At 42.3% G+C, this 144,179-nt stretch overlaps 1 protein-coding gene across 4 annotated transcripts; it reads right to left on the minus strand.

Annotated features, from left to right (window-relative positions):
• Nucleotides 1-6,700: 6,700 nt before the first annotated feature.
• On the minus strand, nucleotides 6,701-97,299 carry AIFM3 (AIF family member 3). 4 transcript variants are annotated; one of them, XM_075272300.1, is made up of 22 exons: nucleotides 97,065-97,299; nucleotides 46,550-46,767; nucleotides 44,167-44,380; nucleotides 43,733-43,842; nucleotides 39,930-40,039; nucleotides 39,494-39,538; nucleotides 38,500-38,596; nucleotides 38,305-38,417; nucleotides 37,259-37,345; nucleotides 36,709-36,800; nucleotides 35,680-35,810; nucleotides 35,089-35,204; nucleotides 30,128-30,199; nucleotides 29,965-29,994; nucleotides 28,470-28,533; nucleotides 27,391-27,467; nucleotides 24,286-24,403; nucleotides 22,130-22,228; nucleotides 18,885-18,960; nucleotides 11,780-11,884; nucleotides 8,304-8,324; nucleotides 6,701-7,059 (listed from the first exon to the last, which is right to left on the minus strand). In XM_075272300.1, the coding sequence occupies exons 2-22, from the start codon at nucleotides 46,578-46,580 to the stop codon at nucleotides 7,020-7,022; spliced, it is 1,848 nt and encodes a 615-aa protein (XP_075128401.1). In that variant the 5' UTR covers nucleotides 46,581-46,767; nucleotides 97,065-97,299; the 3' UTR covers nucleotides 6,701-7,019. The 4 variants fall into 4 exon arrangements, with proteins under 4 accessions (XP_075128401.1, XP_075128403.1, XP_075128402.1 ...); XM_075272302.1 differs by lacking the exon at nucleotides 29,965-29,994; XM_075272301.1 differs by lacking the exon at nucleotides 8,304-8,324.
• Between the last annotated feature and the right edge of the window lie 46,880 nt (nucleotides 97,300-144,179).

A 144,179-nucleotide genomic window follows, 5' to 3' on the forward strand; every position in this document is an offset into this window, starting at 1 on the left:
AGCAGGTGGACTGGACCAGTTGGAGACAGACAGGAGGTCTGTCCCAAGAAGGCTGGATTCCAGAAGGAGCCCAACTCCAGAGAAGGAGTGTTGCTGTTGACCTGCAGGAGCAGGTGGAAGGTGGACCAGTTAGAGACAGGCAGGCGGTCTGTCCCAAGAGGACTGGATTCCAGAAAGGACTTTGACCCAGACTGGTGAGAAGAAACCTCAGAGTATCTTGCCCTTGGTAGAATAGGCAGTTGCTGTTCTCTGACTAGGGTACTGGTCCAGACACTAGGGCATCAAGGCACATGCTCGACCACATTGCATCCTCTTCTCGGACTATAATTACATGGTCCATTATATTGAAATTGAGAGAGATTATTTACCTTTATACCGAAAGATAAAGTTGTGCATGCAGGACTTTATCTTCCATTACAAAAGTAAACACAATGGAACATAGTGTCATGTTGTTTTTATTAGTGTCCATGGGAATAGACACAGAATCAGTCTGTGTCCGTTCTCTGTAACAGTTTTATGTCTGTTGCAGCCATCCTATGACAGAAGACAGCAACGGACATTAACAACGGTAGTGTGAACTCCCCCTTGGAGCCTATTTTTCACAAGATGATCACAAGATGATTACAAGATCATGGCTCTTATCTACTAGAAAATGTGTCAACTATATGACTGACAGTCCTCTTTAAGACCTCAGGTAGCAAAACTTACCGTAGCTAAAAAAAAGTTCAGAAAAAATAACAATACAGTGGGGAAAAAAGAGCAAAAATGGTTGTATTTTTCACTGCTTCTCCTCTGCCATTTAGAGTAGTGTTATATTTTATGTGGCAGATAGATACTTGGGGTTCCCTCAGCATCCAGGGCCCAGTAGCATGTAAGGAAATTGTATTGGGAAATCTATTGGGAAAATGTAGTGTTTTTGCAGGTAAAATTAACATTCTACATTTTTTCACAGCACTTTTTTTTCACAATGGCCAAAAATGCTGCATTTCTAGAACATGTAGCCTAAGCCTAAGGCCACATATCTTGGGTCTGCTGTACAATGTCCACCAAAGACTTTTAGCTGTGATCCGTGGGTGCCCGGCCCCTGCTTTTAACCCTTGCGAGTTTAAAAATTTGGAAATGACATATATGGCAGATATTCACAAATGTGGTTATTGGATGTAACAAATTCCAGCATTGCGCTTTTACATAAATATTATTTTACCTAATAATTTTACATATTTAATATATTGAAAATAATAGTAGAATGTTAGTGAGCTGTAATGTGCAATTTTTTTTTTTTTTTCATTTTCAGTCGAAAAACCAGGATTTTGGGGTATTATACGCTACAGTATATACTTGGCTCTCTCATACATTATACTAAAGAAGATTAGACAAAATGTAATGCACACGGGTTGGCAATGCAGTATTTTATTGAATATCGAAAACAGATTGAGACATCCCATAATTTACATTCCAAACATAAGAGCCAAACTCTTGGATTCTGAATAAAATTAAAGACACTCATTGTATTTTAAAAGACTGAAAATATAACCAGAATGTTTCTTGATAGAACTTATCAATTGAACAGAAATGTTTTATTTCTTTTTTAATGTTTCTACCCCTGGAACGACTGAATCCTTTTGATGTCTATGTTACAATGTCATGATTGAATTGATACAGTTAAAACAAGAAACTCTGAACATAAATATATTCCAGTCCATGTAATGATTTGTTACATTAGAAATCAGAAGGTAATAAACAAGTCCCACATCATAGATTAATTCATAAAATATGCAGCACATCACCATGTATTCCTAGGAGAGGTGTACACGAACCTTCTGAACAGGGGATGTGGAGGAAATTCAAGACATGCAACGCAGCAATCTTGCTTCATATAAAATAGTCTATTAAACGCATAGTTCCCCTTTTTGCCTCTTGACAAACTGGTTTATGAATCAATCCTGAAAGATGACCTGCCACCAAGTACAATATGCTAAACGACATACATCATTGGAGTGCCTCTGTGTTCTGGATCAACTTGGCAGATTTTTTTTCTTTAAATTCATCCAGTAGTTCTAAAAAATATGACCCCTGGAAGCCGTGGCGTAACTAGGAATGGCGGGGCCCCGTGGCAAACTTTTGACATGCCCCCCCCCCCCCTTTCTGACGGACACCAATAACCGGAGACCCAGGTGAGATACAAACATAAAAAAAGTTACTACCTGTCTCCGGCTCCACTGCAGTCTTTGGTGGTGTTGGCCATCTTTAATAACTCACGGATGTGACATGACATTTCATTCCCTTACTCCATCTGCCCCCAGTTTCATGTCCTCCCTCAATCTGCCCCCAGTTTCATGTCCTCCCTCCATCTGCCCCCAGTTTCATGTACCCCTCATCCCTACTCCCATTTTAATGTCCTCCCCTCCATCTCTGCCCCCAGTTTAATGTTCCCCTTCAGTACCTAGCACCACATCTCTCCTTCTCTTTATTTCTTCCAGGACGGGCTATAAAGACACGCCCACCTAGTCATGTGACGGCTGACGTCACACACAGGTTCTTCAGCACAAGCTTTCCCCCGCTCTTATTGCAGTTACAACATTTTGTCTGTTATAAGAGCGGAGGAAAGTTTTTTAATAAGTAAAACACTACAAGGAGCTGCGCGGGACAGCAGTATAAATGTGGGACATGCAGGGAGCTATGCTGCTACTGGCTGGAGTAACTAGCCGGTAATGGCCTGTTAAGAAAAAAAAAAAACCTGCAGGGGTAGCGGCTGTCGCCGGGCCCCCTAATGTCTAATAAGAGCACTTATTCTCCAGGACGGCGGTAACCTTTTATTTTTCTCTGAGAAAGTTGCCACCCAATTAGAAAATAAAAGCTAATTTACTTATAACATAGTGGAAGCCATATATTTTGAATAGACTTAAACAAAAAAAAATGAACAGGGACACAATGGCAGTCAGCTAGTGTATTGTACTTAGAGACAGGTCCTCCTTAAAGTGAATATCCGTATCTTCCTTGAACTGAAATAAGTTTCATCTGACTCTACATATGGCTCATCAAAAATACAGACAGGTGAGAAATACTAAAACTTAACTTTTAGTGATCAGTATAGAAAAAAAATAAATAGGTGACTCAATGTACATCTGTGTTGTACCAAGGCAATAAAGTAGCACTTGTATAGGGTGATAGACATACTGATATATTGTTATACCACTAAGCAGTCCCTAAATGTGTATACGAAAAGGATCAGATGTAGCATCAGATCCAAAGCTACATTGTGTAATCCCTTACCTTAGACTCTATCACCCTGTACAGTGCTACTTTATTGCCTTCAGACCACAGGTGTATATTGAGTCTCTGTAGCTCTGCAGCTATTTGGTGGTGTCTTTCAGTTACACCTACTTATTTTTTTTCTATACTGATTATTAAAAGTTAGGTTTAGTATTTCTCACCTGACAGTATTTTCCGTGAACCATGAATATCCATATCCTATAACATCATTTTGTTTTTTTTCTTATTCTAAATCGCTATCTCAGTTTATTTTATTTCCAATATAGAGTTCCAAATCTCAGTTTTCCCAGATAGAGTTAAATGATAGAACTTGAGCTTCCCCTATTGGTGCCCATAGACTGCCGCCATTTTAATTGTCATTTCATAAATCATTAATACAAGTAAAGATGTTTTTTCTTCACTTATCGGGTTATTTTCTTAACTACTCAAATAATCTTCAGTGAAGACAGGCTGCAGTCCATAAAAGTCCACAGAAGGAGTCAGAAGGAGTGAGCAAGTGAGAGGGACCGTCTTCACAAAACGTGAGGCCTCAGCCTTAAGAGGTTTTCTGTGTTTCCAAGACGTCGGACCCCCAATGATCTTCTTAAAGATAGGTCATCAATTCAGAAAAAAAGGAAAACCCTTTTAGTCTAAGGCCCCACGTGGCGTCCCACAGCAAAAAGCGCTGCAGGAAAAACTGTGTTTGCGACGCTTTGTGGTTCTTCCAGGTTTCCTCTGCAGACTTTCTGCTTCAAATATGGAAAACCATCGGCGTAGGTATAATTGACATGTTGCAAATTCCAAAACCGCCACAGTTTTGGAAATCGCAGCATGTCTGCATGCGTGTACTTTATTGTAAAGTGGGGATGGGGTTCACTAGAATCCCATCCACTTTGCTGTGACTGTGGTTTTTATGTGGCGTTTCCACCACAGGTAAACCGTGGTGTTTTTGACACCCCAGCCTTAAAGATAAATTAAGAAATGAATAAGCTTAGAATTTTGTACAAGAAAACAATATAATGTTACAAGGTGGATATTCACTTGATAATCTAGAAGACAATACTAGATATTGGGATATTGCCTGGTTTAATAAAGAGATTCATAGCAAAGTATATTTTATATAGTTCTCTGTTAGCGATCAGGAAAAAAATTATATAGTAAAACCCATTATTAAACAAGTACGCCTATCATGTGTATTAAACTTTAACAAAGCAGGATTGTGAGTCTTTTCTTGTGTTTTCCTGCAATGAATCTATCATGTTATCTGTCCTCTACAGTACAATTACTTGCCATATGCTCAATTATTTGTACAAAAAAATCACTGTAAAAAATTAATTCTCCTTTACAATAGACTAATATAAATTCTATTCCAACTCTGCCGTACATACATACATATACAATATATTTCCTTTTAAACCAGGATAATAAATTACAATCTTTATAACTAATACCAATAATGTAGGTTTTGGCCACTAGAAAGTAAAGTGTATACAATATATATGTATATTTAAAGAAATAATTTTGTTCATAATTTATCTAGATATTGTGTGTAAAAATAGAACTGCCTTTTATAACTGAACTAAGGTTGTACTATGTAGTAATGCTGTAGAAATATCTATTGTATACCTTAACTGCTTTATTAAATTGTTCTCTCCTTTATCCTATTATATGCATACATAGTCATTGAAATGCCCTTAACATGTTATTAAAATATATATTATTGTCTATAATAGTTGTCAGGTAATTCATATGATTAACTGAAAATGTGAATGGAAATAGGAATATGACAAATATATTTGGAGGGCCAATATAGAACATGTATGATTCCCGCAACGTTCTTCAGAAACATGCATTAATACATAAGAATTCAGATTTTTTTTGGAAACTGGTCCTTTTTTTTTTTGTAGACAAGTCTAATCTGTAATACATTGGAATACAAAAAAAATTGGTGATAAACAGAGCATTATCAAGTGCTTATGAATAGGGTTGAGCGATCAGGATCGGAAAAGATCGGATTCCGATCTTTTCCCGTGGGATCGAGGTCAGAGGTTATTTCCCACAATGCTTGGCTACTGGACAGTTATTGTGGGAAAAGCTAACAATGATTGGCCAGTAGCCAAGTATTGTGGGAAATAACCACCGACATCGATCCCACGGGAAAAGATAGAATCGGAATTCGATCTTTTCTGATCCTGATCGCTCAACCCTACTTATGAAGCAAAATACAGTGACCTATAATAGGACAGCATGTTACAGCCACAAATCTGTACTCCTATTGCATACACAGCACAGTGTAAATCACCATCACAAGGGGCTGGAACGCAAAGTGAATGCTCTGCTCATTGATACAGTGAGACTTATGTGCCGCCCAATGGGGTCCTTTTGGGTATTTGCAGTATGGAACTGTAGCTATAACACATTGCCTTTATTTAGGCCAGCATATTTAGCTGACTGATCTGCTTTTCCATCCTTTGCTTGGTGTCTGCAAAGGAAAACATAGCTACAACTGGAGTGTCCCAAGATTAAAAAAATGTCTCATCAACTGAAGTCAACAAGACGTTTTCCCATTTTGGATCACCAAGATCAAAGCTTTCAATGTAACCTATACAGAGCAGAACAATATAGTAAAGTCATAGATATTTTTTTTAGGGTACAGCCACATGTAGCGGAAAATCCACACTGTACTTTAATAAATCTTAGGGGGCGTTCACACTTGCACCCTGTGTCATTCCATCAGGTTTCCATCCTAAGCCCCGAAGAAACTGCATAAAGAACGGCTTCCCAGCGGTCAGTTTTAAAACCCATTCATTTGAATGGGTTTTAAAAGCAAACCACTGGTGTCCACGTGTAGCCTCTCTGCGGAAAAGACGTTTTTTTTGGCCAAAGTCCTGCATTTCCGACCTTGTGTCCGGCCAAAAAAAAAACGATTTCCCCACGGAGAGGCTGCATACGGACACCGGCGGTTTGCTTTTAAAATCCATTGAAATGAATGGGTTTTAAAACTGACGGGAAGCCGTTCCCTATGCAATTTCTCTGAGGCTTACAACGGAAACCCGGTGGAATAACACAAGGCACACAGTGGCACAAGTGTGAACACCCCCTTATTCACAATGCAAAAAGTTTCCCTGCATAAATTGACATGTGGAATCCATTTTTAAAAATTCACAGCATGTCAATTTATTCTTCAGATTTTCACCATGGGTTTCACTCCTTCACATAGGACAAAGTTTGCTACAAATCCATAACAGTATATGTAACACATGCTGATCTTGGCATGGATTCACAGCAGGATTTAGGTGAAATCTGCAACGTGTGAACGTACCCCGATCAGGAGCAGCACCTTAAAATGTTTGACTATGTAAAATGAGTAGATGCTATGGATAAAATCAGCTTAAACCTCTACATCGATCAACATTTTAGATACTTTACATTTAATGAAAACCAGCCAAGATATGTGGCTAAATATAACAGATTCAACACAAAGTAACCAAAGTCTTCGATAAGGATTTTAAGGTAAATGAACGTCCTCAGCCAATATAAAGTTGCAATGCCCCGGCAAGGTTCAGTAACATAAAAAATAATCTCATTTGCAGCATAATTTTCGCTCCTTCATAGACTGAAGAATAGAACGGCTTCAGCATACACTTGTTATTGAGTCAAAGTAGGATGAATATGCATCATGAAGTATCCAGCAGCAATCATAGTGTTAATGTGTTAAGCATCACCAGTCCACATGCATATTCTCTCAAATACAGTTCCATCCTTCACTACGAGCCTTTTCCTGTTAGCCAGGAGATGTCGCCAGTTCTAGGAGATAAGCAGATTAAAAGAAATGAAAAAGAAAAGTCATTCGACCTGCTGAACAGCTGAGGGAGCCAAAAGTTGGAACACTAAGGGGACTAAGCTACATTCACATGACCGATGTATAAAATGGCCGTGCAAAACCTCTACCACCTCCTGTCTAGACTACCCATGCAGTGGAAGGTGATCATCCCAATGCTATGACATCACCCATCACACATGAGAAGCAAGAGCAGTGCTCCAGTGACTTAATGCCCGCCCTCAGTGCACAACTACAAAAGTAAGATACATCAGCCAGCTTTTTTGCAGTGGTCTGCTGGGAGGAGTAGTATACCAACCAGGGACAGAAATAGACTTGACAGGCTGATTAGAAGGGCCAGCTCTGTCCTGGGGAGCCCCATGGAAAATACAGGTGGTGGGTAACAGAAGGATACTGTCTGTGGTGAGCTCCATGCTGGAAAACAACTCCCACCCAATGTATGAGACCTTGATAGCACTGGGCAGTACTGTCAGTGACCGACAGCTTCACCTCAAGTGTGAGAGGGAGCGATATCGGTGTCCTTACTCCCAACCGCGGTCAGGCTGTAAAATCTACATCAGGCTAAGCGGAGGTCACTCCGAACAAAGAACTAAATGATCCTGAGTCTTTCTTTTTCTTTTTAGTTGCTATAACTCCTAGTATCTTTTCTATCTGCTATTCTGAGCTTGTATGTGTTCTTTCTTGTAATATATTACTTTTATATTATCTTTTATATTTATATTTTATATTATCATGTTGCTGTAACACACTGAATTTCTTCATGGTGGGACTATTAAAGGATTATCTCATCTTATATAACAAAGCTATGCTGTTTATCACTGTAATGTGCTCCATAATGTGGTGAGGACACTGGAAGGGATAGAAATCACAAATACATGTACAAGTTTTTTCCATGATCTGTCTATGTGAATGCTGGCTGAAGACCACAAAAATTGACAAATATGGGCATAAGGAGTTATAATGCTTTAAGATGGACATAGACTGGCCATTGTAAATTATGTTATGTAGGGGAAAGTATGGGAAGTATAGAGACTTTCTAGCAAATGGAAATATTCAGATATACAGTATGTGCCATCACCTCCTCATGGATAGAATCTCACTGACCCTCAGTAACATCATATATATCAGCACCTGTACTAGCACACAAAACCAAAGTCACAATAACAAGACAATAGCCCACATTCAGACATCTCAGTATCTCTGAACTTACTTGCAGTGACGAACAAACATCCTATACAGATGGCAGCATTAAAAGAGTAAATCAGAATCGCAGATCATAATATTTTGCAATTAAGAATTATTAAAACCTATAATATGTACAGTATTTACATGTTCCATTTTGTTGTGATTCTTTTCATTTTTCAAATTTTTTTTTTCATACAAATCTTGTAAAGTTCTTTAGCATTTTTATGTAAGTTTAGTAAAAGAAATATATATATATATATATATATATATATATATATATATATATATATATATACACACACACTCACCGGCCACTTTATTAGGTACACCTGTCCAACTGCTCGTTAACACTTATTTTCTAATCAGCCAATCACATGGCGGCAACTCAGTGCATTTAGGCATGTAGACATGGTCAAGACAATCTCCTGCAGTTCAAACCGAGCATCAGTATGGGGAAGAAAGGTGATTTGAGTGCCTTTGAATGTGGCATGGTTGTTGGTGCCAGAAGGGCTGGTCTGAGTATTTCAGAAACTGCTGATCTACTGGGATTTTCACGCACAACCATCTCTAGGGTTTACAGAGAATGGTCCGAAAAAGAAAAAACATCCAGTGAGCGGCAGTTCTGTGGGCGGAAATGCGTTGTTGATGCCAGAGGTCAGAGGAGAATGGCCAGACTGGTTCGAGCTGATAGAAAGGCAACAGTGACTCAAATAGCCACCCGTTACAACCAAGGTAGCCAGAAGAGCATCTCTGAATGCACAGTACGTCGAACTTTGAGGCAGATGGGCTACAGCAGCAGAAGACCACACCGGGTGCCACTCCTTTCAGCTAAGAACAGGAAACTGAGGCTACAATTTGCACAAGCTCATCGAAATTGGACAATTGAAGATTGGAAAAACGTTGCCTGGTCTGATGAGTCTCGATTTCTGCTGCGACATTCGGATGGTAGGGTCAGAATTTGGCGTCAACAACATGAAAGCATGGATCCATCCTGCCTTGTATCAACGGTTCAGGCTGGTGGTGGTGGTGTCATGGTGTGGGGAATATTTTCTTGGCACTCTTTGGCCCCTTGGTACCAATTGAGCATCGTTGCAACGCCAAAGCCTACCTGAGTATTGTTGCTGACCATGTCCATCCCTTTATGACCACAATGTACCCAACATCTGATGGCTACTTTCAGCAGGATAATGCGCCATGTCATAAAGCTGGAATCATCTCAGACTGGTTTCTTGAACATGACAATGAGTTCACTGTACTCCAATGGCCTCCACAGTCACCAGATCTCAATCCAATAGAACATCTTTGGGATGTGGTGGAACGGGAGATTGGCATCATGGATGTGCAGCCGACAAATCTGCGGCAACTGTGTGATGCCATCATGTCAATATGGACCAAAATCTCTGAGGAATGCTTCCAGCACCTTGTTGAATCTATGCCACGAAGAATTGAGGCATTTCTGAAGGCAAAAGGGGGTCCAACCCGTTACTAGCATGGTGTACCTAATAAAGTGGCCGGTGAGTGTATATGCATCAAAAACTGTACTCGTGTGGTAAGTATGGTTGCAGTCAACATCAGCATCTAGTACAAATATAACAATGAGGATTTACGCTCATACTGAGGAGTTCGTGGCATATTGAGGAGTTCATGACATAAATCTGCCTTCCATTGTTTTCAATGGGAGGCATAGATCATAGCAGGACACTGAAAAAATCTATGCCCTGCTCAATCTTTCCTCAGATTCCGCAACTCGGATTAGGCCCGTTCATCTTGACCTAACCAGAAGAGGAAAGCCGCAATGGAATACCAATGCAACCCCTTTAATATATCTCATATAAGACTATTTCTTTTGTCTGAGCTACACTCTTCTTTGTAGGTTTACAGTGATATTGTAATTTGTTATGGAAATCAACTTGACAATAATATAAGCAAATAAAAAATAATAATACTAATGCTAACCCTCTTTGATTTTGTAGCCTAAGGCCTGGTTCACATCTGCGTCGGTAATCCATTCAGGGAATCCTTATGGGAACTCTCCCGAACGGACTACCAAATGCATTGGAAAGCGGTGTTCAGTGAAAGCACACAAACCCCATAGACTATAATGGGGTCCGTGTACTTTCCACACGGTCACTGCATGAGTTATACGGACTGGAAAGTAGATTGTGAATGACTTTTCTGTCCCCATGTTCTGTGTGGAATGCACACGGACCCAATTATAGTCTATGGGATCCATGTTCTTTCACTGCATACTACTTGCCAATGCGTTCAGTAGTCCGTTCAGTGGGGTCCCCAATGAGGACTCCCCCAAATGGATTACCAATGCAGATTCGATCAAGGCCTTAGGCTGAAGCCCCACATTGCAAAAACGCAGCTTTTTTTGTTGCAGATTTAGTTGCGGTTTTTTGAGCTAAAGTTAGAAGTGGATTGAGCAGAAGAGGGAAGTATAAGAACTTTTTGTAGAGTTCCCATTCCTTTTGTAGCCATTCTTGACTTTGGCTCAAAAAACTACAACAAAAAAAAGCTGCGATTCCGCAACATGGGGCCTTTGCTTTAAGGAGCAAAATGGCAACTCTCACTGGTTATTTTAAAGGGAACCTGTCACCATGGAAATGTAGGGCAAATCTTCACGCAACATGTTGCATTGCAGGAGAAGCTGAGCAAATTGTTATACAGTTTGTGAGAAAAGATTCTATATAAATTGTCAATTCCTCATTTATTTTCTTGAGTCCAGTGGGCGATCCTAACAGCGACTTTGCATACACAGTCATAGAGGGAGCCCGTCATTCACTGGGCTCAAATACTATTTTAAATAAAATAGAAATAATAGAAATAAATGTATAAATGACAATTTCTACAGAACCTTTTCCCACATATATCAATCTGCTCAGCATTGCCTGCTGTATAATATGATACCTATAGATTAGACTGCATTGTCATGGTGACTGGTTCCTTTTAAATAGAGTGTATCACCAGAACCCAGCATATAATCCCAGCTCTATGGATAGCTAGGATACGGCTACCTGGATCAATTGGTGTTTTCCCTTGTGAATAGGCACTTCCATTGCCCAGATTTTGCCATATTCAGTCAAGCTTTTTGGAGCAACAAGGGCATTGCCATTACACCAAAGCCATAAGCAGCAATGCTCTTCTTTCTCCAAAAACAGTGATTTCTTGGCAATGGAGGATTAATTAACAAGGAGACAATGCTGTTTGATTCAGGGGACCCAGATCTATCTACAAGGCTAGGTTGTTATGCTGGGTTCTGGTGAAAAACATTCTCTAGGCTAAAACCCCACGGTGCGGAGGAATGGATTGAGCAGAAGGTAGAAGTATAAGAACTTCCTATATATTTCCGATTCCTTTTGAAGCCATTTTTGGCTTTAGTTCAAAAAACTGCAACAAAAAACCTGCATTTCCGCAACGTGGGGCCTTAGCCTTATGGTAAAGGTCCACTTCTTTTCATTAGATTGGAAGACAGTATTTTTATTAACAACAACTTACTCGACATCCCGCTTGCGTATAGATTTTCCTGATGCCATGACTTCTGCTACCTTGGACACTATAGGATCATAGTTCATACTAGCAACTGCAATGACTTCATCATTCCTGGAATATACAGAAAGAGCACAATCCATCCTCTTTAGTATGATAACATCAAGGCGCTAAGCACTTAAATATTCCTTTGTGTCCTTTATGCAATTCTTCACAATTCACAGATCTGATACTGATGATCTGTCATAAGGATAAGAAAGCCATTCATCTGGTTACCATGTACTACAACATTGCCTGTGCAGCAGGGAAATGTCTATTTGGATGCTATGGGGTCTATCTGGATGCTATAGTCTATGGGTCCGCAGGTTTCCGCGGGTAACAGATTTTAGGGCGTATTGGGTTTCTGTTTTTTGGGTCCCCAAGTGGAGCAGGTGTGAACCTAGCATAAGATATGACAAACTAACATAATAAAATACATAGCCAGTATAGACTGAATCTATTATACTGTATCAAAATGGTGAAGTTGAAAATATTTAAAAATGATCCAAAGAACAAGTATTGACATTTTTTTTTATTATTATATACATTATTATGGCAATATAATATTTCACAGAACTTACCAAACAGCATTTTTTTCTACATCAATGCAGAATAATATCATAAAAACATTCCTTGAACATTTTTGTCAATCATAGAAAAGCCACAAAATTCTGATTGTTCCAAAAAATTAATGAAAAAAAATTAGTTCTAATTACTGTATTTACGGATTGCTATCATTTTAGTCCCAGCCCCGAGTAACATATTTCTGTTGAATAATCTGTGCACCATGTTATTGTATAGTCCATAAAATACAGCAATTAGCTTGTCATGCAAAACTTGGACAATATTTCCTACATAGTGTGACATCGTTACCTTTATGTCCCCAGGATTAGCAAATTTGTAATAGTTACAGACAGAAATTTAGAAAGAAATACCATATAGTTTAAAAGGTAGATCCCACCAGCTTAGACTAAGCAACAGAGTTACCAATGACACAAACATATCAAAGAATTGGCCAAATTTTCATTATTACCTAAAAAGCAAGTAGTCCTGATAAGCAACATTTATTTTACAAGATGGGAGTGCTTTAAGTTATGTGACTGTAAGAAGCAGATCCAATATTTTGTCACAATGGAGATGGAGCTTTCTGCTTTTGGCCCTGTATCATGTATAGGATGGGCACTATAAGCAGCTCTGTACAGCTAATCGGTGAGAAGGCCGGCTGTAGGACCCCACCAACCAGGTATTTATGGCTTATCCTAAGGATAGGCCATAAAAACCTTAACCATGCACAACCCCTTTAAGGCTAAATCTACATGGCGATATAAAGTTGAAGAAACTGCGTCACTAAAACAATTGTGCGGCATGTCTGCCACTTACTCCTGTGTGATCTTTCTAGAGCAGTGAACTGGCTATAAAAACACAGTCAGGTTGCAGACATGTCACATTGCAAGTCACAGTCATATGGGACTTCCACTGGGACTAGTGAAAAGTCGCATATGGCCAAAATCCAACAGGTTAGCATTTTTTGCACCTTCACATCTCAGTTGCATGATATCTTATGCCACAATGTGAGTATGCGACACCATACAGATACACTGAAATTATTTCTATGTGTGTCTGTATCACATGACAGATGTCGCCACATAACTCTAGCCTTATAGCATACCTCCCAACCGTCCCGATTTCCGCTGGACATTCACGATTCCAGTGACATGTCCCGCGGTCCCAGTTGGAGGGAGGTATGTCCCGATTTCAACTCAGATCTGCGTCTAGAGGACGCAGATCTGAGTTGAACACATACGTGGCTAAAGCAAGTAGCTGACACAGGTCAGCTCCTTGCTTCACCGCTGCACGTGCCTACTGGCTGTGTAGACGCGATGTGATGAACTCACATCGCGTCTACAACTGTGTCAGCGAGAGAAAGAGGCGCGCAGAGAGCGGCGAGGGAGCGAAGGAGAAGGTAAGTTTAATGTGTACTAGTGTACCTTAGTAGGTGGAACGTGAAACTGGGGGCAGATGAAGGAGAGGACAGCAGGACACTGGGGGCAGAGATGTGGGGACATGAATATGGGGGCAGGGATGTGGAGACATGAATATGGGGGCAGAGATGGAGGGGACATGAATATGGGGCAGAGATGGAGGGGACATGAATCTGGGGCAGAGATGGAGGGGACATGAATCTGGGGGCAGAGATGGAGGGGACATGAATCTGGGGGCAGAGATGGAGAGGACATGAATCTGGGGGCAGAGATGGAGGGGACATGAATCTGGGGGCAGAGATGGAGGGGACGTGAATCTGGGGGCAGAGATGGGGGGACATGAATCTGGGGGCAGAGATGGAGAGGACATGAATCTGGGGCAGAGATGGAGAGGACATGAATCTGGGGGCAGAGATGGGGGACATGAATCTGGGGGCAGAGATGGATAAGACATGAATCTGAGGGAAGAGATGGAAGGGACATGAATCTGGGGGCAGAGATGGGGGACATGAATCTGGGGGCAGAGATGGAGGGGGACATGAATCTGGGGGAAGAGATGGAGAGGACATGAATCTGGGGGCAGAGATGGAGGGGACATGAATCTGGGGGCAGAGATGTGGGGACATGAATCTGGGGGCAGAGATGGAGGCACATGAATCTGGGGCAGAGATGGAGGGACATGAAACTGGAGGCAGAGATGGAGGGGACATGAATCTGGGGGCAGAGATGGGGGGACATGAATCTGGAGGCAGAGATGTGGGGACATGAATCTGGAGGCAGAGATGGGGGGACATGAATCTGGGGGCAGAGATGGAGGGGACATTAATCTGGGGGAAGAGATGGGGGCACATGAATCTGGGGGCAGAGATGGAGGGGCCATGAATCTGGGGGCAGAGATGGGGGACATGAATCTGGGGACAGAGATGGAGGGACATGAAACTGGGGCAGAGATGGGGACATGAATCTGGGGGCAGAGATGGAGGGGACAAGAAACTGGGGGCAGAGATGGAGGGGGGACATGAAATTGGGGGCAGATAAAGTGTGTATATGAAACTGGGGGAGAGATAGAGGGGGGGCATATAATTTACGGGTGACTGTAGGAGGATTATACTGTGTGCGGGCACATGAAAAATTAATGAGTGGGCGGAGTCAAGACAAAAGTGGGCGGGGCAAAATTTGCCTCGGCACGCTACGTGCACCGCACATTTTGTCCCTCTTTCGGTTCTTCAAAAGTTGGGAGGTATGCTTATAGTTGAATTTTCAGACTGAAGCCATTCATTTTTAAAAATTCTGGGGTCATAGAGAAAGTAACTATATTCTGTTTCTAAAAATTTATTTTCTAGAACTGTACTAAGGGTGATTTTTTTATCTAGTGTCAGTGTAGCATAGTACACATTATGTCCTCACTTCATTCTTATGCAAGTCCATGGAGTGTATAATATAAACATCACATCCAAAAGTAACAAGTGAGTCTGCATAGCTGTAACATTCCCAATGCATTTGATTGTTGCAGCCTAGACATTATTATTCCGCTGCCATACATCATTTACCTTAGTGCCCTCCTATAAATCCATAGCTGACGGGCAGTATAACTACACTCTCATGCTAGTGACATAATGAGGTCTGACTGAGTGGCCATGAAGAGCCACACAGTTATAAATAGAACTCACGAGAAAATAGCCTTGGTGGGAATATCAAGCTATTTTGTAAAGGTCTATCAAATTCAACCAGCAATCTCTATTACATAAACAGGGAATGTTATCATTACTTGTGGAAAAGGAGCAAAACATCGCAAGTCCTTGAAAATGAGACTCAAATGAGTCATCTGGGACAAGAAAAACAGATGTGATTTTTTTTTTCCAGGTAAAGCACCATTCTTTTCCATGTCCTATATTTAAGCTGCAATGTAAGACTGAGCTGCAATATAAATCATGGTCTAAGAACAAGAATGTCACCGATTCTGTAAAAAAGCAAGCCCTTTTTTCTAAACATGGACTCCCACTTTAACTTGCTTCTTTTCAATTATACACATTTCTTTTATATTTCATTGTCAGATGAAATTAAAGGGGTTATCCATTTTCCTTTGCATAGGCCATCAATATTAGATCTGTTGGGTTCCAACACCCAGGATCCCCGCAGATCGTGTGCTCTAAGACAGCACAGGTCTGGGTATTGTCTATATGCCTGGAGCTGTGCTGGTCATTCACCTGGAGGAAGCTTAAGGTACCGCCGTGATGCCGCATAGACTACACTTTGTATGGCTAGAGAGCAACACTAGAGATGAGCAAACTTAATGATAGGCCATCGGTATAAGAAAGTGGATAACCCCTTTAAGATAATAAAGTCAAGTAGTTAACTCTGTTGTTTAGTCTTAGAGAAACCAGAGAGAGTAACCTTCAACCTGGAGACGTGAGTGTTCCTAAATATTACCTCAATTGATCTACGATGGATGTCATCTTACTATTGGGATACAAGCTCCTTACGGCTCTCCTAAATAGTAAAATAATGTATATCTTTACACAAACAGTTCACAAATGTAGGTTATAACCAGTGCTCAGGCACCACCAGTGTCTTCAACAGAAAAAAAGTAAATAAACGTTATATAGGTTATATAGGGTGTATGATCCATCTGGATCTAAAATCTGTGCATAAAAGTCCATAAAAGCATAATGAAAAGCCGTTCCAGCATAATGGGGGGAGGTCTGTTAATACTGTCTAAAATTAGGACAGCCTAAATGTGAGTCAGGCAGAGGATGCATTAAAGTAGCTTGCACGGTGTGATAGGTTTGGTGCGCAATGATAGACATTTCAGACACTTTTTTCACTTAACCTCTCCCTCTTTTGCAGGCACTTTTCAAAACGGTCTAGTAAGGAACAAAATGTGCCTAAAGCAACACAAATCTGTCACTCCCCAGGGTGTCAACATGAGTGAGAAAGGACCTGTAGTTTAATGCATAACTTGTATATGCGAGAGATAAGCAAACCTTTCAAAATGTATTTTGTTTCAGATTGGGCTGGTTTAGGCCAAAAATTTGATTCAGGTATAAACAGGTTCACTGTGTGTGAAAAGTGAAAACTGCCCTAAAATGCTATTATATATATATATATATATATATATATATATATATATATATATATATATATATATATATTTTATTTATTTATTTATTTTTTTTAATTTAATATAGATTGTGAGCCCCACATAGGGATCACAATGTACATTTTCTCCCACCCCTATCAGTATGCCTTTGTAGAATGGGAGGAAATCCATGCAAACACAGGGAGAACATACAGACTCCTTTCAGATGTTGTTCTGGACAGGATTCAAACCCAGGACTCAAGCGCTGCAATGCTAACCACTGAGCCACCGTGCTGCCCTGACTAAAATGCAATATGACATTCGTAGGATATATGGACACATGGTGGAATCTGCCACCAATTTTGAGGCAGTTTTCATCCCAAAAGCAGCAGCAGATTAAGCCCTGATTCTGCCTACTATTGTAATCAATGGGAGGCAGGGATTGGAGCAGGACTCTGAAACAAAAATAAATGTCCTGTTCGCTCTTGCTGGAGAGTCTGCAGCTCGAGATAGCCCACTAGATCTAATCAGCAGTAGGGAGCATAGTGGGTGGGGGAAATGCCATTCATTTTCTGCCGTGTGAACTCACCTTAAGGTCTCTAGGACCCTAACTTATACCTATTGCACATACCCAAACGTAGTAATATCAAAGTGACAGCAACAGATATAGCTATGGGTAAGCTATAAAACCGTGTACCAATTATATGTGTATATAACTTTACTGGGATTTATGTAAAGGAAAAAAAAACAGGCCAAGTTTTACTGAACCACTTGTAGAAAAGAAATTAACTAGAGAGGTAGCATACCGTATATAATTTCCCTGGGTTTTGACATACATACAAAAATAGCGTTGATAAGTTCATCTCTAACAGATGTTAATGTAACTAGTTTACTTCTTTAGTGTCTTTTATAATTCTGCCCCCAACATGTCTTTCATCTCCAACAGAAAAAAAAAATAATAGTACCGGTAAAATAATTTCCTAAAGAAAAGCAATGAAAAGGTTTTCTGAATAAATTTCTGAGCTGCTGGTGTGATGTGTAATTGCCTTAGGCCTGGTTCACATCTGCATTCAGTATTCCGTTGTAGGAGTAGCATTTTCTCTCTGCATGGACACCGCGCAGAAAACTCACGGACCCCATATTAGTCTATGGGGTCTGTGTGGTTTATAGGTAACCACTTTCCCCAAGCGGACTCCCCGAACGAAATATCGAACGCAGATGTGAACCAGGCCTTATTATGTTTAAAGAGAATCTGTCAGGTCCAAAACCAATAATAGTGCCTTTAATACATGCATAAATTTATCTTTTTGGCCACAAACTGAAGACGCAATACAGAGATAATCATCTTTTTATGGATATGCAAATCAGTTTGGAAGCACACTGGTGAAGGGTCAGAAATTCCTACAGACAGCCAAAAGACTCATTCTAGAATCATTATCCAATGCGGCCCCTATAGCTGATCGACATTAGCTATATGTAAGCAAATCTGTAAAATAAGGCCTCACCTCCAATGCACCTGGAGACTGACTTGCACATCGATAAAAAGATAATTATGTTTCAATTCTCCTTCATTTTTTAGACACAAAGGTGTGTTTCTGCTACTATTAACAAAAAACTATTATAGGTTTAAGGGAGCGTTCACACTACTGTCGGTGTCCGACAGGTGGTGTCCGCTCCTAGTGTCCGCTCAAAATCTGTCACAGACATTAGGAGCGGACACTAGCTGTGTCCGTGACACCTGTCATTCATTTCAATGGGCATCGGGTGCGTTGTTTTGCACTCCGTGCCCGTCCTTCCCTGTCCGCAAGTGAAGATGTCCGACTTCTCAAGCGGACAGAAGAACCCAGGGTTTTTCCTAATGTCCGTGACAGATTTTGAGCAGACACTAGGAGCGGACACTACCTGTCGGACACCGATGGTAGTGTGAACGCCCCCTAAGAGAGAACTTGGACCTAACAGACCACCCTTTAAAGTTTTTGAAAACATATTTTAAATATAAACTTTGGTTACATACCTTGTATAAAATGCTACAAATTTCAATTCTTCAATATCTCCTTGAATGATGACATCATCAAATCCTTCCCCATTTCCTGAAAAAAGGTATTTAATATGTGGTGTATGTAATACTGACACACATTACTGATGCATACCGCAATTATGTACAACATCAACCTAGATGACAACTAATACAACCCCAAAAGAGATGGGACACTGCCCTAGTCCTGTAGATAATGGGACATTCAAAGTCTTTGCAATTTTACATGGAGGAACAATTTTCTGAAATCCTTTCACAATTTTTAGATGCAGTTTTTCACATATTTGCTTCTGAGAAACTTTGCCTCTCTAATATGCTCTTTTTATGCAGTCATGCCACTTAGTTGAAATTAACCCTGAATTGAAGCTGACAAAGTGGAATAAATCCGAATTCAAGGAAATATTGGATTGGCAAGGATTCCGTATTTCCTAACATTGGTTCAGGTCGCAATCATGTCATGGCCATATCAGGGAAAGTTTGTTGCAACTAACACATTGCTCCACAACCCCCGGTCGGAGAATATCTCCAATGAGGGGTTTTGACCCCTTGGATGCCGCGGTCAAACATGACCACAGCATCCAAGGGGTTCCACCATACTACATGTACCCCTTGGCACTCCCACGTCGAGATTGGGGGTTGCAGACAGGAGCGGCATCAGCACCCATCCCCTTTTTATTAGATGCTATAAAAAAAATAACTCACCTGTCCTAGGCTCAGCATCCACTCCGCAGCTCTTCCAGCTGGTGACTGAGGCTCTTCTCCCCAAGCCTCACTGCTGGGGCCTGTGATTAGGCGCACCAGCGTAATGAAATCATCGCACCCCATGTGACCGCTGAGGGTCACTGTGAGCATGTAATACTGTGTAGGAGGCACTGTGGCCATATAATACTGTGTAGGGGCCTCTATTTTTTTTTAAATATATTTTTACTTTTTATCCCCATAGGAAAGTGAAGCATCGATATTCTGATTGCTGCTTCAATAGGTATACGCTGCAGTACATGTATATTGCAATGTATAGAGGCTGTCATCCCGTGCAGACGTATAGGCTGACAGTCTCCACTGAAGGCAGGATCAACCAGGTATGTAGAGGGACAGCGATGGAGCAGACCCGGGGTCACTGGTCAGACCCTGGGATGCCAAATAGGAGCAGCGGCACCTTCCAACAACGTTGCAGGGGGGCTATTGGGACCCCAATATATAATAAAAATAAAACCCTTTAGATGCCACAGTCATGTTAAAACCTGTGATCGGAGCTCACCTCCGAACGGGGGCATTAGAGGACAGTGTCAGCTATTACTTACGGCTGACACCCGCAAAGCAAGGTGTGCACATTTTTTTTAAAAGTCGCTCCTCTACTTATTATCATTAGAATCAGTTACTTTTCCAGACTTTTGTTAACCCTGTCCCTACTTTTTTGAGCCGTGTTGCTAACATCAATTTCTAAATAAGATTTCTCAGATTTCTATCTCTCAAATTCTAATAAGTCTTCTGTGGTGAATAAAATATAGTCATATGAGATTTCCAAATTAATTCAATCTTGCTTTTTATATTTTACACAGCATCCCAACTTTTTTGGAATTGGGGTTGCATTTGCAACTGTACACATTGGGGTGGATTTATTAAGATTGGCTTTTCAGATGTCAGTTTTAATAAAGGTCTGATAGATGGGAAAGCAGAACTTATTTATGAATAAATCAATCACAGGCCCCTAGGCCACATTGGAAACTTGCGTAGATTTCCGGTATAACTCACACCAGAAAGCTGCCATGAGTTCTAATAAATATTTTGGGCCAAGGTGTCCCCGACCTAGCTGCTCTGCTTTTCTCACTTTTGCAGAAAGTGGTGAGAGAGGCCTAAAACGGCAGCGACTTTGGCGTAAGAGGACTTGCGTGAAAGATGTGAAAACTTTTCATCCTCTACACGGAAAAAAATGGCTTAAAATGGTTGATAAATTCCTCCAATATGTCTAATTTCACAACCAATTTCTTTTTGTTTTGTTTCTATAGTTCTTATATAGATCTATATGTCTCCATGATAACAGCAACAAATAAACAAACCCTGCTAAGCTGGATTTTTCAGTCATACAGTACATACAGTACTTTTCACCCTTCCCCTACTTTACTAGGCTAGCAAGAATTTTACCAAAAGGTAGGGAACAGATGGAGAAGAGTATAATTGTAAGATCAGACTACTAAGCGTTTGTTGTCTGTTACCATGGAGACAGATATGCCTGTATAGGAGCTGTAGACTAAAAAAGGATAGAAAATTGTTTTTCAAGATCCATTGGAAAGTTGCTTCATGTGTTATTTATCTTGCATTGGGGCAATAAAAAATATAGTGTGTCAGGGTCTGGGGTTGATAGGTGAGGTGGCATAGACACACAAGTCCAGTTTCTGTAGACAAAACTAAGGTAGAGTTTTATTTTCACTCAAAAATATAGTGCAGCAACAAAAGGAAACAATACAAAAAGAAATACCTGCCGGCTAGGCTCTAACTAAACATAGAATAGGTTACATCACCTAGAATAACAGAAATCTAAAAAGTAAGTAGAATCATTCAGGACACAGCTCCAAAAATATGACCTCTCTCTTTCTTTGGCTCTCCAGCCAAGCTCTGCCCCCAGTCTGCTGCTGGAGATGACTTCTTAAGCCTCCTTGATGAGCAGACTCTCTACAGCTGAGTCGCTGCCGAAACATCCCCAAAGTGTGGACTGGAGGGGGTGGAATGACAGGTCCCACTACCAACCTACTTGCCATTCCTAAAAATCCAGCCCAGTAACCGGAACTCTGAAATAACCCTCAGCAGACAATAGTTATCTGCTGAGAAACGTTCTTTCTGGAGTTTTCTCATCTCACCCACATGAGTAGTCTAGGTGAGATGTACACCCCTCCATTACCTGACCAGCCATCGGCTTACAGGTGTCAAAGGCGGGCATAGTTCTTCAAAGAGCAATCTACCTAGAAAAATTACCATTCACATTTTGCATCTTTTTAAAATATTAATTTTGTGTTTCATTTTATTCTACAACTTAGATTACTCATTTATGACATTGAGAACTCAGATTCCAAACAATAATTCATATTTAGGCTAAGCCAACTAGGTAGTCATAATCTAGATCCCATCCCATCCCCCCTATGGTATTCTGTAAATGAACATTTTTTCATCATGCTACATTTAATTAATGCAAATATTAATTGCATAAAAGTACAAAATTGTGTTCCAACCTGCATATCGTATGCTTTTCCCAAACATTGCCGTCCACAGATAAGGAATTGTGTTGATTTCAGTTCCCTGAGCTAACATGTTCAGTGCTGCTATACGGCCTGGAAAAAACAGAAATTGCCGAAGTCAGATTTATAGAGAAATGATTTTGTAAGAATTACACACATGGAAAGGGTACAGATTAAATAACGACAGATGAATGAGAACTTAGCTGCAATGACCCAGCTCCCCCACTACATAGTTTATGTAACTGTGTTCTTCAAGCTCTGTACACTACATTTTTGTATACATTTCTGCTCCTGATATCAGCTGATCATGGGGAATGGGTGTTGGACCCCCACTGATCAGATATTATTGATTTATCCTAAGTATAGGTCATCAATATTGCAATCCTTGGAAACCTCTTTAGGGTCCATTCACACGGAAGAAAATGGTGAGGAATTTGGTGTGGAATTTCAGTGCTGAAAAAAAAGCCTCCCATTGACTTCAATGGGTTCCTTTTTCTGCTAGCAGACCAAATTCCTCACCATTTTCCTCTATGTGAATGGACCCTAAGACTCCTCATAGGAACTCACAATTATTTTCCTGCACAACTGAAGATCCTGAAGGTGCTGGACAGTGTTGTAATGGTAATGGTGGTATTTAAGGAGGATAGGTGGCATGTATGGTGGCAGGAGCTACATCTTCCAATAAAAAGATGGGAGACAAGATAACATTCTTGCCTTAGACCTTCTAAGTCATTGCATTTTTCTGGAAAGAGGGCTGAGCATTGTCTCTCCAAAGGAGCATACTAGGTTATGGTGCTTCTTTGGTGCTGCATAACATACAGTTTTCATACTCCATAATCTGATTCCTTATATACATGTTGAGTGCAAAAGGCTCTCTGTTAATACCGGTCCATATGATGCAGATGCAGGGCCAAACCTGTCGATCTAAAGGCTAGTATTGCAGCTCTGGTCATGAGAACTTGTCATTGGTCATGCCAACAACACGCTCACTATATGGCATCCCAGCAAACTGCTGAGATGCTGGAACAATCACAGGCAGTGTGTGAGGAACAAGTTCAGCAGCAGGACAGCTTGAGAGCTGCCGAAATGCCGGAGCAGACAGATCATTGACAGCAGCAATTTGCTGAATATAGGCAGATCATCAATGCAACAACCTGCAGACGAAGTCACGGGCAGAGGCTAGTAGTCTATAATGCTCAGTTCCATTTTTCCAGTGGTAACTTAGTTTCTTTAGACAACAGATTCTATTGATATCATATAATTCATTCTTATTGTTGCTAATATTCCTTCATCATTATGTACGGTAGCATTCAGTACTGTAGTACAGTAAGCTACAGCATAGCGAAATGTATGCTTTGTTCACTTGTAATCTTCATTAACATTGTAAATATGTTGTATTACTTGTTCTTGTATTGATCCTGTAACAGCCTATATTATAGTCTATAGTTACACTCACTACTCAGATGGTTGTTATTGGAATGTGTGTCAAAGGAAACTTCTCTATTGAACTATTGGGCTGCGTTCCCATAAACATACAGAGACAAGAGTTATTCTATTCCAATTATTACTGTACATGTAATATATTACAATACATTACAGAGCAGAAACCATTACACTAGACTAAATTCTCTACGGGCTTTAAGGTAGCAAAGACTGATGAGATGGGACAGATTATGGGCGTCCATGGCGCAGCAGTTCTTTTGGGACTTGTATCGGTATGGATGTTGGTTGGATTTAATAGCGCGGTGCAGAGTGGGAAGGGGTTTTGTTTAGCTTGATGGATTTTCATAAAACCACTAAGTCCTGTGCGAATATTAAACATGAGATTTATTATGGATTAATCTGAGAGGAGCCTCATTAAATCTGTCTGGAATTCTGCCAGAGGTGTGAATTGATGTGAACAGCAAGTGGAGATGAGAAAGAAGTATAGGTTTACCCATTTTATAAAACTGTATTGATATTCTTGATATTGATCCACTTTATGTAGGTTGTACATCAACCTGTCTTTACCCTGTATGCTCATTTACTCAAGTTAATGGCCATAAATGTACTTTTCATAAAACAAAAGTTTCTATACTCACTTTCTATATTGTTCCTGGATGCCTGAGTAGAAGATCTTAAGGTATTACTTACTGCATAGTTATATTTACCTTGCATATGTGCCATCTGCCAGTGAGGGACATTGACTTTTTTGTTATTTCGGAAAGCTAGTGGGAAAGTTACAACATCTCCTGCAGCAAAGACACCGGGTACATTGGTCTGCATCATCTAGAAGAATGGAATATTGGGTTGTACTGTATAATGTCAGTATGCTATATAACAACATAACAAATTGCATCAATTTATCTTACACACATATATCACAGATTTACATTGCCTACTATGTATAATATCCATCCATATAGTGTCATAACTGAAGGAATAATTACTGTTACTTGAGATCAAATCCATGTATCTAGCGTATACAATTCCCTTATCTAGGTCCAGGAAGACACTTCTTGTTGTATAGAGATAGTTTCTCAGTGAACATCTCTTTATCATCAAAGGCAAGAATCATGTAAATATATATATGTCTGTCTAAGAATTTTCAATAAGTTATCCAGAAAAAAGAATATCGGGTATTTTTTCCATGATCCTGCACAGTGACTCCTCCACTGGTTAACGCATGTTGCAATGCTGAAAAAAATATTAAATATAATATATAGAGATGAGCGAACAGCGTTCGATCGAGTACATGTTCGATCGGATATCAGGCTGTTCGAGATGTTCGATTCGAGTCGAACACCAGGTGGCAAACTTGCTAATAATTCGATTCCCCTCCCACCTTCCCTGGTGCTTTTCTTGCACCAATAACTGTGCAGGGGAGGTGGGACAGGAACTACGACAACAGAGGCATCAAAAAAAAAATCGGAAAAAGTAATTGGCTGGCTAATTCAGGTGACCTCCAATTTATACGAACGGTGGATTTATTATCCGGTTCATATGAGACTGTGAACTATGTGATTGTGAGACAGGGATAGATGTACAGGCAGGGTTAGCTAGGGTTTACCTTTATTTAGGTGGGAATGTTACTCACACAGCTCTTTGGGGCTCTATCTCGTCGGGATCCCTGTCAGCTTGCGATATGTGCGAGCTGACTTTTTCCCATAGGAATGCATTGACCAGCGTTGATTGGCCGAATGCCATACAGAGTACGGCATTCGGCTAATCAACGCTGGTTCTGCCGGAGGCTTGTCTGTGAGGAGGCGGAGTCTAAGATCGGACCAGAATGGAGACAGCTGTAGACCGATCTTAGACTCCACCTCCTCCGGCAGAACCAGCGTTGATTGGCCGAATGCTGTACTCTGTATGGCATTCAGCCAATCAACGCTGGTCAATGCATTCCTATGCCGAGATGTAGCAGTGCTACCATTAATTATTCTGTATAATATACTGGGAAGCTGGAAAAAATTCAGAATGGGATAGATTTGAAGAAAAAGTGCATTTGTGTGACTTTATTACAGGCTTCGTTCTTACGGCGTGCACTGTGCAGCCAAAATGACCTGTCACCTGTATTCTATGTTTCGGTATGATTCTGGGGATACTAAATTTATATGGTTTTATTTACATTTTAAGCCCTTAACAAAGATCCAAAACTGTGGCAATTTTTTTTTTTTCTAAAAGTTGCCATATTCTGACTCCCATAACTTTTTTATACTTCCGCATAGGGCGTCTTTTTTGCAGAGTCAGGTGTGCTTGTTAGTTATACCATTTGGGGAAATTGCTATTGCTTTGATCACTTTTTATTCCAATTTTTATCAGAGGAAAAACTGTGAAAAAATGCTGGTCTGGCAATTTTGACTTTTTCCCGCTACGGTGTTTACCGTACGGGAAAAATATTTCTAGAGATTTGAAGAGCGGGTGTTTTTGGACACAGGGATACCTAATGTGTATGTCTTTCATAGTATCTAACTACTGTTAGGGCCCCTTCACACGGCTGAAACGCGCGCGTTTTTTTACGCGTTTAAAAATGAAAACATCGCGTTTACGCGACATTTTTAATAGACGGCGCGTAAACGCAGCGTTTATGCGGTCAAAAGACGCATAGAAAATGCTGCGTTTACGCGCCGTATATTAAAATGTCACGTAAATGCGACGTTTTCATTTTTACACGCGTAAAAAAACGTGCAAAAAACACGCGCGTTTCAGCCGTGTGAAGGGGCCCTTATATGTGTTCTAGGGAAAGGGGGGTGATATGAATTTTTATTACTTTGTTATTTTTTAATTTTTATTTTTTTTACTTTTTTTTTTAAATTTATGCAATTCTTAGACCCCCCTAGGGGTCTTGAACCCCAGGGGGTCTGATCACTAATGCAGTGCATTACAATTCAAATGCATTGCAACGCTTTGCAAAGAAAAAAAAAAAACTTTTATTGCAGGTTACATAGAGTAGTCTGCAATAGAATCCATTGAATGACAGGCCTAGGAGCGGGCACTGATTCTGCACATTAGCTTCGGGTGTCTGCTGTATAAAACAGAAGACACCTGGCGGCTATGGCGGCCGCTTGGCAACCAAGCGGCCGCCATCTTTAAACACCCGGCATCCACCGTACTAGTACGGTGGATGTCAGGAAGGGGTTAAAAATGGGGTGTGGTTTGGATAGAAAAGAGTGATTTAATCTGCAACAATGCAAAAATTCTGGTGCCATCTAATGGGTGGCATAAACAAAGATTAGATAGTGTCAGATTTATCAACCAACATCAGCCACTGTGATAAATCCTGTGCATTTGTCTAGTCCAAGTTTACAGTGTCTAAATATTATACATGATTAGAAACTCTGCTATATTGTAATAAAGAGAATCTTTCACCACCACAAAATCCATGCAACTTTATCTAACCTCCACCATGCCTGAGCAATAAGTGCTGTTAGTTTTGGTACATCATGCAGGCTCTGTATTGGCAGATGAGAAGTATCAAGCAGGGACAAGCAGAAGGTGGGATTCTGAGCTCTGACACTGTCCACCTCTTATTGGACATCTGAATCACAATCCTTTCCTGCCCATATGACAGTACAGACCCTACATAGCACGTCAGGCTTCTGAACTAACATCAATGTTTGCTCAGGGATGGTGGGGGATACAGAAAATTTTTCCAACTGTGCTGGAATCAGTGGAATGGTACTTAACATTAATAGATGCTAAGAGCTGGAGTTGGTGGAGGTAAGTTAAATCTTTAATTACTCATAAAACATAAGTACTAAAACCTTAAACATTACCTTGTTAACAGGAATGTATCCTTTGGAATCAATAGTAATACCACTCTGTTTAAGAAAACCTGTCGTTGGACTTGCTCCTAAAATAGAATTAGTTTTTCCAGTTAGTCAACTCTTTTGGCTTTAGACAACACAGGAACTTTACAGTTGTAGTACACACACACATTATATAATAAATATATATTTATAATATATGTAATGTATCTGATGTGAAATCAGTCTCCTTCTCCACTTCTTAGGCTGCTCTCCTCCTTCTTATGTTTGCTCTCACTATTTCTGTAAAGAATCCATCTGCCGGCTGGTTTATTCATTAATGCCTCATTCTATGCAGTGGTAGAGCCTTATCTTAAAGATATAACTGTGTCAAAAGGGCTTTCTCACTAATAGAGTAGCAGAGCTTAGCAGCTGCAGCTATTTGTGTGTCTTTTCCAGCAGCTACCAGCTCCCTGTCCCCGTTCCATAGAATTTCATGTTATTCAGTAACTCAGTTTGATACATGGAGATGGAAATACAATTCTTTATTAAGATATATTACATAGTTTCTTATTTTCCTCCATACTATTCATTAATGATTTTTTTTTATACCTGAAGGTATGCTTTAAGGGACCATATAAAGAAGGACTAATTCTCTGTTCATTATTTTGATTTTCACTTCCATGGCAGATTACGGTGGAAGAATTGCAAATACTTGTGCATTCGGGTCAATATTCTACATCAGTAATTCCAGGCCAAAAGCAGAAAAAGAGTTGTCTCATTCAAGTAAAGGGGACAACAATACAATACTCAGAAAAACCATTCTAGTGAGGATTGCATATCATTCTGAGCAAAATAGCTCCCAACAAGTAAGCAATGTCGCGTATACAAGTACTGCAGATCCTTCAAAACATCTTATCAGCAGGGTTTCTAACAGACAGACCCCCCTGATCTAAAATTTATGGCCTATCTTAAGGCTATTACTATTGTAAAAAATAGTTTGAAAAATATAACTAATACAGTTAATGTCTCCATACATTTCCTGAATACTGAGGTTAAGATATCAGGTATGTTGCATTGCATTATTTCCTATTAAATCAATATCTTACCGATTCCGATGACACAAACATCAGCACGTAGAACCTTTCCACTCTTTAGCACCACTTCTTTCAACTGAAAAGAATAATATTCAACCGGTGAAGCCAGATGAAACATAAGGATAATATAACACTGCAAGAAAACTGAAATAATAGCATAGATATGTAGGTGGTTTGTGCTCTCCTCTTTTGTATTTAAGCCCTGATTTGTACATAACCAATATAAAATTAAAGGGGTATTCCCATGGTGCATAGGATAAGTAATACATGTTTGATAAGATGTGGCTCTGACATCTGAGACCCACATCTATCTCGAAAACAAGGACTGTTCATATGCAACTCTCTCCATACACTTGAACAGGACTCTCCCGTAAATGAGTATCAATTTTTGAGATAGAGGTAGGTTGCTGGAGGTAGGATCTACATCTAACAGGCGTTTATGACATAGCTTATTTTTATAGCCATAAATGCTAAGATGAGAATACCCCTTTAATGAATTACAGAAAACGGTTTTAGAAGGTCACTAACTTTCAATAACATTGTATAAATCAATAGTGCAAATGAATCTAGGAAACTTTGGGATACATCTTATCAGAGAAAAATGTCTCTCTCTTTACTTATCAGTGTCTTATTGCTCCCCTGCCACTGCCGAACTGACTTACACTCTGAAATATCTGCTGAATACCATCTTGCTAAAGCAAGAAAGACAAGAGGACACAGAGGGGAACTGTTACAGCTCACAACAGAAGTCTGGGGTAAGGGGAGGAAAGAGCGGGAGCCCAGCGAGAGAAGAAAGACAATGACATAGACATAGACTACGGAAAAAGGTTATGGAGCAGATTGGCCTCTACTTTTTGTGTGTTGCCTATGGGAGACATCATAGCAGCTAGTATACACTCACCAGCCCAGGAAGAACTTACATATACAAACAGAGCACCCAGGGCATGCAAACGTTAAGGTTTAAGTGAGTTCATATGGAATCCATGAGGAAACATTTATGGCATGGCCCATCACAGGCTGTATAAGGCTCTTGTCACATAGCATTTTTACTCAATGACCATTATTCATCGAAACTGTCTAAAAGTAAGACATTGTCATTGTTGTCCCTAGCCATTAATCAGAGCATTTTTTGTATAAATTTATGGGAACTCAACTACATTTTTGAGTGCACAGAGATCATGCAAAGAAAAGTATACTAAAAGTACTGTATACAGTATGTAAACGTCTCTTTGTAATGGGACCCTATGGATTACATATGCTATTGTACAGTGCCATTTATAGGGGCTTTAGGTTCAGCACATGCAGTGGGAATGCAGGAAAGTTTGAAAGCAATGGAAAATAGTCTTAGAAATGTATTCTCCCCTAAAACACACAGAGTGCCAAAGATCCCAAGATTCGGGGTTAGAATATAGGGTCTCCATACTTATTCTACTGCATGGTTTGACTAATATATAGCAACAAAGTATTAACTTTAGCTAACTGCAATAAAAGGAATAAGATTGGAAACCTCAGAAAGAACGCCAGACTCCTTTGCAGACTGCAAAAAGAAATGGAGCATTTGTTTTAAGATTCTCATAAAAGGATAGATAGATAGATAGATAGATAGATAGATAGATAGATAGATAGATAGATAGATAGATAGATAGATAGATAGATAGATAATCTGTTACCTTTCCTTCTTGTTCCCTTAGTTCAGAAACTTCTGTCTGCATGTAAAACTTCACTCTGTTGCTTTCAAACATCTACAAAAAAGATTTGGAATATTTGGAATAATATCATGAAATTTTGCAGAGAATCCAACAAAAGATAACATCACCAAGGACTATTACCCATATTTATGTGGGTTTCCTCAGGGTTTTCCCAGTAAACATGTACTAATAGGGAATTTAGATTGTGAAGACTATCATAGGAAAAAATACCAAGTGCTAGTCATATATATTCATTCTCTTTTATTACTGGCTTTTGGTAATAATCTTTAGCTGGCTTTCAACCACCGTTAATAAAGTTCTGACCCTGGTGACAAGTACTGGTAACTCTATCTGATATATAGCTGTACTTGCAGCTGCCATTTAAGTGCAGGATTCTACATACAGTTTCAAAGTAATGGTTTAGTATATTCATGTAGACACTGAATCTTACCAATCCAGCTCCTAAGCAATATAACAGCAGATAAGTATGGGCATATCTATAGACATATACAAGTTAGGTTCAGGGGCATCTTTCGGAGTAATTTAGGTTAGTGAACAGTTCTAGGTGGCAAACACAGGGGAAAGCAGGGGTTCTGGCAAACTAGGTGACACCCTAGGTGGACAAACAGTTCATTTGCATGCAGATTTCAAGCTGATTTTTTTTTCCAGCAGCAACATTGCACTTTGCCCCAACAGTGATATGTTGTCTGTGTCATTAACATCCCCTACAACAGCAGATAAGTGAGTTAGACGTGATTGTGGTGGTTGGATACTCCCTTTAAAGAGCCATGTAACTTTTTACATTACTTTGTTATTGTTATGCATCATAAATAATGAGGTATTTACAAGAATGATGGTTCTTTTATGGTCAATTTCTATAATAACATATCAAATGTGGTATCAATTCATCTTCCCAGTACTGCATCAGTTACCATTAGAGATGAGCGAGTACTGTTCGGATCAGCCGATCCGAACTGCACGCTCCATAGAAATGAATAGATGCACCTGGTACTTCCGCTTTGACGGCGGCCGGCCGCTTAACCCTCCGCGTGCCGGCTACGTCCATTCATTTCTATGTGAGCGTGCTGTTCGGATCGGCTGATCCGAACAGTACTCACTCATCTATAGTTACCATTATACATTACCATGGATATAGGCTTACAGCTATGTTTAAAGTAGTATTCTCTTCAACATGGCGGGGGGGGGGGGGCGGATTTATAATGACCAGAGCATTGTGTGCCAGTCTTAAGATTGACAGCATTGCCAGATCTGCCAGAATTAAGAGGCTCTGTCTCTTGTGATTGTGATGCTCCACTGCAATAATGGAAGCTTCACCAGTCCGGGCCTGACACAAATTTTAATTTTAACTCTCACCAGTTTTCAGGCATAACTAATAGTAAATCTGAATGTATACCAAAAATGTGTCACTTTTGCATCAGTATATTCCTCTCATTATATGAATGACCCTGCTAAATCATTGCTTCTTATAGCTTATCCTACTTACCAAGATTGGAGCCAATATACCACAACTATGACATGGGTCCTATGACAATATTTCTAAGCTACTGTGGCAAAAAAACTTTTTATGGGTCTTCTTACGGGGAAAAGGAGCAATCTCCTATAGCTATGCTTATAGTCCTGACAGAAAGCATCTTAACTGATGCGCTCCAGGTTAAAATCCATGTCCAATTGCTAGGACTCCAAAGATTCTCAGAAAAGGGGGTCATTTTCCTCCCAGTACCATATATTTTGAATGGAGAGCAGGATAGACCATTGGTCTATTGAAATCCCCCTCTTGCGGTTAGGGGTAAAGGTAGACACAGCACCAACAGTTAAGCCCTCCCCTACCTCACAGTGGATAGGTGATAACTAGTGATAACCAAAATACCCCTTTAAGGTTAATTTTATTCTAGTTGAACAAGTAGAATAGAAGAACTTTGTTTCTTATCGCTCACTGAGATGCCTGACATAAGCGCTCTCTTCTGTCCCTTCCACCGCCTGTAATTTTTTGGCTTCCTGTTTGCTTCTTCTCTCATCCTGACAACATGAGACAGCTCCTGTCACATTCAGCTCTGTCATTAACATAATGATACAAGTGGAGAGGTCACAGCTTACCACTAGATCTCTCCGACAATCTACTAATGGTATGAACATTACACTGATACAAAGTAAACAAGGATAATTTGTCATCTTCGACATCAATTGGCTGATAAATATGTTATAGTGTGCACAGATTAGCAGAATATAACCATCAGTTCATCATCTAGTGACATACACCCTTACATCCTTAAGGGGGCATCCCATAATGCAGGTGAGAATTGTTATGCTTTAGATGTCTATCATAAACTAAAAGCTATTCCTCCCAACCCTCCAAAACAAATGGATATTTGAGTTGGCATGTATTTTCAATGGGATGAGGGCAGTTATTTACCAGATACCTCTGGTGGCTTATCTCCACTAAAAGCAAAAGTATCAAGTAAAAGTCAATATATCCATCCCTTCTTCTCCTCAACATCGAAGGAGGGAGGCAGAATTCAGCTGCCATTCATTTAATGTTCATTGCCACCTTTAAATCACAAAAATGAGGCACATGCTCCGCCCGGCTGAGCACCTGGGTTGAAATGTAACACAGCTTGAGGCTGACGTACAATTCCCCCAGATTTCTGATAGAAAAGATGTGTCTTGTGTCTTCTTGCAGATTTGCAAAGTCACCATGTTCTTGTACAAAACCATATTTTGTGCAAAAAAATACTACAAGTCATACAAGGCATAATAAATCTGGGCCATTGTCCTTGGACCTCCATGGCCCCCCTCAGCGTCTGGGCCTCATAACAACTTCAATGGCTGCTATGGCTAAAGAGACACTGGTGTCCCTGTCATTCAGACCCTTGCAGTGAGCCAACCAGAGTATCCTACTAATATTATAAATGTGAAAGTTTGGTTGTTTGTGTGTTTGTTCCTCAATCACACAAAAACGGCTGAACGGATTTGAATGCAATTTGGCACACAGATAGACTGTAACCTTGATTAAAATATAGGCTACTTTTTATCCCGGTAAATGACATGGCTTCATGACTATTATGAATTTAGGTTCACATACTATATTAAACAGCTCCTAGGAGCAGCCTTATCTCATCCAGGCCTGTGATCTCTCTGTGTAAACACACGCTAACCCTCAGTGTGTAGACATCTTTGCATATTATCTGATCTACTCCAGTGCTGACAAACATGGGCAAACACCTTTGATCCAAATTGGCAGTTTGCCAATTTTTAACATGCCTGGAAAAAGAGAATCTAATTTGTCGCAAACAACGACAGCTATGAAGGTAGCCAGAAGTCACAGAGTTCTTCTCAAGCGCAGCTGAGGGGGATCATCGACGTCAACAACATGCTTATTATATGGCTTCCCAGTGAGGTGCTGAGATGCTGTAAAAATCCCAGGCACAGTGTAAGAACCAAGTTCAGCGCCAAGCCAGCTTGAGAGCTGCCGAAACGCCGAAGCATGCGGATCATCAACGCCAACAACACGCTCATTATATGGCATCCCAGTGAGCTGCTGAGGTGCCAGATCAATTGCAGGCACAGCGCCAGGAACGAGTTCAGTGATAGGCCAGCTTGACAACTGCCAAAACACCGGAGTAGGCGGATCATCATCAACACCACCAACACGCTCATTATATGATGTTCCAGCAAGGTGCTGAGATGCCGGAACAATCCCAGGCACAGTACAAGAAACAAATTCAGCAGCAGGCCAGCTTGAGAGCTGCCGGAGCATGCGGATCATCAATGCCAAGAACACGCTCATTAATATGGTGTCCCAGCGAGCTGCTGAGATGCCGGAACAATCACAGGAACGGTGTGAGGAACAAGTTCAGTAGCAGGACAGCTTAACAGCTGCCAAAATGCCGGAGCAGGCAAACCATCAACGGCAGCAATTTCCTAAATATAGGCGGATCATCGATGCCAACAACCCGCAGAATAAGTCACGGGCAGAGGCTAGTATTAAATAATACTAAAATAATGATCTCCCATATTATTCTATTGTTTCAACTATTAAAGGGCAATTTTAGTTTTACATTACAGGTCGTTTGCTCAGAAAATCCTTTTAGAAACCAAGGGGTGGTTAGGGATGGCACTAGTGATATAGTTGCCTGTGGAAGGGGGTCATAAGTTAGGAATGTAAAAGAAAATCTGGAATAGCTGATAGATAGAACCAGGGGAGTTGGAGGAGTCAATGGACCTTCCCATAGATATGCAATTGAGTAAGCAGCAGGTTCTATATTGTGGACTGTGCATTTTAGGAGTGCATAAAAAATGGAAGTAATGTAATAAATTATTATATACCCAACTGCGAGAACTGATTTTCGATTCACTAAGAAAAGGAACTTTAACACTAGAAACCAAATTTACACATGTTATATGATGTCCATACAACAGTTTATGTAACATGGACATTTCCTTGTAATATGTTCTCTTTCTATATACTATACCAATAAAGATAATAATTTTTGACAGTAACATCTTTAAATAGGTTATAAACCATAGAGTATAATGACCATATTATTAATAAAGATATAAGGCTATGCAAAAAAAAAAAAAAAAAACCCTTGGTGGATAAAAAGAACCACTCTAGTACCACCGTTTAGAACAAAGATCCCTTGGTTTCCATGGTGGTGCCACCAAAAAGGTCTTACAAGAAATCTTATAAGGGCATGTATGGTCTAATAAGTTCCTGTATACCACATGGTGGTGTCTCCTTAATAAGGCCCAGATGTAGGACTGTTATAGATCATAAAAAGAATGGTAAAAAGCCTCATTATTATCCAGTTATTGATCATTTCCAGTCACTCCAATAAAATGAACAGTGGTCATTTTTGTTTTTGGGTATCCTTATTCTTTGATCACACGCTACAGAATTATTACTATAATTATTATTTCTGTACCTTCATGATTGCAAGTCCAACCTTTTCACCTAAAAATTTCTTAAAGGGAATGTTCTCCAGTTCAACCACAGAAACAGAGTGAGCTTTTTCACATAGATAGGCTGCCACTTCCATACCTAGTAGATAAAGTTGCAAATTACATAAAAGTCTACGATTACTTACAAGATTTATTGAACTATTCACCAATAACTAACCAGATTATTAAAAAATAGTCTCACATAATGTGCAAATTACTGGAATGAGAACAATGGTATACTGAAGTACAGATAGAAAAGAGAAGAATCATTTAACCACTTGCTAAATTATATGTTGCTATGACATGTGACAGGGCTCCCAGGGCCCTTGCTGGTCATGTCAGCAGCAATAAAATGTCTTATAGTCTTGTGACAGCCACAGTCAATCATTGGTCTCAATGCTTAAAGACTGGCAGGGGATTATCAGATCATTGATGATGGAGCAGTAGGGACTTAAAGGTGAGTAATGTGTCTTTCTTATTTTATTACCTATTCTGCTTTCAGTTTTGGAACTCCTTATGAAGAGTAAAACAAGTATCTATGTAAAGTATATATACTATACCATTGGAAATCTTACCTAAGAAAGATGCGCCCACAATCACAGCATTCCTGCTACTGGCCAACTTTACCACCCTGTTTGCATCTTCCGGAGTCCGTATTGTGAATACATTATCCAGTTCTTTGCCTTTACAGGTAAGAGTCTTCGGACTGTGGAGAATCAATGTATTACTATCTAAAATGTCTTTGTTTCACAGCTTAAAGGTTATGGGCACCTTTGACATGAAGCAAAAATAAATTTTACATATGCTAGTTCTTACCTTGAGCTAAAAACATTACATTTTTACATTTACTCCTAAACTACACCCTCTGCCATTTTACACACTGGTGTCATTATGACATTAAGTTAGGGGGCGTTCACACTACCATTGATAATGTCCGTTGCTGTCTTCCATCATAGTATAACAGCAAAGGACATTAAACTGTCACAAATTGATTCTGTTACAAAAATAAACAAACATGATAGAAAATAGCTTTGTCATGTTGTTTACATTAGTGTCAATTGGAACGGGAATAGAATCAGTTTGTGACCATTCCTTGCGACAATTTAATGTCCATTGTTATCATCCTATGATGGAAGGGAAGACAGCATAGGACATTATCAACGGTAGTGTGAAGGTAATACAAGACTTGCCGCTTGGTTTCATTTTGTACAAAGCTATAGCACAACTATGAGTACAGTGTAAATGATAAGAGCACTGCAGTTTATTTGCAGAGACAATATCCTTTCAGCCACTCTTGTAGCAGCACCAAGTTATTTTTTAAGCAGTGATAAGTATTCATATTCATGGAATTGCAAAAGAAGGAAATCTTGATATCTAGTCTACTTTATGTGCTATATTGGCTCTATAACTGAAGCTTCTAGGCTCCAATACAGGACTTCTCCTTTACAATACTAATGTAATTTTATTTAATGGCTATTTCAGCACGCCCTGTAGTTATGCCTTTGTCTATAATAAGGGGGGATAGTGGATAATACACTATATAAAGGTTTTCTCTATATTACATTGATGGTGCAAATAGTAATTTAATAAACAATTGTACTCACGTGCTTCCAGTGGCTATAAGCAGCTTGTTGTATTCCATTCTAAATCCATCCTTAAAAACGACCATCTTGTTTTTTGTGTCAACACTGACAACCTGAAATCAATTCTGCACAATGTGAATTTGAGAAGTTTGATGCACAAATTAGTTAACAAGGTGGGGTTTAATAAACTAAGGTGTGGTGTCCATATCATATATCAAATTAACCTTCCTTCTGTCAGAACCAGGGCCCAGCTTCTGATAAGGCACATGCTTATGGGCAGTCCTGCTTTAGGGGCACCAGCAGAAGCAGTCTTGGACTGTCTATGCTGGGCAGAGTGTACAGAGTAGCTATCAGTGATTGACAGTCATTATGTGATCCTTTTGCATCATTTCTTGTGACTTGATACACAAATCCAGTATGGACATGAAACATTATTAATAAAAAAAAAAAAAACAGAAAAAAATAATTAAAAGTATTATCTGGGGAATTATTATAGCCAAGTATTATTACAGGTAACAAATAAATACACTTGGAAACATGTTACTAAATTGAGATAATCCAGATTTCTTACCTGTGTTTCAGTAAGGACTTCAATGTCATACGTATGGAAGAATTCTTTGGATCTAAGCAAAATCTGGTCTGCTTGAGAATCCATTGACTAGAAATCAAGAAAGGTTAAGAATTAAGATGGTTTAAGATAAAGCAAGAAGATAGTTATGTAATGATGAGTGGAATATTTTGCTATATACGGTCAAGCTTTGGTCCAAGTTGAAAGCCTGAACCAACAATGTGCTGTGTATAATGGGAAGAAAGGATGCTCAATATTGTAGAAGGAGATTATAAGTTTATTATTACCCTTGAAATCCAGTTTGTACAGCATTAAACTTGTTGAACTCAATGGAAATCTGTCAGCAGAACCAAGCAAACCAACCCTGACAGATAAATTAGGGTCACCAGAATCAAATGGTCCCTTTATGAATTGGTAGCTCTGTTGTCAAGATATCAATTTGTCTATATAAAAATGATATCCTAGCCTGTTAGAAATGAATAACATGTAAATGTTAGTGAATTTAATCTTATCAGTGTCTGTATTTGTGAGTTATCCTCTATCTCCTGGTCCTCAGCTATGTAATGTGACCAACACTCTGTGATTCTGACATAGCATTTTATGTGTGGACTGGAAGTCAGTTTGTCTACTCATTCCTATGAGACTTGTATTCATTCATATGAATAAATGAATGAATGAGGAAGTTGACTTCCAGACCATACATGAAACACTGTTTCAGTTGCAGAGTCTTATTGCTAGTTACATGACACCGAGGACATAAAGACAACTTTACTACTTCACTACAATTTACATCATGTACTTTTCTAACAAGCCAAAGACTGACGTTTATGTTCGGATATTTTAAGTAGCCCATACACATTTGATGTATTCCAGCAGAGCCAGTCTATCTAATGATTCTGTGGGGTCCTCCTTAATGTCCCCCAACAACAGATGTTGGGGAGATAAAATTTGGTGTTTGGATTTCAACTTCACAATCCTGTTACTCTTGAGAAAATAAGCTGCAGCCATACATGTCTTTCTGCCTTCTACTATTCTCAAAAACCACGTACTTTGCTTAATTTTGACCGATCATAGGGTAGATACTTCTCAGATGTACACATGACAATCCTGTCTGAAAAGCCCTCTTGTCTCAGTGTTTCTGCACACACTAAGCCAGCAGGACCTATAGGAAAAAAAAATAGAATTTTTAGCATTTGTTCCTATATATGATCATTAGTGATCTTCTGTACTAGATGAGCTTTTACCTGCCCCAATTATGAGCATGTTAGTGATGGCCGTACTGTAGTTACTGAGTGCTATACACTTTGCCATAACTTTAGTCCTTCTCTGTGACAGTAGAGCCTATGGAAGACAAATATACCATACACTTTAATTCAACTTTAATCCTTTAATCAAGATAAAATGAGTTCACTGTATATACTGAATTGGGGCAAGTGGCATAAGCCTCATGGGTTTTTTGCCTTCCTCTGGATCAACACTGTAGGAGATTGTAGGGTTATAGGTTGGACTTGATGGACTGTTGTCTTTATCCAACCTCATCTACTATATAACTATGTACTGTATATGTCCCAACTTCACAACAATCATGCATTTTTACCATAGTTTTTATTTGATTTGGAACAAGATAAAAAAAAAATCAAAGGATCAGACAATATACAGTGGATACTAGAGAAGCATAGTATAGCGGATTAGTATATAGTGGATACTACATCGGTGACACAAATGTGGGATACAGTTGGGAGTAGATGATAAGGTAATAACTGGTAACATTAGTAAATTAAACAATGAGTGACTGTAATACATGGCACATTAGATGGGTACTATGTTAAAGTGGAAGAGAAAATTGTAGAAAAAAAATATCACATGAGATTTTCTATGAATTTGGTCTACTGCCAGATTCCCGGTTGTATTATGAAAGATGGGTCCCACTTGGTTCACACTAGCATTCAGGTTTCTGATCTTCACTTCGGGACCCGAAAAACAGAAACCCTATCTTATCTAAAAGTGGATACCAGCTGGGTTTCTGCCTGAAATAGGTGAATAGAAAAGTCCTGCTTGCACCTCCACCTTTTTTAAGCAGAATGGGGGACTAAGTCTCCGAATACTAGTGTGAACCAACCTTAAGGTTGACTTATAAGTAAAAATATTCAAGCTAAATAACAACAATAAAGGCAATACATTTAATCATACATACTATAATATAACATAATATAATATTATATATAAGTAATTACTTGCCTGTTTGCTTGCACGAATATACACTCTTTCCTTCTCTATTTTTACCTGCAATACATATAAAGACAATAATAGGGAAAAGACAATAGAGAATAACTAGATATCACAGATATTAGGAGAAGGCTGCTGAGGATTCCTAGAGTCAATCTATATTGCCATGGCTGTTGTCGTATGGCTGTAATATTTTACCATAATAGACAAATTTTACAATGTATACAACAGGACTAAAAAATACACAAATCCTGTTCAATGCAGTGGAATCCCCTTATTTGTCTAAACTCATCTGTGATTTTCAGTTCTTTAGTTATTTAGCTCCTGCTTAAAATATACGATATGATGAACTGTCTAAGAGAGATTATCTTACCATACAACAATCATTAAACAGAGAATTAATATTCGTTTAGTAGAGCTAGAAGTAAGAGTAATGCATATCATGTACCTGAAATTTTGGCAGACCATCAAGCCCTGGGAAATCTTCAATATCTCCAGTAGCAATATTAAAGCATGCACCATGCCAGGGACAACGCACCCTGCCTCTGGAGAGTACACCTGCAGAATGAATAAAGGTAAGTCAGCCTTGTATTGGACAATGACAATGAAGAACAGCAAAGTACACATATTTATATACCATTACAAAAGAAATGAAAGTAGTAAACAGGGTCGAACTGGTCCTCCGATGAGCCCCAGACCCTGATCTATTTAGAGGACATTTAGTAGTCTTGACAGTATAACAACCTTCATTTTATATAGCACAAAAACGTTATATAACAAATGTCATTTAGGGAGCAGATACATGCAGAAGCCCTGACCTCACACCACAAAACCACTAACAAGTTGTAGACAATATTAAATAACTACTAAGTGTGACCAGAACCTCTGCATGTCTGCACCCTAAAGATATAACCATAACCTTCATTTATGTAACAAATAAAAATCCGTATTTATTTAATGCAAGTATTTTTTATTGTTATTGCTGGACAAAACTGTATATTGGCTGCACCGATCCAGCATTTTCTACTTCTGTGGCCAATACTTTTACATTGAGATGACACTTTTCTAAAAAGTGGGTATGCTGGGGTTTAACAGGGGGGATCTGAGCTACCAGCGGCCCGGTAGATTAGCAATAATTTTCACCAGAAACTGGCATATATTGTAGCTCAAATTCATACCAATTCCTAGCTGGCATAGATTTAGATTCTGGCACATTGAGGGTAGGAGATGCACCTAATATACTGAGGAGAAGACCACTTGCCTCTTAATAGCAAGAGCAGAAGACTAATGTAGGAAATGTTAATAAATCTTAATAAATAAATAAATAAATAAATCTTAATAAATCTCCCTTTTTATGTTTTACATTATGTCCCCAAAAAAGAATAGGTCACAAATACGTGTATATATGCTTTAAAAATCATGTTTGATATTTTAGGGGGGCCCTGACAATATATCATTTTTAAGAAATCCTAATAGTCTACAATACTGTGGCTGTTAAGGACATGCTAATGAAGACAATGCGGTTATCTTAGCCATGCCCTGAGTGCAGTGAGCAGTCATAACTCTTATTCTAGACGTACTGAATAGTAGGTTCTGTGTCTGAGAGCTCAGCTGTACTGTATCCAAGAGAACCTGGCAGTGAACCAGCAGACATAGGGAATCAGTGAATAAGATGGTGGGTTAGAATAGTTATTGGAGTGATAGTTGGTACCTACAGTCATGTCCAAAAGTTTTGAGAATGACACAAATCTTATATTTTCACATGATCTGCTGGCCTCTGTTTTTTATGTGTGTTTGTCAGATGTTTTTATCACATACAGAAATATAATTGCAATCATATTATGAGTAACAAAAGCTTATATTGACAGTTAGAATGAGTTAATGCAGCAAGTCAATATTTGCAGTGTTGACCCTTCTTCTTCAGGACCTCTGCAATTCTCCCTGGCATGCTCTCAATCAACTTTTGGACCAAATCCTGACTGATAGCAATCCATTCTTGTACAATCAATGCTTGCATTTTGTCAGAATTTGTAGGTTTTTGTTTGTCCACCCGTCTCTTGCTGATTGACCACAAGTTCTCAATGGGATTAAGATCTGGGGAGTTTCCAGGCCATGGACCCAAAATCTCTATGTTTTGTTCCCTGAGCCATTTAGTTATCACCTTTGCTTTATGGCAAGGTGCTCCATCATGCTGGAAAAGGCATTGTTGATCACCAAACTGCTCTTGGATGGTTGGGAGAAGTTGATCTTGGAGGACATTCTGGTACCATTCTTTATTCATGGCTGTTTTTTTAGGCAAGACTGTGAGAGAGCCGATTCCCTTGGCTGAGAAGCAACCCCACACATGAATGGTTTCAGGATGCTTTACAGTTGGCATGAGATAAGACTGGTGGTAGCGCTCACCTCGTCTTCTCCGAATAAGCTGTTTTCCAGATGTCCCAAATAATCGAAAAGGGGATTCATCAGAGAAAATGACTTTACCCCAGTCCTCAGCAGTCCACTCCCTGTACCTTTTGCAGAATATCAGTCTGTCCCTGATGTTTTTTCTGGAGAGAAGTGGCTTCTTTGCTGCACTCCTTGAGACCAGGCCTTGCTCCAAGAGTCTCCACCTCACAGTGTGTGCAGATGCACTCACACCTGCCTGCTGCCATTCCTGAACAAGCTCTGCACTGCTGGTAGCCCGATCCCGCAGCTGAAACACTTTTAAGAGACGGTCCTGGCGCTTGCTGGTCTTTCTTGGGCGCCCTGGAGCCTTTTTGCCAACAATGGAACCTCTCTCCTTGAAGTTCTTGATGATGCGATAGATTGTTGACTGAGGTGCAATCTTTCTAGCTGCAATACTCTTCCCTGTTAGGCCATTTTTGTGCAGTGCAATGATGACTGCACGTGTTTCTTTAGAGATAACCATGGTTAACAGAAGAGAAACAATGATGCCAAGCACCAGCCTCCTTTTAAAGTGTCCAGTGGTGTCATTCTTACTTAATCATGACAGATTGATCTCAAGCCCTGTCCTCATCAACACACACACACTCGCATGCGGCGGTACAGGAGGCGTGTGCAGTTTAGTTCCTTGCTTAGAGTTTTTGGTTGCACTGTGTGAACATGGCTCTAGTTCTTTAATTGAATTTGCACCACACCCGTCTTCTGCCCTTGTCTGCCTCTGTCCATGAAGTAGTTAAATTTGGTCTTGCCCTGTGATTGACAGTCTGTCTTCCTGTCAGGTCCAGGGCGGGTTCATCCTCCCCTGTTTAGTCTTAGCTCACATTCACACTGGTGCCTGTTATTGCCTTGTGCTTGCTGGCGTTTCTCTTGTAGTTTAGTTACTTGTATTCTTATTCCTGACCTTGGCTTTTCCTATTGACTATTCTTTTGGACTTCGATTTGGCACTGCATTGCTTGACTGTTACCGAACCCTGGCTAGATGACCTCACTTTATTGTTGTTTGTCTTGTCCACGTTTTGTATGTCACATATATAGGAAGGGATCGTCTCCAAGTTGCCGCCTATTACATAGGATAGGGCCTGGCAAGAGGAAGGGACAGTGGGGGGGCTTCAGCTTAGGGCTCATTGTTTCTTGTGGAATTGTCTGGGGAATTGTCATCTAAGCAATTCCCTAACACTAACGTTCTTAGCCGTAGGTCCCATGTTGTGGAAAAGCTGCTTTTTTTGTTGCAGATTTTGCTGCGTTTTTTTTTTTTTTTTTTTTTTGCCATACCTAGTAGTGGTTATTTATTATTTATTTAGCTTACTTGTATAGTGCTATCATGTTTCACAGCACTTTACAGACATTGAGGACACTGTCCCATATAGGGCTCACAATCTACATTTCCAATTAGTACATCTTCGAAGTTAGAAGAATGAATGGGAAATATCTATGAAGTTCGTATATTTCTCCCTTTTGCTCAATCCATTCCTAGCTTTGGCTCAAACAAACACAGCAAAAGCTGGAACAAAAAAATGCAGCATTTCCGTAATGTGGGGCCTTAGCCTTAACTTTGTTTTAAGGTGAAATTCTCCTTTTCGACCTCATTGAAATATAGCGCATCAAAAGTACCATAAAAGAAAACAAAAAATCACTGCGATATAAAACTCATTTTGTGGATGAAGTAGCTATGTCTGATATAAGTAGATATGACCTAAAAAAAATGTACGGAAACTTTGAAAAAGAGAAACACTCAATAAAAATCATAGAGAATGAAACAATCTGCATATAAAAGCCAAAAAAGTCTTTAGACAATGTGAAAATACCAACCTTTTACTAGTGGTGCTCCATAATGTGGGCACTTGTGGCCCATGGCATAGTATTCTCCATTTTGCTTAATAAGCAAAGCTTTACCACATCCCAAGTCCACCTCGCGCATCCTAGAGATACACATAAAAGTAATTAGTAAAAAAATTGTAGATGAAGCAGTAATGTATGTTCACCCTAGTGGTGGTCACAGTAACAAGTTCAAAAAATAAAACCCATTGTTAGGGAAATATTTATTCTTGTTGTCTATTAAGACTTTTCTACCATCTATAAAGTAAACTAATAATTGTGATATATATATATATATATATATATATATATAATATATGATGTGCAGTAAATTTTACGGACATTGGTCATAAATTACATTGGTCATAAATTAGAGCACATACAATGGTGTCAGAAATAGTAATATTAAGGACTTATAAAGCACATACTGTCCATTCTCCAGATCTTTCACATGGCACACAGAGGCCTCCACCATATCTTTGGGATTTGTGTATGGATTAAGGTTAATCGGCCTCTCCTCATGATGATAATGTCGAGTTGTCCCATTGGCTTTGTAGGCAAGAGGACTGGCTTTCCCATTGGGAGACATTTCTTCTTTTTCCCTTTCTTTTTCAGGTAGAACAACTTCAACTTTTACTTCTACTGTAGATGAAAATGAAAAGTGTTTTGTATGTCTTATATTTGATACATTAAAATGTGAATTACATTGCATATTAATACAAAATGAAGTAGATATTCCTTGCCGGGATATATATATATATATATATATATATATATATATATATATATATATATATATTTATATATACTGTATCTGAGACAAATTTAACTCTTTTTTTTTCTAATCCTGGGGAACTCCTTTTAATGTGGCCTCACACCATATTGGGGACCCTGAGTTTTAGCAAATCATGTTACAAAAGAGATTGTACTATTCTGAACTGTAGTTCTACGGAGACCTACAGGAGTGTACTGCGCATGCGCGCAAGAGCGGAGTGTGACCCCCAGCCAGAAGAAGACGTGGTTGCTGTTGAAGATGGAGGCATCGCTGGAGAGAGTTCTGTGGCAGCAGTGGGGATGCCCCCATTGCCGTTTGAGCGCTGGGGCCCACCCCCATTGCTGCGAGAGAACTAATTTGCATACTGGTAAAAACTGGTATTTCTACGGAACAACGGGCCGGAGGCAACTGAGCAAGGTAGGAAACGAATAGCCTTTCTTAAGGCTATTCAGACATGGTAAATAAAAAAAATGTTGTTTTAGTGGTAGAATCCCTTTAATATATAAGAATATACAATGAACATCAAGCACATTTACTTAAACTAAAATTAAATTAATAAAAAATAATATAGTATATTTTCAGACACTAAAGCTCAGGCCCTTTCACTATCTCACGGTGGAGCCAAACCACACACTTTACATCCACCCTGGTTGGTTCCTTGGAGGTTTCACGAAACTTGAGAGACTGTGAAAATCAGCAAATCAGGCGTGCTATAAAATCCTCGGTCTGTGTAAGATTCCGGGAAACAAAATTCAAGCTTCTTATGCATTGGCATCACTCGCCAGCTCTACTCCATTCCCTGAATCCAACCAGTCTCCAAGTTTGTTGGCGATGTCTCACCAAGGTGGTCATGCTTTACCATATATTTTGTACTTGCTCCCTGATACGTGAGTTTTGGAGGAGAGTTAAGAGAATCACAAATGATTTATTCATACAGGGAGTTCCTCTTGATCCCCTGATGTACCTGCTTAATTTGCCTCCTAGACAGATGTGCAAGAAGTCTGCCTGACTGTCCTTGCACCTCTGTATAGTAGCTAAGATTTTAATTGCCCTACACTGGAAATCTACGTCCCCACTTTTGGACATTAACTTTCTTGCTAGGGTCAAGGATGTTCACAATCTTAAATACTTGACTGCCTCTCTAAATAACACTGTACTTGCCTTTGATGCCATCTGAGCCCCGTGGGACACTTACTATATATTGAGAAATTTGTAACATCTCTGGAATTGCCCCCCTTTATCTTTCTTTCCCCTTCCATGTTATTCTTCACCTCTTCCTTGCTTCTCCCCTCCCTTGTGCTCGTCCAATTGACTTGTTGCTGGTTCCTTATTATCCACCAATTGCTATAAGCACTTGAAATTATTGTGTAACATGTTACATGCCTTTTTTTCTCTTTTCAATATTTTTGTTAATGTTTAATACATTTTCAATGAAAAATTACAGTTAAATTAAAAAAAAATAATAATAAAAAAAAATTTAATCATTCTGGTAGGATGAGAAATTTTCCAAACAATTTTAACTGCAAATGATGTAATTTTTAGACATGAATTAAATCCTATTTTAAGACATTAATTAACTTTTCAAAAATGTGTGCTTACTAATATAATCTGCTTTAAAACGTATTAATCCATATTAACTGTCTTTTCAATTAAAAAAAAAAATTCTTTCTTGTACGCAGAACTGCCAGAACTATGCAGCTATCAAACTACTCCCTGCTGCTGCAAGAGTGAAAGGATTTGGAATTATTATCATTATTGTAGCCTAGATTTTTTTCAAGTACAAACTATATTAGTCCAAGCTCATTACAGCAAACGCTCTGTGCTTATTCCAGCTGAATGTTCGGTACGTGAAAGAAAGCAAAGTGTAATTTTCCTTGGATTAATTGTAACCTAGAGCGTTCTTTAATCCTCCCTGCAAGAGCGCAGAATTAACATTCCTTCCAGCAGTCGCCCTGTAGAGTTACCACATCTGACCTAGTTCACTACACATGGCAGTAGGACATGGGACATACAATGCAACATTAATGGCCACTCACCTGGTTTAGGTTTGGAGAAGCATCCACCCATTATGAGTCAAATGCAAAAAATGAAAATATACAAAACATATAATGGTCCCACACATAAAGAAGATCCAAAATGAAGTGCTAAGCCATTTTCTATTGGTGAATACTATAATAGTTTGGCACATGAGTCAAGGGCATTGGACATCTTCATTCTTGGTATTTGCCATCTGTTCATCTTGGAAATTTTCTGCCTGTATAAGACACAACGAAAAATTGAAGGATAGAAGACAAGGAACAGGCCTTAAACTATACAATAAGTAAAAACCAGGACAATCTTAATGTAGAAATGTCTTCTCTTTACAATTCATAATATAGACAAAATCAGACATTACAGAACTATACAGCTCACACAATAGAAGTGAGGACCCTGCTCCCAAGAGCTTACAATCTATGAGGAGATGGTTGTGACTCAAAAGGTAAAAGTGTTTATTTTGTCCAATGGTCTAGTCATTTGGTTTGTAAAGCTGCATGAGCCAGTCACTGGCCACTATCCGTGTAAGCATAGATATGAAGGGCACGGAGTGTAGGGATAAGTGTTGGATAAAGAAACAGTGTAGATGGAAGTTAAATAAAGAAGAGGGGAGGGAGGGAATCTGATCAGTAGACCTTAAAGTAGTTCTTTAGCATGCTTGAAATTGTTGATATTGGGAATTAAGCTAAGTGTCAGGGGTAGAACATTCTAGAGAAGTAGGGCAGCATGCAAAATGTTAGAAGTGGGAAGTTTACATAATGCAAAGATTATTGATTTCAGTCTGAGCGAAGGGCCATTGTTGCCCCAGAGGAGCATTTAATAGGTGAGTAATGTCTTTCTTTTACAGTTTTCTGGGGCAATTTTTTCATAGGAGAAGGACAACCTAGCAAAGTTCTGAAGTGTCACACAGTTCTTAAAAAGTTTGCTATAAGGCTGTATATACAATAATAGTGCAGGTCTGCCCCACATCATTTTCATGTGTAAATATACCATAAACCTGGTCACAGATAAAGAGAATAATACAAAGGTTAACTAGTCAGACTAATGGAAATTTCTTCATAACCTGTTTAGGTCTTCACAAATTTGCTGATGAAACCCTATAGCAGTGATGGTGAACCTTTTAGAGACCGAGTGCCCAAACTCAAACCCAAAATCTACCAAGGGCTCGTTCACATCTGCGCCCGGGGTCTCCGTTCTGCAGGTTTCCGTTTCCTGCACAAAACAGAGGCAGGAGACGGAAACCTGCAGGAGTCTCTCACCCATTTATTTGAATGAGTGAGAAAGCTGTCCGGCCGTGAGCGCCGGTGAGCGTTTTATGCTCTCCGCAACGAAACTGGTTTTTTTGTTTTTTTTAAACAGGACACAGAGTCAGACATGCAGTACTCTGTGTCCGATTAAAAAAAAAAAAGGTTTTGCCGTGGAGAGCTCAAAACGCTCACCGGCGCTCACGGCCGGACTCGGCATGACAGGTTTCCGTCTTCTGCATGCAGAAGACGGAAACCTGATAACGGAGTCCAGATGCTGGTGTGAACCCAGCGTAATTTATCACAAAGTGCCAAAACGGCAATATAACCTTAATACTGTGCGGATCCACAGAATTCTATCCCTTTGTGTCCTTTTGTACATAGATATGCATCCTTCAGAAATGGTTTTTAAATTTACTTGAGAAAGGAGCCTAGAGTTCTGAAACGTTGTAATCTGTCATCATCATTAGTTAGCCATTAAAAAGGTATCAATATATAAATTATTCACATATTTCTAAAGAAAAAAAGTAAAAGGTGGTGAATATATCTGTGGGAGAGGTAACCTGGTGTTCTATTACCTTACGTTCCTTATCTCTATTTTATCTTCTATCACACTGGTCAAAGGGCCTTAAGTCTGGTTTGTCTGATGACAACATTCATGTTTACAGCACTTACCTAAGGAGATACTCTAGACACTTTGAACACACCTCAGCTAGTTAGACACACTCCTGAAGTAGCAGTTACAATGAAACTATTCTGCTATCTAACAAAAGTCGACAAAACCAAACCTTAACAAATGAAGGAAATGTGAATGCTAGAAATGATGGGGAAAGACGCACATTATCTGTCTCCCCTAATACAATAGCAAGAAGCTGGGAAGTCAACAAAGCATTGTTCAACTAAGTAGAATGTTACCTCCCAGAGGGTTCATCTACTGTAGCCAGTGGTTACCGAGTGCCAAAATACTTGGCTATAGGCCGGAAAGCTTGGAACTGTGACAATATAATCCCAGCTTTATTCTGCATTTCTTATAAGTCACCCTGTGTGCAAATGGCCATTTTTCAACGTATTATTTTCCGATACTAATCCTCTTTTGCGTTCACTAAGGAACACATACTTAGAAGGCCAATCTGGAGTGTTATTATTGTTCAAGCTGCAGCTTTCGCTGGTTTGTCGTGTCCTCAGAGACCAAGAGGATCAATTACTTTTACCAGCGCTGGAATTCTAATCAGGAATCCTTTGTATGTGGAACTATTTTCTGTCAGTGTAAGAACTCATTTTTTGCAGGACAAGCTATAGTTTTTGCAATATTATTTTGGGGAATGTATGTCTTTTCTGTCACAGTCTATTCAATGTTTGAGGGAGGAGAGTTAAAGCAACAAAAATCTGTGACTCCGGCATTTACATTTTTTTTGTTAGTTTGGAGATTTTTGGATGAGGAAAAGCCATTTATGTTTATTTTTTTATTTCAGTTTTCTTTATATTAAAAAAAAAAAAAAAAAGTTGTGTAAAAGTGTTGTAACATAAAAAGTATACTAACCTGTGACTGGTCAGTCCCATATATCACTGATTCCTTGCTGGAAATCCTGCACCCCATATAACCACTGAGACCAAATAGTGGCCTCAGCAACAAGTGCTACTGCACAGGCTCACTCGCCATTTTACTTAATGGCAGTTCGCGAGTGAGCCTGCACAGTAGCGCTCCGGAGGGAAGTGCTACCACGCAGGTGGGGGATTTGAAGAGAAGAAGCCGGAAGAGGACACGGAACTAGAGGGCATTACTACAAGAAGAGAGAAGAGGCAGGCGTGCCCGAAGCTGATGTCACATCGTGCATCCCCGCCCATGGTGCACGTTCAGTAAGTTTTGCATATAATTATGTTTTAATGCTTTTATTTAAAAACAGGACCGGGATTTAATATAACATTTACGGTGCCTGAGTAGCCTTTTTAAAGGCTATTCACGCATATGTGGGGCTCTATTAGCATAATTTTGCTGATAGAGCCCCTTTAAATGTCTCGTGCAATCTTGTTGCTTTTGGTCACCAGAGGGAGCCCCCTCTCCCCAAATGAACTCTCAAATTCTGTATTCACATCTGGTGATGGCATCTAAAAGATTAAATACCTGATGGATGTTTGCAGTTTAACATTTCGGCTCAACTCCAGAGTTGGCACTCTTTTAAAGACCCAATATTTGCCATACATGTACATAGCAGGAAGTGGTTAAAGAATAATGTAGAGGCTCCTCTGTGTGTCTTATGTGTACCTGTTCAAGTTGATGTACCATATATACACTGTCTTGGGTCATTCTTTCATTCTGATATAATTTCCTTGATGAAGCCTACAATTCCCCTTATGCCTCTGGCTTTTCAGAAACAGAGCAGAAGAGTCTCATCACATTGCACTTACTCAGTTGAGTCCTATCTAAGGGCAGCAAGTAATAGAGATCAGTGATTTTCAGCTTTTGTCCTTTATGTCCCTGACTCATACTGCCCATCTCTGCTATTTGTACGCACGTGCAGAATATTCAGTGTATATCTAGGAGATGGAGATTCACAATGCTCCCCTTTCCTCCTGCTTGTAAGAGATGTCAATGACAAGCAGGAGGCTGGAGAAACAGGCTGATGAGATTGTCAGTATAAGGGTGCATTCACACGGAGTAAACGCTCCGCGCAATGTGGCACGTTTACGGCGCGTGTACGCCGCGTTTTTTTTACGGTGCGTGATCACGCCGCGTTAACGCGGTGTAATCGCGCACCGTAAAAAAACGCGGCGTACACGTGCCATAAACGTGCCACATTGCGCGGCGTGTTTACTCCGTGTGAATGCACCCTAAGTCAGGGGAGTTTGTTAGCTCTGCAGTTTATTATTGCAGGGATTCATTTACTATATCTCAACATTCTCTTAGATAGGGCAGAAATGATATACACCTTTGAAGATGATGATGATGTAATTCTGATATCACAGGAAGTCCTACAGACAGGAGAGACTGATGTCCTGTCTAAGGTTAAATTCGCAAAATAGAGCCCTGCACTTGGCTGGGAAAAAAGTACTTGTTCATGGCACGCTGGACACACAAAGGTAATCTGCTAATCTGACATGAGTCTACTGAAGAATCTGTGAACTCGACCCAAGGTGAGACTTATTCAAATTTTTCTCAGATCAATAACACAGACCAGCAGAGGGGCTAGTTTAACCCCTGCACACAGTATAATGACCACACCCAGAATAATACTCCACAGTGGCCTCACACAATATAATATGCTTCCCAAATGAACCTCTCAAAATTTGTTTCAACAAATATGATTTATTTATTTCGCTTAATATATAGCGCCATCATATTCCAAAGCGCTTTTACATACATTGTCAGTCACTGTTCCATATAGGGCTCACAAATTACATTCCCTATCAGTATAGCCACCATTCCTCACCTTGCCTCACCTCTCCTGGATATCCTTGCATCATTCGGCCATCTCTGCTGGCTTCGTCTTCAGGTCTGCAGTGGGCCTCAGGGAGAGAGGGCCTTAGAGGTGACCTGAGGGTTGTGTGACATCAGCCACAGGCCAGAAATGATCAGAAGATGATGTTGGACACACAGGAAAGGTGAGTATAAATGTTTGCTACTTTTACTCACCTACCCTGGGTAGGCTTCTATTAGAAAGGGGCCCAGCGGCGATGTAGCCGATCCTCCGGGGAGCCAATCAGACAGCAATTGTTACCAATCCCAACTTTGTTTTCAACTGGATGTAATCTCTGGATATTACACAGCACAACTGTGATCTGACTGATCAAGTGAGACCGAAAGCACTGTTCTAGGTTTTATAATTCCACAGATATAACTGTTTGAATTGACCATTTGAATACACAAGTGCAGAAATTCACAGAAAGAAGCTATAATTTGTTGAAAAGATATTACAAAATGTATTAATGATACAAATGCTGCCAAAAAATCAAGCATTGTTTGAGGCTGAGACCCCATGTTGGGGAAACAAATGCCCTGAATAAAAATATGAATTATTATGGGATAATCTACTCTAGTATCCAGTAGATATATCTGTATTAAATTATACTATGTAAATGTGAAAACTCGGAGCCCAGAGAATCCATAAATATACTCTCCCCCCAAGGACTGACATAACTAATGGTGTGCCATTTTATGGTACTTTATGCGCTGGAACTTTACTATGTAGCCAGTTACAGGCAGTAAATCATGATCATACAGAGCACTATATTCTATACAAGTCGTCTTTATATGATGGGAAGTCGTGGAGGCACAGCAGTATTCCACTGCCGGTGGTAGAGAAATTAGATGGGAAACTCTTCAGGTACCACGACTGATATCAATCTGCAATGCTGTGATCGCAGTATAAAACAAAGCACAGTATATACATTTTGACTATATGTTTGCAAAATATTTTTATTTATTACATCAAAAGTAGGAGTGGGTTGTGTTTAATGGAAACTAGCCAGAAAAAAATTAAACATTAGTACAGGGGGCACTTAGCCTTCCGGCCACCTAAGGGTGCGTTCACACGATGTAACATGCCGCGTGATGTGGAACGTATACGGCGTGTGAGAGTTTGTTCACCGTATACGATCCCATTAATTTCAATGGGAGTTAGGATCGTATACGTCGCGTTATTTTGCGGCCATGATTTTGCGACACATTACATTGTGTGAACGCACCCTATTTATGGGAGTTTTCTAGGCATGCCCTGTGATCTGTAAAGATAAGCTGTGAATTGTCTTATCTACATATACATGATAGCTGTGATCATCTATATGCGGAAAAGTGAAGTGGCTGCTGCAAAAAAATCTACAGAAAACAAAAAGTCTGACATAACAGTATCAACTCAGTATCAGCAGATTCTTGAGAATAATGTTCAAGAATCAGTGACGAAGTTGAAGTTACGCCGGAGATGGATATGTCAGCAAGACAATAATCCAAAACAACGCTCCAAATCGACTCAGGCATTCATGCAGAGGAACAATTACAATGTTCTGGAATGGCCATCCCAGTCCCCAGACCTGAATATCATTGAGCATCTGTGGGATGATTTGAAGCGGGCTGTCCATGCTCGGCGACCATCAAACTTAACTGAACTTGAATTGTTTTGTAAAGAGGAATGGTCCAAAATACCTTCATCCAGGAACTGATTAAAAGATACAGGAAGCTACTAGAGGCTGTTATCTTTGCAAAAGGAGGATCTACTAAATATTAATGTCACTTTTCTGTTAAGGTGCCCATACTTTTGCATTGGTCAAATTTTGGTTTTAATGCATATTGCAAATTTTCTGTTAGTACAATAAACCTCATTTCAATCCTGAAATATTACTGTGTCCATCAGTTATTAGATATATCAAACTGAAATGGCTGTTGCAAACACCAAAATATTTAGAACTAAAAATGATTAAGATTAACCCCTTAGAGACACAGCCCAAAAGTGACTTAAGGACCAGGCCTCTTTTTTCAAATCTGACATGTGTCACTTTAAATGGCGATAACTTTAAGACGCTTTAACTTACACAAGTGATTCTGAGATTGTTTTTTCGTAACACATTGTACTTCATTTCAGTAGTAAATTTTCGTCAATATGTTTTGTCTTTAATTATGAAAAAATAGGAAATTTGGTGAAAATTTTGAAAAAAATGCAGTTTTCAAACTTTGAAATTGCAAGCCTTTCAAATAGAAAGTCATACTACCCGAATTTTTTCATAAATATTAATAGAGATGAGCGAACAGTGTTCTATCGAACTCATGTTCGATCGGATATTAGGCTGTTCGGCATGTTCGAATCGAATCGAACACCGCGTGGTAAAGTGCGCCATTACTCGATTCCCCTCCCACCTTCCCTGGCGCCTTTTTTGCTCCAATAACAGCGCAGGGTAGGTGGGACAGGAACTACGACACCGGTGACGTTGAGAAAAGTAGGCAAAACCCATTGGCTGCCGAAAACATGTGACCTCTAATTTAAAAGAACAGCGCCGCCCAGGTTCGCGTCATTCTGAGCTTGCAATTCACCGAGGACGGAGGTTTCCGTCCAGCTAGCTAGGGCTTAGATTCTGGGTAGGCAGGGACAGGCTAGGATAGGAAGGAGAAGACAACCACAACAGCTCTTGTAAGAGCTAAATTCCAGGGAGAAGCTTGTCAGTGTAACGTGGCACTGACGGGCTCAATCGCCGCAACCCAGCTTTCCCAGGATCCTGAATAGAATACACTGTCAGTGTATTCCCGTATACCCGATATATACCCCCGATACCCGTTCCAACGGTGTGCCCCCCCACCTTCACCCCAGAAATACCCTGCAAGTCCCCTAGCAATAGAATTGGGGCTATATACACCCACTATTTTTGCTACTGCCATATAGTGCCATTGTCTGACTGGGAATTCAAAGAATATATTGGGGTTACGTGCACCCACAATTTTTACTACTGGTATACAGTGCCAGTTTCTGACTGGGAATTCAAAGAATATATTGGGGTTATAAATACCCTCATTTCTTGCTACTGCCATATAGTGCCAGTTTCTGACTGGTAATTCAAAGAATATATTGGGGTTATAAATACCCTCATTTCTTGCTACTGGTATATAGTGCCATTGTCTGACTGGGAATTCAAAGAATATATTGGGGTTACGTGCACCCACAATTTTTACTACTGGTATACAGTGCCAGTTTCTGACTGGGAATTCAAAGAATATATTGGGGTTACAAATACCCTCATTTCTTGCTACTGCCATATAGTGCCAGTTTCTGACTGGTAATTCAAAGAATATATTGGGGTTACGTGCACCCACAATTTTTACTACTGGTATACAGTGCCACTGTCTGACTGGGAATTCAAAGAATATATTGGGGTTATAAATACCCTCATTTCTTGCTACTGCCATATAGTGCCAGTTTCTGACTGGGAATTCAAAGAATATATTGGGGTTACGTGCACCCACAATTTTTACTACTGGTATACAGTGCCATTGTCTGACTGGGAATTCAAAGAATATATTGGGGTTATAAATACCCTCATTTCTTGCTACTGGTATATAGTGCCATTGTCTGACTGGGAATTCAAAGAATATATTGGGGTTACGTGCACCCACAATTTTTACTACTGGTATACAGTGCCAGTTTCTGACTGGGAATTCAAAGAATATATTGGGGTTACAAATACCCTCATTTCTTGCTACTGCCATATAGTGCCAGTTTCTGACTGGTAATTCAAAGAATATATTGGGGTTACGTGCACCCACAATTTTTACTACTGGTATACAGTGCCAGTTTCTGACTGGGAATTCAAAGAATATATTGGGGTTACAAATACCCTCATTTCTTGCTACTGCCATATAGTGCCAGTTTCTGACTGGTAATTCAAAGAATATATTGGGGTTACGTGCACCCACAATTTTTACTACTGGTATACAGTGCCATTGTCTGACTGGGAATTCAAAGAATATATTGGGGTTATAAATACCCTCATTTCTTGCTACTGCCATATAGTGCCAGTTTCTGACTGGGAATTCAAAGAATATATTGGGGTTACGTGCACCCACAATTTTTACTACTGGTATACAGTGCCATTGTCTGACTGGGAATTCAAAGAATATATTGGGGTTATAAATACCCTCATTTCTTGCTACTGGTATATAGTGCCATTGTCTGACTGGGAATTCAAAGAATATATTGGGGTTACGTGCACCCACAATTTTTACTACTGGTATACAGTGCCAGTTTCTGACTGGGAATTCAAAGAATATATTGGGGTTACAAATACCCTCATTTCTTGCTACTGCCATATAGTGCCAGTTTCTGACTGGTAATTCAAAGAATATATTGGGGTTACATGCACCCACAATTTTTACTACTGGTATACAGTGCCAGTTTCTGACTGGGAATTCAAAGAATATATTGGGGTTACAAATACCCTCATTTCTTGCTACTGCCATATAGTGCCAGTTTCTGACTGGTAATTCAAAGAATATATTGGGGTTACGTGCACCCACAATTTTTACTACTGGTATACAGTGCCATTGTCTGACTGGGAATTCAAAGAATATATTGGGGTTATAAATACCCTCATTTCTTGCTACTGGTATATAGTGCCATTGTCTGACTGGGAATTCAAAGAATATATTGGGGTTACGTGCACCCACAATTTTTACTACTGGTATACAGTGCCAGTTTCTGACTGGGAATTCAAAGAATATATTGGGGTTACAAATACCCTCATTTCTTGCTACTGCCATATAGTGCCAGTTTCTGACTGGGAATTCAAAGAATATATTGGGGTTACGTGCACCCACAATTTTTACTACTGGTATACAGTGCCATTGTCTGACTGGGAATTCAAAGAATATATTGGGGTTATAAATACCCTCATTTCTTGCTACTGCCATATAGTGCCAGTTTCTGACTGGGAATTCAAAGAATATATTGGGGTTACGTGCACCCACAATTTTTACTACTGGTATACAGTGCCATTGTCTGACTGGGAATTCAAAGAATATATTGGGGTTATAAATACCCTCATTTCTTGCTACTGGTATATAGTGCCATTGTCTGACTGGGAATTCAAAGAATATATTGGGGTTACGTGCACCCACAATTTTTACTACTGGTATACAGTGCCAGTTTCTGACTGGGAATTCAAAGAATATATTGGGGTTACAAATACCCTCATTTCTTGCTACTGCCATATAGTGCCAGTTTCTGACTGGTAATTCAAAGAATATATTGGGGTTACGTGCACCCACAATTTTTACTACTGGTATACAGTGCCACTGTCTGACTGGGAATTCAAAGAATATATTGGGGTTATAAATACCCTCATTTCTTGCTACTGCCATATAGTGCCAGTTTCTGACTGGGAATTCAAAGAATATATTGGGGTTACGTGCACCCACAATTTTTACTACTGGTATACAGTGCCATTGTCTGACTGGGAATTCAAAGAATATATTGGGGTTATAAATACCCTCATTTCTTGCTACTGGTATATAGTGCCATTGTCTGACTGGGAATTCAAAGAATATATTGGGGTTACGTGCACCCACAATTTTTACTACTGGTATACAGTGCCAGTTTCTGACTGGGAATTCAAAGAATATATTGGGGTTACAAATACCCTCATTTCTTGCTACTGCCATATAGTGCCAGTTTCTGACTGGTAATTCAAAGAATATATTGGGGTTACGTGCACCCACAATTTTTACTACTGGTATACAGTGCCATTGTCTGACTGGGAATTCAAAGAATATATTGGGGTTATAAATACCCTCATTTCTTGCTACTGCCATATAGTGCCAGTTTCTGACTGGTAATTCAAAGAATATATTGGGGTTATAAATACCCTCATTTCTTGCTACTGGTATATAGTGCCATTGTCTGACTGGGAATTCAAAGAATATATTGGGGTTACGTGCACCCACAATTTTTACTACTGGTATACAGTGCCAGTTTCTGACTGGGAATTCAAAGAATATATTGGGGTTATAAATACCCTCATTTCTTGCTACTGCCATATAGTGCCAGTTTCTGACTGGTAATTCAAAGAATATATTGGGGTTATAAATACCCTCATTTCTTGCTACTGGTATATAGTGCCATTGTCTGACTGGGAATTCAAAGAATATATTGGGGTTACGTGCACCCACAATTTTTACTACTGGTATACAGTGCCAGTTTCTGACTGGGAATTCAAAGAATATATTGGGGTTACAAATACCCTCATTTCTTGCTACTGCCATATAGTGCCAGTTTCTGACTGGTAATTCAAAGAATATATTGGGGTTACGTGCACCCACAATTTTTACTACTGGTATACATTGCCACTGTCTGACTGGGAATTCAAAGAATATATTGGGGTTATAAATACCCTCATTTCTTGCTACTGCCATATAGTGCCAGTTTCTGACTGGGAATTCAAAGAATATATTGGGGTTACGTGCACCCACAATTTTTACTACTGGTATACAGTGCCATTGTCTGACTGGGAATTCAAAGAATATATTGGGGTTATAAATACCCTCATTTCTTGCTACTGGTATATAGTGCCATTGTCTGACTGGGAATTCAAAGAATATATTGGGGTTACGTGCACCCACAATTTTTACTACTGGTATACAGTGCCAGTTTCTGACTGGGAATTCAAAGAATATATTGGGGTTACAAATACCCTCATTTCTTGCTACTGCCATATAGTGCCAGTTTCTGACTGGTAATTCAAAGAATATATTGGGGTTACGTGCACCCACAATTTTTACTACTGGTATACAGTGCCATTGTCTGACTGGGAATTCAAAGAATATATTGGGGTTATAAATACCCTCATTTCTTGCTACTGCCATATAGTGCCAGTTTCTGACTGGGAATTCAAAGAATATATTGGGGTTACGTGCACCCACAATTTTTACTACTGGTATACAGTGCCATTGTCTGACTGGGAATTCAAAGAATATATTGGGGTTATAAATACCCTCATTTCTTGCTACTGGTATATAGTGCCATTGTCTGACTGGGAATTCAAAGAATATATTGGGGTTACGTGCACCCACAATTTTTACTACTGGTATACAGTGCCAGTTTCTGACTGGGAATTCAAAGAATATATTGGGGTTACAAATACCCTCATTTCTTGCTACTGCCATATAGTGCCAGTTTCTGACTGGTAATTCAAAGAATATATTGGGGTTACATGCACCCACAATTTTTACTACTGGTATACAGTGCCAGTTTCTGACTGGGAATTCAAAGAATATATTGGGGTTACAAATACCCTCATTTCTTGCTACTGCCATATAGTGCCAGTTTCTGACTGGTAATTCAAAGAATATATTGGGGTTACGTGCACCCACAATTTTTTACTACTGGTATACAGTGCCATTGTCTGACTGGGAATTCAAAGAATATATTGGGGTTATAAATACCCTCATTTCTTGCTACTGGTATATAGTGCCATTGTCTGACTGGGAATTCAAAGAATATATTGGGGTTACGTGCACCCACAATTTTTACTACTGGTATACAGTGCCAGTTTCTGACTGGGAATTCAAAGAATATATTGGGGTTACAAATACCCTCATTTCTTGCTACTGCCATATAGTGCCAGTTTCTGACTGGTAATTCAAAGAATATATTGGGGTTACGTGCACCCACAATTTTTACTACTGGTATACAGTGCCAGTTTCTGACTGGGAATTCAAAGAATATATTGGGGTTACAAATACCCTCATTTCTTGCTACTGCCATATAGTGCCAGTTTCTGACTGGTAATTCAAAGAATATATTGGGGTTACGTGCACCCACAATTTTTACTACTGGTATACAGTGCCATTGTCTGACTGGGAATTCAAAGAATATATTGGGGTTATAAATACCCTCATTTCTTGCTACTGCCATATAGTGCCAGTTTCTGACTGGGAATTCAAAGAATATATTGGGGTTACGTGCACCCACAATTTTTACTACTGGTATACAGTGCCATTGTCTGACTGGGAATTCAAAGAATATATTGGGGTTATAAATACCCTCATTTCTTGCTACTGGTATATAGTGCCATTGTCTGACTGGGAATTCAAAGAATATATTGGGGTTACGTGCACCCACAATTTTTACTACTGGTATACAGTGCCAGTTTCTGACTGGGAATTCAAAGAATATATTGGGGTTACAAATACCCTCATTTCTTGCTACTGCCATATAGTGCCAGTTTCTGACTGGTAATTCAAAGAATATATTGGGGTTACGTGCACCCACAATTTTTACTACTGGTATACAGTGCCACTGTCTGACTGGGAATTCAAAGAATATATTGGGGTTATAAATACCCTCATTTCTTGCTACTGCCATATAGTGCCAGTTTCTGACTGGGAATTCAAAGAATATATTGGGGTTACGTGCACCCACAATTTTTACTACTGGTATACAGTGCCATTGTCTGACTGGGAATTCAAAGAATATATTGGGGTTATAAATACCCTCATTTCTTGCTACTGGTATATAGTGCCATTGTCTGACTGGGAATTCAAAGAATATATTGGGGTTACGTGCACCCACAATTTTTACTACTGGTATACAGTGCCAGTTTCTGACTGGGAATTCAAAGAATATATTGGGGTTACAAATACCCTCATTTCTTGCTACTGCCATATAGTGCCAGTTTCTGACTGGTAATTCAAAGAATATATTGGGGTTACGTGCACCCACAATTTTTACTACTGGTATACAGTGCCAGTTTCTGACTGGGAATTCAAAGAATATATTGGGGTTACAAATACCCTCATTTCTTGCTACTGCCATATAGTGCCAGTTTCTGACTGGTAATTCAAAGAATATATTGGGGTTACGTGCACCCACAATTTTTACTACTGGTATACAGTGCCATTGTCTGACTGGGAATTCAAAGAATATATTGGGGTTATAAATATCCTCATTTCTTGCTACTGCCATATAGTGCCAGTTTCTGACTGGGAATTCAAAGAATATATTGGGGTTACGTACACCCACAATTTTTACTACTGGTATACAGTGCCATTGTCTGACTGGGAATTCAAAGAATATATTGGGGTTATAAATACCCTCATTTCTTGCTACTGGTATATAGTGCCATTGTCTGACTGGGAATTCAAAGAATATATTGGGGTTACGTGCACCCACAATTTTTACTACTGGTATACAGTGCCAGTTTCTGACTGGGAATTCAAAGAATATATTGGGGTTACAAATACCCTCATTTCTTGCTACTGCCATATAGTGCCAGTTTCTGACTGGGAATTCAAAGAATATATTGGGGTTACGTACACCCACAATTTTTACTACTGGTATACAGTGCCATTGTCTGACTGGGAATTCAAAGAATATATTGGGGTTATAAATACCCTCATTTCTTGCTACTGCCATATAGTGCCAGTTTCTGACTGGGAATTCAAAGAATATATTGGGGTTACGTGCACCCACAATTTTTACTACTGGTATACAGTGCCATTGTCTGACTGGGAATTCAAAGAATATATTGGGGTTATAAATACCCTCATTTCTTGCTACTGGTATATAGTGCCATTGTCTGACTGGGAATTCAAAGAATATATTGGGGTTACGTGCACCCACAATTTTTACTACTGGTATACAGTGCCAGTTTCTGACTGGGAATTCAAAGAATATATTGGGGTTACAAATACCCTCATTTCTTGCTACTGCCATATAGTGCCAGTTTCTGACTGGTAATTCAAAGAATATATTGGGGTTACATGCACCCACAATTTTTACTACTGGTATACAGTGCCAGTTTCTGACTGGGAATTCAAAGAATATATTGGGGTTACAAATACCCTCATTTCTTGCTACTGCCATATAGTGCCAGTTTCTGACTGGTAATTCAAAGAATATATTGGGGTTACGTGCACCCACAATTTTTACTACTGGTATACAGTGCCATTGTCTGACTGGGAATTCAAAGAATATATTGGGGTTATAAATACCCTCATTTCTTGCTACTGGTATATAGTGCCATTGTCTGACTGGGAATTCAAAGAATATATTGGGGTTACGTGCACCCACAATTTTTACTACTGGTATACAGTGCCAGTTTCTGACTGGGAATTCAAAGAATATATTGGGGTTACAAATACCCTCATTTCTTGCTACTGCCATATAGTGCCAGTTTCTGACTGGTAATTCAAAGAATATATTGGGGTTACGTGCACCCACAATTTTTACTACTGGTATACAGTGCCAGTTTCTGACTGGGAATTCAAAGAATATATTGGGGTTACAAATACCCTCATTTCTTGCTACTGCCATATAGTGCCAGTTTCTGACTGGTAATTCAAAGAATATATTGGGGTTACGTGCACCCACAATTTTTACTACTGGTATACAGTGCCATTGTCTGACTGGGAATTCAAAGAATATATTGGGGTTATAAATACCCTCATTTCTTGCTACTGCCATATAGTGCCAGTTTCTGACTGGGAATTCAAAGAATATATTGGGGTTACGTGCACCCACAATTTTTACTACTGGTATACAGTGCCATTGTCTGACTGGGAATTCAAAGAATATATTGGGGTTATAAATACCCTCATTTCTTGCTACTGGTATATAGTGCCATTGTCTGACTGGGAATTCAAAGAATATATTGGGGTTACGTGCACCCACAATTTTTACTACTGGTATACAGTGCCAGTTTCTGACTGGGAATTCAAAGAATATATTGGGGTTACAAATACCCTCATTTCTTGCTACTGCCATATAGTGCCAGTTTCTGACTGGTAATTCAAAGAATATATTGGGGTTACGTGCACCCACAATTTTTACTACTGGTATACAGTGCCATTGTCTGACTGGGAATTCAAAGAATATATTGGGGTTATAAATACCCTCATTTCTTGCTACTGCCATATAGTGCCAGTTTCTGACTGGTAATTCAAAGAATATATTGGGGTTATAAATACCCTCATTTCTTGCTACTGGTATATAGTGCCATTGTCTGACTGGGAATTCAAAGAATATATTGGGGTTACGTGCACCCACAATTTTTGCTACTGGTATATAGTGCCAATTTCTAACTGGGAATTCAAAATGCGCAAGGCTCCCGGAAAGGGACGTGGACGAGGCCGTGGGCGAGGTCGGGGGAATGGTTCTGGGGAGCAAGGTAGCAGTGAAGCCACAGGGCGTCCCGTGCCTACTCCTGTGGGGCAGCAAGCATTGCGCCACTCCACAGTGCCAGGGTTGCTTGCCACATTAACTAAACTGCAGGGTACAAACCTTAGTAGGCCCGAGAACCAGGAACAGGTCTTGCAATGGCTGTCAGAGAACGCTTACAGCACATTGTCCAGCAGCCAGTCAGACTCTGCCTCCTCTCCTCCTATTACCCAACAGTCTTGTCCTCCTTCCTCCCAAAATTCCCAAGCTTCACAGAACAATAACCCCAACTGTCCCTGCTCCCCAGAGCTGTTCTCCGCTCCTTTCATTGTCCCTCAACCTGCCTCTCCACGTCACGATTCCATGAACCTAACAGAGGAGCATCTGTGTCCAGATGCTCAAACACTAGAGTCTCCTCCATCTCCGTTCGATTTGGTGGTGGATGACCAGCAACCCACCCTCATCGACGATGATGTGACGCAGTTGCCGTCAGGGCATCCAGTTGACCGGCGCATTGTGCGGGAGGAGGAGATGAGACAGGAGTTGGAAGAGGAAGTGGTGGATGATGAGGACACTGACCCGACCTGGACAGGGGGGATGTCAAGCGGGGAAAGTAGTGTGGATGTTGAGGCAAGTGCAGCACCAAAAAGGGTAGCTAGAGGCACAGGCAGAGGTCAGCAGCTTAGGCGAAGCCAGGCCACACCCGGAATCTCCCAAGATGTTCCAGTTCGTACCCAGCCCCGAAAAACTCCCACCTCGAGGGCACGTTTCTCGAAGGTGTGGAGTTTTTTCAAGGAATGCGCCGAGGACAGATATAGTGTTGTCTGCACAATTTGCCTCTCGAAATTGATTAGGGGCTCTGAGAAGAGCAACCTGTCCACCACTTCAATGCGCCGTCATTTGGAATCCAAGCACTGGAATCAGTGGCAGGCAGCAACGGCAGGACAAAGGCCGCCTGCCGTTCACGCCACTGCCACTGCCTCTGCCACTGCCTCTGCCACTGCCACTGCTGACTGTGCTGGCGATGCACTCCAGAGGACGAGCCAGGACACCACTTCATCTGCCTCCGCCACTTTGTTGACTTCTCCCTCATCCTCCCCTGTTCCTGTCTTATCTCCTTCTCCTGCACCATCAAAGGCACCATCAGGCGCTTCTTTACAACAACCCACCATCTCTCAGACATTGGAGCGGCGGCAGAAATACACTGCTAACCACCCACACGCGCAAGCCTTGAATGCCAACATCGCTAAACTGCTGGCCCAGGAGATGTTGGCGTTCCGGCTTGTTGAAACTCCCGCCTTCCTGGACCTGATGGCAACTGCGGCACCTCGCTATGCCGTCCCTAGCCGTCACTACTTCTCCCGGTGTGCCGTCCCCGCCTTGCACCAGCACGTGTCACTCAACATCAGGCGGGCCCTTAGTTCCGCGCTTTGCACAAAGGTCCACTTGACCACCGACGCGTGGACAAGTGCATGCGGACAGGGACGCTACATTTCACTGACGGCACACTGGGTGAATGTAGTTGAGGCTGGGACTGCTTCCCAAACTGGCCCGGTGTACCTCGTCTCCCCGCCTAACATTCCTGGCAGGGACACGAGAAGAACACCCCCCTCCTCCTCCTCCTCTACCGCCTCCTCCTCCGCCACCGCCTCCTCCTCCGCCACCGCCTCCTCCGCTGTTAGATTGACCCCAGCTACGAGTTGGAAACGTTGCAGCACTGGCGTTGGTAGACGTCAGCAGGCTGTGCTGAAGCTGATCAGCTTGGGGGACAGACAGCACACTGCCTCCGAGGTGAGGGATGCCCTCCTCGATGAGACGGCAATATGGTTTGAGCCGCTGCACCTGGGCCCAGGCATGGTCGTTTGTGATAACGGCCGGAACCTGGTAGCAGCTCTGGAGCTTGCCGGACTCCAACATGTTCCATGCCTGGCCCACGTCTTCAACCTAGTGGTGCAACGTTTCCTAAAGAGCTACCCCAATGTTCCAGAGCTACTGGTGAAAGTGCGGCGCATGTGCGCCCACTTTCGCAAGTCGACAGTAGCCGCTGCTAGCTTAAAATCTCTCCAGCAACGCCTGCATGTGCCACAACACCGGCTTTTGTGCGACGTCCCCACACGCTGGAACTCAACGTTTCAGATGTTGAATAGAGTGGTTGAGCAGCAGAGACCTTTGATGGAATACCAGCTACAAAACCCTAGGGTGCCACAAAGTCAGCTGCCTCAGTTTCTCATCCATGAGTGGCCATGGATGAGAGACCTTTGTGACATCCTACGGGTGTTTGAGGAGTCCACAAGGAGGGTGAGCTCTGAGGATGCGATGGTGAGCCTTACAATCCCGCTCTTGTGTGTTCTGAGAGAATCCCTGATTGACATCAGGGATAACTCAGATCACACAGAGGAGTCAGGGATAGCATCCGATCCATCACAGCTGGAGAGTAGGTCCACACATCTGTCCGCTTCATCGCGTTTAATGGAGGAGGAGGAGGAGGAGGAGGAGGAGGAAGAAGAGTTGTCCGATGATGTGATGGTGATACAGGAGGCTTCCGGGCAACTTCGAATCGTCCCATTGTTGCAGCGCGGATGGGTAGACATGGAGGATGAGGAGGAAATGGAGATTGAACTTTCCGGTGGGGCCAGAGGAGTCATGCCAACTAACACTGTGGCAGACATGGCTGAGTTCATGTTGGGGTGCTTTACAACCGACAAGCGTATTGTCAAAATCATGGAGGACAACCAGTACTGGATCTTTGCTATCCTTGACCCCCGGTATAAAAACATCTCGTCTTTTATTCCGGTAGAGGGGAGGGCCAATCGCATCAATGCTTGCCACAGGCAATTGGTGCAGAATATAATGGAGATGTTTCCAGCATGTGACGTTGGCGGCAGGGAGGACAGTTCCTCCAGTAGGCGACCAAGTTCTCACCGGTCCACACAAACGAGGGGCACACTGTCTAAGGTCTGGGACACCTTGATGGCACCCCCTCGCCAAAGTGCCGCCACAGAGGGTCCTAGTGTCACCAGGCGTGAGAAGTATAGGTGCATGTTGCGGGAATACCTTTCCGACCACAGCCCTGTCCTCTCCGACCCCTCTGCGCCCTACACGTATTGGGTGTCGAAGTTGGACCTGTGGCTTGAACTTGCCCTATATGCCTTGGAGGTGCTGTCCTGTCCTGCCGCCAGCGTCCTATCTGAGAGGGTGTTCAGTGCAGCCGGTGGCATCATCACTGACAAGCGCACCCGTCTGTCAGCTGAGAGTGCCGACCGGCTCACTTTGATAAAAATGAACCACCACTGGATAGAGCCTTCATTTTTGTGCCCACCTGTGTAAAGCACCCCAACATGAAACTCCATGTCTGTACTCAACCTCTCCAATTCCTCCGCATCCTCATACTCATCCACCATAAGCGTTGCACAATTCTGCTAATACTAGGCTCCCTCCAACATGATTTCCCCCAACTCTGCTGGTTAGAGGCTCCCTCCACCCTGATTTCCACCAACTCTGCTGGTTAGAGGCTCCCTCCACCCTGCTTTCCCACAACTCTGCTGGTTAGAGGCTCCCTCCACCATGAATTTGCCCAAACTGGGCTGGTTAGAGGCTCCCTCCACCATGAATTGGTCCAAACTGGGGTTTTTAGAGGCTCCCTCCACCATGAATTTGCCAAAACTGGGCTGTTTAGAGGCTCCCTCCACCATGAATTGGTCCAAATTGGGGTTTTTAGAGGCTCCCTCCACCATGAATTTGCCCAAACTGGGCTGGTTAGAGGCTCCCTCCACCATGAATTGGTCCAAACTGGGCTGGTTAGAGGCTCCCTCCACCATGAATTGGTCCAAATTGGGGTTTTTAGAGGCTCCCTCCACCATGAATTGGTCCAAACTGGGCTGTTTAGAGGCTCCCTCCACCATGAATTGGTCCAAACTGGGGTTTTTAGAGGCTCCCTCCACCATGAATTGGTCCAAACTGGGCTGGTTAGAGGCTCCCTCCACCATGAATTGGTCCAAACTGGGTTTTTTAGAGGCTCCCTCCACCATGAATTAGTCCAAACTGGGGTTTTTAGAGGCTCCCTCCACCATGAATTGGTCCAAACTGGGGTTTTTAGAGGCTCCCTCCACCATGAATTGGTCCAAACTGGGTTTTTTAGAGGCTCCCTCCACCATGAATTGGTCCAAACTGGGGTTTTTAGAGGCTCCCTCCACCATGAATTGGTCCAAACTGGGGTTTTTAGAGGCTCCCTCCACCATGAATTTGCCCAAACTGGGCTGTTTAGAGGCTCCCTCCACCATGAATTGGTCCAAATTGGGGTTTTTAGAGGCTCCCTCCACCATGAAATGGTCCAAACTGGGGTTTTTAGAGGCTCCCTCCACCATGAATTTGCCCAAACTGGGCTGTTTAGAGGCTCCCTCCAGCATGAATTGGTCCAAACTGGGGTTTTTAGAGGCTCCCTCCACCATGAATTGGTCCAAACTGGGGTTTTTAGAGGCTCCCTCCACCATGAATTGGTCCAAACTGGGGTTTTTAGAGGCTCCCTCCACCATGAATTGGTCCAAACTGGGCTGGTTAGAGGCTCCCTCCACCATGAATTTGCCCAAACTGGGCTGTTTAGAGGCTCCCTCCACCATGAATTGGTCCAAACTGGGCTGGTTAGAGGCTCCCTCCACCATGAATTGGTCCAAACTGGGTTTTTTAGAGGCTCCCTCCACCATGAATTGGTCCAAACTGGGGTTTTTAGAGGATCCCTCCACCATGAATTGGTCCAAACTGGGGTTTTTAGAGGCTCCCTCCACCATGAATTGGTCCAAACTGGGGTTTTTAGAGGCTCCCTCCACCATGAATTTGCCCAAACTGGGCTGTTTAGAGCCTCCCTCCACCATGAATTGGTCCAAACTGGGTTTTTTAGAGGCTCCCTCCACCATGAATTGGTCCAAACTGGGGTTTTTAGAGGCTCCCTCCACCATGAATTGGTCCAAACTGGGGTTTTTAGAGGCTCCCTCCACCATGAATTTGCCCAAACTGGGCTGTTTAGAGGCTCCCTCCACCATGAATTGGTCCAAATTGGGGTTTTTAGAGGCTCCCTCTACCATGAATTTGCCCAAACTGGGCTGGTTAGAGGCTCCCTCCACCATGAATTGGTCCAAACTGGGCTGGTTAGAGGCTCCCTCCACCATGAATTGGTCCAAATTGGGATTTTTAGAGGCTCCCTCCACCATGAATTTGCCCAAACTGGGCTGTTTAGAGGCTCCCTCCACCATGAATTGGTCCAAACTGGGTTTTTTAGAGGCTCCCTCCACCATGAATTGGTCCAAACTGGGGTTTTTAGAGGCTCCCTCCACCATGAATTGGTCCAAACTGGGGTTTTTAGAGGCTCCCTCCACCATGAATTTGCCCAAACTGGGCTGTTTAGAGGCTCCCTCCACCATGAATTGGTCCAAATTGGGGTTTTTAGAGGCTCCCTCCACCATGAATTGGTCCAAACTGGGGTTTTTAGAGGCTCCCTCCACCATGAATTTGCCCAAACTGGGCTGTTTAGAGGCTCCCTCCAGCATGAATTGGTCCAAACTGGGGTTTTTAGAGGCTCCCTCCACCATGAATTGGTCCAAACTGGGGTTTTTAGAGGCTCCCTCCACCATGAATTGGTCCAAACTGGGGTTTTTAGAGGCTCCCTCCACCATGAATTGGTCCAAACTGGGCTGGTTAGAGGCTCCCTCCACCATGAATTTGCCCAAACTGGGCTGTTTAGAGGCTCCCTCCACCATGAATTGGTCCAAACTGGGCTGCATAGAGGCTCCCTCCACCATGAATTGGTCCAAACTGGGTTTTTTAGAGGCTCCCTCCACCATGAATTGGTCCAAACTGGGGTTTTTAGAGGCTCCCTCCACCATGAATTGGTCCAAACTGGGGTTTTTAGAGGCTCCCTCCACCATGAATTGGTCCAAACTGGGGTTTTTAGAGGCTCCCTCCACCATGAATTTGCCCAAACTGGGCTGTTTAGAGGCTCCCTCCACCATGAATTGGTCCAAACTGGGTTTTTTAGAGGCTCCCTCCACCATGAATTGGTCCAAACTGGGGTTTTTAGAGGCTCCCTCCACCATGAATTGGTCCAAACTGGGGTTTTTAGAGGCTCCCTCCACCATGAATTTGCCCAAACTGGGCTGTTTAGAGGATCCCTCCACCATGAATTGGTCCAAATTGGGGTTTTTAGAGGCTCCCTCCACCATGAATTTGCCCAAACTGGGCTGGTTAGAGGCTCCCTCCACCATGAATTGGTCCAAACTGGGCTGGTTAGAGGCTCCCTCCACCATGAATTGGTCCAAATTGGGGTTTTTAGAGGCTCCCTCCACCATGAATTTGCCCAAACTGGGCTGTTTAGAGGCTCCCTCCACCATGAATTGGTCCAAACTGGGTTTTTTAGAGGCTCCCTCCACCATGAATTGGTCCAAACTGGGGTTTTTAGAGGCTCCCTCCACCATGAATTGGTCCAAACTGGGGTTTTTAGAGGCTCCCTCCACCATGAATTTGCCCAAACTGGGCTGTTTAGAGGCTCCCTCCACCATGAATTGGTCCAAATTGGGGTTTTTAGAGGCTCCCTCCACCATGAATTGGTCCAAACTGGGGTTTTTAGAGGCTCCCTCCACCATGAATTTGCCCAAACTGGGCTGTTTAGAGGCTCCCTCCAGCATGAATTGGTCCAAACTGGGGTTTTTAGAGGCTCCCTCCACCATGAATTGGTCCAAACTGGGGTTTTTAGAGGCTCCCTCCACCATGAATTGGTCCAAACTGGGGTTTTTAGAGGCTCCCTCCACCATGAATTGGTCCAAACTGGGCTGGTTAGAGGCTCCCTCCACCATGAATTTGCCCAAACTGGGCTGTTTAGAGGCTCCCTCCACCATGAATTGGTCCAAACTGGGCTGCATAGAGGCTCCCTCCACCATGAATTGGTCCAAACTGGGTTTTTTAGAGGCTCCCTCCACCATGAATTGGTCCAAACTGGGGTTTTTAGAGGCTCCCTCCACCATGAATTGGTCCAAACTGGGGTTTTTAGAGGCTCCCTCCACCATGAATTGGTCCAAACTGGGGTTTTTAGAGGCTCCCTCCACCATGAATTTGCCCAAACTGGGCTGTTTAGAGGCTCCCTCCACCATGAATTGGTCCAAACTGGGTTTTTTAGAGGCTCCCTCCACCATGAATTGGTCCAAACTGGGGTTTTTAGAGGCTCCCTCCACCATGAATTGGTCCAAACTGGGGTTTTTAGAGGCTCCCTCCACCATGAATTTGCCCAAACTGGGCTGTTTAGAGGATCCCTCCACCATGAATTGGTCCAAATTGGGGTTTTTAGAGGCTCCCTCCACCATGAATTTGCCCAAACTGGGCTGGTTAGAGGCTCCCTCCACCATGAATTGGTCCAAACTGGGCTGGTTAGAGGCTCCCTCCACCATGAATTGGTCCAAATTGGGGTTTTTAGAGGCTCCCTCCACCATGAATTTGCCCAAACTGGGCTGTTTAGAGGCTCCCTCCACCATGAATTGGTCCAAACTGGGTTTTTTAGAGGCTCCCTCCACCATGAATTGGTCCAAACTGGGGTTTTTAGAGGCTCCCTCCACCATGAATTGGTCCAAACTGGGGTTTTTAGAGGCTCCCTCCACCATGAATTTGCCCAAACTGGGCTGTTTAGAGGCTCCCTCCACCATGAATTGGTCCAAATTGGGGTTTTTAGAGGCTCCCTCCACCATGAATTTGCCCAAACTGGGCTGTTTAGAGGCTCCCTCCAGCATGAATTGGTCCAAACTGGGGTTTTTAGAGGCTCCCTCCAGCATGAATTGGTCCAAACTGGGGTTTTTAGAGGCTCCCTCCACCATGAATTGGTCCAAACTGGGGTTTTTAGAGGCTCCCTCCACCATGAATTGGTCCAAACTGGGGTTTTTAGAGGCTCCCTCCACCATGAATTGGTCCAAATTGGGGTTTTTAGAGGCTCCCTCCACCATGAATTGGTCCAAACTGGGGTTTTTAGAGGCTCCCTCCACCATGAATTTGCCCAAACTGGGCTGTTTAGAGGCTCCCTCCAGCATGAATTGGTCCAAACTGGGGTTTTTAGAGGCTCCCTCCACCATGAATTGGTCCAAACTGGGGTTTTTAGAGGCTCCCTCCACCATGAATTGGTCCAAACTGGGTTTTTTAGAGGCTCCCTCCACCATGAATTGGTCCAAACTGGGGTTTTTAGAGGCTCCCTCCACCATGAATTGGTCCAAACTGGGCTGGTTAGAGGCTCCCTCCACCATGAATTTGCCCAAACTGGGCTGTTTAGAGGCTCCCTCCACCATGAATTGGTCCAAACTGGGCTGGTTAGAGGCTCCCTCCACCATGAATTGGTCCAAACTGGGGTTTTTAGAGGCTCCCTCCACCATGAATTGGTCCAAACTGGGGTTTTTAGAGGCTCCCTCCACCATGAATTTGCCCAAACTGGGCTGTTTAGAGGCTCCTTCCACCATGAATTGGTCCAAATTGGGGTTTTTAGAGGCTCCCTCCACCATGAATTGGTCCAAACTGGGGTTTTTAGAGGCTCCCTCCACCATGAATTTGCCCAAACTGGGCTGTTTAGAGGCTCCCTCCAGCATGAATTGGTCCAAACTGGGGTTTTTAGAGGCTCCCTCCACCATGAATTGGTCCAAACTGGGGTTTTTAGAGGCTCCCTCCACCATGAATTGGTCCAAACTGGGGTTTTTAGAGGCTCCCTCCACCATGAATTGGTCCAAACTGGGCTGGTTAGAGGCTCCCTCCACCATGAATTTGCCCAAACTGGGCTGTTTAGAGGCTCCCTCCACCATGAATTGGTCCAAACTGGGCTGGTTAGAGGCTCCCTCCACCATGAATTGGTCCAAACTGGGGTTTTTAGAGGCTCCCTCCACCATGAATTTGCCCAAACTGGGCTGTTTAGAGGCTCCCTCCACCATGAATTGGTCCAAACTGGGTTTTTTAGAGGCTCCCTCCACCATGAATTGGTCCAAACTGGGGTTTTTAGAGGCTCCCTCCACCATGAATTGGTCCAAACTGGGGTTTTTAGAGGCTCCCTCCACCATGAATTTGCCCAAACTGGGCTGTTTAGAGGCTCCCTCCACCATGAATTGGTCCAAATTGGGGTTTTTAGAGGCTCCCTCCACCATGAATTTGCCCAAACTGGGCTGGTTAGAGGCTCCCTCCACCATGAATTGGTCCAAACTGGGCAGGTTAGAGGCTCCCTCCACCATGAATTGGTCCAAATTGGGGTTTTTAGAGGCTCCCTCCACCATGAATTGGTCCAAACTGGGCTGTTTAGAGGCTCCCTCCACCATGAATTGGTCCAAACTGGGGTTTTTAGAGGCTCCCTCCACCATGAATTGGTCCAAACTGGGCTGGTTAGAGGCTCCCTCCACCATGAATTGGTCCAAACTGGGTTTTTTAGAGGCTCCCTCCACCATGAATTGGTCCAAACTGGGGTTTTTAGAGGCTCCCTCCACCATGAATTTGCCCAAACTGGGCTGTTTAGAGGCTCCCTCCACCATGAATTGGTCCAAATTGGGGTTTTTAGAGGCTCCCTCCACCATGAATTGGTCCAAACTGGGCTGGTTAGAGGCTCCCTCCACCATGAATTGGTCCAAATTGGGGTTTTTAGAGGCTCCCTCCACCATGAATTGGTCCAAACTGGGCTGGTTAGAGGCTCCCTCCACCATGAATTGGTCCAAACTGGGGTTTTTAGAGGCTCCCTCCACCATGAATTGGTCCAAACTGGGCTGGTTAGAGGCTCCCTCCACCATGAATTGGTCCAAACTGGGTTTTTTAGAGGCTCCCTCCACCATGGATTGGTCCAAACTGGGGTTTTTAGAGGCTCCCTCCACCATGAATTGGTCCAAACTGGGGTTTTTAGAGGCTCCCTCCACCATGAATTGGTCCAAACTGGGGTTTTTAGAGGCTCCCTCCACCATGAATTTGCCCAAACTGGGCTGTTTAGAGGCTCCCTCCACCATGAATTGGTCCAAACTGGGTTTTTTAGAGGCTCCCTCCACCATGAATTGGTCCAAACTGGGGTTTTTAGAGGCTCCCTCCACCATGAATTGGTCCAAACTGGGGTTTTTAGAGGCTCCCTCCACCATGAATTTGCCCAAACTGGGCTGTTTAGAGGCTCCCTCCACCATGGATTGGTCCAAACTGGGGTTTTTAGAGGCTCCCTCCACCATGAATTGGTCCAAACTGGGGTTTTTAGAGGCTCCCTCCAGCATGAATTGGTCCAAACTGGGGTTTTTAGAGGCTCCCTCCACCATGAATTGGTCCAAACTGGGGTTTTTAGAGGCTCCCTCCACCATGAATTGGTCCAAACTGGGTTTTTTAGAGGCTCCCTCCACCATGAATTGGTCCAAACTGGGCTGGTTAGAGGCTCCCTCCACCATGAATTTGCCCAAACTGGGCTGTTTAGATGCTCCCTCCACCATGAATTGGTCCAAACGGGGGTTTTTAGAGGCTCCCTCCACCATGAATTTGCCCAAACTGGGCTGGTTAGAGGCTCCCTCCACCATGAATTTGCCCAAACTGGGCTGTTTAGAGGCTCCCTCCACCATGAATTGGTCCAAACTGGGCTGGTTAGAGGCTCCCTCCACCATGAATTGGTCCAAACTGGGTTTTTTAGAGGCTCCCTCCACCATGAATTGGTCCAAACTGGGGTTTTTAGAGGCTCCCTCCACCATGAATTGGTCCAAACTGGGGTTTTTAGAGGCTCCCTCCACCATGAATTGGTCCAAACTGGGCTGGTTAGAGGCTCCCTCCACCATGAATTTGCCCAAACTGGGCTGTTTAGAGGCTCCCTCCACCATGAATTGGTCCAAACGGGGGTTTTTAGAGGCTCCCTCCACCATGAATTTGCCCAAACTGGGCTGGTTAGAGGCTCCCTCCACCATGAATTTGCCCAAACTGGGCTGGTTAGAGGCTCCCTCCACCATGAATTGGTCCAAACTGGGGTTTTTAGAGGCTCCCTCCACCATGAATTTGCCCAAACTGGGGTGTTTAGAGGCTCCCTCCACCATGAATTTGCCCAAACTCTGCTGGTTAGAGGCTCAATCCACCCTGATTTTCAAAACAAATGTTGGTGCCAACCTCAACTTACTACAAGGGCCAAATTCACTGCTGGTGACAAGCTCTCCTCACTGCAAGTGCCAAATACACATGTTTCAAGGTGTTTTCCTACTGTCAGAGAGGTGGTATTGAGTGTGTAAAGTGTGTAGTTGTTAGGCTGTGATGTTGGGGTAATAGAGGGTCTTTGGTGCGTTAGATGCCCCCAGACATGCTTCCCCTGCTGTCCCAGTGTCATTCCAGAGGTGTTGGCATCATTTCCTGTGGTGTCATAGTGGACTTGGTGACCCTCCAGACACGGATTTGGGTTTCCCCCTTAACGAGTATCTGTTCCCCATAGACTATAATGGGGTTCGAAACCCGTTCGAACACACGAACAGTGAGCGGCTGTTCGATTCGAATTTCGAACCTCGAACATTTTAGTGTTCGCTCATCTCTAATAATTAACCATGTCTCTGATTTATGTAGCAATCAAATTTTAAGCACCCTTTCATTTTTTTCAGATATTATAAGGCTTACAAGTCAAGCAGTAATTTTCCAAATTTTCAAGAAAATTTCCAAAACACATTTTTCAAGGGACCAGTTCAGTTCTGAAGGGAACTTGAAAGGCCTCTCTAATAAAACCCCCCAAAAGTCACCCCATTCTAAAAACTGCACTCCTGAAAGAATCCAAAACAGCAGTTAGAAAGTTTCTTAACCCTTTCAGCATTTCACAACAATTAAAACAAAATGGAGGTCTAATTTACATTTTTCAATTTCTGTCACTAATATATTCATTTAGCCCTAGAATTTACACATTTACTAAGGTTTAAAGGAGAAACTGCACCCCACATTTTGTTACACAATTTCTCCCGAACACGACAATACCCCATATGTGCTGGTACCCTAATGTACGGGCACACGGTCGCTCTCAGAGCGGATGGAGCGCTAATTGGATTTTGTAGGCCAGATTTTGCTAGAATATTTTTCAGGCGCCATGCCCCGATTGCAAAGCCCCCAAGGTGCCAAAACAGTGGAAAACCCCAAAATGTCACCCCATTTTGGAAACTAGACCCCTCAAGGAATTTATCAAGGGGTATAGTGAGCACTTGGACCCTACAGGTGTTTCACAGATTTTTTTACCATTGAGATGTGAAAATGAAAAATTACTTTTTTTTATAATAAAATGTCACTGTAGCCCCAAATTTTTCATCTTCACAAAGGGTTAAAGGAGAAACTGCACCCCACATTTTGTTACACAATTTCTCCTGAACACGATAATACCACATATGTGCTGGTACCCTAATGTACGGGCACACGGTCGCTCTCAGAGCGGATGGAGCGCTAATTGGATTTTGTAGGCCAGATTTTACTAGAATACTTTTCAGGCACCATGTCCCTTTTGCAGAGCCCCCAATGTGCCAAAACAGTGGAAACCCCCAAAATGTCACCCCATTTTGGAAACTATACCCCTCAAGGAATTTACCAAGGGCCATATTTTTAATTTTTGCAAGTAGTTAGAGAATTAAGAGCCCCCCACAGTTTGTTACACAATTTCCCCTGAACACGGCAATACCCCATATGGGATCATAATCTGCTGTATGGGTACATGTTGGGGCTCAGAATGGAAAGAGCGCTATTTGGATTTTGGAGGGCATATATTGCTGGAATAGTTTTGAGGTGCCATGTCGCATTTGCTGAGCCCCTAAAGTATCAATACAATAGAAACCCCTCAAAAGTGACCCCATTTTAGAAACTACACCCGTCAAGGAATGTATCAAGTGGTATTATGATTTTGAGACTAAAAATGCTTCCCAAAAATTGAAATTTTTAAAGAAATATGCCATTTTGGTATCCAATGCATTGCACCCACTTTGTATTGTCAGAGACCTGCACTCCTAAAACCATTAAGTGGGCCTTCCCGAGGGGCAAAAAAATTATATATGTGGGTATAAACTGCTGCTTGGGTGCACAGCAGGGCTCAGAAGCGAAGGAGCAGTGCGCTTTTTAGCTTTTGGGGTACAGATTTAGAGGGACTTTCTGGGCGCCATGTTGTTTTTGCAGAGCCCTGGAGGTGCCAGTAAACTGGAATTCCCCAAGAAGTGACCCCATTTTGTAGGGGAAATTTTAGAGTCTCTGCAAAAGTGCCATGGCATCCAAAAACCAAACCGTCTAAGTCTGTGCTCCAAAAACCAAATAACCTTCTTCCCTTCTGTGTCTGGCTGGGCCCTAATATCAGTTTATACCCACATATGACATTACATATGTTATCCCGGGTACACCAGTGTCATATATGTGCCCTAATCACCCTGCGCCTGCCTAGTGTGTGGCTGCATGTGTTTACAGCTGCTGAAACTAAACTGATCTTTCTCTATCCCGTCCTTTTTTGTTCACTTTTTTCTATTACTATAAGGAGTATTAGTATAAGAACTTACCATGGGCTGGAATTTGATGCAGAAACTCTTATAAAGAAATCCTTTTTGAGCCTTTTTGTCTGAAGCATGCCTCCACACAGACAAGGAAGACTGGTTTACACTAAGGAGACACTATTACACCTTAGAAGCATGCTGCAGGACAAGCTGGACAAGCATGCTCTTACCATCCCCCACGAACTAATAAGGAGACTTAGAAAACGCAGAAAACGAGCCGGCATACTGAGACGCGAAGGAAGAAAACGCAAAAAGCATGTGATCCCGTCCATCATTATGGGGAATGTGAGATCAATTGTGAATAAGATGGATGAACTGACAGCACTGACCAGACATCAACAGGAGTTTCGTGAGTGCAGTATGATGCTGTTTACAGAGACTTGGCTTACTGAAATCACTCCGGGCATACTTGCCTCCCTGGAGGGCTTCAAACTTCTTCGGGCGGACAGAACACTGGAGAGCGGTAAGCGAATAGGCGGAGGAATTGCAATATTTGTCAATGAGAGATGGTGTAATCCAGGACATATTGTGGTTAAGAAACAATTGTGTGGAAAGGATATTGAACTGCTAGCCGTGGGCATGAGACCTTTTTACCTGCCAAGGGAACTATCACATGTTATTGTACTAGCTGCCTATGTCCCCCCCTCTGCTAAAGCTGACGCTGCCTGTGAAGTCCTCCATGCTGTTGTGAGTGAGCTGCAATCATCTCACCCCCATGCCCTGCTCCTAGTGTCTGGAGACTTCAACCATGTCTCAACATCCACTCTACCAGGCTTCACACAGTATGTAACCTGCCATACAAGAGACAACAAGACGCTGGACTTGCTCTTTGCCAATGTAAGGGATGCATATAACTCATCTGCCCTACCACCCCTAGGCAGATCAGATCACAACCTGGTACATCTGCGACCCACATACATTCCACTGGTGCGCAGAGAACCGGCGGTTACCCGTACCGTGAAGATTTGGTCAGAGGGAAGTGTCGAGTCTCTAAGGGACTGCTTTGATATAACTTAATGGGAAGTGTTTCAAGACTCATTTCCAGAGGACATTGAGGGACTCACACATTGCATAACGGACTACATTAATTTCTGTGTGGACAGCACGGTACCAACTAGGAAGGTGAGGTGTTTCTCCAATAACAAACCATGGATTAACTCTGAGATTACAACTCTCCTCAAGCAAAAAAAGAGAATTTTTAGGTCTGGGGACAAAGATGGCCTGGGGGCGGTTCAGAAACAGCTGAGACAATTGATCAGGGAAGGGAAAGCCAACTACAGACGGAAGATGGAGCTACAGATGGGGGAGGGTAGAATCTCTGAGGTGTGGGACAGCCTTAAGGCAATTTCAGGACACAAGGAAAAGACAAGGCACCGAACAGTAGGGGACAGGAAGTGGCTTAACGAGCTTAATCTATTCTTCAATAGATTCGACTCCAAGCAAATGCTCCCTCCACCAGCATGTCAGCTAACCGCCCTCCCCTCACACACCAAGACCCAACCCCCACCGACCTGCGGTCAACTGCAATCTGACTATCTGATCCTGCAGGAGTCTCAGGTGTGTAAGGAAATGAAGAATATTAGAGCGAACAAAGCGGGGGGACCTGATGGTATAAGCGCAAGAGTTCTTAAAATGTGCAGTGACCAGCTGTGTGGTATTATAACGCACATGTACAATATGAGCCTGAAGCTGGGGGTGGTACCTCAACTGTGGAAAACATCTTGCGTGGTACCAGTCCCAAAGAAACCCAACCCGATGGGCTACAATGACTACCGACCTGTAGCACTGACATCACACCTAATGAAGGTCCTAGAGAGACTGGTCCTGACACACCTACGCCCCCTAGTGAGCTCCGCTCTGGACCCCCTCCAGTTTGCCTACCGGCCAGGCATTGGGGTAGATGACGCCATCATCCACCTTCTTCACAGAGCTCTCTCTCACCTGGAGAAACCCGGGAACACTGTGAGAATAATGATCTTTGGTTTCTCCAGTGCGTTCAACACCATTCAGCCAGGGCTACTGAGGGAGAAGCTGAACCTTGGTGGTGTGGACCATCACCTGTCCAACTGGATCCTAGACTACCTGACAAACCGCCCTCAGTATGTGAGAGCCCAGGACTGTGTGTCTGACACTGTGATCTGTAGTACGGGGGCACCTCAAGGTACAGTTCTTGCCCCATTCCTCTTCACACTGTACACTGCTGACTTCAGGCACAACTCATCCAGCTGTTACTTACAGAAGTACTCCGATGACTCTGCTATAGTCGGCCTTATCACTGATGGCGATGATAGGGAATACAGAGACTTAAACCGGGATTTTGTTGAATGGTGCCAGCAGAACCAGCTCAGGATTAATGCTGGGAAGACCAAGGAGATGGTGGTGGACTTTAGTAAACGGAGAGGTGCTCCGACCCCGGTGGAGATCCAAGGAACATGTATTGAGATAGTCAGGACCTATAAGTACCTGGGCGTGCTCCTCAATAATAAACTAGACTGGGCTGATCACCTGGAGGCGCTGCACAGAAAGGGCCACAGCAGACTCTACCTGCTCAGGAGGCTGAGGGCCTTCGGAGTCCAGGGGACACTTCTTAGGGCCTTCTTCAACTCTGTGGTTGCCTCAGCCATCTTTTTCGGTGTGGCCAGCTGGGGAAGCAGTATATCAACCAGGGACAGAAATAGACTTGACAGGCTGATCAGGAGGGCCGGCTCTGTCCTGGGGAGCCCCTTGGACCCAGTACAGGTGGTGGGTGACAGAAGGATACTGTCTGTGGTGACCTCCATGCGGGGGAACAAATCCCACCCCATGTATGGGACCCTGATGGGACTTGGCAGCACTGTAAGCGACCGTCTGCTTCACCCCAAGTGTGAGAAGGAGCGCTATCGCAGGTCCTTCCTTCCAACCGCGACCAGGCTGTATAATCTACATCAGACCAAACGAAGAGCTCTCCGCACAGAGAACTAATGATTATGAGGATGACCATGAGGTCTTCCTCTTTCTCTTCTGTTTTTCCTTAGCTGCCATGGACTCCTAGTATATCTTCTCTTCTCAGCTTATCTGTGTCTACGTCTGTAACATATTACTCTGTATTATCCTGTATCTGTATTACTATGCTGCTGTAACACGCTGAAATTTCCCCAAGGTGGGACTATTAAAGGATTATCTTATCTTATCTTAATATCAGTTTATACTCACATATGACATTACCCCGGTTACACCAGTGTCATACATGTGTCATACATGTGGCATACACTGCAGTTTGGGCGCACAGCAGGGGGCAGAAGGGAAGGAGCGCGATGAGGCTTTTGGAGCGCAGATTCAGATGTTTGGTATCTGGACGCCATGTCATGTTTGTAGAGCCTGTAAGGTACCAGAAAAGTGGATTCCCCAAAGGAGTGAGCGCAGTTTGAAAACTGCACCCCTAAAAGAATTTATCAGGGGGTATAGTGAGTATTAGTATCCCGGACGTGACTGCACAGCGGATGGCGAAGAGGGAATGTATAAGCGGTGCGGAGGACATTGCAGACACTAAATTCCCTACTGTACCCCCAGTAGCTCCTATGATTGGGGAAGTCACACTGGGGTCACTTTGGGGGTCACTTCTGGTATATTTTCCCTCATAAGCTGTAAATCTGGGGTGTCCCCTGATATTCGCTCGCACAGCTTATATATTCCCTGCCTGCCGCACCCAGTTGTGTTCTAATGATTTGGCGATTTTGCGTGATTTTGTCTTCACTATATTTTCTTTATTTTTCTGCTGACGTGGCCATATAAGGGCTTGTTGTTTGCGGGATGCGATGTATTTTGTAATGACACCATCTTGGGGTGCCTAAAACTTACTGATTACATTTTATTAACTCTTTTTTTGCTGGATTTAAAAGAGAAAAAATCAATTCTGGTATTGAGTTTTACCTTTTACATTTTTCGCCATGCAGTGTGCAGTATAAGTAACATGTGACCTTTATTCTGCGGGTCGGTACGGTTACGGCGATACCTCATTTATGTTATTTTTTTATACGATACTAAGTCTGCAGAACAAAAACACATTTGGGGACATAAATCAGTGATTTTTGCATCGCCATCTTCTGAGAGGCGTAACATTTTTATTTTTCGCTTGACAGTGTTGGTTGAGGGCTTATTTTTTGCGGGACAACCTGTGCATTTTATTGGTACTATTTTGGGGTGCATATGACTTTTTGATCACTTTTTATAGCACATTTTGTAAGGTGAGATGGCGAAAAATCACTACTTCCGGCGGGTTTTTTCCGTTATTTTTTACCGCCGTTCACTGTGTACATTAAATATTGTTTCAGTTTTGTTGTACAGGTTGTTACGGACGCGACAATACCAAATATGTATTGTTTTTATTAATTTTTTGTGTTTTTTTTACATAATTCATTTTTTATAGAAAAAAGGGATTTTTGGGACTTTATAACTTTATTAATTGTTTTCAAATACTTTTTTTTTTTTTTTTTACTTGTTCTTGTGTCCCTATGGGACACATGGATCAGTGATGATTGCATCACTGATTCTCTACTCTAGACTGAGACACAGGCTGCAGTGACAGCCTGCACGTGTCTCACTCTAGACACAGGAAGTCAGCTGTGCAGACGGCACAGACTCACTTCCAGAAGACGCCGGGAGCATCACCAGGTAAGTGAGTGCTCAGGGCTGTCTGGGGTCACTAACCAGACCCCAGACTACATATTACAGATACCGGCACCCCCCGATCTCGCCGCGGGGGTGCCGGCGGGGGGGGGAGAGATCGCGGCACCCTTTGTTTGCGGTGGTCATGTTTGACCATCGCAATCAAAGGGTTAAAACCTCCGATCGGTAAAAGTACCGACCGGAGGTTATGGAAAAGGGTGATAGCTGTCAGTAACAGCCATCACCCAGTTCCGATTCCGCCCGCTCAGCTAGTGAGCGGGCGGAATCACCATGACGTACAATTACTTCATGGTGCGCGAAGTACCTCGCGTCCATGACGTAATAGTACGTCAAAGGTCGCTAAGGTGTTAATAGGGGTGCCCAAACTTTTTCATAGGACTGTATATATATATATATATATATATATATATATATATATATATATATATTGCAGAGTATATGCTGTATGGGATCCTTAATGCATACATTATCAAGCAATTTAAACATTTGTAAAATTGTTTCCGTACATGTCACCACTATATTTAATGATACCTATTGTCACAAAAGATATATAGTGGTGATATGCTAGTATATGTATATGGTAGTAAGGTGCTACATTGAGCAGCACCAGCAGAAAAAACATTTCCCGCATGTGAGTAGCAATAAGGAAAAAGTAAATATAAAGAGGCAGAACGCAGTGGACTAATAGCCCAAAAGTAAAATGTTTCAATCCATAAGGGACCTTTCTCAAGCACATAGACAGACAGAGACAAAAGAATACGTGACTTAAATACTCTACGTATGTACACCTTATATACAGACATATAAATACATCACATGTACACATGACTAAATGCATAGATGTGGATATGTGATTTGCATCCCACGTCCACATCTACAAAGTGTCCTTCTCTTGGAGGGACAGTCTTTACTTTTTGACCCTTTTTGCAACTTAAAGGGATCCTATCATTGGAGAAGACATCTAAATGTAGGAGAAGAATAGCCTTTCTTAAGGCTATTCCTACATGTTAGTCAGAAAAAAAGGGTATATAATGATAGGATTCCTTTAAATGTTCCACTCTTTGATATTGGAAATTTGAAATTTTCAACCAGTGAATTGTATGTGTCCCTCAATAACATTCCAAAAAGTCAGGAGGTACGTGATACATTTACCTTTTAATGCAGGATAGATGCAGGGGGTCCAGGAGTTATATGGTGGAAACAGCTTCATGGAATTTGGATCTGATTTGGCAGATATGTAGTTTTACAGCCAGGCAGAGAGGAAACTCTCTAGGCCCCCTCCTTCTCTGTCTGGGCTGCTGGGATGTATTACAAGTGGAGGATGGTCTCACTGTTATTACATGTAGAAGCAAGGATAGGTGTGGTTGTTTCAGGTGGAGGAGGGCTGAAGGGGATCTTTTTAAGAAGGCAAAGCAGCAGATAAGTGGAGAAGATCCTGCCTATCAGCTCTAAGCTGCAGTACTGCTCCCTCTCAAATGGTACAATCTTTCTTATACATTCCATATGAATTCAACAGAAAAAAGATACAGTTGTACCCCATAGACTTCTATATGTATTGTACTACAGATCCACACTACCCAAGCTTGTACGAAGTTGTCACTTAGCCATATAAAGGAGATCTTAGTTTTGCTGTCCAGGGAAGGTCCAGCGAGGGTACAGTCCATATACATAGTGAGATCGCTGGACCTTGCATGGATAACACCAGTGATGTCACTGTCTAGATTTAGACTTTTTCTACATCATTGGAGTTTCACAGACACTGCAGAATTGTGGATTGGCAATAGGGGAAGCAAGGATCCAACCCGAAACTGGCCTTCTACAGAAAGGTGCCAAAGACTTTTTCAGCAATGCCACCTCTGGGATGACTGCTATTGCCTCTGCACCATTACTGGAGCTCCTTCTTGTCCTGCTCCCCTTTCTCAGCTTGGATGTTCCTCAGATAAGAGCTGTATAGGTGGTGTATGCCAATACTTGCCTATACTGTGGCATATGTTGCAGCCTTACATTGGAGATATACATCGGCAGTCCTTCTAATGTATGCTTCCCAAAGAAGATTCCAGATGTGTTATAAACAAGGCCTAACATGTACTGTAGTATTTGGGAGGAAAAACATGTATATCACTAGCAGGGCTTCTTTATTTTTTTTTTTAAATTAAATAAAATTTAGGCATTTTATGTCTATTTTCCTTCTTTTCCATTTCTTTGCTCTTTTCTTTCATATATGAAGGAGAGATCCCTTGATATTATTACAGATACACAAAGTGTAATTTCCAGATGTACATTTATATAGTTAGGACAGCAGATCGCCTAAGGACATGACAATATATGTTGATGTCATCCAGTCGGTGATTTAGATTTGACCAAGTTCACTGAGGTTTTCCGCTAAAGCCTTAATAATGCTCTGCTGCTTACATAGCACTTTCTATACCATCATTTGCAATGAAACGTTTAAGAAATATAGGCCTATAATACATGTATTAGAGAGAAATAGAAATTCTATCAGGGGGACTTAAGGACACAGGGAAGAAGAACACAAAACATATGACCTATCTAAATGTCTAATTTCCATAAGCTAATGAATTCAAGCACAGCAGTAAGCTAAAGGGGACAAAAGTCAATGCTACACTGGAAAGTAAAATCACAGTTAAAGCAACAGCATAATATGTTTAAGGAGATGTTCCAATATATTTTTTTGTTCCCCGGAGAGGATTTAAACACCATAAAATAATCATTCTCACCGCTCCGTTTGGACAGGGATCCAGTGGATCCAGTCTAAGATTGGGTCCCCTTTGGTTCACAATCGGTGGCTGAGCAGTGATATTTCTATGGAGCATTCATTGGCTGATGCACCCACGTGTGGATCACTGGATCTCCAGCCAAACGGAGAGGTAAGTATGCTTCTTTTTTTAATTATTATTGCAGGTGACAAAGACTGATTGGAACATCCCTTTAAAAATTTCCTTGAATGCGTCTGTTTTGGAAGGACAGGAGAGAGGGTTTTGCGGTCATCATGAAGTAGTAGTACATAGTCACCTTGTGTTATTTTAGTCTGAGAACACAATTCATGGATGAAGTTAAGATTTGAGGAAGTGATGTGTGACACAGGGATTCTCTCTTTGATATTCTTTTACTCTCTATGGTATGTAACCCTCCTTATTCACTACGCTAGGTGTAACACATTTTATGTTGTTCCCAATGACTCTTATATCAACAAGATTTATTTTGTCTTATATGAAAAAAAGGACATTTTAAGTGTAAGGGAACTTGGGCCAAATGTAAGGATTGTTCCTCCAAAAGATGAACACTTCAGAAGCAGACCACCAAACCACAGAATGGTGGTACCAACACTCTAGTGGTGTCAAAAATGAATGATTTACTCATCGATAGTACACAGATGCAATGGTTTCCATCATTCTATGGATTTGCTGTTGGACAACAAGAGTTGATCCTATCTTGCTAGCAGCAGAGCATCCTGCTTTTGGGAGTATAACGCTGGTTTTTCACAGGTCCGCCCTAATCTTGAAAACTAAATCTTCACCTTGCCGAGAATCAAACTAGAAGTAAACGATCAATACAAACTACAAGGCCCAGGACTCTATATGCGAACTGCATGTGTTGGCCTAAAACAACACCCAGCAAACCCTGGTAAATGCTACATCTATTGAGCTTGGAGGGGTATCATGATCTGGGTAAACATGTTGTACTATTAACTGTGACAGTCACCCTAGATACCCCTGATTACACTGCTAGGTATTACTGTAATATATTTGACCCTCATTCAGATCCATGTATATTCATGCATACTAAAGCACAATATTAGAAGAGCAGCACACCAAAGAGTTCATTAACCAACTAGTTAAGCTCCTGTACAGTATCTTGCCTCTGCTGGATTTTTTCCCAGAGGGTATCTATCTGCTTAAACCTGTATATTCACCTCTTAAGCAAGCCCTGAGCTAGCATTTTGGCTGTTTTCTGTCTAGCTGGTCTTCATGGCAAGTATTTCAAGCTGGTCAACAAATCACTTTACGCATAGACTCAAGGCATTCCATCCCATATGTGAGCAATATTACAACAGGACAATAACTTTATCTCTGCATTCAGATGCACAGATTTTTTTTCAATATCAAGAGTAATAAGGAGAGTCACATGATAACCATAGTGTGATCAATTGACAGCCAAGTGAAATCTTTCATGAAGACATCTATAACTGATCCTGCAAGTAAACCCATTAATCTAAACCTTCTTTCTATGTATATGTAGTATATTTGTGGGGACTTTACTGTAGAAGAAACAGTGGCCTGATCCCTGTCTTGCAACTGCCAGTGAGTAAAGATATGGCTGCACATGCAAGGCTCTCTCCTTTCACATGTATGAGAGTTCCAGGAATAATCTAGCATAGAGGTTCGGCTGTTCTTGGAAGTCCCATAAAAGTGAATGGAGAGATCTTCACATGCACAGTCAGTTTTCTCAGTTTTCTTGGGATGGGAATACCCCTAAAAAATTTTGCTTACAGCTTAGATGTCACTGAGAAAATAAGGAAACATGTTTGTGAAGTCTAGAATTTTCCCACCACTTAGTACATTTTATTGGTTTTCATTTCCACCATAAATGATTTTCATCCCTATTAGGAGTCACAATATATTATTTACAGAACATTACGGAACACTAAAATAGCCAGGCAAAATACCCGTATCCAACTTCTAGAGAGAAATAGAATAGGAGGTTGTGGTCCCCCCCAGAGGCTGACCATTTGTAGCAATGTTGCCCTTCTAATATGCCTACATATCCACTAATGTGTTTCTGCCCAGTATTATCTGCAGCGCTTCATAAGAGGGCTATATGTATCCATAAACGGAATGTTCTACATTATCACATTAGACACTCATTCACTTCCCCATATCCTGCCAGCATTGATGGATAATGTGAAGACTAACACCACTTGTACACCACTCAATACATGTTATTGTTTGTTATTTCTACCACAATATATTATTTACAGAACTTTTGTCTTTTTTTAACTTTCAACTAAAATGACACCAAAGCTGTTCTAAATTCAGCTGAACATGCACATTTATTTCAATGGAAGAGTATATTTTTTCAAAAGCAAAAGATCATTGGTAGATCCCAGCGAAGTTGACTGGATATGCCAACAAATATCTGCATACAATCACATAAGACGGAAGTTAGCACACTGCACAAGCCTAAAGCTGGCCATACCTATGAAATATTTATCATTGGCATATTATTTTAGTATACCTACAATTCTCATACACTAGGTAGTAATAAGAACAACCAAACCTAAAAACATAAGTAACCTATAAGGAATGGTGGTAGCATAAATATAACCAAGAAGACTGAAGGGTTAGGAAAATATCAAACGTTTGTTAGTGCATACAAATAAGAAAACATTTTTTATAAAGAAATGTGTTAAAAACACAAGAAATAGGCAGGGACGCGGTATTCTCATGTAGGTAAATCACAGACACAGTATATATAAGCGTCATCACATGTGTATGTGTCAAAAATCACATATAACATAATCTACAATGCATGTAGTAATCTAGTGTTTAAATTAGTATACATATGCATAAAGCAAAGTATATGCAAAGTATGTGTAAATGCCCAAAGACATATATAATAAGATGCACAGTGCAGGCAAATAAGTGATACTAGGCAAGTGCACATATATATGAAGTTCAGATAAAAAACATCCCCAAAGGGTATAGCACTAAAGAGAAAGTTATCAAAAAACATATGTCAGCTTACATGAGACCATATATAAATCTAAATCATCATTATCATCCTTACCAAAAGGGATACATGTACTGTGAAACCAAGTATACAAGGGAACACCTTGACCTCCACCTGCAGCCTCTACGCACGTTTTCGCCCCTGCTACGTCAGGGGGCTGCACCATATTATTTTAGTGGTATCTGCTGTTAATCTTAGGTGTATGATCACCACAGACTTCCCTAAATTTAGCTGGAACTAAATAAATATCTTTTGTGCACAGACATCCATGACTAAGGCCTGGCTCACATCTGCGTCGGTAATCTGTTCGGGGGAGGGTCCCCATGTGGACTACCAAACGTTTTTGTAAGCGGTGTGCAGTGAACGCACATGTACCCAATAGACTATAATGGGGTCTGTGTGCTTTCCACATGGTCTCCGCACGAGTCATGCAGACAGGAAAGTAGATCATAAACTACTTTTTTGTCTGCATGTTCCATCTATGGGGTCCGTGTGCTTTCACTGCACACCGCTTTCCAATGCTTTCGGTAGTCTGTTCGGGGACTCCCCATATGGACTCCCCCGAATGGATTACCGATGCAGATGTGAACCAGGTCTAAGCCAGACACCTGTAACAGTACAATCACATTAGGTATGATGAAATCCATGGTCAATTCATAGAATAAAATAATTTATTTTTCAAAAAATGTTTTAGTTTTTTATCACAGTCACCAAAGTAAATAAAAAGAGTACTTCTGGGGGGGGGGGGGGGGGAGAACATTTCATTAGTATTCATTACTTTTACCAACCAATACGTGTTTGTGGCATCCATAGCATACAAGAGTCCACAGCTAACGAAACACAAGAATATGGAGTCTACCACCAAGGGAACGTTACAATGTGTAATAAATTAGAAAAACAGCAACCGATGCCAATTATTTTTGCACAATAACTTCCATCACAGAGTTTAATAATACAGCATAAATTATATTATAGAATATGGCACGTCTGCAGCCATGTGAATGGTAACAAGTATTTCTCTCATGGTGTCTAGGCTATGATATTAAAGGAAGAAGAATTTCCTGCTCGATTTAATATCTTAAGTGTTTATTGAACAGGATATTCTGGTCACTCTGTGCAAAGTATTTCAGACAGAATTGAGGATTCCTAAAGAGAGAAGACTACAAATATCTAAGATATTGCTGCTATAAAGCCACAAACTACTTTAGGTATAATGGCAAGAAATAGAAATGTAAAATCTAATTAATAACATGGAAAATTAAAAACGACACAAAAAATATGTTGAATATGTGCAAGACTGTTCTTCCTTCAGAAAAGATAAAAACATGACAAAACAAAGCTCCTGTCATGTTTTTACATGGGGATGACCGAGGGGGCCACATCTATATCTGTCTTTTAATGTCCATTGTATTCATCCTGTGATGGTTGAGAGCAATGGAAGAAAAAAATGGTAGTGTGAACTCACCCTAACTCCAAGCCAGCGTAACAACTAATGATGTTCTAACTAAAAACCACTTACAATGTTGTAGGTCGAATCATATTTGTCAATATTTAAAGAATGAATTTGTCCTATTTGTATACAGAACGGCTGCCATAATACAACTAGCTGTAAGTTGTGCCCACTGATACAGTCACAGTTTATATAACCTATGTATTCACTTTGTACAGGGCTGCAGTTATGCTGTCTCAATAAGGATGGTGATATTTCTGAATTGCGGGATTCTAGTGGAAGGGAGCAAGACATGTACACTCCATCCAGCAATGGTCAAGCAGCTGGGGAGACCCAATTATCCATTCAGGAGACAAGTGGGGGTCTAAGTTGTCAAAAAATGCTTGTAGTCTGAATACTAATACCCCTTTATATACAGTATATTCTTCACAATGACTAGGTCAGGCACAGAAGTACACTGGTTATTGTGATATTAGATAAAATCTCTGGAGATATCTGAATTTATTGCACATGCCAATTTTTCCGTTTTGTACAATTTTTACAATAAAATGAACGTGCAAGCAGTATGTGTCATTATTGCCATCACTAAAAGATGTAAATCTAGTCTTACAAGTCTAACAACAATTTTCAAGAAAATTTCCAAAACCTATTTTCATGGGGGCAATTCTATTCAGTAGAGGCTGTTACTGCCTATATATTATAAACCAACCCCCATAAATCACCCCATTTTCAAGGCTTTATCCCTAAAACCATTCAAAACAGCATTTGGGAAGTTTGGTAACCCTTTAAGTGTTTTACAAGCATTAAAACAATATGCAGGTGAAATTTTCGATTTTCTCTTAAAATATAGACTAGAATTTATAAATTTATAAGGGGTAATAGGAGAAAATCCATCTTACAGATTGTTATGCAAATACAGAAATACCCTACATGTGGATGTAAAATGCTCTTTTGTTTTTTTTTAATGTAGATTGTGAGCCCCACATAGAGCTCTCAATGTACATTTTCTTCCCCTATCAGTATGTCTTTTTGGAATATGGGATGGAAATCCATGCAAACATGGGGAGAACATACAAACTTCTTGCAGATAGTTTTTTTGCCCTTGGCAGGATTTGAACACCAGGATCCAGCGCTACAAGGCTGCAGTGCTAACCACTGAGCCACCGTGTGGCACCATAAAATGCTCTTTGGGTAAACAGCAGGGCACAGAAGGGAAAGACCACTGATATATAGGGCAAATCAGGAATCATTTTCTTCAATTAATTAATTAAGGGGTATAGTGAATATATTAACCTCACATGAGTTTAACAGAATTTATTAACATTGAGCCATGAAAATAAAAAAATGTTTGCAATATAACGTTGCTTTAGCTCCAAACGCACTCTATAATTTGTTATTTGAACAAATTTTTGTGAATACAAACATGAAACATGGACGAAAACTGCTCTTTGGACCCACAGCATGATGCAGAAGGTAGTAGCACCATTATCGTTTTTTATGACGCATTTGTAAAACCTCTAACCCACCATAACTTTGGAAACACCCCCCCCCCCGCGTAAGTGATCCCATCTTAGAAACCACATCCCTCATGGAATTTATCTAGAGGCATAGTGAGCATGTGGACCCCACAGGTGTTTATTAGAAATTAGTAAGTGGACTGTGAAAAATGTCACATTAGCCCCAAATTACTTACTTTCACAATGGGTAATAGGAGAAAAAGCACCCCAAAATTTGTAATGCAATTTCTACTAAATTGAAAAATCCTTCATACATGTTTGATAACAGCTGTATGAGCACACAATGGGAAGGGAAAGATCACTGTGTGGTTTTGGTGAACAAATTTTGCTTGAATAGTTTTCATGTGCCATGTTGCATTTGCAAAACACCTAAAACATTATTCCATGAAAATTCAAAATTCCATTTTTTGCAAAACATACTTTAGCCCCAATTTTTTTACAATCACATAAGGTTGATAGAGAAACAGTGCAAACAAAAAGGATCTTTCACCATCTCCACCACCATTTGCTAATAGATAATGCTCCGCAGCAAACGATGATGCTGATCATTTTGCATGCTGTGGTATACAGTATTAAGTCCTTTTTCCCTTATGCCCTACTGCTTGCCAGACAAGGCTGAAAAGTGTCTAAAACACATAATAAATGGCGTACAGAATGGCGTATTCCTCTACAAAAACCCCTAGAGTAGTCTAATCCTGCAGTCAATGTTTCTTCAATCTATAACCTACTTACTAAAATTCATACTACTTGAGCTTCCTTGTAGTCCATAACTATAGAAACACATAAGTATATATCAAACCTGTAATCTAATCAGGGCCTGTAATATAATCTTTTTTATTAGAAACTCAACATGTTTTATTTTATTTTTCCCCAGAAATGTGTAGTACAGGCGAATATGAGAACAATGTAATATACTTCATCACAGATCAGATTCCTCTCCCTCTGCAATCTGGATTGATCACTCAATTCAATTCATGGATAAAGTTTGTTTACAGGAGCCAAAGGGGAGACTGAATTTTCAATTTCAGAGACCCTGCTGCTACTTCTAGTAAGTATTCTACTGCTCCAACTCTCAGCTAAAGTTGCAGTAATACTACTGCGTACTGCTGTATAAGGTCCTTCATGCTGCTTCTCTGTCTGTGTGAGAGAGACATAGGGGAGCAGGGTCTATACTTCTCTCTGAGTGCTGTATATGGCAGACTGAAAATTGAAACCAGAGCCTAATCCTAACCCTAAGGGTTAGGGATAAAAATAAGCGAGTATATTCGATCAAATACCTCCGCCGCATAGTTCTTGGTGTAAAAAAGCGCCGGGGAAGGTCATCAAATTTTTACTGCTCCTCCCACCTTCCCTGGCGATTTTTTACACCAAGAACTATGCAGCGGAGGTATTCAATCGAATATACTCGCTCATCTTTAGTTAGGGTTAGGGAGAGGGCTTGGAGAACTGCAGATAAATGCATTGTACAAGCCCTATACATGTGAAAAATACTGTTATTCTTCACGGGTACACACAACAGTTTATTCTGAAAATTCACCCAAAATAATAGGTACACTTTAAGACACACTTTTAAGGTCCACTTTTATCATTTAAACAACTGTACAAAATGAAATAAAAACAAAATTAAGTCCCCCCGACCCCACCCTAATTTCAGCCTGATCTCCTGAACTACAATGTGCTACAGCGCTGCATATCCTGCCAGATAAAGGATCAGTAATGCATATTATAACGATTTACTGAAGTAAAGCATCTGAAAAGCAACCAAAGACTGCAGTGTTGTCTAATTGACTGCATTTCGGGTGCCGAGGGAGATGAGATGGAACGAGCATGCAGAATACGTATAGATGAAACAGGGAGTGCAGCTCCTTCATTACTGTCAGTCAGCCCCAGAGTCACCAAAGACAAATTTGAGACATGAAATAACCAAGGACACCATTTCCATTCAACAGAACCGTTGCCAATACAAGAGCTTATATTAGTTGAACTTATAACAATTTGTCTATGGGGCAAATACCATAAAGCTAGGATAAAGCTAGCAATCAATAAAGCATAAGTGATAGGAAAGAAGAAGGAGATATAGAAGATATAGAAGAAAAAAAAAAGCTAATGGGAGTCCTTAGTGTGATCCTGCCACTATTAGGTTCAAAATATGTATTATGTAGAAAGGGAAAGTTATCCCAATAATTCCACATCAACAACATTTTATCATTGCTACTGAAGTATTCAGGAGTCAGTAGAGTTTTCCTAACCAGACAGGACATCTGTAATGTGAATAGCCCCCACTCACCGACACTGAAAGTATTGCAGACTTGTGATGGCCATTAAAAAAAAACTGGTAAGATGTGCAGCCTGAATTGTGGCAAAGATAGAAGGTAAAGAGGACATGGAATAATCAAGTTTCATATGATCTCTTCAATCCTAAAGTGGTCATTCCAGAGTTAAAGAGGACCTTTCACAACCTCCACCAACTCCAGTTCTTAGCATTTGTTAAAGGGTACCACCCCACTGATTCTACAGCAGTAGGGATTATTTCTCTAGTCCCTATCATTCCTGAACAATCATTGCAATCAGTTTCAACACAACTATGCTCTCTACTGTCAGATCGACAACAGACAAAAGCAGACAGTGACAACCTGCCTGATAGTACAGAGCATAACTGCACTGAAAGTAACAGAAATTACTGCTCCTGAATGGTAGGGAATAAACCAAAAATCCCAACAGTATTGGAATCAGTGTAGTGGTGTATATTAAAGAATGCCTTTGGACTGTGGCCAATTGGAGTCTATTACAAGGAGGGAAGAACCCTACAAACTTGTCTCCTCCTTTTATAAGATACTGAGCACTAGTCAGAGCTCTCCTTTACACAAATCTTTTTTTTTATGCTGGCAAAGTTAAATCCCAACCTGGAATGACAGTTGTATAGAAGTCATGTCAGCAACTTGGAAATCCACAGTTATTAGTGGCACAAACAATCTTATACAAGTCAAATGGTTCACTCCATGCTCCTATATATACACAGAAATAAGGCTGGTGATGGGTTCATAAAGCTTCATTTATATGACCTTATTTATTAAAAGATGGCTGGACCATTGTACCAAGAAAGCCTTCTTACCTTTTATGTCTTGGTATTTCCTCCTAGATCGTAAACTCTCACAAGCAGAGCCTTCACTCCTATTGTTTGACACATTAATTTCTTTGTCACTATGTCAAATACTATCTGTTCATGTACACTCTGATTTGCAAAGTGCTGCAGAATATGTTGGCACTATATAAATCAAGTTGTTATTATTATTATTATTTACAAAGGGAATAGGTGTGTGATCTCCAGTAGTCAGACCATTGAGACTCAGCAGTGATCATGAAAGGTCCCGATGGAAAAGATATGAATATAACAGCAGTACACATTTGTGAGTATCACTTCATTTATTTGGAACTGAAAAGTGCTGTACTTGGCTCTTCCATCCCATAGAAGTAAATAAAGCAGTGTTCACAGATGTTCACTACCGCTCCATTCACACTGGGAACTTGAGAAACCCCATTCTTGTAATCACTGGGGTCTTAGTAGTCTGTCCACTAGTGCTGTTGGCATGGGATAAGATCTTTGCCTGTTCAGGCCTCTGGGCCACCCTCCGCTTTCGCACTGCGGTCGCAGGAGGCATGTTCAGTTATGATTCCTTGCTTTAGGTTCTTCTTGTACTGTCTGAACACTTTCCTATTCACTCACCTTTGTAACTGATTTTCCACAAGACCCTTCTCTTACACCTTTGTTTCCCTCTGCTCCTCAAATAGTTAATCTCAGCCTTTCTTGTGTGATTGACAGCCTGTCTTCCAATCAGTAAGCACGTTCTTTCTTCCTATATATTGTTTTCGCTATCCTCACCTTAGTGCTTGCTATTTGGTTTTCTGTGTGTGCTGACTCTATACTATTACTGATTGTATTTGCATTTCTGACCTTTGGCTTTTCTTGTGACTATTCTCTTGGAATGTGACTCATGCTGCTCGACTGGTTCCAACCCCTGGGAAGCTGACCTCCCCTTTGTTGTTGTTTGTCTTGCCTTCATTCTGTGTTATCACCTATACCATAAGAAGGGACTGCCGCCCAGTTGTCCTCTGCCACGTAGGACAGTGAGGCAAGTAGGCAGGGATGGGTTCAGCTTAGGACTCACTGTCATATCATTCCCTCCCTCCCAGTGTTCACCAGCAGCTACTTCTAGAAATTCTCTTACAATTATATAATTAATTAGTTGCATTGTTTGTTGTATATTTACCTTCATAGTAATTTAGTCTCTAGCTTTATAGTGAAGAAATGGAGCCACTTCTGACTGACCATGGCTGTCAGTCACTTATGAAGGAGTTGGAATCGGGTTGTAGGAAAATAGAGGAGTTGGTGGTTTGGCCTACCGATTTCAGAGCTCTGGTGAAAAACCTTTAAAGATTTCTTCCCCATACATTTCAGTGTATACGATAGAATCCTTAAATATCAGACCAGTTTTATATTTATCTACACTCCAGCCAGTGGTATGATATTATTCAACCATGAGGACACTGCTTAAAAATAGTACACAATAAAAGATACCTGCAATGATGGTAATAATTTCCATGTGAAAATTCCCAATTGTCTAATTCTGTCACATCGCCAATAATAGCCAATTAACAATAAGATTGTCTATGCAAGATTAACAAGTTATTTTAGTTACATTTACAACTTGGGAGGGTGAAAGAGATTATATTAAATACTTCCACAGATATAAATATCTGATTCTATCTTGGAATTTTTCCTGAAACAATAACTTTTTAATGAATGTTGGGGATTATTCACATAAAGGAAGGGTGGAGGGAAGTGGCGCCTCAGCAATGCAAAGCAAAATAAAGAAATTTGATACCATTCATGATCAGAATACTAATGCCACAAATAAATTTGATGTATCTTTTGGTATTTTCATAGTAAGATAGTAGCCATAGCCTAATGTGATCAAATATGGAAGCAAATGGAAGTTGAATATAATTCTTTGTACTTTGACTTTGTGAAATGTAATAAGTAGGGTTCACAAACCTTAAGGTTGCCATTGGCAGCCTTCCAGATTTTTCTTACAAATGAAAACACTTATATTAGTTTCCACATCCTTTTCTCCACCTCCATAACCACACAGATACAAACAACAGACAAACAACTTTAACAAGAACAAACAAACTAGGCAAGAGCACACAGGCAAAGAAGAGAGATGTAGAATTTTCCCAAACTCAGTCACTCCCCAAGTAGCCAGTTATAAGAGAGGGACGTCACACCCCATAAACACGATTCGCCTCTGGTCCCACCAGTAACACCATACAGAGACTGTGGCTAGATCCAGTATTGGGCAACAAGTTTTCTAGTCCGGTAAGATATTTGGGATATGCGAGTAAATTTTGGTGTAGACGCCATATCAGAATCATCGAATCAATCAGTCAATCAATCCTAGTAGGCAAATTCTACGGGAAGGACCTAAGGAAGCGGTACACCTTATAAACAAGTGGCAGGACATCACACTGATGGCCTTAATTTTTCACACTCCCAAAAGATGTGAATGTAGCATGGATTTACAGCTCTACAGAATGGACAGGTGGAGTCCTGTCTTATTACTAATCTGAATAGCAAGTTTGGGATTTTATACAGTCTGTGGATGAATAATAACTGAGAATACCTATGTGCGTCGCACAGGAAAAGCAGTTAAAGAGGACCTTTTACCACCTCCACCAAGTCCAACTCTTTACATCAGTTAATATGTGCTGCTCCACTGATTCTGAAACAGTTGGCAGTAAGTACTGCCTCTGATTCGATCTCTGAATCACGCCTCCATGCCTGGCACTACCCATCTGACAGAGCTTAAATAGCACTTTAGGCACCAAAACTACCTGCACTTGTTACTCGGGAGTGGTGGAGGTTAGAGGAAAAAATCCAACTGTGCTGGAATCAGTGGAGTGGTGCCTGTAAACAGATGCCATGGATTTGAAATAGTAATGCTAGTGAAAGGTCCTTTTCAAGTCAAGTACATCACTCCAGTCATCATCTACAAAGGGACCCACATCTCTTTCCCATTTGTTGTTGGCCACAAATGGTGAATTTGAGCAGATATGAACTGAATGCTGATATCAGCAGCGTATAAGACCCTTTGTACTATTCCCCTCTGCTATATCCTCCAGAACAGCGAAATCTTCCAATCTGTACTGTGATGTGAATGCATGTCTGAGCTGGAGATATTGATCAAATCCACTGGTAAGAAGATAGTAGTAACTCCCTAAAGTGTTCCACAATAGATCCTAGGGTATGAATACCCCTAACCGTCCAAGACCTAAAGTCCATGTTTGAAAACTCAAGGAGCGAGGATCGGAGTACTCTATCACCAGTCCCCCTTCTGTGTTCAAGTCAACCAACTGGCCCCAACTCTTCATATGTTGCATCTGCACTGCCAGAAAATACAAGCAGGGGTTCAGTACAGCAAGACCCCTGTCATATTTTCCTCCCAGTAAATATTCTAGTCTAATTCAGAATTTTTTTCCTTCAAGATCAGAGCATGGAAAAGAGCATGCTGTTATCCTTACAGAAAAAGCTAAGTGGGATGCACAGTGGGGTATTATGAAACAAATGTATCAAGTGTGGCCCATTCTACCGTTGCATCGTCCCACCATTGACATTGGCAAGGGACACAAGGCCCATACCTTAGACCTAAATCTACTCAAGATAGGGAGCACATTGAACCTAATATCATATGTTGGGTATTTGGTCCCTCTGATCTCAAGGAATTTACATTCTCCAACCACCTGGATCTGGGTATAAGCCAACAAAAGTCAGGGGGCAGGATGAAGCTTTCCCTGATTTTTCTTTAATGGACCCTGATTGCTAAAAGGAGTATCCAGGGAAAGATCTGCAATGGAAGGAAGTAATCTAATTGCAAATATTACGTATGAAAATTACTTCATGTAGTAACACTTCCATGCCAATTCCTGTCAGTGGTTTTCTTGGCCAAACGGTCATCCCTGAGCCACCCACTTTTTTCAGTGACCCATTGACTTTCAATGTAAAGGTTAGGTCTGTGAAAATAGAGCTGTGTTTCCAGTCCATTAAAAAGTAGAACATGCTATTTGATAAATCACGGTAGCCTCGGCCATGAACCTCAATAGTGTAAACAAAGTATTAAAGCTACAATTGTAGTATAAGCAACAAACAGGAAACCTGAATGAGTTTTGGATGACTGTTTTCAATGTAACATTTCTCAATGAGCTGGATTGTTATTGATTATGTATAGCCACTTACTTCAGCTCTGCTATACCTGACTCCTCTGCTTTCTTTGATGCATGCCCTGCCACTGCAGACTACTTATCTCTAATGTATTACCTGCTGTGCTAAAGTGTTATGCAATAAACATATTATTCTCAGAGTTTAGAATGCGATTCAGCATTGATGTGCTCCATTCACATTGCACGCTATAAAATGACATTGGAAGACTGAATTATTGCTACTGGTATTATATGTACACATACTGTATATTTCCATTGCCTTATGGAGCATGCATACAATTACACTTGAAATGCATTGGTTTCTTACACTGTGTGCAGCATAGCCTAGAGATACCTATTGTAGCATGCACCTGCATTCTGTCAACTCCAAAGCTGCATTGCAATAGAAAGTGAGCAGCCCAGTACATAGATTATCTGCAGCTCTTCTACCTCCTGTGCTATCCACTTCACAAGTTAACTGAGATGAGGATAAAACCAAAAGCCACTTACCACAGAAGACAGGGTGATATGCCAGAGTTACAGCTTCTCCTGGCTCCTTTAAAATGTGCAGAGCCTGGCATTAACAGGGCTGCAAAATCTTTGCATTATATTCCATTTGTAGTGCTCTGTGGTGATGATGATGGGTGGAGGAAAGATATTTTTGGAGGGGACAACCTGAAGAGAGAACTGCTAGTCCACGGTTTGCAGCAGAGAACACAGGCAGCTCCCTACAGCTGTATGCAGTATTGATGAAGTAAGTCAGGATGCAAGCACAGCAAGAATTGTCAACCACTCTGCCTCCTCCCACCCAGTGTATCCCATAGCCTGAGCCAGCCCTACTGCCAGGAGAAGAAATCCCTTGAGCAATAAACCTAGTGTCACTCTCCAGACACAAGGAGGAGACCAGTCGAAGATAGTTCACCTGAAGTGCTGATAAATGATTACCTGGAAAATATTACCTGGAAAATGTGACAAGTGCAAGTCACCGTCAGGATACATGGTTCTGCACAACATGGACATAATGTTGTAAAATGTGGGTATAATGTTCATACCGGTAGTCTCCAGCCTCACCCCAGCCTCACAATGTACAATATAGTCATTCGGCAGATTTTAGAATTTTATTTAGTTTTCTGGCATAAATGATGAGTGAAATTTACACCAGCCAGAAGTAGTATAAGTAAAGTCCTGTGGGCCTTTGTGTAAACTTGTATAACTGTAGTCTTGATAGCTGGGGATACAGCTATACTATCCACCACTGCTATTATAAAGAATACGGTGAGTAAGCAGCACCCTCCCTGTAAACAATGCTGGGAGCTGCACACCTGACAGTCGGACCACTGCCCATCTAAAATTGCTGGTCAGGTCATCAATTTTTAAAAGATGGCTAACCGCTTTAAATGGGTATTCCAAGGGTCATAGTATTGATGATCTATCCTTATAAGAGATAAGTGGGGGTGCAACACCTGAGACCCCTGCTAATCAGCTGCAGGGGCTGCAGAGTTCAAGTGTAATGATCCCTTCACTATTTACACCACATGCCATCTGTTTTATAGTGAACATGCACTGTACTTACAGCCTCATCCTGTTCACTTCTATAGGATAAGGGAGTAATTACATTACGTGGCTACACACTATGTGCATTGGAAATAGTTAAAGGTTCATGTGCTCGCAAAGGCACTGTGGTCCATTCTAACAGCAGGAGTTCCAGGTACAGGTTCAGTGACCTTCACAAGCATCGTAGATGGGTGCCAATCTCTGCTGCTGGAGGTGTATTAACTTTACAAGTGAGACAGCAGTTGGGGAATCAGCCTTTCCCTGACTGCTGTCATGATGCTGTTGGACCTTGGCCATCTTCTTCTGCTGGCCACAGGCCACATACTCCTCTGGTCACGGTTGTGCACCCTGAGACTGCGATCATTATTCCCCTGCTAGCTTCATTTCAGTATAGGCCCATGATCCGCCAGAGGATGCCCCTGATTTATGAGGAGAAATGGATCTTGTCATAAATCAACTGAATCCTCCATGGGTGCATGTAAGAAAATGCAAACACAATATTAAAACACAAATGAGTCTCTATTGAATTCTCCTGCAACTGACCTAGGGGATAGATGCTTCAGTCTTCTCTTTATTGTTTTACACTTGGCATATGATTTGGTTTTCATTTCTCAACTTTATCAAGAGCCTAAAGGCAGGGAAAGGAGGACTCTAAACCAGATAAAAATAAACTTGAAAATTCCTTCATTTGGAATACTGGCCACTAAAATGTGGTGTCCCTGCGACATACCTGGCATGGTACATTATGTACAGTATAACCATGTGGAACCACAACTCCATTTAAATGAGAGAAATGAGAGCCCTCATTCTTATGTACAATTGGGGTCCCAGTAGTCAGACACTCATTCTGTATCCTGTGGATAAAGGATACATTTCACTTGTGGTACAACAACCTTAACCCCTTAGTGACCAGCCTATTTTGGACCTTAATGACCAAGCCAAATTTTGGAAATTTGCCCTGTGTGACTTTATCAGTGAATAATTCTGTAACAGTATTAGGCATCCAAGCGATTCTGATATTGTTTTTTCGTGACATGTTGTACTTTACTGAGAAGGTAAAATTAGACTGATATAATTTGCGTAAATTTATTTAAAAACTGGCAAATGCTGAAAATTTTGAAAATTTTTCAATGTTTTCCATTTTTAGCTGCGATATCTCACATATACACAATAATACAGGGCAAAAAAGTTAGTAGTTATATATTTCCAAATGTTCCTTTTGTGTTTCAAGCATATTTGAAATAATTTTAGCATATTTGAGTAACTTAGACAATTTACAAGTTTATCAAGTTTATAAGCAAATTTTGGAAATTTTGAGTTTGTCATTTTTTCCTGTACCAAGCGATGTTTGCAGACAGGAATAGGTGGCATAATGACAGAAACTCCCATTAAATGACCCAATTTGGAAAACTAGACCCCTTCAGGTATTCTTTGAGGGGTATAGTGAGTATTTTGATCAAATAAATATTGTTTTGCAAGAATTATTACAAATGATGAAAAAAATGACATTTTCATTTTCTTCAAATATATGTCATTTTAAAGCCAGTTTTTTTGCACACAACACATCAAAAAGAAGAAACACACCCCAAAATATATCACCCCTCTTCTCCCGTGTTAAAATATGTCCATTTTGTGGCCTTAGTCCTATGTACACACATATAGTAGGGCCCAAGAGGTAGGGAGGGCCAATTGGAATTCAAAACACAAATTTTGCTTGCAGATATTTTAGGCCCATTGCACATTCAAACAATATTTGAGTTACCAAAGCAATTGAAAACCCCCCATAAATGACCCCATTTTATAAACTAGACCCCTTAGGGTATTCATTGAGGGGTATAGAGAGTACTTTGACCCCATAAGTTTTGAGAAAATTTGCGTCAAACAAAAAAAAAATCATATTTTTTTACACAAGTGTCATTTTATAGGCAGTTTTTTTTGCACATAACACATGAAAATGAAGAAAAACACCTCAAAATAGATGACCCCATTTCTCCTGTGTTCAAAAATGTACACTTTGTGGCCTTAATCCTATGTACAGACGCACGGTAGGGCCCAAAAAGAAGGGAGTACCAACTGGATTTCAAGACACAATTTTTGCTTATAAATGTTTCAGGCCCATTGCTCATTTAAACAAGATTTGAGTTACCAAAATAATTGAAAACCCCCATAAATGACACCATTTTATAAACTAGACCCCTTGAGGTATTCATTGAGGGGTATAGTGAGTATTTTGACCCCATAGGTTTTAAAAGAATTTGCGTCAAACAAAAAATTCTCATATTTTTTACACAAAAGAGTCATTTTAAAGGCAGTTTTTTTTGCACACAAGGCATGAAAATGAAGAAAAACACCCCAAAATAGATGGCCCCATTTCTCCCGTGTTCAAAAATGTACACTTTGTGGCCTTAATCCTATGTACGGATGCACGGCAGGGCCCAAAAAGAAGGGAGCACCAACTGGATTTCAAGACACAAATTTTGCTTGCAGATATTTCAGGCCCATTGCACATTCAAACAAGATTTGAGTTACCAAAACAATTGAAAACCCCCATAAATGACCCCATTTTATAAACTAGACCCCTTAAGGTATTCATTGAGGGGTATAGTGAGCATTTTGACCCTATAGCCGTTTCACAGATTTTACTAACCTTGGGATGTGTAGGTTAAAAATTACTAAAATGTCCCTTTATCCCCAAAGTTTTCATTTTCACAAGGGGTTAAAAGAGAAAAAGCCCCCCACAGTTTGTTACACAATTTCTCCTGAACATGGCAATACCCCATATGTGGCCATAATCTTCTGTATGGGTACATGGTGGGGTTTAGAATGGGAAGAGCGCTATTTGGCTTTTGGAGGGCAGATGTTGCTGGAATAGTTTTCAGGTGCCATGTCGTATCTGCAGAGCCCCTAAAGTACCAATACAATGGAAAGTCCTCAGATGTGACCCCATTTTAAAAACTACACCCATCAAGGAATGTATCAAGGGGTATTATCATTTTGAGCCTAAAAATGCTTCCCAAAAATTAATGTACAGAATGAAAATTGAAATTTTTAAAGAAATCTGCCATTTCGGTGCCCAATACGTTGCACCCACTTTGTGTTGTCAGAGACCTACACTCCTAAAACTATTAAGGGGCCATCCCGAGGGGCAGAAAATTATATATGTGGGTGTAAACTGCTACTTGGGCACACAGCAGGGCGCAGAAGGGAAGGAGCACTGCGCTTTTTAGCTATTGGGGTACAGAGTTAGAGGGACTTTTGGGGCGCCATGTTGTTTTTGCAGAGCCCTGGAGGTGCCAGTAAACTGGAATTCCCCAAGAAGTGACCCCATTTTGTAGGGGAAATTTTAGGGTCTCGGCAAATATGACATGGTGTCCAAACACCAACAATCTAAATCTGCACTCCAAAAGCACATAGCGCTCCTTCACATCTGCGCCCTGCTGTGTACCCAAATGGCGGTGTATGCCCACATGTATGACACTGGTGTACCGGACTTAATGCCATGTGTGGGTAGAATCGGCTGTTTGGGTACAGCCAGGCACAGAAGGGAAGGAGCGCTATTTTGGTTTTTGGAGCACAGTTTGGTTTTTGGACATCACTTTTGCAAAGCCCCTGAATTGCCAATAAAGTGGAATCCGCAGACATGTCACCCTATTTTAGACACTAGCCCACAGATGGGATTTATCAAGTGGTGTAGCGAGCATTTTTAACCCTTGAGTGTTGCATTTATTTGGTTTCCAGAAATGAAATTGCAGCTGATAATGAGAAGTTAAAAATGAAGTTTTCCAGAGATTCGCCATTTCAGTATCTGATATGTTGTCCCCGACTTATGTCAGCAGAGATACTCCAAACACTGGTAAGCGGGTATCCCGGGCACAACAGCTTTTAGAGCGTTCATCTCTGATACAAGATGGGCACAACATATTATGCACTGAAATGACGGATTCCTGGAAAAATGGTCATTTTCACCTTTCACAATCATCTGCGTATTCATTTATGGATAATAAGTAGAGATGAGCGAACACTAAAATGTTCGAGGTTCGAAATTCGATTCGAACAGCCGCTCACTGTTCGAGTGTTCGAATGGGTTTCGAACCCCATTATAGTCTATGGGGAACATAAACTCGTTAAGGGGGAAACCCAAATTCGTGTCTGGAGGGTCACCAAGTCCACTATGACACCCCAGGAAATGATACCAACACCCTGGAATGACACTGGGACAGCAGGGGAAGCATGTCTGGGGGCATAAAAGTCACTTTATTTCATGGAAATCCCTGTCAGTTTGCGATTTTCGCAAGCTAACTTTTCCCCATAGAAATGCATTGGCCAGTGCTGATTGGCCAGAGTACGGAACTCGACCAATCAGCGCTGGCTCTGCTGGAGGAGGCGGAGTCTAAGATCGCTCCACACCAGTCTCCATTCAGGTCCGACCTTAGACTCCGCCTCCTCCAGCAGAGCCAGCGCTGATTGGCCGAATTCCGTACTCTGGCCAATCAGCGCTGGCCAATGCATTCTATTAGCCCGATGAAGTAGAGCTGAATGTGTGTGCTAAGCACACACATTCAGCACTGCTTCATCACGCCAATACAATGCATTAGCCAGTGCTGATTGGCCAGAGTACGGAATTCGGCCAATCAGCGCTGGCCAATGCATTCTATTAGCCCGATGAAGTAGAGCTGAATGTGTGTGCTAAGCACACACATTCAGCACTGCTTCATCACGCCAATACAATGCATTAGCCAGTGCTGATTGGCCAGAGTACGGAATTCGGCCAATCAGCGCTGGCTCTGCTGGAGGAGGCGGAGTCTAAGGTCGGACCTGAATGGAGACTGGTGTGGAGCGATCTTAGACTCCGCCTCCTCCAGCAGAGCCAGCGCTGATTGGCCAGAGTACGGAATTCGGCCAATCAGCGCTGGCCAATGCATTCTATTAGCCCGATGAATTAGAGCTGAATGTGTGTGCTAAGCACACACATTCAGCACTGCTTCATCACGCCAATACAATGCATTAGCCAGTGCTGATTGGCCAGAGTACGGAATTCGGCCAATCAGCGCTGGCCAATGCATTCTATTAGCCCGATGAAGTAGAGCTGAATGTGTGTGCTAAGCACACACATTCAGCACTGCTTCATCACGCCAATACAATGCATTAGCCAGTGCTGATTGGCCAGAGTACGGAATTCGGCCAATCAGCGCTGGCTCTGCTGGAGGAGGCGGAGTCTAAGGTCGGACCTGAATGGAGACTGGTGTGGAGCGATCTTAGACTCCGCCTCCTCCAGCAGAGCCAGCGCTGATTGGCCAGAGTACGGAATTCGGCCAATCAGCGCTGGCCAATGCATTCTATTAGCCCGATGAAGTAGAGCTGAATGTGTGTGCTAAGCACACACATTCAGCACTGCTTCATCACGCCAATACAATGCATTAGCCAGTGCTGATTGGCCAGAGTACGGAATTCGGCCAATCAGCGCTGGCCAATGCATTCTATTAGCCCGATGAAGTAGAGCTGAATGTGTGTGCTAAGCACACACATTCAGCACTGCTTCATCACGCCAATACAATGCATTAGCCAGTGCTGATTGGCCAGAGTACGGAATTCGGCCAATCAGCGCTGGCTCTGCTGGAGGAGGCGGAGTCTAAGGTCGGACCTGAATGGAGACTGGTGTGGAGCGATCTTAGACTCCGCCTCCTCCAGCAGAGCCAGCGCTGATTGGCCAGAGTACGGAATTCGGCCAATCAGCGCTGGCCAATGCATTCTATTAGCCCGATGAATTAGAGCTGAATGTGTGTGCTAAGCACACACATTCAGCACTGCTTCATCACGCCAATACAATGCATTAGCCAGTGCTGATTGGCCAGAGTACGGAATTCGGCCAATCAGCGCTGGCCAATGCATTCTATTAGCCCGATGAAGTAGAGCTGAATGTGTGTGCTAAGCACACACATTCAGCACTGCTTCATCACGCCAATACAATGCATTAGCCAGTGCTGATTGGCCAGAGTACGGAATTCGGCCAATCAGCGCTGGCTCTGCTGGAGGAGGCGGAGTCTAAGGTCGGACCTGAATGGAGACTGGTGTGGAGCGATCTTAGACTCCGCCTCCTCCAGCAGAGCCAGCGCTGATTGGCCAGAGTACGGAATTCGGCCAATCAGCGCTGGCCAATGCATTCTATTAGCCCGATGAAGTAGAGCTGAATGTGTGTGCTAAGCACACACATTCAGCACTGCTTCATCACGCCAATACAATGCATTAGCCAGTGCTGATTGGCCAGAGTACGGAATTCGGCCAATCAGCGCTGGCCAATGCATTCTATTAGCCCGATGAAGTAGAGTTGAATGTGTGTGCTAAGCACACACATTCAGCACTGCTTCATCACGCCAATACAATGCATTAGCCAGTGCTGATTGGCCAGAGTACGGAATTCGGCCAATCAGCGCTGGCTCTGCTGGAGGAGGCGGAGTCTAAGGTCGGACCTGAATGGAGACTGGTGTGGAGCGATCTTAGACTCCGCCTCCTCCAGCAGAGCCAGCGCTGATTGGCCGAATTCCGTACTCTGGCCAATCAGCACTGGCTAATGCATTGTATTGGCGTGATGAAGCAGTGCTGAATGTGTGTGCTTAGCACACACATTCAGCTCTACTTCATCGGGCTAATAGAATGCATTGGCCAGCGCTGATTGGCCGAATTCCGTACTCTGGCCAATCAGCACTGGCTAATGCATTGTATTGGCGTGATGAAGCAGTGCTGAATGTGTGTGCTTAGCACACACATTCAGCTCTACTTCATCGGGCTAATAGAATGCATTGGCCAATCAGCGCTGGCCAATGCATTCTATTAGCGTGAACTGAGTTTGCACAGGGGTTCTAGTGCACCCTCGGCTCTGCTACATCAGATTGCTACATCTGATGTAGCAGTGCCGAGTGTGCATCAGATGTGTAGTTGAGCAAAACTGACTCAGCACTGCTAAGTCTCTGCATTCGCATAGGAATGCATTGGCCAGCCTTCGGCCAATCAGCGCTGGCTCTGCCGGAGGAGGCGGAGTCTAAGGTCGGACCTGAATGGAGACTGGTGTGGAGCGATCTTAGACTCCGCCTCCTCCAGCAGAGCCAGCGCTGATTGGCCAGAGTACGGAACTCGACCAATCAGCGCTGGCCAATGCATTCTATTAGCCCGATGAAGTAGAGCTGAATGTGTGTGCTTAGCACACACATTCAGCTCTACTTCATCAGGCTAATAGAATACATTGGCCAATCAGCGCTGGCCAATGCATTCTATTAGCTTGATGAAGCAGAGTGTGCACAAGGGTTCAAGCGCACCCTCGGCTCTGATGTAGCAGAGCTGAGGGTGCACAAGGGTTCAAGTGCACCCTCGGCTCTCCTACATCAGAGCCGAGGGTGCGCTTGAACCCTTGTGCAGCCTCGGCTCTGCTACATCAGAGCCGAGGGTGCGCTTGAACCCTTGTGCACACTCTGCTTCATCAAGCTAATAGAATGCATTGGCCAGCACTGATTGGCCAGAGTACGGAATTCGGCCAATCAGCGCTGGCCAATGCATCCCTATGGGAAAAAGTTTATCTCACAAAAATCACAATTACACACCCGATAGAGCCCCAAAAAGTTATTTTTAATAACATTCCCCCCTAAATAAAGGTTATCCCTAGCTATCCCTGCCTGTACAGCTATCCCTGTCTCATAGTCACAAAGTTCACATTCTCATATGACCCGGATTTGAAATCCACTATTCGTCTAAAATGGAGGTCACCTGATTTCGGCAGCCAATGACTTTTTCCAATTTTTTTCAATGCCCCCGGTGTCGTAGTTCCTGTCCCACCTCCCCTGCGCTGTTATTGGTGCAAAAAAGGCGCCAGGGAAGGTGGGAGGGGAATCGAATTTTGGCGCACTTTACCACACGGTGTTCGATTCGATTCGAACATGGCGAACACCCTGATATCCGATCGAACATGTGTTCGATAGAACACTGTTCGCTCATCTCTAATAATAAGTTATAGCAACATTTGGGGGTTAAAATGCTGTCTGTACCCCTGGATAAATCCTTCAGGGGTGTAGTTTCCAAAATAAGGTCACATATCAGGGGATTCCACTTTACTGGCGTTTCAGCTCTGCAAAAGTGTCATGGCATCCAAAAACCAAACCGTCTGTGCTCCAAAAACCCAATAACCTTTCTTCCCTTCTGTGTCCGGCTGTGCCCTAATATCAGTATATACCCACATATGACATTACGTTCGTTATCCTGGGTACACCAGTGTCATACATGTGGCATACATGGGGCATAATCTGCAGTTGGGGTACACAGCAGGGCGCAGAAGGGAAGGAGCGCGATGCGGCTTTTGGAGTACAGATTCAGATGTTTGGTATCTGGACGCCATGTCATGTTTGTAGAGCCTGTAAAGGTACCAGAAAATTGGATTCCCCAAAGGAGTGACCCCATTTTGAAAACTGCACCCCTCAAAGAATTTCTCAGGGGGTGTAGTGAGTATTAGTACCCCGGACGTGACTGCACAGCGGATGGCGAAGAGGGAATATATAAGCTGTGCGGAGGACATTGGGAACACCAAATTCCCTACTATGTCCCAGTAGCTCCTATGATTGGGGGAGTCACTCTGGGGGTCACTTTGGGGTCACTTCTGGTGTCTTTTAGCTCATAAGCTCTAAATCTGGGGTGTCCGCCGATATTCGCTCGCACAGCTTATATATTCCCTTCCTGCCGCAGCCAGTTGTGTTCTAATGATTTGGCGATTTTGGGGTTGTTTGTCTTCACATTACTAGATGCTGTATTTTCTTTATTTTTCTGGTGACGTGGCTATATAAGGGCTTGTTGTTTGTGGGATGAGATGCATTTTGTAATGACACCATTTTTGGGTGCCTACAACTTATTGAATACATTTTATGAACTCTTTTTTTGCTGGATTTTCTAAAGAAAAATCAATTCTGGCATTGCATTCTACCTTTTAAATTTTTCGCCATGCAGCGTACAGTATAAGTAACATGTGACCTTTATTCTGCGGGTCGGTACGGTTACGGCGATACCTCATTTATGTTATTTTTTTATGCGATACTAATTCTGTAGAATAAAAACACATTTAGGGACATAAATCAATGTTTTTTGTATCGCCATCTTCTGAGAGGCGTAACATTTTTATTTTTTGGTTGACAGTGTTGGTTGAGGGCTTATTTTTTGCGGGACAATGTGCGCTTTTTATTGGTAATGTTGTGCGGTGATTATGACTTTTTGATCACTTTTTATAGTATATTTTGTAAGGTGAGATGGCAAAAAATCACTACTTCCGACGGGTTTTTTCCGGGGTTTTTTTCCGACGTTCACCGTATACATTAAATATTGTTGCAGTTTTATTGTTCAGATTGTTACGGACGCGACAATACCAAATATGTATTGTTTTTATTAACTTTTAGGTTTTTTTTTTTATATAATTCATTTTCTATAGAAAAAAGGGAATTTTGGGGCTTTATAAGTTTATTCATTTTTATTTTATTTATTTATTTTTCACTTTTTTCTCTTACTTTTTCATGTGTCCCTTTAGGACACTTGAATTAGTGATGCTTTGATAAAAGCATCACTAATTCTGTATCAGACGCTGCAGGACACAGCTGTCAGTGTCTTGCAGCGTCTGGAGGAAGTCAGACGCAGGGGCTGCCTGTGTCTGACTTCCTCTTCCCCGGGCAGGATCAACCAGGTATTGGGGGTCTCTTGGAGCTTGGGGTCACTGGCCAGACCCCAGGCTCCATGTTAGAGACATCGGCACCCCCCGATCTCGCCGCGGGGGGTGCCGATTCAGCCGGCACCGTCACGGAACCGCTTCAGTTCCGTGATCATGTTTGATCACGGAACTGAAGGGGTTAAAACCCCCCGATCGGAGACCCCTCCGATGGGGGGTTATGGAATGGGGTCTTAGCTGTTAGATACAGCTAAAATCCCATCCAATTATGTCGGCACTTACAGGGAATCCTTCCCTGACTGCCCGACGTAGTTTTCCTATAGGGCAGTCAGGAAGGACCTGCAAGTGCCGACGTAGATTCCCTATGGGCCGGTCGTTAAGGGGTTAAAGGGGTATTCCCATGACGCTTTTTCACTAACCTGCAGGCTGTTGTGCTCTCTTCACTTCCTGTTTTACTCGGCACAAAGGTGGGCGGGGTTTCACTTGCACGGGATTGGTTGTAAATGAATTACCACAGTGTGAAGCTGATGTAGCAGAGCTGGATTTGAGTCAGTTTGCATTACCTACAGAGGTAACGGACTCCCTATCTCAGCCCTTATCAGCCAAATTTAATTAAACCGACTAATAAGAGCTCAGAAATCCCGGAGCTCTCACCTCCCCTATCTGTGTCATTTAAGTAGCGGAGCTTCTCAAACAGCTCAGAGCTGCTCCCAGCCCCTCCCTCCCCCTCTGAGAGCAGGCAGCTACATCACTTGACAAATGAGCAGATAATCCCAAGGGCAATAGAAACTGAGTGTAAACAATGAAGTGAATAAATTAAGATAGAGGCCAAACAAAGCAGTTTTGATAAGGCAATGTATTTAGGAAAATTCTTAAATCCACATAAACTAGCAGTATAGATAGGATCCTTGTGATGGGACAACCCCTTTAAGAAAGGGTGTCCTTCACTTGGAAGGTTATCTCCGCTCCTGTATAGCAGTGCTTATTCTTCTTTCTTCTTAGGGAGCGCTGTCACACCCGGTACTATACAGTATGGACCCAGAACAGGTTGACTTCATGCATTACTGTATATAGTGGCTTCATTGTGCCAATGCAGCTCAGCGCCCATTCATTTCAGTGGAAGCAGAGCCACTATACAATGTATTGAGCCATCTGCTTCTAGCTCTGTGCAATGTAAAATATCTTAAGAGATGCCATAAAAGAAACATAAAATCCTTTTGAAGAATGGTTACTATGAATGAAGCTTTTAGCAAATTTTATTCTATAGTTTTCAGCATAAAGAAATAAGAAAGTATAGTGGGTAAACCTTTCCTTATTGAATTCATATGTTGATGGGTTAGTTAAAGGGAGTCTGTCAACACAAAAGTGAGATAAAAAAATCACAGTATCTTGTAGGACTGCCAGCACAGCTTACAGTTATGTTTTTCTTATTCAGGGCCACTGTACCATTCTTGTAGAAATCCTCCTTTTACTGCTATACAAAAGAGCAGAAAGGGGCTTTAGGGGCATGGCTTTCCATTAATAGGCTTCGCTATCGGCTGCTGCTGAGCTCTTTCCCCATTAGTTGATTGAGATCTCTCCCTTCGGCCTCAGCACCCAGCACTAACTGTAGTGTGCATGTCTGATGATGACACGCTGCACCAGAAAGTGAAGGAAGCTGGCTTCAGATGGGGGCAGTGTGTCATCAGACATGCACAGTACAGTTAGTACTGGGTGCTGAGGCCGAAGGGAGAGATCTCAGTCATTTAGCAGGGGTGGAGATGAGCAAAAGTTAGCAGCAGTGGATAGTGAAGCCCTTTGATGGAAAGCAACTCCCCTAAAGCCTTTTTCTGCTGCTTTGAATAGGATGATTTTTGCACGAAAGGAACTGTGGTCCCGAATAAAAATACATCATTGGAAACTGTTTTGACAGCCCTACAAGGTACTGTGATTATATCTCAATTTTGTGCTGACAGACTCCCTTTAAGGACTTTCTTAACTAACCCACATATATTTTTTAGTTCGTTTACCCAGCTCTATCATAAAATGATTCAATTGTGCCTTGCATAAGGTATATTCTTCTTTGTTGTAAGGAGTGGCACAGTTCTTCATACTTATATTGCATATCATATCACAGATACTGTAGAAGTCTTTGTACAGTCCATATATACAGTAAAACCTCTCAAAAACACCATCTTTTTGAGAAAACCACCCCCTATCCAGTCCATATTTTTGTGATAGAGTTCCCTTTGAGAAGACCACCTCCATAGAATATCACATTTTAGTGCAATTTTGGGTGGCGGTCTTAAAGAGGTTTCATTGTATATATTAGCAACATAAGAATTATTTTTGTGACATAATCTTATAAAAAGTCTAAGCATACAATGTTGTCTGTAATGTAGTCCATATTATAGACAAGGTGAACACAGGGTTATTATTTTAGTTGTTTTTCTTCAAAGTGGTGCTGCCGTAAGCTTCCATTTACAACACTGACAAATGCTATAGTCTTCTTAGTTTCCTCTATTTAGAAATCTAATGTTCACTTTCTAAAGAAGGATTTCCTGTAGAGATTATCAAGTCTATTCATCACATTCTCCTGTCTGTAACATTTAGGTTAAAACAACTTTTTATCTAGGTCTTTTGGCTATACAGTTACTGCAAAACAACATCAGCTAAATTATTACAATATCTATGCGCCATACACATATGGTACTAAACTGGAATCTTGCGCAATTTATAACTTATATGTTTAACACTTCTAACCCAGTACAGGTAGGTCTGGTTTAATACCCAGACTCATAAAACAGTTCATCATTCATTATTTATTTACTTATTTGACATAATCTCATCCATCATAGCTTTCTAAGTCAGCCAAACTACATATCATCCAATGACTAATGGTTTGTTATATTCCTTCTTGAAACAGAAACATATTTGTATATAGGTTAACATTTATGAGCTAGAACATTGATGATGTTGCAGGATGTAATACTAAATACTCCAGCTCGTCTCCTGGGCTGGTGCAGTGCTAAGAGGGCTTGAAGATACCCAACCATGAGATCTTTATTATGGCTGGATTATCTTCTCATGCATGCATTGTCCCTGTAAATTATGGCTGGTCAGGTGACAGAAAGTTCCTGCATTCATGGTCATATCCAATGGACACTGGCAACCAAGATAAGACTTTCACCACTAAGATAGTTGGAGAAAATCTGGGGACCATTCATAAGCAGAGGAAGAGCTGTACAGTATGTATATGGAAGCTGTGCACGGCTGCCTGTAGGGGAAAAATGTGGATGTAGTAGTGTTGAGTGGGGGGGAGGGTATGGAAGGTGGACATAGCAAAGCTGAGTATGTGGAGGTAGATGTAGCAGAGCTAAATGTGAAAAAGCAAAACTGAGTATGTTGAGGGAATTATAAATGCAGCAGAGCTGAATGTATGAGATGGAATATGAATGTATAAGAGCTGAGAGTAATTGGGAAATGTGGATGAAGCATGGCTGAGTATGAGGAGGGAAAGTGGAGATAACAGATGTGACTGGGTGTAAAAACACATGGATGTAACAGTGCTGAGTGTGTGGAGGGAACAGATTGTATGCAGGGAGGAAACATGAAAGCAGTATAATTGTGGGCGAGGGGAAAGCATGGAGGTAAAAGAGCTGTGTGTGTGCAGAATGGAAACACATAGGTAACAGTGTCGTAATGTGAAGAAGTAAGTATGGAGGAAGTACAGCTAGCTGTGCGCGTTAAGAATATGGAGACAGCAGAGCTGTGTGTGTATAATAGGTATGTGTGAAGAAAGAATAAGTAGAACAGAGGTGGCATCCAGCTGAAAAGCAGAATAGAGGCCATAGGTAAGGTAGTGGGGTATCCCAAACAACAGTCTTACCCAAAAGGGGGTTCTGTTTCAGAAAGTTGGGAACCATTGCTCTAAAGGGAAACTATATTTTTTAATTAAACCCAATGTCAAGTTGAATAAAAATACCAAACAAAGCTCCTTCTTTTCCTTCTTGCTTTTATGTCACATCTTCTGGATCATATTTTTGACCTTTTAAATACTGCTTGCATACTGTGTCAGTGATGCCTTGATTTAGTATCTATTCTTAAGTTTTATTCACTGTTTACTTATTATTTTTATGATCAATCAAAATGTTCTAAGACTATCAGATAAATCATTGAGGATAATTTGTTTAATTCTCAATATCCGCTTTTAATTGGAACCAAACATCAACCTTTACTAAAACTGCTCCCTCAGAGAAAGCACTATATTCTAAAAGCCAAACTACTTATTAATTGATAAGTCCGGCTTTATCTTCTCATTCATACAGGAACATCCCTACAGAGAGAACAATAGTCTTTTCTACAGTTTTTTACACAACTGCCAGAGACCACAGAACAGATGACTTCTATGAGCATGCACAATGTAGTCACAAATAGTTATACATAGAAAATGCATCACAAATTTTCCACATATATAAAAACTGTCATGTCGTGCCAGTCCTAAATAGCAATTATCATGTTTTTTTCCCAAAATTCAAATGACCTTGTTCCATATCAGAATAAATCTGCACTGGACTCTCCGTCGTTCAGGTCTGCCGGTGGATCCGAATGACAGAGAGCTGAAACTGCTAAAACAGCAGTGAACCAGGGACATTGACGGTCCCCGTTGACTACAATGGGTTTCACCAGCGCAGAGAATAGTCCTCCATGCAGGACTTTTCTCTCTGTCAATTGCTGGTCTTTTATTTTTCTTTTTTTAATGTATATTGTGAGCCTCACAATGTACATTTTTTTCCTATCAGAATGTCTTTAGAATATGGGATGGAAATCCATGCAAACACGGGGAGAACATACAAACTCCTTGCAGATGGTTTATTGCCCTAGGCGGGATTTCAACAACAGGATTCCAACACTGCAAGGCTGCACTGCTAACCACTGAGCCACCGTGTGGCCCCCTTGCTGGTGGTTTCTGTGGAGGAGTCTCTGGCACAGATGCAAACTTAATGCTAGGTTGTCTGACCAGATTCACTATCATTAGATCCCAGGAAACCAGATATGTTTGTAGCTATAGATTTATAGATAAGATTTAGCCAAAAGTTGTTTGGACGGTATTTGTGACCCCTACATGTCACTAGGTTATTCCCCTGACCCTTACTTCTACATTAATCTGTCCCAAGAACTTGTCTCACAAACAGTGGCCACTTGAGCCTTATTAGTGACAATTTCCCTTTGTATCTTAAAACACAGTTGGAATGTACAGATTGTGGATTTTAATGTGTACAAATTCAACTTGGTACTTTTTTATTCTGTATCTCCCCTCTGCTAGTTTATAAATCTGTCCTAAATCGATAGGATATACAGTATACACACACATATTATATGTATGCACCATGTATACAGTCCTATGAAAAAGTTTGGGCACCCCTATTAATCTTAATCATTTTTAGTTCTAAATATTTTGGTGTTTGCAGCAGCCATTTCAATTTGATATATCTAATAACTGATGGACACAGTAATATTTCAGGAGTGAAATGAGGTTTATTGTACTAACAGAAAATGTGCAACATGCATTAAACCAAAATTTGACCGGTGCAAAAATATGGGCACCCTTATCATTTTATTGATTTGAATACTCCTAACTACTTTTTACTGACTTACTGAAGCACAAAATTGTTTTTGTAACCTCACTGAGCTTTGAACTTCATAGCCAGATCTATCCAATCATGAGAAAAGGTATTTAAGGTGGCCAATTGCAAGTTGTTCTCCTATTTGAATCTCCTTTGAAGAGTGGCATCATAGGCTACTTAAAACAACTCTCAAATGATCTGAAAACAAAGATTGTTCAACATAGTTGTTCAGGGGAAGGATACAAAAAGTTGTCTCAGAGATTTAACCTGTCAGTTTCCACTGTGAGGAACATAGTAAGGAAATGGAAGACCACAGGGACAGTTCTTGTTAAGCCCAGAAGTGGCAGGCCAAGAAAAATATCAGAAAGGCAGAGAAGAAGAATGGTGAGAACAGTCAAGGACAATCCACAGACCACCTCCAAAGAGCTGCAGCATCATCTTGCTGCAGATGGTGTCACTGTGCATCGGTCAACTATACAGCGCACTTTGCACAAATAGAAGCTGTATGGGAGAGTGATGAGAAAGAAGCCGTTTCTGCACGTACGCCACAAATAGAGTTGCCTGAGGTATGAAAAAGCACATTTGGACAAGGCAGCTTCATTTTGGAAACAAAAATTGAGTTGTTTGGTTATAAAAAAAAAGGCGTTATGCATGGCGTCCAAAAAGAAACAGCATTCCAAGAAAAACACTTGCTACCCACTGTAAAATTTGGTGGAGGTTCCATCATGCTTTGGGGCTGTGTGGCCAATGCCGGCATCGGGAATCTTGTTAAAGTTGAGAGTCGCATGGATTCAACTCAGTATCAGCAGATTCTTGAGAATAATGTTCAAGAATCAGTGACGAAGTTGAAGTTACGCCGGGGATGGATATTTCAGCAAGACAATGATCCAAAACACCGCTTCAAATCCTCAGGCATTCATGCAGAGGAACAATTACAATGTTCTGGAATGGCCATCCCAGTCCCCAGACCTGAATATCATTGAACATCTGTGGGATGATTTGAAGCGGGCTGTCCATGCTCGGCGACCATCTAACTTAACTGAACTTGAATTGTTTGTCCAAAATACCTTCATCCAGGATCCAGGAACTGATTAAAAGCTACAGGAAGCGACTAGAGGCTGTTATCTTCGCAAAAGGAGGATCTACTAAATATTAATGTCACTTTTCTCTTGAGGTGCCCATACTTTTGCACCGGTCAAATTTTGGTTTAATGCATATTGCGCATTTTCTGTTAGTACAATAAACCTCATTTCAATCCTGAAATATTACTGTGTCCATCAGTTATTAGATATATCAAACTGAAATGGCTGTTATAAACACCAAAATATTTAGAACTAAAAATGATTAAGATTAATAGGGGTGCCCAAACTTTTTCATAGGACTGTATATGTACATTATGTAATTACATATACTCTATAGACACAATTATTGGGAAACCTACATATTATACACATTACAGGTTACAGGAGCATCTCATTTTTAATCCATAAGCAATAAATTACAGTAGTTTGCACCTTTGAAGCTAAAACAGCATACATACCTCTCTACAGTATGTCTATAGGAATTTTTCCCCATTAATCCAGAAGAGCATTTGTGAGATTTCCCTTCACTGGAACTAGGGGGACTTGGCCAGCCCTTAAAAACAACCCCATAGCATTATCCTTCTTCCACCAAACTCTACAGTTGGGACAGTGCAGGTAGTTCACATTCTCCTGCCATTTGCCAAAACCAGACTTATAAATCAGACTCCCAGATAGAGAAGTGTGATTTTTCAGAGTCCAGTGGAGGTATAATGTACTCCACTCCATGTGACGTTTAGCATTGTGTATGGTGATGTAAGGATTGTATTCAGCTGCTCCGCCACGGAAACCCATGTCATGAAGCTCCAATTGTACAGATTTTTTGCAGATGATAATGACAGTGGAGATTTGGGCCTCTCTAGTTATTGAGTTACCAAAGCACAGGGCGACTTTTATGTACTATGGACCTCAGTGTAACTTTACATGGTCTGTCACTTAGGGCAGTTGTTGTGGTTCACAGCTCAGTGATGATGCTAAGTTGTAAGGTCCACCTTCTGAGGCTGGAGGGATATAATGTCAGCAATATATCTGACACACGGGTGCATACCTGCAAAGCTGAGAGTGCGCTGAGCTTTATAGCAGTATATAATATGCGTCAATCAACAAGAACATGAAAAGTGTTCTGTAGGTGTCTCTTAATCAAATGACTAATACCCGTACATCAGATCCTACCTGTGATTCATTCCATTTCAGGATCTAATATCCATGGTTAGTATCCAAAATGAGTCATAAAACAGTAAAGCCTTCTACAGTTTGCCTGGGTATACATACACTCATTTTACTGCAATCACCTCCATATTTGTCTCTAAAATGTTTAGAAACTGCAGATAAACCAGACTATACACTTTAAAACAGCAACCTTAACCCTACGTGAACTTCATACAATGCACCTTATAATATTAATGGACTAGATGATTAAACTTGCATTTCAATGTGATTCTTGCTCACATTTTTTTTTTTTTGCAAAGACAGTAGATACAAGTTTTGGTTGAAAACAGTAATCAGAGTGATCTGCAGTCTCCAGCTTTGTGGGGGCAGGGGATATTCCTCACGTAGCCTGGTCGTTTTTCTTGCATAAACCCATACAAATCTATCCAGCCTTGTTGAAAAGAAGAAATTCCTACTTTACAAAATTCAGCTGCCATATCGTAAAGTCTGCAACAAAAAAGCCGTTTTTCCACAACCTGAGTCCTCAGCCTCAGGCAGACTACATGGCTAGGTCCTGTTATGTTCTTTCTTTGAAAAACTTGTTTTTCTCATATTCCCAGTCACCTTTTGCCCAGATAGCTGTTTGATAGAACTTTAAATCTCAGGTGCAGTCTAGGCCCGCTTTACTTCTGTGTTCGGGCACCCTGCAAATGGAAACCTATATGCATAAAAAAGCGGTTACCTAAGGAAACCCGCGGACCCCATAGACTATAATGGGGTCTGTGTGGCTTCTGCTCGGTTTCCACACGAAACATGCAGAGAGAAACGTGCTGCTTGCACTCCCCCAACGGAAACTCAAATGCAAATGTGAACCAAGCCTTATTGAATTCTAACCTGTTACCAATTATAAATATTATCATATATTATAAATATTAATGGGTGCAATACCTATAATCCACTAAGCAGTATGTCCTATCTGTACAACACAGTACAAAGAGGCTGTTCGTGGCTAACACTTTTTTCATCCCTGTTTCCAAAAAATGATAACTTTGTTAATTTTGTCATAACTTTATTTTGAAATCTTGCCACAAATACTATTGACCATTGTATCGGAGAGGTTAAACTTCCTCATTTGGGGTTATCTCTAATGTTGGAAGCTGCCAGCTAGTGTCATCTGTATTACACAGCTGACACCTGCCTGCTCCATGCACTCCTGTGTTGGGGTCTGATTGCAGGGACCACCACCAATCCTGAGAATGGTGATCTGGCTCCCTCATTCCTATGGAGCAGCAGGCCAGCTATGTGCACTGCTGTTCCTTTAATTCTCTATGGAAGTGCCAGAGATAGCTGAATACTGTATTTGGGTATTTCCACTGCTCCCATAGAAAATGAATAGAGAAGGGGCAACATGGTGGCTCAGTGGTTAGCACTGCAGCCTTGCAGCGCTGGGGTCCTGGGTTCAAATCCCAACAAGAACAACATCTGCAAGCAGTTTATATGTTCTCCCTGTGTTTGTGTGGATTTCCTTCCTTTCTACAAAAGACATACTGATAGGAGAAAAATTTTTTTTATTGTGAATGATCCCTATATGGGGCTCACAATCTACATTAAAAAAAAAAAAAATGAATAGAGAGGCTCAGCTTGCTACTTCATCAGGACAGGGGAACCAAACCCCATTCTCAGGATTGGTGGGGGTCTTAGCAGTCAGACTCTGCCAATCATGAAGTTATCCCCTATGGTCAAACCCCCATGAACAGGTATTTATCCTCTATCCTATGTATAGAGAATAAATACTTAAAGGGATTCTATCATTAAAATCACATTTTTTCTCGATCACACGTAGGAATAGCCTTAAGAAAGGCTTTTCTTCTCCTACCTTTAGATGTCTTCTCCTCGCCGCCATTCGGTAGAAATCCCGGTTTTCTTCTGTATGCAAATGAGTTCTCTCGCAGCACTGGGGGGCGATCCCCAGCGCTCAAACAGCACTCGGGGCGTTCCCAATGCTGCGAGAGAAATCTCCAGCACTGCCTCCATCTTCTTCAGGAATGGCCTCTCTGCGCGTCTTCTTCCGGAGCTGGGTTCAAACTTCTAGGCCTCGGACCTTGGGCAGAGCAAACTGCGCATACCTGTGGCCACAAAAAAAATGGCTGCTTACACAGCGGTCCATGGTCATGTGATGAGCACACAGGTGCACAGCTGATTACCAGGCAACTGTCTGATTATTGTGCTGCGACTGTAACGAGTGGCACCCGTGTGCTCATCACATGACCATGGTCAGAGTTTTATCCAATAGAAGTAACAGAATGAATGACAGTAAGCCGAAATCTATTTATAAATTTATTGTACATTTATTTGTCAATATTGGTCTGAAAGTGGCCAACCCCTTTAAGTCTATTCATATATGTGATAGAGAAAAAATGTGATTTTAATGATAGAATCCCTTTAAAATGGCATAACCCCTGTAATTTATGATCCTGCTTTGCTAACAGGTTAAACCATGTTTAAGTCCTTCACATTCTATTCATAGAATACATGAACCATTTCATACTGAATGTACCAGATGGCAGGGCTGAGGCTAGGTGATCTTTCACCTAGGGCAGCAATTCTGACTGACCTCAAAGTAAGAAATGTGTATCTGAGTAATGGCAGAGTGATACATGAAAGGCTGATGCATTTAGTAACCATATTCTCGGCGCGGCCATGCTCTCTTCCATTACGCAGAGTAACTCTACTGCCAATATAGTATATATCATGGTAATTACTAAAATGTTATTACTAACTCGTGCTGCCAGTGCTAATAGTGCTCCATCCCCTTAGCTACTGTCCTATAGGCGGTTAGTTATGGATTTCAGTTCCTTGTTACTGCTTCTGCCTTTATGTATGGGTCGCATTAGAAAGTTATATGCGGGGGCAACACAGTGAGTTGGTGATTAGCACTGCAGACTTACAGCGCTGGAGTCCTGGGGATCAAATCCTGCCAAAAATAACTTCTGCAAGTAGTTTGTATGTTCTCCCTGTGTCTGCAAGGATTTCCTCCCATACTCCAAAGACATACTGATAGGAAAAATGTACATTGTGATCCCTATATGGGGTTCACAATCTATAAAAAAAAAAAAAAAAGTTATATGTGTAATAGCTATGTTCATGAAATATACATACAAAAAAGTTACAATTTGCTGTAAATGTTAAGCTAGGTTCACACCTGTAACTGGGTTTACTTTCTTCGGGTCCACTTAGAGGCCCAAAAAACAGAAACCTAATCCGGGGCCCCACGAATCAGAAATTTGCCGCAATTTGCCTGCGTCAGAAACGCAGAGGGAAAAATCGCAGTGTTTTACAGTAACTGCAAAGTGGATGGGTTTCTTGCAACTCCCATAAGCGGCATAGTTTTAGAAATCGCAGCATGTCAATTATATCTCCGAAAACGCCGGCGGTTTCCCCATAGATATAATTGAAACAAAATCTGCGGAAGAAAACTCCGCAAACTTTCTGTTTAAAGCTCTGCGGGAAGAACCACGGTGTGAACCCAGTCTTAACTTGTTAAGTATCTAACTTCGCTACACCTATATGATTTCAACTTGTAAATCACAAAAGTGATGTTTGCATTTTGTTTTAGTATTGAGATCTAGTGCTGAAATGATAGGTGAGTAGTAAAGTAAACCTATGGATGAGAGCAGAGCATGTTTATAATACAATGTGGATTTTAATAAAATGGAGATACTGGTCATTCACTTTGACTACAGCCCAGCCTGAACTGTGCTTAACTTTACAACATATCTGAATGTCCATACTGTACAGAGTCAGCTGTTTGGTAACTGCATGCTGTGAGCTGCAGCCTAAGACACTGTTCAGACCCAGTTGTACAAGATACAGAAATATTTTTCCCATCCTAAGTGAGATTAACACTAGAATGGAGACATTTCTTTCTGTCTATTTATGTCCCACAAATTATGGACAAAGCATTGTTACACAATGATAAAATCTGACTTTTAGCCATGCCCATAAACCACTAATAGTCATAACTGTATGTTTGTTTCATGCTTTGTTTTTTTTCCTATTTTTGACCCTTTCAGCACCTCTGAGTAAGATATAAAGCACTTACCAAAGACGTGTTTTGTCTGAAGCAGATATGTTTTACACTTATCTGTAATGACCTTCACATATAAAAATAAGACTATTGCAAGGGAAATCTGCAAGGGAAAGCTAAATGGTCCTGCTATGCAGAAACAAGTCTATATTCACACAACTGATGGACAAAACAGCCATTAAAATTTACATTTTTCATGTTGAATTTGTCCCCATGGGTTTGCCGCTCTCATTGATGGATCCGTGAAAACAACAAAAATAGAACAAGACAGTGAAATAGAAAGAACTGGCAAAATATTGGTCCTGTGATAGCCCCCATTAATGAATTTTAATGCAGCCGTGTGACACCTGTTATTCACTATCATATGTATATAGCATAACTGATCATACCAGTTAGAATATGGAGACCTCACAATATTACTAATGCTTGTTGGTTTGTTTTTCTATAGTATATATTAAAAGTAAAGTGATAGTGCTGACAGTGACATTAGACAAATTTCCCATTGAGCCCACTGAAACTAGAAGGTAAACATGTTTTGGTACCAATGTACTGATAATTCATAGCTCATCCAATTGATGTTTTCGTCTCAATTATTTGTACTGGTTAATAGATTTCCTCATTGGGATACCCTATCTTCTTATACTCTTCTAGGGTATATGGATGTCATAGTGCCACAACCCAGTGGAGGAGACCGGAGGATGGGAGTAGTAGTGGTGTTGGCTGTGCCACCTGCTAGGCCGAGCACACTCCTCATACGTCCCACTCCAGGGTTAGACACAGTCGAGGGGGGTCCTGCAGCACTACCGGGGGGTAGTAGTAGTAGTAATTCCCCCGGGGCACTTCTAGTTGGAGAGGGGAGCACTTCTCTCTGAGCCAGTGTGGTGGTATGCAGAAGGGCCCTGATGGTGAAGCAGGCATGACTCAGGAATCCAGAGGTGCAGTGAAAACCAGGTAGCTGTTTATTAACTCAGATGAACAGCAAACCAGCAGCTTGCAGATGGGGGTAGTAGCAGGGGCGTAACTACCGTGGTAGCAGCAGTAGCAGCTGCCACAGGGCCCGAGCCAATAGGGGGCCCGGTGACAGCCGCTACCGCTGCGTTTTTTTTTTTTTTTAAGTCCGTTACGGGCCCCATTCACTTGCCGATCCTGGCTGGGCCGGGATCGGCAAGTGACACCGCGGGGCCCACAGAGGCTATCATTATACTCGGGGGTCTTTGCAGACCCCCGAGTATAATGATCGGCGGACCGGAGAGGTAAGGTAACATAAAAAAACAGTGTTACTTACCTCTCCACGATCCTGCCAGGCCTCCGTCATTCGTGTCTGACGTCTCTGACGTCACATGACCCAGGCCAGCTTCCCAGGTCATGTGACGTCTGACGTCATTAAAGCTGGACAAGAGCCGAGGCGGCCGACAGGAACAGGTAAGCAACTGAACTGTCTCTGTTCTTTTAATGGTTTTAATCCCCCGGGTCTCCGATTATTATACTCTGGGGTCTTTTCAGACCCCAGAGTATAATAAATGTTTATAGGTGTCCACAGTGGGACATATGGGGACACTATTGGGGATAATACTGTGTGTAGGGGACACTATAGGTGTTAATACTGTGTGTAGGGGACACTATGGGGGATAATATTGTGTGCATTGGACACTATAGGGGTTAATACTTGTGTGTGCATTGGACACTATAGGGGTTAATAATACTGTGTGCATTGGACACTATAGGGGTTAATACTGTGTGTGCAGGGGACACTATAGGGGTTAATACTGTGTGCATTGGACACTATAGGGGTTAATACTGTGTGTGCAGGGGATACTATTGGGCTATAATACTGTGTGCAGGGGCCACTAATGGACATAATACTGTGTGCAGGGGCCACTAATGGACATAATACTGTGTGCAGGGGCGACTATGGGGCATAATACTGTGTGCAGGGCTTACTAAGGGACATAATAGAGTGCGGAGGAGGGGGTCAGTCGAGGTCTTCGGCAACGGTTTGGGGAGGGGGGCCCCATGTCAAAAGTTCGCCACGGGGCCCCGCCATTCCTAGTTACGCCACTGGGTAGTAGTACACAGTCCAATCCTCCTTCCTTAGTTATAGGAGGCTGCCCAGAGATGTTATAGGTTTGGTGATATAAGTCCACAACTACTCCTCCTCTCATGCCACTCCCCACATGGGATGCTGGGGTAGTAGTGGAGCAAGGAGTACTGAAAGGGATCTGGTTACCAAGAGACTAGGCCCAAATGAGTTTCTGCTGTCAGGATCCTCCATTGCTCCTCCTGGCATGGCTGGAAAATGTTCCCTCAGAGAAGCATAGAATTATTCCCTGTCTCAGGGAGGTCTCTGGATGAGCCTGGGGTGTATATGTCTGTAGTGTAGATATGCATGTGTAATTTGTATATGTGTACATAATGTGCAATATGTAGATTTGTGCATAAGTTATGATATGTTTATGTGTAATGTGTATGTATATGATAGACTGTGTTCACTTACATACTCATCAATTCCATTCTTGGTCACAGAAGCAAAACATCTCATTCATTCACTTACCATTGGGTCAGTCAAGTTTCTGACATGTACTATCTTTGTCTGTTTTCATAGACACATGGACCAAATATAAATAAATGGATCTGTTACATCTGTTAAGAAACGGATTAGTTGTTTGGGTCAAATATGAGAGACCAATGAAATGCATCCTGATATTTTTCCCCGACAGTTAAAAACTGATGAAAAATGAATGACATTCAGCCATCAAAATCAGAAAAATGGAACAGAACAAATGCAAATCAACCGTCAAAAACGGACATTAATTCCGTCAGAAATGTCACTGTCATATGTATAAGGCTTAAGATTGTGCAGTGTTCTGAAAGCAGCCAAAATCGCATTCAGTATTTTTACTTATTTATGCATAGACGTCCATTATTACAGCCTATTTCTCAGTACTGGATGCTCGGATCTCCTTATACTAAGTAAAAGTATCTTCTGCTTGCTACAAGAGTTCAGTTTACTTTCACAAATGACTTCCCTATATATCAATGCTTTCATTCATAAGTCAGACTCGAATTCCAGTAAAAATCTGTACAAATTCCCAACAGCTTCTTAAGGTGTCTGTACCAATGGATAATCTGTCTTGGTATACTTTTGTTTTGCAGAATTATGAGTAGATTCTGAGACAAACACCAGCTGGAATTTTTTTGTAAAGCGGATTATCTCAAAGTTGTGTTTAGAAAGTGTTAAGTGCAGTTACTGGAAAATAACTATTAAAGAGGAAGTTTCACCATCTGTAACAAGTCCAGCTCTTTACATCAATTACTAGGTGCCACCTACTGTTATCTTTGGTGCCTGATATGCTATTTGATCTCTATAATGTCAGGAGGGAGGTGTCAGGCAGGAGCAGGTAAAGGGTATGATTCTGAACTCTGACACTGGCTGCCTCTGATTGGAGGTCTGAATCACACTGCCTTTCTAACACTAAAGAGCCTAAATAGCTGTGCTTGTTGCTCAGGAATGGCGGTGACTAGAGAAAAATTTCCAGCTGCACTGGAATCAGTGGAGCAGCACCTATGAACAGATTCTAAGAACTTGAGCTGGTAGAAGTAGTGAAATGCTCTTTTTAAATGGATTGTCCTGGACTTTTTACAGGCCACTGTGGGTCCAACAGCAATCCTCTGCATGGATCAACTATTTGGGGCTGCATATAATAACTGTATTATATAGTGCACAGAGCCAGAAGCAGAGTGCTCTATAACTTGTATAGTGGCCGGGTGCAGTTACTGCAGCTAACGTACAGGGTTGGACTGGCCCACCAGGGGACTGGGGAATCCCCTGGTGGGCCCCGATCCTAAACTATTAGTCCTCATTATGGGGGCCTTCATGGGGCCCTACTGGACCTCCACTGCTTTTTTTTAATAGGCAGTGGAGGTTCGGTAAGGCCTCTACCCACTTACTTCTCCTAGCTCCTGGCCAGAGCCCCCTCTATGTACGCAGCCCATTACATCATCACGACGTAATGTGCTGCGCATGGGCTCAGGCTGACGTGGGAAGAAGAAAGGCCACGAGCAGGACCGGGAGAGGTAAGGGATGCCGCCAGGTTCTCCTACGTTTTGCGATTCGGTTTTAATACCCGGTTAGCATAACCAGGGTGAAGTGGTGCCGCCAACCCGGTTCTGCAACTAATAGAGCAGAAAGCCACAGGCTTCCTGTTCTACCATTCACAGGCTTGTAGGCCATAGACCCAATTGAGCCTATGGCCTAAAAGCTAATCCCCAATACTTACCTGACTGCTCCAGTGCCTCCTGCTTCTTCCTGCTGAGGGCGCACATGATGTCATATCAGTCCACCCGGAGCAAGAAGGAGTGGGATCAGCGAGCAAATAGGTAAGTACTGACATAATACTGCCATTGGGGGGGGGGGGACGAGTGAAGGGGCTACTGTATCAGCCATACAGTGGCCCCTTCACTATTCCCCCCATACAGATGCCAAATCACTTGGCCCCCCCACCCCCCATACAGTGGTCCCTTCACTATCCCCCTTCCCCCATACACGGGTCCCCCCCATACAGTTGACCACTGAATGGGGGAGAATAATGAAGGGGCCACTGTATGACTGATACATTTGCCCCCTCACTATTCTCCCCATACAGTGGCCAACTCACTTGCCCCCCCCCTACAATGGTCCCTTCACTATTTCCCCCCATACATTGGTTCACCTCCCCCCATCCCCATAAAGGGGCCCTTTCACTGGTCCCCTATATTGTATGGGGACTACTGATGGGGCCATTATATTGTGGGGTGGGGAGTCAGTGATGGAGGGCAATATCCTGGGGGATATTATAGGGGTTGTCCAAACAAAAATGGACAACCCTTTTAAAGTTTAAATAAGCTGCAGACAGTGAAAAAAAACATACTCCCCTGTCCCCTTTGCTCCGTTGTTGTCCGGCACCTCACAGTTCATCTGCTCCTGCAGTGTCTTCCGACGTTGTGCAGAACCTGCTGACTGCTGAGGCCAAACAGCGATGGGCCTGAATGTCAGTACCTGTGACACCATAGGTCCTCTTTCTTCAGTGCAATGCTGGAAGAAACCAGGAAAGCAGACGAACGGAGGTGCGGAACGACAACAGGGCAACTGGGACAGGTGAGTATGTATGTTTTAAATTTAGTTTCACTGCCCCAACAGATTTAAACTTTAAAAGCTTAGCCTGGATAACCCCTTTAAAACAGTTGTTTTGTTTGTTTGTTTTCTTAATTAGGCCAAGGGAGATGCAACCCAACCCCCCCTTCCCAAACGTCTTCGCAGTGACTGTCCAAGACTGTGTTCCCAGATGTCAGCACAGTGAGGTCGAAACAGCCTTCCCAAAAACACTTTTGCAATGACTGTCTGAGACAGCCTTCCCAAACTCCACCACAGTGACTAGCCAAGACTGCCTTCGCAAATGCCTCCGAAGTGACTGTCCTAGACAGCTTCACCAAGTGCTTCCGCAGTGACTGTCCGATGCCACCTCAGTGACTTCCAAGACTGCTTTCTCAAGCACCTCCCTAGTGACTATCCAAGACAGGCTCACCAAATATCACAGCAGTGACCTCACCAAATACCTCCGCTGTAACTGTCTGAGATACCCTTCCCAAAACACCACCACAGTGGCTGTCTGAGACAGCCTTCTTAAATGTCACTACAAATGCCTCAGCAGTAACTGTCAGAGACAGCCTTCCCAAATACCATCTTTATTTAAAACTGTAATTTTTATTGAGATTTTCCAAACAAATAGTAAATATACAATCATGAGGGAGAACTACCACTAGAACCAAAAAAGGCTGAAAAAACATACAGTAAGGCAATAAAAAGCGCAACTGCAGTACAACATGAAATCATTAACCGGGACAGGGGAACACAAGGAGGGAAGAAGGGAAGAGAATCAGAGACCACGGGTAGTACAGTACAAGTCCCAGGGCGCCCAAACAGCCCGAAATTTCTCAACTGTGTTGTTTAGGGTGTCTGTAAGGAACTCCAAGCATTAAACATCTTTGATATGAGCCAGAAGGAAAGGGATTGAAGGAGGACAGGTGGACTTCCACTGGCGAGCTATAAGGGATTTAACTGCAGTACTGAGGGGGCTCAGGCAGAGAGCAGGCAGGGAGAGGACCTGCTCTCTGGCTGAGTGTGAGGGGAGGCCACTGGAGCAGCGCTGCGTCCACAGGGCCTCCCCAATCCACCGCTCGGTGACGGTGACGCTAAGCCAGTCCAGGACAGCTTGTCCTGGACTGGCTTAAGTAAGCAAAAATGCCACCCTCCCCGGGGCCCTGGCATAGCGCCGCCTGAAGCGGTCGCTTCAGGTCGCCTCATGGGAGGTGCGGCGCTGATTCCACCCCCTCCCCTCCAAACCTCTGTCAAAATATTCTGCCCGGTGGCTGTTGCCTTTTGCCTCCACCGTCTACCTGGCAGCCACTAGCCTGGGCACATAAGCTGCGAGCCCCACTTAGCTACATCCCTTGCTTCCCTAATTATATCTTGGGGTATCTCGGCTATCTTTGTATGTAAATTTGGATGGAATCCAGAAGCTGCAGCTGAAGGTGCGCATCTCTGTACCATCAAGACAAGACTGCAACAGGTGCCTGGTGTGTGTGTGTGTGTGTAATTCAAGTTGTGGCATTATGACATCACATCATGAGCTCACAGATGATGTTATTAGTAGCTGAACTCTGATTGGTCACTATAGGCAACATATAATTCTTAGCTGAGCTCTGATTGGTCAATGTGCAGCAAAGGCAATATTACTGTTTGGGCATGCCCAGACTTGTATAACCTGCAGATTTTGAGTAGATTTCTTTCTCCCTTCCTATCCATCCATCCTGGGGTGGGCACAGAAAACTGAGGGTCAATATGCAAGAAAATGTATGGCCCCCTTGTTTTACAACATATCAGCATAAAGCACCCTCTTGCATTTTTCAGTAATCTGTAATCAGTAATTCTTAGCAATCAAGGTCATTATCTAAAGCATCTAATAGACAGTAAGGCTGCTGTAAAGATGATACCTGTCAGTTTTGAAAAATGGGGCCATATCCTTAAGGCAGTTTTTTATTATGTAATTAATGGGTTAAACAATATAAAATAAACAAACTTATTAGGTATCCTCATGTGCATATAAGTCCCCACTATCAAAAAATAGCATTATTTATCCCGTACAGTGAACACAGCAAGAAAAAAAAAAAAAAAAACGGAAAAAAAATATATCAGAATTAATATACTTTAGTCACCTGACTTCCCTCAAAAAATAGCAATAAAGAATTATCAAACAGTCCAATAAACAGGTACCAATAAAAAACAAATTGCCCCACAAATAGAGTCCTGACATATCTTGATAATAGAAAAAGTTATAGTTGTCAGAATATGGTGATCCCCTTAAAAATTGTTGATATCCTAAAATTACATTTTATTAATAAATGGGGTAAAACATAATTAAACCAATATAAATACCCTATTACCATAATTATAATGACCCACCTGACAGAGTTGTCATGTAATATTTTTTTATGCAGAGTGAATGCTGTAGGCAACAAAATGCCAGAAATAATGATAGAATTGGGGGGGGGGGGGGTTTCACTCAAACCCCCCAAAACATTAATAAAAGCTAATCAAAACTTTATATGTACCCTAAAAGTTATATAAGTTTCCTTCCAATATACTTTCTGCATCAATTCTTCATAGTTTGCAGTAGATAGAAATCAGACCATGGTCACGTGATATACAGTCCACGGTGCAGCAAGCTGTGCACCTGTGTGTCCATGGACTATATATCACTAGAGATGAGCGAACAGTGTTCTATCGAACACATGTTCGATCGGATATCAGGGTGTTCGCCATGTTCGAATCGAATCGAACACCGCGTGGTAAAGTGCGCCAAAATTCGATTCCCCTCCCACCTTCCCTGGCGCCTTTTTTGCACCAATAACAGCGCAGGGGAGGTGGGACAGGAACTACGACACCGGGGGCATTGAAAAAAAATTGGAAAAAGTCATTGGCTGCCGAAATCAGGTGACCTCCATTTTAGACGAATAGTGGATTTCAAATCCGGGTCATATGAGAATGTGAACTTTGTGACTATGAGACAGGGATAGCTGTACAGGCAGGGATAGCTAGGGATAACCTTTATTTAGGGGGGAATGTTATTAAAAATAACTTTTTGGGGCTCTATCGGGTGTGTAATTGTGATTTTTGTGAGATAAACTTTTTCCCATAGGGATGCATTGGCCAGCGCTGATTGGCCGAATTCCGTACTCTGGCCAATCAGTGCTGGCCAATGCATTCTATTGGCGTGATGAAGCAGTGCTGAATGTGTGTGTTTAGCTCAACTACACCGGTGGAGTAGTTGAGCTAAGCACACAGATTCAGCTCTGCTTCAATCAGCGCTGGCCAATGCATTCTATTAGCTTGATGAAGCAGAGTGTGCACAAGGGTTCAAGCGCACACTCGGCTCTGATGTAGCAGAGCCGAGGGTGCACAAGGGTTCAAGCGCACCCTCGGCTCTGATGTAGCAGAGCCGAGGGTGCACAAGGGTTCAAGCGCACTGTCAGGATCCAGGTGTATTGCTTTGCCCATTTTGTTTTTATCTGCCCTGTTCCAAGATGGAGAAGACTGCTTCTTTCGGCACACCCAGTTCCTGCCTGGACTTTGCTTAAAAGGCCTCACCTGCTGCTGCTTAGTGCCTCAGTATCAGCACTGGTTTCTGGACTTTGGCTGCTGAACCTATCTCTTCTGGCTTTGGGACCTTGACTGCAGAACCCCTCTCCCTCCTGGACTCTGGCAGTGGAACTCTCTCTCCTGGCTTTTGGACTCTGGCAGTTGAACTCTCCCTCTCTTGGCTCCTGGAATCCATGACATCGCTACAACACCTGCATGGACTTGGATAAGTTGTCTGCACTCTGTTCCTACATACCATTTGAGCATTGTCTGAACTCTGTTCTTGCATATCGTGTGAGCCTCTGTCTAAAACTCTGTACCTGCACACGATAAAGAACATTATTGACTGTATATTGTTGTGCTAGTCTGCTTGCGGGCCGGTGGCTCAAGGTATCCCTAGATTAAGGAGTATCATTACAAGATACTGAGGCCATTATGGATACCGCTGCCGTGCAGGCGTTTGACATCCGCATTAAAAAGCTCAATGGACAGGTGCAGACAACCAGCAATAGTGTGCACGCACTGGGATTAAAGATTGAATCAGTGGATAATCGGTCCACTAGTGATCTGCAAGCAGTCAGTCAGATGCTGCAGGAGGTGAGCACATCCCAGCAAGGACTACAAGCAGCTCTGCAAATCTCCCAGCAGGAATTGCACACCTTTTGGCTTGAGATAAATGAGGCTGTGCTTGCTTTGGCAGAACGCTGCACCCAACTCGAGACTGCAGGATCGACTCCGCTCTCCCAGAGTACACCAAGGCTGCCGCCTTTTCGTTTTGGAGGTGAACGGGATAAGTTCCGGGGATTCGTCAATCAGTGTCGTCTGTTTTTTCGGGCCCACGCCGCCCATTACTGCACGGATACAACTAAAATAAATTGTGTGCTTATGCTCCTTACCCATAAGTCACTGGCCTGGGCAAATCCTTTAATAGAGACTGATGATCCCTGCTTACATAACTTTGACAGTTTCATCGCAGCTATGGCCCAACTGTTCGATGACCCAAACCGGTCATTTACCGCAGAAAACGCCCTGTTGGCACTACGACAGGGTAAACGTTCAGTCGCAGAGTATGTTACGGAGTTCCGGCGATGGGCGGTTGATACTGCCTGGTCTGAAGAGGGTCTGCTCCCCTTGTTTCGCCGAGGTTTGTCCAGCCCTATTAAAGATGAACTGGCCCGAATTGAACCTCCTACGGATCTCTCCGACTTCATTAACCTCTGCATTCGTATGGATGTCCGTCTCTCGGAACGCAAGCTAGAGAGATGGACTTCATTAAACCGAGGTAATAACCCCTTACCTTTTTCTTCCAGCCGGGGGTCCCAAAATCAGGCGATGCAGGAACCGATAGCAGAACCCATGCAAGTGGATTCGCTCCGCAAGAGAGAAAATGCAGAACGACGCGAGCAGAGACTTCGGGAAGGAACTTGCCTGTACTGTGGAGCTAAAAACCATTTTTTGATGAATTGCCCCAGGAGACCCCCCAGGACTATCGCAGCATTAGCTGAGAATGAGGATGAGGAGCCCAGTTCAGACATGGAGTCTTATACATCAGAACTTGCTCCTTCGCTGAATATGGTTGTCCAATCCCTAACATCAGTCGCTCCACACATAGAACTCAAGGATAAGAATTCACACTTCTTCCTGCCCATTAAGATCTGGAAGGGGACTCAGTGGCTCCAGTGTCTGGCCATGGTGGATTCGGGAGCGGGGGGTAACTTCATGGACGGTGCGTTTGCAGAGCATCACGACATCACTGTCAGGAAGAAAGATTCCCCCATAATTATGGAAACCGTTGATGGCTCTCCGTTGACATCGGGTCCCGTGGATCACGAAACTGAGACCCTGAAGATCCGCATCGAACCTCAGCATGAAGAAGTCATCACATTCATGATCATTTCATCCCCGCACTTCCCACTCATCCTTGGCCTACCTTGGCTTCAAGCACAGAACCCAACCATCAATTGGGAGACTAAAGACATTGTTTTCCCAAAAAAGGGCCGCTGCTTCTTGCCATTCCCTGAAAGATTTCCCTCCTGCACATAAGCAGGAGCCTGGACCCTCCTCTGCTTCGGGTGTCGGGTTGTCGGAAAATGGGCTTCCTGTGGTATATAAAGAATTTGCAGATGTGTGCGACAAGAAGAATGCGGATGTACTTCCCCCTCATCGTCCATATGATTGTCCGATAGAATTATTATCTGGGGCCCCGATACCATTTGGACATATTTACCCCCTGGCTGGTCCGGAACTCAAAGCACTAAAAGAATACATAGACGAAAACCGAGCCAAAGGATTCATTCGTCCCTCTTCCTCCCCAGCCGGAGCCCCGATATTTTTTGTAAAGAAGAAGGACGGTTCTCGGAGGCCCTGCATTGACTATCGAGAGCTCAACAAAGTGACGGTGAGAAATCGTTACCCATTACCGTTGATCCCCGAGCTATTGGAAAGAGTTCGACAGGCGTCCATTTTTACTAAGCTGGATCTACGAGGGGCTTACAACCTGGTTCGGATACGGCGAGGGGATGAGTGGAAGACGGCTTTTCGCTCCAGGTATGGTCATTTTGAATACCTTGTCATGCCTTTCGGACTCACCAATGCCCCTGCCACTTTCCAGCATCTAATTAATGATATATTTCGAGACTACCTGGACAGGTTTGTGGTAATCTACTTGGACGACATCCTGATCTACTCGAACAATATGCAAGAACACCAGGATCAGGTGAAAGCAGTATTACAGCGTCTAAGAGAAAATCACCTATACATCAAACTGGAGAAGTGTGAGTTCCATAAATCCAAAATACAATTCTTGGGATATGTCATTTCTCCCCAGGGACTGAGCATGGACACCAGCAAGGTGAAAGCTGTCCAGGAATGGCCGACCCCAAAAAACAGCAAGGAGGTACGATTCATAGGTTTTGCAAACTTCTACCGGCGCTTCATAAAGAATTTTTCTGCAATTGTGTCGCCTATTACCTCACTGACAAAAAAGACTGCAGTTTTTCACTGGTCCCCACAAGCCCAGAGCGCATTCGATCAACTGAAGCAGGAATTTACTACCGCTCCACTCCTGATACACCCTGACCCCGAATCTGCTTTTATTGTGGAAGCAGATGCCTCAGACTGTGCTATAGGGGCTGTTCTTTCGCAGCAAAGCGGGATAAGGGGGTTGCTCCACCCCTGTGCCTTCTTCTCCCGAAAGATGTCTACCGCAGAGAGGAACTATGATATAGGCAATAAGGAGTTATTAGCTATTGTTTCTGCTTTTAAGGAATGGAGACATCATCTTCAGGGGGCAGTGCAGCAAATTGTTGTTCTTACAGATCATCGGAACCTGGAATTCTTCCGGTCCGCGAAAAATATGACTACCCGACAAGCCCGATGGACTTTATTTCTCAATCAATTCAATTTCATCATTTTTTACCGACCAGGTTCCCGCAATGGCAAGGCAGACGCTCTTTCCCGAATGTATTCCTCCAAACCAAGTTCTGCCCCTTTGCCAGAGCCTATTCTTCCTAATTCTTGTTTTTTAGGTGTCATACACAACAAGGACCTGATTGCCGATATTAAGGATGCGTATGAATCGGATGCCTTTCTGTCTTCACCCCCGGAAGACGTCTCCTTGACTTTCCATGGTGTGTGGGTTCGCGACGGTCGCCTCTATGTCCCGGAAGCTGCAAGGCTTAAGGTACTCAAGCTAATCCATGATTCTAAACTCGCAGGTCACAGGGGGATCCAGAAGTCTCAAGAGTTCCTGTCTCGTTTCTACTGGTGGCCCGGTTTTCAAAAGGACGTCAAGAACTATGTTCGCTCCTGTGAAGTCTGTGCCAGGTGTAAGGTACCTAGGGCCTTGCCCACCGGTCTCCTGCAACCCCTGCCTGTTCCATCTTGGCCTTGGGGCTCGATCTCCATGGACTTTATTGTAGACTTGCCGCCCTCTCAGGGGCAAACCACAGTTCTGGTTGTGGTAGACCGTTTAACTAAAGCAGCCCATTTCATCCCGTGCGCAGGTCTCCCATCGGCTACCACCACCGCCACTTTGATCATACGGGAAGTCTTCCGGCTACATGGTGTTCCTGACGAGATCATCTCAGATCGAGGAGTGCAGTTTACCTCCCGATTCTGGAGAGCGTTCTGTGCTGCAGTAGGCATCTCAGTTCGGTTGTCCTCCGCTTATCATCCCCAGACAAATGGCCAGACGGAACGGACAAATCAGACCTTGGAACAATATTTACGGTGCTACATCAGTCATCAGCAGGACGATTGGGTTGAGCTGCTTCCCCTGGCTGAGTTCTGCTTTAACAACTCTCAGAGCACGACCACTAAACTTTCTCCATTTTATGCCAACCTAGGCTACCATCCGCAGATCCAACCGCAGCTCCCTGTGGACACTTCGGTTCCTGCCGTTGCGGAGAGAATAATAGCCTTGCAAGGTATCCTGGTAACTTTAAAGGAGACCCTGGCCACGGCCCAGACCCGGTATAAGAAGGCGGCTGATCGGTTCCGGAAGCCGGCTCCCATTTACAAGCTCGGAGATTCGGTATGGCTCTCTACTAAGAACTTAAGATTGAAGCTGCCTTTGCCCAAGTTGGGCCAGAAATACATTGGTCCTTTCAAGGTTTGCGGTATTGTAAGCTCCGTGGCCTGCAAACTTCAACTTCCCAAGACCCTTAGGATACACCCGGTATTCCATGTCTCTTTGCTGAAACCCACTGTTCCTAATTCCTTTTTAGGTCGGTCTTCCCCACCCCCCGATCCCATCATGGTTGATGGCCAGGAACATTATGCGGTGGAGGACATCTTGGATTCCCGATTCTATCGAAAGCACCTACAGTACCTGGTCAAGTGGAAGGGGTACCCTGCTGAAGACAACTCTTGGGAGCCGGTGAGTAACCTTTGCGCTCCACAGCTGGTCCAACGTTTCCACCTAAGGCACCCCAGCAAACCGGCTCCAGGGATCGTCCAGAGGCCACTCCTAGGGAGGGAGTAGTGTCAGGATCCAGGTGTATTGCTTTGCCCATTTTGTTTTTATCTGCCCTGTTCCAAGATGGAGAAGACTGCTTCTTTCGGCACACCCAGTTCCTGCCTGGACTTTGCTTAAAAGGCCTCACCTGCTGCTGCTTAGTGCCTCAGTATCAGCACTGGTTTCTGGACTTTGGCTGCTGAACCTATCTCTTCTGGCTTTGGGACCTTGACTGCAGAACCCCTCTCCCTCCTGGCTTTTGGACTCTGGCAGTTGAACTCTCCCTCTCTTGGCTCCTGGAATCCATGACATCGCTACAACACCTGCATGGACTTGGATAAGTTGTCTGCACTCTGTTCCTACATACCATTTGAGCATTGTCTGAACTCTGTTCTTGCATATCGTGTGAGCCTGTGTCTAAAACTCTGTACCTGCACAAGATAAAGAACATTATTGACTGTATATTGTTGTGCTAGTCTGCTTGCGGGCCGGTGGCTCAAGGTATCCCTAGATTAAGGAGTATCATTACACGCACCCTCGGCTCTGATGTAGCAGAGCCGAGGCTGCACAAGGGTTCAAGCGCACCCTCGGCTCTGATGTAGCAGAGCCGAGGGTGCACAAGGGTTCAAGTGCACCCTCGGCTCTGCTACATCAGAGCCGAGGGTGCACTTGAACCCTTGTGCAGCCTCGGCTCTGCTACATCAGAGCCGAGGGTGCGCTTGAACCCTTGTGCACACTCTGCTTCATCAAGCTAATAGAATGCATTGGCCAGCGCTGATTGAAGCAGAGCTGAATCTGTGTGCTTAGCTCAACTACTCCACCGGTGTAGTTGAGCTAAACACACACATTCAGCACTGCTTCATCACGCCAATACAATGCATTAGCCAGTGCTGATTGGCCAGAGTACGGAATTCGGCCAATCAGCGCTGGCTCTGCTGGAGGAGGCGGAGTCTAAGGTCGGACCTGAATGGAGACTGGTGTGGAGCGATCTTAGACTCCGCCTCCTCCAGCAGAGCCAGCGCTGATTGGTCGAGTTCCGTACTCTGGCCAATCAGCGCTGGCCAATGCATTCTATTAGCGTGAGCTGAGTTTGCACAGGGGTTCTAGTGCACCCTCGGCTCTGCTACATCAGATTGCTACATCTGATGTAGCAGAGCCGAGTGTGCATCAGATGTGTAGTTGAGCAGAACTGGCTCAGCACTGCTAAGTCTCTGCATTCGCATAGGAATGCATTGGCCAGCCTTCGGCCAATCAGCGCTGGCTCTGCCGGAGGAGGCGGAGTCTAAGGTCGGACCTGAATGGAGACTGGTGTGGAGCGATCTTAGACTCCGCCTCCTCCAGCAGAGCCAGCGCTGATTGGTCGAGTTCCGTACTCTGGCCAATCAGCACTGGCCAATGCATTTCTATAGGGAAAAGTTAGTTTGCGAAAATCGCAAACTGACAGGGATTTCCATGAAATAAAGTGACTTTTATGCCCCCAGACATGCTTCCCCTGCTGTCCCAGTGTCATTCCAGGGTGTTGGTATCATTTCCTGGGGTGTCATAGTGGACTTGGTGACCCTCCAGACACGGATTTGGGTTTCCCCCTTAACGAGTATATGTTCCCCATAGACTATAATGGGGTTCGAAACCCATTCGAACACTCGAACAGTGAGCGGCTGTTCGAATCGAATTTCGAACCTCGAACATTTTAGTGTTCGCTCATCTCTATATATCACGCCTTCTGTTTCATAGTGGCTGTGTAATGTAATTACAGCCTTATCACATAGGAGTTGATGCTGTGATTATATTGCATGGCCACAATGAAAAAGACAGCATGCAATGTTAGTGAAGGGGTCACTGTGTTTGCACAAGCCCCATGGCCCCCATGAGCAACTGTTCATGGGGCTCCTGGGTGTTTGACTCCAATTCATCTCTCATTGATTACCTATCCAGAGGACAAGCCATCAGTAAAAATAAGCTGTAATACCCTTTTATTACATGCAAACAATATATACTGTGTTATGAAGCAACGACTTTGGCTGCAGGTAATAGCCCCTAATAGTCTACCCCACATACGTAATAGGACCCCCTACCGGTAATAGTAGATACTAGTGTTCCACACACAGGTAATAGTGCCCTAATTACCCTCCTATAGGTAATCCCCCTATCATGCCCTGTCCCACACATAGATAATAGTGGCCCCTACAGGTAACAGTTAACCCAACTCTTACATAAGTTTTAATGTCCCCACATCACATCATATCTAGTCCATTTCTCACCCCACATATAGCTAATAGCGCCCCCACATCACATCCAGTCCAGTTTCTAGTGGTACAATAGAGCACAGCATAGCCAGGAGTATATTAGGAGATGCATACAGCTGGGCACTATATCAGTGCTCTGCAGCAAGAAAAAGTAACTATACAACTCATTGCAGCAGTAGTGTGGTAAGGGGAACTATGAGACCCCCTGCTTAGGGGCCTGGTCACAAGTGCGACTGCTGTGATCCCTATGGCTACATCACAGTTTGATGCAGGGACATTGTGTGATAGGGACAGACAAACTGAGTGAATCACTGTTATTGTGTGAATCAGTTTAAAGCAGCTCTATCAGCAAAATCATGCTGATAGAGCCCCACATATGCGTGAATAGCCTTTAAAAAGGCTATTCAGGCACCGTAAATGTTATATTAAACTACACCCCCTCCCCCCCGTTTTAAAATAAAACCCTAAAAAAGAATGTTATCTACTTACGGATCGTGCACTGTGCGGGGGCATTCAGGGTGTCTTCTTCTTCATCCACGCCTCCTCTTCCTCCGATGTCCTCCGGTCCCGTCCTCCTCCGGCGCTCGCGAACTGCCACTGATATAAAAAAATGGCCTGGGCGCATGCGCAGTAGCATGCGGCTTCTACTACGGCTACTGCGCAGGCGCCCAGGCCATTTTTTTTTTTATCAGTGTCAGTCTGCGAGCGCCAGAGGAGGACGGGACCGGAGGACGCAGAAGACGGCGCACCCTGAATGCCCGCCCAGCGTGCACGATGCGTAAGTAGATCACATTCTTTTTTAGGGTTTTATTTTAAAACGAGGGGGTAGTTTAATATAACATTTACGGTGCCTGAATAGCCTTTTTAAAGGCTATTCACGCATATGTGGGGCTCTATCAGCATGATTTTGCTGATAGAGCCGCTTTAAACTGATTCACACAATAACAGTGAGGAAGTTTTTTATTGGAAATTGTGATCAAATGAGTGAACCCATATGCCAAAAATTTTTTATAAACACGTAATACTAAACACTATACCTGTACAATTTCTCTTAAAGGGTAGCTGAGATTTAATGTAAAGTTGAGTTACAGTATGTTCAGCGTCTTGCTGGGCAATGTGTTCTATGGCTGTATAAACATTCATACATCATTTCCTATCAGTTTTTCTGCTGCTAACATTCACATTATGGCTGTAGAACAGTTTGCATTTGTCTGTGAGGTAGTGGATGTGCTGGAAATTAGGCAGATCAATGGCAAGGAGTCAGGCTTCATCCACATCTGCGTTGGTAATCCATTCAGGGGAGTCCACGTGGGGTCTGCCCAAACAGAATACCAAACACACTGGCAAGCGGTGTGCCAGTGAAAGCAGACAGACCCCATAGACTATAGTGGGGTCCATGTGCTTGCCGCGAGATCTCTGCAGGGAACATGTGGACAGGAAAGTACTTCACAATCTACTTTCCTGTCTGCATGACTCATACAAAGATCTCGTGGCAAGCACACGGACCCCACTATAATTTTTTATTATTATTATTATTATTATTATTATTATGGGGTCTGTGTGCTTTCACTGCACACCGCTTGCAAATGCGTTCGGTAGTCTGTTCGGTAGTCCCCATGCGGACTCCCCGTACGGATACCGAACGCAGATGTGAACCAAGGGTTAGGGGGACCATATGAAATATATATTTACTGTACTTTAAGGCCCCTTAAAGACAACTGTGTTTCAGGCAGTGTGCTATCCCACTGACCCATTCATTTCTGTTGGTCTATGTACATTACTGTGTATTACACAGATCAGTATGCGGGCCACCAGTCCAAGACGCAAAACTCTGGACAGGTCCTATTCCTGTCTGGTTTTGCGGCCCTTACTTCCCCAGCCCCTGTTCATTGAATGAATGGAGATGCAGAAGCATGACCGCTGCATGGACGGCACACAGATAACATCTGTATGCCGCCTGTGCACCAGCCGTGCCATTCAGACAAAACTGAAGGCCCGCTCGGAGTCATGTGCAAGGGGCCTAATAGTAAGGTTCTCAAAACATTTCGGTTGTCAGAAATTGTTGGCATATTTAGTTGGGACAGCTGGCTTTCCATAAAACTGAGATTCTGGACTTTACTAGTGGCAGTGACCAGGAAGAATATGGCATTGCTTTTTCTGTATTGACTACATCATTTACCTGTCACATTATAATAGGACATGTTTTTCCACAAAATCAGACTGTCTTAAAGTGGTATTCCCATGACGCTTGTTCACTAACCTGCAGGCTGTTGTGCTCTCTTCATTTCCTGCTTTTCTCGGCACATAGGTGGGCGGGGTTTCACTTGCACGGGATTGGTCGTAAATGAATTACCACAGTGTGAAGCTGATGTAGCAGAGCTGGATTTGAGTCAGTTTGCATTACATACAGAGGTATCCCTAGACTCCCTATCTCAGCCCTTATCAGCCAAATTCAATTAAACCGACTGATAAAAGCTCAGAAATCCTGGAACTCTCACCTCCCCTATCTGAGAATCTCTGCTACTTAAAAGACACAAACAGCTCAGAGCTGACCCCCAGCCCCTCCCTCCCCCCTGAGAGAAGGCAGCTACATCACTTGACAAATGAGCAGATAATCCCAAGGGCCATAGAAACTGAGTGTAAACAATGAAGTGAATAAATTAAGATAGCGGCCAAACAAAGCAGTTTTGATAAAGCAATGTATTTAGGAAAAGTCTTAAATCCACATAAACTAGCAGTATAGATAGGATCCTTGTGATGGGACAACCCCTTTAATGGTGTGATATGACAGGATTAAAAGGAGTCTGACAGCAGGAAAAGCAGTATCAGACTAATGACTAAACCTTGTAGAGTGGCTTCTACACTTTACAAAGATTCTTATTCTGCCATGCTGCTTCATTTTCTTGAGTATCAGGAATTTATTTTTATGCATATTAGTTGAAGGGGCTTTAGCGGAATGTCTTCTCCTTCTGGGGCTTCACTCTTTTCTCTAGATAACCAGCCCTGGCAGGAGAAGACTCTCCCCTAAAGCCCTTCTCAGCTAATTTGTATAAGAATAAAATCCTTTTCATGAAAATGAAGCTGCAATTAAGAATAAGAAAGGCATCTTTGGAAAGTGTAGATGGCTCACTATAAGTTATTGTTGTTAGTGTGATACTGATTTTTCAGCTGACAGACTCCCTATAATGTCTTACTGATCAGTCTGTATGTATTCCTTGTTGTCCATCTATAGATATCTTATTGTTGTACTTCTGTACTTTACCTGTTATCTATTACACTATATTTCATTCCAGTGCTATTCTGAACATCTAAATACATGCTATATATATTTCCCTGTTAGGATGAGTTTCTTGCTTTGGTTGTACCATTTCCTGTACACATTCCTCTAGCATAAATGTTCATGTTCTGCCCAGAGATACACAGCCAGAAATCCCCTCACCCCCCTGCAACGATACAATATAATTCTATGGTCTATTGTGCTGGTTGGCTTCAGTTGGGATCATAAGGATGGGTAAATATTAGAGCGTAATATCCAATGGAGTCCCCATTTGAACATGTGAACTATTTCGTCATTTGTAACCGCAGCTAAGTATTATCTCTTCTCATTTATTAAACACCTATTAATTATTATATTCTGGAGTCATTTTAGTCATTTCCTAACCATCTTTGAATTAACTGTTTCCTGAGAACTAGGAGACTGCACTCAGGCCATTCAAGCCACTGGTGAGCATCACGTCTTACAGGCTAATGCTAAAGCACAGCAAAACCTTCCCATAAACACATTTTGTGTCAACATCCCCTGATCTAGGTAGGTGAATTTTCAGATCTCACATATCATAATCTTCCACTATGTTGAAATTGTAGTTATAAAGTCAAGAACTAGGGTATGTTCACACAGAGTTTTTCGCTGGCTGAAAAAAAAAATCTGCTTCAGGAATTAATAAACTTTTTTGTCGCTTTTTTTTTTGTCATGTTTTTGCCATATTTTTTTTTCTCCAGGAGACTTTATGGACCTGGAAACTTCCCTTTAAAAAATGCTTGCGGTTTTTGATGCGCTTTGTTTTTTTTCCACTTCCCATTGATTTCAATGGGTCTTTCAAGGCAGAATCTGCATGAAAATAGGTCATGTTTAGGGTTGAGCGATCGGGATTGAAAAGATCGGATTCCGATCGGCGATCGAGTAAATTTCATGATCGCGATCGGAATTCCGATCCCGATCTTTTTAGGCGGGATCGAGGCCGGAGATTATGTTCTACAATGCTTTGCTAACAATGTTAGCTAGGTCCCATCGGAATAAATGGATGTAGCCAGCACACAGCCTGTGTCAGCGTCCGGCCGCTTAACTCCCTGCGTGCCAGCTGTGTCCATTCATTCTAATGGGAGACTAGCTAACATCTCTAGTAGCTAAGGCTTAGTTCACATATGCTGATGTGTTCCGTCCATAAGGGTCCGCATGAGGACCCCTGTGGACGGAACACAAACGCAACTGCAAGCGCTGTGCAATTCAAGCGCACAGGCCCCATAGACTATAATGGGGGTCCGTGTGCTTGAACTGCATAGCGCTTGCAGTTGCGCTTGTGTTCCGTCCGTAGGGGTCTTCATGCGGACCCTTACGGACGGAACACATCAGCATGTGTAAACCAGGCATTATTACTTACCTGCACAGAAGTGCTGCCGCTGGTCCGGTCCCCCTGTTCTCGCTCCTCTTCTCGCTTCGCTGCCCCCGCCTCCCATGTTAGTGTTACAGACCTAGGAAGAAGGCGGGGCTTGTGGCTTAGGAGAGTGTGGGCGGATACCGGGAGGGGAGCACTCACGTCTTCCCACCCAGTACCCGCCCACACTCTCCTAAGTCACAAGCCCCGCCTTCTTCCTAGGTCTTTAACACTAACGAGGCGAGAAGACAAGCGAGAAAAGCGGGGACCGGACCAGCGGCAGCGCTTCTGTGCAGGTAAGCAGACATAAGGGGGAACTTAAGTAGCCGGGGGATTTTTTAATCACTACACAGCGTGGAGTCTAACAATTAAAGCGTTCAATTTTTAGACTCCATGCTGTGTAGTGAATAGGATCGTTTTTAAAATCCGATCTTCGATTATTAAAAAAATACTATTGACTTGCATTGGGATCGGAATTGGGATCAGGATCGGGTTCGAATGGAAAATAATCAGAAATCGGATTTTAAAAACGATCCTGAAATCTCAAGATCGGCTCAACCCTAGTCATGTTGCTTTTTTGCTACAGGAAAAAAACTGCAATTTTTTTTCTGCCTCAAAATAAGCCTGCAAAAACTGCTGTGTGAACATATCCTAAGCATTTGATATATTTATTTATGCTAAACTGCTATACCTCATACTGCCCAGATATACCCTTTTTCCCCCCTCCCATCTTTGAGTAACAGGGCCAGGGAACTAAACAGAAATCTCGACTTGCCTTGTTACTCAAAGAAGGGGTGGTGGTGAAAGAAGGGCATACCGTATTAGAGCAGTGGAGGACAACTGAGTGGGGCAATTGATTTGTGGGTGTTATGTGGGTTTATTTCAGTCAACCTTCCCCTTCTCTTCTCACTCCTCTACTCTCCCTTCCCGTACTAACACTCTAACACTCTCTCCTCTCTCTTTCCTTCTCCCCCCCTCTCCTTCTCCCTCCTACATCTGAGAAGTGATTGATCACATTATTATATAACGTAGGACCCGCAAAGGTTTTTCAGTATGTTTCTTATGTCATTCATGATATTACCTTCCTTCTAGGATATATTTCTCCTCTAGTTCAAATCCACAGACTCCTTTTATTTTTGGTTTTGTCCCTTTCCTCTATTGGACGCTATCTTCTTATTGGATTTTACTCTGGACTCAATAAGTATAATCACTAGCCTTGGTTTGTTCTATTTGTACTATTTGATTTGTAATGTTCTGTACATTTTCCCTGTTTTAAAACCCAATAAAATTTGAATTAAATATATTTCAGTCAATGGACAGGTCATGGCCTGCCATGGTGATTCTGCTTGTGGATGCACAGTAGTTTTGGACCTTAAGAGTACTTCTAAATGTACAATTCCGAGTATGCAGGTGGCATGGAGGTGGATTGTACAAAGTAGGTGTCTGGGATGTCATAAGAAGGCCTGCATTAAGTGCTTACTTTGTAAGAAGTGTTCTAGGTTTTCTTTAGATGCTCTTTAGACTCAATAGTTTTATGGAGTATCTGATAATAAACAGTTTATGGTGTGTTCCCACAGCTGTGCCATAGAAATCAATCCGCTGTAACTTATAACTCACCTTTCATCTTTATGTATAATTGCTTTCCATGTACTGAGTGACCCTTCACTGATATCTGTTATATCACTGACGATAAAGATTACATTAACCATGAGTTCATCACCTGAGCAGCAGCTAGATTATTCCTGGCATGGAATGGAAACTCAGCATTTCCAAGTGCAATTCTATCTGTGTAAATCCTGAGTATGAAACATAAGAAGCTATAAAACGCTTGTTTCTTAAATGTTCATTGTGCTTAGATGCAAGCCTCACCCTCCTTCGGTACAACATTACTTATAATACAGTAATATCCTAAACTTTGTTACTGTTATCCATTTTTATTCTGTGGTTGTGACTACATTAGAAGCTGTTTAGTAGGCTGTTAGCTTGCGACAGCAATAATAAGTGTCAAACTGGTGTACCTGTGCCCACCAATAAAATGCACTCTGGGATTGCAAAGACATACTGATAGGGACAATGACTGTCAATGTCTGTAAAGCGCTATGGAATATGATGGCGCGATATAAGTAAGCAAAATAAATTATAAATACAGCTAAATACAAATATGTACAAATAGCATATAACCAATTGCAAATCCCCAAAACTGTACCTACACACATTTATTTTCAGGAGTTATATGCTACCTAATCCCTATCTTAGACTTTTATCGTCCATGCCACTAAAGACCGTGCAAGAAAAATTTGTGATAGGTCCCTTCAGCAATGCTGAAAAGATGGAGTGTGAGGATACTGATCAGCCTGCCTTTGTGCCTAGATGTTATCTCAACCAGTCAGTGCATATAATGTATAATAAAATTTTAGTAGTTTGTTAAAGCATACCTCCCAATTTTCAAAGGACAGAAAGTGTGACAGAATGTGTGCCATGACCAATTTAACCCCACCCACTTCCACTTTGCATATTCCCATCCATTTCTCTTTGTGTCCCCATACAGTGTAACATTACTACAGTCACCATGATAACATGATATGCTCCCATATTATAATGTCCCCTACAATTGCTCCCACTGTATAAAATCCTTCTTCTGGTGCACGCACAGGTTAATGTCCCCCTCCTTCTGCCCCATAACATAATGTCCCCCTCCCGCTATCCCTACAATATAATGTCTCCCTCCAGCTGCCCAGACAGTTTAATGTCTCCCCCAGATGCCTCCATTTTAATGTCCCCCTCTAGTTGCCCCCATGGTTTTGTCCCCTTCTCAGTTCCCCCACAATATAAATTCTCCCTGCAGTTGCCCCCAGAGTCTAAGTTCCTCTCCATCTTCCCCAGATTAATGTCCCCCTCCATCTACCTCCACAATTTACTATCACTCTCCATCTGCCCCCAGTTTAATGTCCCTCTCTAGCTGCCCCCAAAGCATTATGTCCTTCTTTTTGTACTAAACAAACATTTAAAAAAAAAAACTAATATTGCTTCGCTCCACTGCCTTGCTGTTCTGCCTGCTATCTCTGGTTCTGGTGGCTTCAGGGAGTTGCAACTGCGATGTAAGTGAAGTCACTACATTGTGCCTACTACTCACAGAGCAGAGACAGCTCCCTGCTTCACCATTTTATTCAACTCATCTGCATCCTTACAACACAGATGAGTTGAAACTGGGACGCACCTCCTACTGACTGGAACAACACTTAGAATCCAGGACTGTCCTGCTAATTTCAGGAAGGTATATTAGAGAGCCATTTCATTTCCTTGTTCAGGATAAGCTGCCATGTGTGTATTGTTACTTCCTGCTGCATCTGGAACATGTAATTCCCTCTAAAATGGTGGGTGGAGACTAACTGCCATACACTACAGAGGAATCTGCTCTACAGCTGCCTTTCTCACTCACAAATTGCTTCAAAATTTTATTTCCTTATTTTCCTCCTCTAAAACCTAGATGCATCTTATGGTCCAGGCAGTGATCTAGGCAGTGTCGGGATGGGTTTGCACCACCAGGAAACACTCTCTTCTAAGTCCACGGTCCGCAGCATTGCCACACTCTCACTGCAGCAGGCAGCCCTGATGCAGAAAGCTGGCAGTAGCAGTAGTGAGGCAATGGTGTGACCCCACTCCTTCACCCTCCCCACCCACATTCAGACTATAATACACACCTCCATTTTCCGCCCCGATTATTTATTTTATTTTTATATTTTTTTTTTGGGGGGGAGGGGGCATTTTATAGTCTGAAAAATACAGAGTGAAAGTTGGTTTATCAGAGGGAGGGGGTAAAAGGAAAAGCCTGTGAAGAGCAAAAGATAAAATATATTGCAAATCTTCTTAACTCCTGTATTATTCATTCATGCAATGTTTGTTTATTTAAATAATCTACCTAGATTATTCAGA

The sequence above is a fragment of the Leptodactylus fuscus genome, chromosome 1, assembly GCF_031893055.1.
Source record: "Leptodactylus fuscus isolate aLepFus1 chromosome 1, aLepFus1.hap2, whole genome shotgun sequence".
NCBI lineage: Eukaryota > Metazoa > Chordata > Amphibia > Anura > Leptodactylidae > Leptodactylus > Leptodactylus fuscus.

Bases quoted from the DNA above. Each gene is read 5' to 3' on its own strand.
- AIFM3 (XM_075272300.1), bottom strand. From the start codon at position 46,580: ATGGGTGGATGCTTCTCCAAACCTAAACCAG. The intron at 35,205-35,679 runs GTAAGATTTCCA...TTTATCTACTAG, and splicing joins TGTGGGCGCATCTTTCTTAG to GTATGGAAGTGGCAGCCTAT. The intron at 24,404-27,390 runs GTAATGTTTAAG...CCATTCTTCTAG, and splicing joins GATACATTCCTGTTAACAAG to ATGATGCAGACCAATGTACC.